The sequence below is a fragment of the Halichoeres trimaculatus genome, unplaced genomic scaffold, assembly GCF_033239565.1.
Source record: "Halichoeres trimaculatus isolate MK-OKI-2021-1 unplaced genomic scaffold, fHalTri1.1 fHalTri1_scaffold_12, whole genome shotgun sequence".
Taxonomy (NCBI): Eukaryota; Metazoa; Chordata; class Actinopteri; order Labriformes; family Labridae; genus Halichoeres; species Halichoeres trimaculatus.
The window spans coordinates 23,842,170-23,961,151 of NW_027437190.1; the positions used below are offsets into that span (position 1 = coordinate 23,842,170).

Genomic DNA, 118,982 nt, shown 5'->3' on the forward strand with positions numbered 1-118,982 from the left:
GCGGCTTCAGAAAGGTCAAGATGTGAGGCTGACACATAACTCTGCTTTTGTGTTAATTGAAACTGAGACAGGATGTGTCACATCCAGTGTGAGGGCAGCAGCAAAGGGCAACAGGGACTTTTTAAAACGACTTTAACAGTGTGTGTAATCCATTAAAGAGAAATTAAGTACAACTCTGGTCTGCTGCAGAGCACAGTGGCCTATGTGATGCTGTTTTTCCAAAGAGAGCACAACCAGCAAAGTCTCATTTCACTACAAAACACCCAGCACTGAACACAAGCGTACATGACTTCTGTTAGAAGTGGTTTTGAGTATGGGAATCACCTCACTGATTCAAAGTTTGAATCTCATCCCCGTCTGCTGGAGCTGCAGAAGTGTGTGTATGAGTCTGTGCTGGTGGGTTAAGAAGTGAGGGTGCAGGAAGTCTATATATAATTTTGTGGTGAGCTCAGACAGCCCACCTCATACCGCCCCCCCTAACCTTAAATCTGTGCTAGTTCTGTGGTTTTTGCCACCAGTCAAAGACATAAAACTTTTATGTGCACTACATTTTATGTTTAACATGTTCATGTGTCTGTCAAAGCAGGTTACAAAGAGGAGATGTGAGGGGAACAAAGGGGTCTTAAAATAAATCTGAAGGGGGATGACTCAGTTATTAAATAGTCAAAACAAAAGAAAACAGGCTGGATAAAGTCCTACATTAACAGATCAGTTTAAACTATTAAAGAAAATATCTCAAAACTTGAAGTATTGATTCGTTTACCTGACAATTTTCGGTGCATTAGTCCAATATAAAACAGAGTCATGATCGATCCCTCTTATATTTTTTGTGACTACAAAGTGTCTTTAACTTCCTATTATATGTACAAACATATAGGAATAGGCTCAACTTTACCAGCTGCAACATCATCACATTAGAACAAAACAAAACTATTCATTTTATACATATTTAAACAGATGTTTATTTGTGGAACCTATTTTGGGAGGCATACTTTGACTTTTTACTTTCAGGAAAAAAAAAGTAGAGAAAAGCACATGTAAAGTGTTCAGTATTGGTCCAGGTGGCTTGTATTACCTGTCTGGCAGTTTGTATCCACAGCAGTCTATCACTGGGTCTATACCAGAGGCAGAATGGCAGGCAGCAGTTTAAGGTCTGTTTATCCTCCCATCTCTATTCATGGATTGTAATCCTGGCTAGTCCGCCATCATTAACCTTCCACCCAACATTAAGCTTTTTTCTTACTGGCTTGCTCAACAATAACCTCTCTTCACATTAAATCTTCTCACGGCCTCATGTTCTCTCATGTTACAGCAAAACCAAAATGATATACTGTACATATAGCTATTGCCTAGTGTGGTGCCCCGTTGTGTCCTCCAGTGTCTGATTTTAAGAGCATTATCCCCATCTAGTGGTCACTGTATCAAAAAAAAAAAATCAGTTACAAGACCATGATCCTCTTATTGACAAATCTATAAAGTATTTAAAGCCCAGGCGATGTTATTCATACAGTGTTTAATTAATTACAAGTGTAAATCTAATGTAATAGTGCCTGTTAACTCACAAAGGTGAAAGATATTCCTTTCATTACTTCTGATTTCACAGGCAAAAAAGATGGTGAAAGACCAGTTGATGAGTTAGTTTGGAAATGTGAATAAATTTATGCCAGGGAGAGAGTGTGTGTGTGTGTGTGTGTGTGTTCTAGGAAGGGTGAAGGGGACAGGTGAGGCTTAAATTGCTCTCCTTTAGGTGTATTTCTAGTTGATTTTATTCAAAGGAAGGAAAGATTTAAGTGTCTCAACATTCACAGGCTTAACCTTGAAAGTCTGCCCTCTGCTGAGAGGTACGGGATTAGTGTTAAGGATCCAGGAGCAGAAAATGAAAAAGTAGGAACCCAGGGGCTGAGGCACATCAACTTAATCTTAATGGTTGAGCAGGTTATTCATTAAAGAAGTTATTACACCCCAAGTAGAGCTGAAGTCTAGTCACCAAACCTCTAGTGTTTAAAATCTTTAAAGTTCAAAATTATCCAAACCAAGCCATCTCTGGTTCTCAGTGGGCTACCATGTTTTTCCAAAGGGATTAACCCCTTGATGCCTTTTGTCGCAAATTTGCAACAGACCTTTGTGTCCCACTAATGCTCATGATTCATATTCTACGCATATAAAGGATCATATAAAATGCACCATGGCCAACTATATTGGACAGAGGGTGAACTCATTTTATCTACATGTATTATATAAATTATTAACAACTAGTGTGTGTGCTGTATTCAAATTCACTATCTACACGCAATCAACCATCTGCAAGAGTGCAAAAACAACTTTTTTCTTTAACTGGAAATAAATTCAGGCAGTAATGGCTTAAATGAGAGCAAGTAAAATGATCAGGACATTTAAAATCTTGTTACTGACAATGCCTGTTTGTGGTGGAAAAGTTACTTTGGTAAGTGGCATTCTGTGATTTTCATACTTTCAAGTGCTCCCCAATATTGGGTGGAAGCTGTTTAGTTGAATACGCTGTTTGGTCACTTGAGGTGAAAGGGTATTGTGTGTTGTATTAAAATCTTCAGTAAATATACTATTTGTACTATATGTACTCTTTGTACTATTTATTATCATGAATTACCTCTACATCAAAGTTATACTCTATCATTATATATTTCCTTTTACTAAAGTATGGTTTTTAAGATGCTTTGGACAGAGAACAGGACGTACCTGACAGGAGCTGCTGCGAGCAGACACGAATGTTGAGATTAATGACAGATAATTGCCTTATAAATCTTGATGGAGTTTAGCTAGCCACAAAGTTCCCTGTTCTTCGGACAGTTGTTTGCACTCTTCACCCTGACCTGCAATAATTTTGGGGAGTCAAAAGCATATCGTTTTTTTTTTCATAGTCTGACTGATTAGTGCACCAAAAAACAAAGCAACAATTTAACATTTTGTGTGACAATGATCCTATATACCTGCTGCTACCTCAGTATTTCATTCTCTTGTGAGAGTGCCTCCAACATGGTTGAGCTCAAGTTGATTACATCACATAAAAAAACTCTATATGAACATGATGACACAGCACTCCTATGGCAGCCACAGCACCTTGTCCAGCCTTTGAGTGATAAATAAAAGTAATGGGAATGCATGAAACCTTCATACACGACACATATAACTGACTGAAATATCTTGTTGTTCTTGACACTCTATTGGTATTTTTTCAAGGCTGTAAATTTACAGTGAATTTATTTTGAAAGACCCATATGGAGAAAGAGGAAGGGCACATTTTTAAAACAGCAATACGCTTCAATGAAAGCAATACGGGGTTTTTGTTTGTTACAGACTTGACTGACTGGAGTCATGTTTTGTAGGTGCATATTTGTTATGTATAAATATAGGCAATGACTCTTTATTTGGTGTGGTTAAGTATGAGGATGACTGTATGTTAGCTAGCAAGGATGCTGCATTAGTGCCCTGAATGGCAGTTCTGGTCATGTAATCAAATAATTAGCTCTCATGATTTATATGTGTATATTACACTATACAGGGTGTAAAGTGTGTTTTTGTAAGAAACTAAAAACTAAACTAAAAAAGATTAGTTGCAGTCAGTTTCACATTTTTTGCCTTTGTTTTGATGTGCGTTGAAGTAAGATCTATCAGGGATCCAGAAGCTACAGGAAAGTAAAGTTGAACTGAGTTTTGTTCAAGAAGGTTTCAGGATTAGTTTTGTCCCCCTGCTTATCTGAGTTTTGTGGTCCGCTGTTCTCGTATCTCTTATGTGGTTTTGTATTTTCACAGCTGCCCTGACTCCTTTTATAGCATATAAATGCAAATATATTCATGGACTGAGCAATCAGTGCAATAGTCACCTTACAACTGTAGATGTGCTTCTTCAAAAGCAACCACATATAAAATTCATTGGCTATAATTCAAATTACCCAAAAGGTCCATGTCATCAATACGTAAGTTGTTGTTGAATTAAAAAATCTATTACCGCACGTTGATTGTACTCCCATACATCCTGCCTGTAGTTTGATAATGTAATTCAAACATGCAATGTATGTAATGAGCCCATGCCTCAATATACTCCACCACATGATATCTAAACTTGCTTTATTTTTACATCCACATATACACCATCATTATTGTCGTCATCACTGTAACCATCATGGCTGTGATCATCACAATCATGTTCATCATCCTAAACACACACTCAACATCATCATTGTGTCAGCATTGTTGGCTATTTTTTTCTGTTCAAAAGCTATAGCTGTGATAAATTAAAAAATAAAACATTTGGTCCTTTAATATATATCATCTAGGCATCATGGTATTTGGGGTTAAGACAAATATGCCTTGTTGCTACCCACACAAAACATCAAACATCACTGGAAATGGCACTGAAACAGTGTCAGAGAGCAACAGAAGGAGGAGCAAAATGAACATTGGGCTGATGGCAGCACAGAGGACAGCGTCTGTGGAGCCGAGAGAAAGGGAGAGAGTGCGTGAGCGTCAAAGAAACAGTTAGCCACCAGGGCTGTGAAATCAGATGAAAGGCGGCAAGACAGACAAGATGAAAGACGAAGAGGCTGAGGGTGAAAAAGCATACAACAAACCTACAAAGAGGCAGGTAAACACAGTACAGGGAAACCAGAGAGACAAAATCAAGTGACCCACTATGGACAGCAGAGCAATATTGTGTGTCGCACAAAAACACAATTTACAGAAGTTGTCAGAGTGAACACGGAGGTTCAAAGTTTTGTCTTTGTTCAAAAACTAAACACCACACACCTGGGACAACAAAGCTACCAGTGGACTGGTTCTAATTATTCAAATTCATGAGTACTGAATTTACAATTATGTTTAGATTCTACTTATATCATAATTATTCTGATGAGAAAATATTACACTTTGGTGCAGAATGGGAGGCAAGAGGGAGTTGGAGCTGGAAACCAGGAACTGTTTGCTGTATTGACTATATTTACACAGCAGATATTTTCCTCGGATATGTTGCACATGGTGGAGAAGTAATGCTTTGATGATTTCCTGCTGCTGTGTTCAAGCAGGTTGCAATATTACGAATCCAACATAGAACAGTTTTGCTGCTTCTATACTTGATGTGATTGTTTTTAAGTGTTATAATGTATGTAAATTATGTTATGATCTTTTTTTGTTGAAACCATAGATATAACCAGCAATCTTAATGAAAAGAAAAGAGAAACAGAACTTTTTTTTTGTTCATTTACATATTCTATTTAAGGACATTGTCTCTTATATCATGTTAACAGACATGTCATGGTAGTAGTCAGTATTCGCAGTGGTTGAAAGTCAGTCTCACTTAAAGATCCATTTTCTGTAGTTTTTGGTGGGTAATACTGTATATTCACAATAATACATTCTTCAAATATGTTTTATATGTTAAATGATGTCCTGATATCCTTGAAGATAATGGACAGTTTAAAAGGATTCAACCAAAAACACAGCAGTACCGCATAACATGTAACATCATCAAAGCATGACTTTAGAGGAAAATTTCTGCCATTAAAACATGGTCAACTGTGTGGGTTTCAAACTGACATCATGATAAACTTTCCTTTCCTTTTACATTTATTATTATTATTGTTATTGTAAGGGTCATTTCCTGTCACATTATGAGTCTCAATTGTCTCCCATGTATTGCTTTTTTGTCTAGAAAATGGAGGCTTTCACTTGAAATTGTTCTGACTCTCCAAAGCTATTGCTTCAGTCCCATTCCTCTGCTAATGTTGTATCCACTTCAGCTCCCCCGCTTGCTCCAACAATCACTTACACAGATGTGTATGTATACATTTGGATGCATCTTAGACTCTACAGTTGCCAGTCCCTACAGTCTTTTTCTCTTGCTGATGGCCTGGTGAAGAGTTACACGAACTCCTGATGTTCTAAGACAACCACAGCCTAGAGCAAATGCAAACTAGATGCACAGGTCTGTCCACATGAAATAGAGGGCCAACTCTGGTTAAACTCTGTATGTTCATGGCTCATCAATATCCTATGAGATTTCTCTTTCTTACATGTTGGCAGGAAGTTTGTGTCTCAGTCCGTCTGAGTCTTTTTTGTCAAGTGGCTTCTGAGAGTCCTTTTTCTCCACTTTGGGGGAAGTGTTGCTTGCAGGGGTGGCTGCAGGTGCTGTCTGGGTGGGTGGAGGGACAGATGCCTGAGAGATCTGGCCAGCTGTAGGCAATTTAAGTTTGGATGAGGGATTGAGAGCAGGTGTGGTGGTTGGTTCTTGTTTTGGGGGGTTGACAGAGACAGGTTTGATACCAGGAGAGGTGGGGACGGTGGAAGGGGTTGAACTAATAGAGGAAAGGTTAGATGAGCCTGTGTTTGGGCTTGAAGTTGTTGAGGATGAGGTTGTTGCTGTGTGACTTGAGCCTGAAGAAGAGCTCGCAGTAACAGCAGCAGGGGCTTGTTTAACAGGATGAACAGAAAAAGTTATTTTTGCTGAAGGGCTGGTGCTAGATGGTATTGGGGTTGGAGATGCACTTTGGGTTGGGGTAAGAGGTGAGACCTGTTTTGGGATCTGGCTTGCAGTAGGGCCTCTAGAGACAGGGGGATGGAGACAAGAAGTTGGAGTCTGGGACTTACTCAGGGGAGGGACAGGTGTAACAGGGATAGGAGAGAGGGAAGGTGTAGGGGTGGTTGTCTTTGTGGGGGTAACAGGTGTGGTGGTCTGAGTAGAAGTTTGGGAAGGGGTAGAAGTGCGGCTACGGGGATTAGGAGTCGGTATTGGAGAAGGTATTGGGGTCTGAGCAGGGCTGGTGCTAGACAACGGAGATGCAGAAGGAGGTGTGTTGGAAGCTTTGGCTCGGGGGCTCTGGGGATGTGGTGGAGAAGAGGAGGTCAAGGAGGAAGGTGGAGAAGAGGAGGTAAGAGATGACTTGGACCCATAAGTTTGAGGTAGTGGAACAGGGCTAGAAACAGAAGATGGAGGTGGTGTGGAGGAGGGAGAGGGAGAGGATGAGTGGGATGAAGGTGTAGGTTTGGGACGTGGAATTGATGACAGCAGCAATGTGCTTGATGCAGTTGAAAGAGGTGTGGAGCAGATAGGAGGAGAGGAAGAGCCAGGTGGGGTCATTGGAGTTGGTTTGGGGCGAGGTGTTTGGGAGAAAATGTGTGTTGGAGAAGAAGGGGTGGGTGCAGGAGAAGGGGTGGCAGAGGACAATGGGGTCTGCTTTGGAGGGGAGGAGGATGGCAGAGAAGCAGCAGAAGGCAGGTGTGCTGCTGTGGGTGCAGGTACAGATACAGTTTGAGGGGCAGTTGCTGTGTACGTGGTAGTGTTTGAAGAGAGAGGCTGTGCGAGAGTGGGATGGACTGGCACTGCAGGCTGTGCTTGTGTTGGTGCGCTAAATGGCACATTTGTCACTAGCTGGACTGGAGCATTAGTTGTCAGCATTCCCGCACTACTTCCTCTTGCTAACTGCCCTGCCAGAAAAGGAGCAGCCAGTAAATTCCCACCAGAGGCCTTTCGGTGCAGAGGGGGGTGAGGTTGAACCCCAGCCCAGGAACGATGAGGCAGAGTAGGCTGAGAGGCCGACAGTAGCCTGGCCTCCTGGGTAAGTCTGCCCAGTGCTGGCAGACCCTGAGAGCTATTTCCACCATGACGTAACAGAGCTTCTTTTGCACCCTGCTGAGTTGTCATAGAAATGATGCCATCTGAGGGGACACTAGGAGCAGCAGGAGGGTTTGTTGAAGGTACCTTGTGAATGGGTTGAGTTGGTGGCCCACCACTTGATATGGTTCCAAGTGATCCTGCAATCACTGAAGGGTGATCAGCCTGGAGGCGAACGCTGTAATGAAGAGTCCTTCCTTGTTGGACAGACGTTGGGACTGAGGATGCTGGGGTGGGAGGAGTTTTAGCAACAGGGGGTGATGTGACCCCACCAGGAGGTCCCATGGTTGAGGGAGAGACAGGAAAGCCTCTTGGTGACAATCCACCCATCCCCCCCATTCCACTTATTGCCATCATACCTATAAGAGAGCTTACAGAAGGGCGTAGTGGCTGCAACACAGGACCACGAGGCGGAGACAGAGGGAAAGAGGAGGAGGGAGAGGGAGAGATCAGAGGGGATGGCAGGAAAAAAGCTCCTCCAAGTGCATGCTGCTGCTGCAGTTGTTGTAGCTGCTGCTGTTGCTGCTGTTGCTGGTGCATTAGGGCAATAGCTACATTACTGGTGGCAGCAGCTGTTTGTAGTGGAGCATGAACTAGTGGTGCCCAGATGACAGGGCGTGGCCTTGGAGAGACAGTGCCACTTCCTGCAATGACTCCTCCTCTTCCTGCAGCAGCGGCAGCTGCAATGGCATCCTGCATAGCAGGCATGCTGTCGTGTTTAACTATCTGTTGCACCAGCATGCTGTCGCATGAGCCAAGACCACTTGTTGCTAGACCTCCCCCTGCTCCTGGGCCTCCTCCACCTCTACCTCCACCACGACCTATACTGCCCCCCAGAGAACCAGCCTGGGAGGACTTCCGCAGAAGCATGGAGTTCTTCCTGCCTGTAGATGCAAAACAAGTATAACAAAGAATTACCCAAGGGCTGCGTGGAAACACAGACAACAGATGGCTGTAGCAGCCCAATAGTGCCTTGAAAAAAGGTCCTGGGAGTCCTGGGTACTCTTTCAGTAGAATCTCTACTGAAACAAACAATCAAAACCATACTTACCGATACGGTCCAATCGATCAACTGCAACAGTTTCAAAAGCACGCCTCATCATTGGGTGTTCCTCCAGAACCTCGTTAAAGCTGTCCACACTGAGAGAGTACAGGCGACAGTAGGTGTCTGCACGAACACTGGCTGTCCTCCGCCCACGAGTCAGCAAACAGATCTCTGAAAGTGGAAGGGAAACAACAGGATAAGAGAAGAGATCAAACAGAAGAAGTAAGAGAAATAACTGAACCTTTTTTGTCCTCTTTCCATAACTTTTCCTTCAAAAAACATTAACTATCCAGACAATGCTGTATGTGTTTACCTCCAAAGTAAGAGCCATCACACAGCTTGGTTTCTTTGTTGCCACGAGTCAGAACACTGACACGACCATGTTGGATGAAGTACATTTTTCTTCCAACAGTACCCTCGCGGATAATGAAATCTGCAGGTTGAAACACTTCGAAGCGTAGCTTGGTCAGCACGGCAGTCACAAAGTTAGGATCAGCATTGGCAAACAATGGCATGTTAGCCACCAAGCTGCGGCAGTTAAAGCTGACAATCTCCTAGGAGGAAAGGATGTTAAGAGAGAAGGTAAGCTTTGAAGAGAGATTTCCAAAACTACCAATTACTTGCAGCTTGTACATATCTCTCTATCTATCTATCTATATATATATATATATATATATATATATATATATATATATATATATATATATATATATATATATATATATATATTTATATTTTTGTATGTGTGTGTGGATAGATCACCTCTTTCAACGGCTCACTGAGTTCTCCCAGAATGTTCTCCTCATCAAACATTTTTCCCTGGAAGCGATGCTCATAGTACTCGTGAATCTTTTGACGAACATCTGCAGGAAGTTTATGGAACGACATGTACTGCTCCACCTGCTTGTACTGTAAAAATACATTAACATACATACACAAGTCAGTTATTTGCACATAAACATTCATGATGAAAGACAAGAACAAAACAAGTTTACAGGTCTGTTGGTGATCCCAGCAATTCCATTAGTTTTCTGCTATACATCATTCGATTTTTTTTTCGTGTAACTCCTTTTCAAAGATAAGCTGCAGCTGAAAGTAGTATTCCCAACTATATTAGATGAACTCTAGAGAGTAAAAAATTAATCAATATTGAGACGCTTGTGTACTTTTTTAGCATGATTATGTGGGTGCTAAAAAGAATTTGTGCTTGATTCAATATTAATTTTGTCAGCTTGTTCATCATGATATTCATTTTCATTAAGTTATAAACTAAAACATTTTTTTAATCCTACAATGAAAGATATTGATTTTGAAAAGAAAAAATTAGATTTGTTCAAATCAAGAACATGTCCTTATCCTTGTCCTGTACAATTTGTTGTCTTCATAAGACTGTTTTGGTTTGTTTATTTTCTGACCCCTAACTCTGATTGACATGACTGGCTACACTGCTGAGTCTTGGCCCTAATCATAACTTAATATAACCAAGATTAACAGCCAAATCTTGATGAGCATCATGCCTCACCTTCTCCTGGTACTGTCGTCGAGAGGAGTCCAGTGACTGGATGAGAGCAGTGGCATGGCCAATGAACATGGCGTAGCAGGTGGCACCTACGATCATACTGAGCATAGTCAGCCACACGTCAGTCATCCCTTCTGGAGCCTGGGCACCGTAGCCGATACACAACATGTGGCTCATGGCTTTGAACAGAGCATAGGAGTACTGCACGCCCCATGTGTCATTCTGTGTGTGAAAGAGACAGAGAGAGAGGGGGCCACTCAGGGGAAAACAAGTTTTGAGTGTTAATTAAAAGGTGATGCAATATTGAACTGCTCTTATTTTAGTCAGGTTAAAAGAAGCTGTTCCCCCTCAGCGCCGTTCAGTCACACCACTTCAGGAAATTACAGTCATAACATGTAGAGAAAGACCAATTAAACTGTCAAAACCATGCTGCACTTCAGAGCAGAAAGAATAAAACCACACAGGAAGTAAAAGGTGGTCCTAATGCATTATTTTAAAAATTAAACTCTACAAATATAGAGACCAGTCAGCGCGGGATTTCAGTTTTTAGTTGTGTGTGAGTCAAAATATACTAAGATGTCAATGGTCCAACAGATGAGGGGACTTTCTCTGGGGAAGATCCCAGCATCAGGCTGCTTAGCAACAGTCACCCAGGCAACTGCTGTGAGACATGACTCAGCTATTCATACTACTGTGTATCTGTGTGCATTCATCTGTGTCCAAGTCTTTGTGCCTGCTCGCACGTGACAGAATCTCCAGCAGGTCCCCCAGGCCTTAGCCTGCTTGCGTGCGTTGACACCTTCACCTGATGTCTGCTGAGATTTTAATTGGAAAATCCTTGAACTTTTTTTGTTGTGATAATGATAGTGAGTTTAATTCTAACTGGACATGTTGCTGCATGAGCCAATTAACACACAATGTCGAATCTGATAAACACCCTCTGAACACACACAGATAACCAAACACCAAGCATTCCTGAATCACTGCTTTGTATTCATCTGACATGATTTCATGCACCTTGTTCAAACAAACTGAGATAGTGATGAGCATCTCATTCAACTGCGGCTAAATGTGTCCTTTTCTGGCCATTGCTAAAACATTTATTCTGCAGAAAATATTAAAACTAATGTAACTGACTTTCAATTAAATGTCTGTACACTTGCCAGGGTGTGGTTCATAACTTGCCTTGTGTGATCAACTGAATTAGATTCACTTGGACAATGTGATTGCTTGTTTAAACATCTCAAAACAGCAGATAGAAAAAGTGCTTGATAGTTGTATCTATGAAGCATGTGGGCTAAGTAATCATGGATGGAAGAGCTTTCTCAGAGACTATTTATTTAAGGGGAATGGGAAAGTAATGAAAGTGAGCTTTGAAATCTGACATATGACTTTGGACCAACATCCCTGAGTCTGTTTGGATTATTTTTTCATATCTGAAGAAACTCTCTCTCGGGGATCTGAGAGACCCTACTCAATTTAATTTATTTATTTATTTATTCATTTTTTTACTGAGAGGTCCCAGGAACTGACTATTTGAAGCAAATATCCAATGTTTTAGTCTTGCTTTTGAATTCTGAGAGTATTAAGTATTGAGCTGATATGCAGACCTACAGCAAGGGCTGTACTGTTGTTCGATGCAGAAGTCTACACCAGGCTTTAGCATTTGAGAAACATTTTTTTTGTCACAGTGGCTGTAAACCTTCCACTATTAATCTCATATGTTCACCCTTGATTCCAAGACAAGTTTGACTGTTCCTGACATGTTCCTTTGACAAAAAATTGGCTGAAGGACAGACTGGAGTTACAGACATCTAAAAACATAAAAATAATGGCTGCCAACATGCAGATTGCTGGTTTGGGACTCACCACCATGAGGTTCTTGGAGACCCAGCAGTCAGGTGGAAAATCCTGCAGCATAGGGACCAAGAACTGGAGACAGCCATCCCAGTGGCACAGCAGCAGCATCATACCAATGAGGTTAACTATCCTCACCATGGCACTGGCGAGGTCATAGGTCATGTGAAAAATCTGGAGAATCAGAGAGAATGATGAGAAGGAATTTTTCAACACTTCTCTTGTAGCCTGTTGTGCATTATTTAAGAGTGGATTTATTCCAGCACAAAAAACTTGGTATTTTGTGGGCAAAGCTGGTTTTGAGCAATCATTTACACAAACATCTCTCGTTTCGATGTCTTTCCCCTTTTGAGCATTTTTGATCTGTCCCTTCTCACCTCCTCCCACTGGTGGATGTAGCGGATGAGTCTTGACAGGCGAAGAAGTCGAAGAAGGCTCAAAATTTTGGTAAAGCGAACAATACGCAGTGCCCTTGCTGTCCTGTAGACTTCAGAGTCAAGACTGTCCACCATGAGGAAGATGTAGTCCACAGGTATGGATGACACAAAGTCTACAAGGAACCAGCTCTTCAGGTAGTTCTGCCGGATCGCTCTGAGTGACGGAAGAATAGAAGTCATGTGACATTTGTAATCTGGCAAGCAAGGTTTCTGGAAATGTTTCAACATTTGCCTGACATGGAGGCATACGCATTGATATTCGACAGGAACAAAACTGGGAGATGGACAAAGCCCTGCCAGCGGCTGCATGTCACCTTTTCACATCTCAAACATAGACTGTCTGAACACAAACCTCACAGATGGCCAGAGGGGCAAATTGAAATTCATGTCAACAAGAGCTGCTTTATTCATATTCTGCAGCACACAGACAACCAGAGCCCCCATCCTTGACATGTAAGACTAATACATACAGAAATACCTGTACTCACCTTGGGTCCAGTAATATCTCAGTGCTGTCCTCCTTAATGATGCCAGTCCTGAAGTTTAGAACCAGGTCTACCATAAAGAGTGTGTCAGAGACCACATTGAATATGATCCATGAGGGTGTGTTCTCGTCTCTAAAGAAAGTGATGCCCACTGGAAGGATGATCAAGTTCCCCATCATCAACATCAGCATCAGCAGGTCCCAATAGAATCTAAACAGAGAAAGATGGTGTTGCTCAGTTGGGAAGTAGGTCTTGAGGTATTGCCTAATTTCATGTGTTTCTTCTGTTCTTCTGTGGGACATTGTGTGAAGTCACAGTACCAACAGCAGAAGCAATAAAAATGAAAAATGAATATGGGCTAATTTCATTACTGGTAAACATGGGGGTCTTTCCTCCAGTTTAAAGTACATACTGATGCTGCGTCAATTTACGTCAAGCTCCATAAAGCTGTGAGACATAGATCCACATATTAAGGCAGCATAGGCAGAGATTACTTGAGTTAAGGCGTCTCATGTGAGTCAAGGTTATAAAATGATGGTCTTGTCTCAAACTGCTTTAAACCCTAGTCTCTTTGACAACCTTTAGGGCATAATCAGGGCTAATTTCTAAGACTTTAAAAATCTCTTGACAACATGGGAGGATAAAAATCTACTCACTTCATGGAGACTGTTTGTATTCTCCTTTGAGGATAAAAAAGCTTTTTCATCCAAGTTGATGCAGCACCTCTTCAAAGGATAATTCTGATCATTTAAATGTTTTAACACTTGAGACTTAAAAACCATGCTCTTCTCCTGTAGCCAGCCCTATCATTTTTCTCAGTTAATCCTTTTATATCCCAATTCCTTGAAAATATGTAGTAATAAGTTTTTCCTATATAAACTCTCCCCTTTGTCCCATTCCCCCGAGCCAGACTCTGAGTGTAATAACTTGGGGATCATCCGGGGCTCTTTGAAAAGAAAAATCTTCTCTGCAGTCTTGTCCAAGTGCAGGACTGGTACATAAATGTTGCCCTTAAGACAATGTTCTTCTTTTACAAATGCTCTGGCATCATAAATTACATCCTTAATCCCTTTTTATCAGAAAAAAAGCAGAGCAGAATTGAACCAAATTGAATTGAGAAGAGAGACAGGCAAAAGAGGAGGTAGAGAGCAATAACCTTGGGAATATTTCATGCTGGAGGGTATTATTGGATGACGTAGCCAGAGTCACTGAGATGCTGTGAGTGATTAGAGTATGACAGAAGAGCCAATCCAATCATCCGGAGACGACTCCTGTCATCTTTCTGTCTTCTTCCTCTAAACCCTCCTAATCTTTATCCATCACCTCAACCCTGTATCAATGATTCGGCTCTTCCTGCAGCCTCTCTCTCCTCACACTCACTCTGGATCTGTGAGGAAGTGCACTCCCGCTCTGTGGTCGATTGCTATTGAGTGCTAATTTAGTAACATAACCTCATGGTGTGATGCTACTGCTAGACTGATGAAGATTAAGTATGAGTCATCACTCTGCTACACACTCTTGCACACATTTCTGCTCCTCTGCTTTGTCACTTGTCCTGGAAGATGTATCACTTCATAATCACTGGAAATAAACATAGGATTATTTACAACACCACAGACTCAGAGCATCTGTGGCTGTAGGAATGAGGCAGCAGATTTACTACTAACCTTGAAGACTTCATTGGTGAAAAGAAACACCTCTGTAAATCTTTCTTACATTCTTGATTTTTTATTCAGTCAGTAGAACACTAATTTCTTTAATCCAGTATTTATAGTTATAGTTTACAAGCACTCCCTCTGTGATTTACATTGCAGCCATTGCTGCGTTAAAAAAAGCAAGGATACAAGCTTTTCATCAACTGCATGACTGTGAGCTGAGTGGCTTAAACCTACCACTCGCCAGTCAGACAAACTAACATATGGACAAAGATGTACAATTTTCTCAGGCTGGCATGTCCCAGGTAAATAACTCATCAGAGGAACATCGCTTTATAAATTTGACGCCTCCTTACAACCATAGCGAGAGAGAGCTACAACCTCATTTTCATCAGTACATGGTGTTCTGAAGGGGAGATATTTACAGTAGTGCCTTTACACGGCAGGCTGTGACTCAAATAAAAAAAAGAAGCTGTAAAATTCAAAAACTGCAACCTGAAAAGGCATCATGTCAACAGAATCCCTTCAGGTAATGTTCTCTGTAAATTATACCAACAAGTAGCTTAAGAGGAAGAATGCTCTGTTATGTCTTTGATTTGTATTTTCCACTTTATGAAGACTTGAAATATACACATATATATATTTTTGATTCACACTAGTACATTTACTTCAGCTTCATTTGACTAGATTATTTCCCACCTCTGTGTTTGAGGTGGAATATCACAGGTAAAATTACCCCCTGAAACGCAGCTGATTTCTCTTAGATACCTCATGTATGTTATAAAAAACTGTGAGAAAAAGCCATAAAAACATTGTTCCAAACTCTGTGGAAACTTTTTAATTCTCCAACAAATTCAGCTCAGATGAACTTGCCCAGCTGTCAATGAATTATTAAACGTTGCCCCAAATGTTACTCCTTTGTTGATATAATCATAATCTGGTGATATATGCCATGTTGTGAGCTTTAAACAAAGTTATAGTACTTGTAATGGGGTATTTTTCCACATATATTCTTCAAATTGAGTAAAACAAGACAGAGAGTGGCAAAGGAAAAACTGCCACCTGTTGCTTTGGCTCTAATTCTATTGAGTAGGAACCTCTGAGCCTGTTTATTTACATTTTACAAAAACGCAGATATGGACAAAGCAGATTTTACAGAAAACAAAATCTACATGGACAGCTAACAGACAGTGAGGTAGGGCTGAACAATTAATCAAAATTTAAATCGACATCGCAATTCAATATATTGCAATTTTCAAATCACAAAGGCTGCAATTTAAAAAAAAAAGAAAAGTTTTAAAGTGCATTTAAACAGTGCAATTGAGAAGTTTACATATATCAGTGGTTGTGCCAAAACTTTGTTTTTATTTACATTTCTGCACTTTATTTAGTGTGAGATTCATAGAAGAGAGGATTCATGCAGGACTTTGTTCCTTTCTCTGATTTTATTTAAGGAAATTAATGATAATTTTATTACACGTCTACAAGGCTTGAAGTTAAATTAATCCGTCAATATTCTACTGTGAATGTAATAGTTAAAGATACGTTATTCATATCAATTCATCTCATTTCAACATGTAGGCCTGGCCTACAGGAAAGACTTGTTTATAAGTTGACAATATCCTTTGTTGTCTTGGTCATACTACAGAATGTTGTTTTGCTTGTGCTAAGTGAATAATGTAGAAGACATACATCTCCCCTAAAAATAGCATGCCAAATCGCAATTGCAATATTGGTCCAAAAAAATTGCAATTAGATTATTTTCCAAAATTGTTCAGCCCTACAGTGAGGACATTTTCACTGAGTTTGATGAAAGGTGAAATAGAAAAAAATCACACATCCCGCCTTCACTTTAGGTTACTAACCCTGTGAATGTTTTCCTTGCAAAGTGGTCTAACTGATAATGGTGAGAATGTCTCATTAAACAACCTCTGTGTGATGATTTTGTTGCGGTTGATGAAATGTGGGTCAATTCATTTCAGATGTGGAATCCAAATCAAAAGGGATTCACAGAGACATCCTGTTGGGCTAAATACCTGACAAAATCCTGATTTCTGATCTCCTAACTGTGGACAGACACAACACTTGGCTCCCTCACACACACATGCACATATGAATTGCAAATGCAATCAGAGTGGTTCTCCGCAGACTCATCAGTATTCCATTTTGGAGTCGAACAGGTGCTGCAGAGAACTGACCTGCATCTACCTGCTCAGCTGTTGTCAGACCAAACACTAATCTTGCTCTAATTGAGGCTGGGTGTCTCCCAAGCAGCCTCTGATTGGTTCCCTGCTTGCTGCTGGCCAGATGTCAGTTCTGAGCGAGTTTCCGCCCATCACCCTGCCAAACATACAGACAAACAAGCACAGCAGCAACAGGCTGTTATATAATAAACCTCTGGTCCTATATGTGTTACACCACCAACCCTGTAATGGCACAACTCATCAGTGGTGACAGCCGAACTGCTTTTCTTCCTCTTGTTCCTCTGCCTTCTACTTGTGCCTCTCTCTGCTTGAGTGCATGATTTTTTTTATTTTTAAATCCCTGCTTTTGTATTCTATAAGCAGCATCAGCAACACGTCTTAATGAGGTGAAGGGTTTAAGAGCTTAAAATGAGGCTCCATAATGACACACCACACGGGTACACATACTGCTGCACACACACACACACACACACACACACACACACACACACACACACACACACACACACACACACACACACACACACACACACACACACACACACACACACACACACACACACTTGAGATGAGCCTGAGTAGGTCTGTGGTCTTCTAGAGAGCATAAATTATGTAAGGGAAGCATGTTTTTTGTTGCTTGTTAATATTCAGGGTTAAAATGTCGGTCACATGATTGACATGCCTGTGCTTCAGACATGACGTATTCAAAACACTGTAAATGACTGAGGCTAGAAGAGAACAAGTACCCCATTGGGTTACAGCTGAGGAATCTGCTTATTGATTTTATTAACATTTATTATGATTATCATTATAATCATTATAATAGTCTGTAGTCACCTTGGCTTTGTGATGCTAACAATGCTGGTTTGGCAGCTGGATTTCTTTTAACCGTCTTGCACCTTATGACAGCTTAAATTGGCTCCAGCTCCCGGTGACCCCAAAAGGGAGACATAGTAAAAGTAGTACAGTAGGCATAATTGCTTTTCCAATTACAACACAGGATAGAAAATGCAGCATTTGGGCCATAAAAGAGGGGGTATTGTGCTATTCTTAGTCTTTATACTGTTCCAGCTTTACATGATTTACAGCTTTAAAAAAAACTTTTTTCACACTTTAATTTAAGAAATTCCTTTTCAGCCTCTGTCTGGAACACCTCATTTTATCTGCTGTCTCTTTAAGGCTCCCTACTACGACAAACCCCCATCTCTCTGATTGGCTAGCCCTTCGGAGGACTGTCCGGGGCAAAGCTATGAGCTTGTTGTTTGAGGCCTGTCCCATCAATGTGTCTTAAAGAGGCGATGAGATCCTTCTGTGATGACCTCATCATTTCAATAAGTCTCGTGAAGATCTCACAAAGATCTTTCTTTATTTGTACAATGGACCTTTTTGTGCTGTTTACCAGCAGATTCTGGGATTTCTGCAACAAATGAATATGTTTTGGTTTGAAAATTAGTAAACATTTGGTATGGACAACCAGTTTTGTTAATTGATAAACATGTTCAAGTTCTGGTAAAGCACAATACTCCCTCTTTAAAGTTACTTTTTTGGGACTAAAGCTCAGAGTATAACAGTGATTCCAGTTTAGAGGTAATCACATTTAAATCTGATTGATTGAATAGCAGTGCGAAGCTATGCTGACCAAAGTAAAATTCAAACAGTGTGATACTCTACCTCTTACAAGACCAGTGTGCTGCTGCTGCCACAGGTCCTTTGTTCAGAATTTGGACTCAACAAAAACACCTCCAAGATGCTGAAGTTTATGGTGTTCGAATTTACATTATAAAATGCCACAGAGACTAAGATTTAGGGGTGAAACTTATCATAAAAAGTTGTGGTAAAACTTAGCATTTAATAAACCCCAGTTCTTACCCAGCCCTGCATTCTCATTTACATACACCCTCTCCTGGCTCTATAAATAAAACAGATAGCTGAAGACTCAAGGATCTATAATGTCACAGCACTATTGCTGATGTTAAGTGTCCACCACAACACTCTACGACATCACGATTAAATATCTTGAGGTTTAACACACACAGGTAAAAATAGCACTCTCCACACACGTAGTACACACACAGGACATGTTGCTCAAGGTTAATGGTAGGATAAATCATGTTTATGGCTTTCTTATGCCGGCCTCACAGGGTTCCTCACTCGTGGCTGCCCTAAAGTAAAGGTGCTTCACTGAAAAGTTGGATGACTAAATTATGCATAACGCATACTCTACCTGCATAATTTAAGTATTTCATGCATAATGAATGAAAACTCAATTGTGATTCTCTGACGGGATAATTAGGGCTATAAACATCTCAAGCTGTCTTGAATATCAATGGGTGGTGGACGGACCGAGATTCCATGAGACATTTATCCATCCACACATTCCCTCATTCACCTCCTCTCCATCTTTCCCTGATCTCATTCATCTCACCTGCGAGCAGACTCATAAGCAGCACTTTGACTGATCATCAAATTGACAGACGATACAAAATGACTTGGCGTGTGTGTGTGTGTGTGTCTGACAAGACGTAAGTGGGCCGGGAGCCTTGGGATCAAGTCATCCATTGTTGCAGCAGTCTGGAGCAAGCAGAAACCTCAGGTCTAAGAATATGAGACAATGCGGAAGTGCTAAAACCTGCTGTTTCTCAAGGGGCCACTTGAGGCTGGCTCTGGAAGTACCGGAAGTCACATACACACCAAGCCAAAAGAAACGCTGGTTTCATAGCAGAAATGAACATATCTCCTAGTCCATAACCAACATCTTAGTCTAAATTGCTAACTCCAGTTTCAGCACACACTGTATGGGGGGTGAATTTTATTCTTACTTGGCAACTTTAGAGGCTAGTAAGATTGCGAGCTTGTCCAATCACAGGCACAGCTCAGCTCACATGACTGACAGGCTTCCAATATGGCCACAAAAGCCGATCTGCTTCAAAAATCTGCTTCAGAAACAGATGGGTGGCGTCAGGGAGACTACTTCCATCAATTATGCAGTCTGTGGACTGGAGATTATGGATCTGTCCCTCCCTTTCTACATCTCCACATTTTTTTAGTTTATTTGTTTAAAAAATGATGTGCTCGTTTGACTTGTTTTAGATGTTATGTCTGGTATTCATGTTCACACATTCAGTCACATTTAGTAATCAATCAAAGCCAGAGGAACAATTACGAAGCAAAATCCATACCTGGTTGTTATTGTTGTTGTTGTTTTTATTATTGTCACGAGATTTCTACTTTAAGAACATCAGAATCTCAATTAGTCATTCCCCCTCAGACATCATTAGTTCTCAGACTAATCATTGAAGAGGACAAATCCTTACACAGAGTGACCAGCAGGGGGGACTGTGCTTGGTTCATCATCTGATTCAATGAAAGCAAACTCAACATTTCCGCTTATTAAACATGGAAGGGATGTCTTACTGATTCCTCATTAACCAGACACTTCACAGCTGATTTCATCTTCTCTATTTAAATAATCCCACCCCTGACTGTGGAACTGCCACTCTGGAAACAAAAGGCTAGAATTAATATTTATCCCCTCACTTATTCTATAAGTGGACTTATTGTAGGGTTAGTGTCCATCTCTGAGGCCTTGTTTCCTACACGTCTCCCCCTTGCCTTGATGTGCTCCTAGGAATTTCAATCAATTCCCCCTTTTTTCAATTTACCTTTTAGCCAGCTCTCATCCTCTGTTTCCTCCAGAGACTCTGCTTTCCACTGCATCTTTGACATCTTGTGTAACCCTCACATCACTTCACATACACGTCTGTTCGGCCCCAGGCAGTATATATTTACCCTGCTACATCTCTTCCTGTTCCCAGTTGTCCTCCTCTCTTTTCCCTCTGTTCATGCTGCTGTGCCTCTCTCGACTTAAGTGTTCATTATATCATTATCCTTCAAGTCGGCTACATTTCAGTGTGCTTTGATCCATATTTCATCCACAAGAACAGATGTGTCTTATTTTTGTAGGAAGGTGCTTTAATAGTGTAGACCAGTGGTCAATGTAACTGGGTGAAAGCAAAGGGAGCTTTGTGTGTGTGCCTTCATACCTGAAGTCACTGTAGGGGTGTATGATCCATGCCCCAGCTGATTTCAGTCTCTCCTGCTCCAGGGCCACAGCTTTATGGGATCCGAACATTCGCAGGCTGAACTTGTTGACCCCTGGCTGCAGCATGGCTCCAAACTGTCTCTGGATGAAGGTGCTTTGGTTGGACGTGCTGTAGTCCTCCCCGTCCAGCCCCATGCCGAACCCACCCAGTGCCGACTGACCCATCATCTCAGGGGTCCCTGCTGCTGTGGTGTTGCAGGCAGTGGTTGTTGTAGTCTCTGGGCCTGTGGCCACCACCATCACTCCAGTCCCAGTGGAGGAGGTGGAAGCTAAAGCAGCACGGGACGTGGCAAAACCCACAGAGCGAGGAGGGGTTGGGTGAGCTGAGGCGGAGGAGCCTGGTGGAGGTGGCAGGGGCACGGGGGTGGTTGGAGTGCCTGCTGTGCGGAAAGGAAGTCCATCCCTGGTGGAGGAGCTCATAATGGAGAGGCGGCGGCCGCGTCCACCTAAGGAGGAGCTGTCTGCCCCAAAGGAGCCCCTATCCCCTTCCAGAGAGGCTTGGGACAGCCTGTAACCCGGGGAGGGCAGGCTGCCTTTACTGCGCCGCTTTGAGTCCCCTCGCCTGGGAAGGCTGTCACCCCCAGATGCCCCTGTACCCACACCTCCAGCAACTCCATCCATTCCAGCTCAGGGTGGAGGAGAAGGAGAGGAGGGAGGGAGATGACCTGTAACTCCCCTCTCGGGAAAACTACTCTTAACTATATCAACCTGTTAAATTACATAAATGAGAGTCAGTGTCAATCTAAAGGTTAAACTGAAGAAGCTTAAAGAAAGTGGGGTGTGTCTGAAGTCATTGTGATGGAGCTGACAGCTGGCACCTCCGCCCTCTCTTTATGGAAGTGGCCATGCTTACCTCAGTGCCCTTGGAAAAAGCTCCATCCAGACATGAAATCCTTCATGCTGCCTGAGTGACGCCAGCAGCTTCACTTTCCCTTTTTTTCTCCTGAACAGTCTCCTTTGTCCTTACAGATGTTTCTCCACCATTCCTCCTTCCTCGTCCTTGAAACGTTGCTCTCCCTCAGAGGCCCTCCCTCTCCACTCCACAGCCGCCCTCAGCGCTCTGACGCCGGTCATACTGGCACCAGATTCCCGGTCTTTTGTAGATAACGACGCTCTCCGCTCATTGGCCGTTGCTGTCCTGTCTGTCGCCCCTGTGGTCAGGCTGATCACCCAGTTTGGATATTTTCTGCACTAACCATTATGAAAAAGATGATCTGGGGGGTTAAGGTGGCAGAGTGCATTCATCTACGGATGAATGACAAGGACACTTGATCCTTTGTAAGTAGGAGAGGGTGGTTAATGGACATAAGGGACGCACATAATGACACACGCGGGTACTCACACTCCGAGGCGCACTGATTCGTTCTGACACACGCTACAAACACGCACACACACAAAACAGAAGAACGCGGACACACAGGACTGCGGAAACAAAATAAAACACGTCAAACCTAGCACATGCTAGCACAGAATCCACGGCATGCCTTTATTTTCAGTCTCCGAGAAGAAAAAACACTCCTCATGATAGAAGGCGCGCCTACCCGTGACTGAAGCGCTCAGACAGCCAGACGAGAGACACGCGGCTTTGTTTCGCAAAAATGAAGCGAGAATTAACTTGGCCAGGTGTTCAAACTCTGACTCCTGACATCCTCTGAAGCAGCTGCCTTTTATTCTCACTTCTGCCGACTTTCAGTGACAGTGAGTCTGGATACAGCGGTGTCCTTTCCTCCTTGTGCCACCAAGAACAGAGGAACAAGCTCTATTTTTCAGCAGAATAAACTGTCCAAAGGTAAAACCGTGCGCTCTGCTGAATCCAAAAGCCTCCTTAAGAATAAAGCAACCTGTTGAGTCTTTAAGGTGGTTTGTCATTCACACACAGTTCAGACCCCTGTCTGAAGCTCCTCGCTCTGACTCAACACGCAGGGGTCGAGCCGGTACGTCCACAGAGGCGCGCGGCGCATGCAAATGAAATATTAAATAAATAAATGCGCATACAAAGGTCCGGATCTAATCGGCCTGTTGCCATGGCATCCGCATCCCCATCATACGTCCCCGAAGGCCGCGTGCCCGGCCGGTAAGACGCACGCATCCCTCATAGGTATACAGCTCGCGCGTCATCCTCTCTCGCCAATAAAACGAGGGAGCGCGTGATGGAGAGATTGATGATGAAACTTTATTTAAACATCGAGGAAAGAACAAGCGTTTTCCTTTAGAACAGGAGAGGAGAAGGTCGTAAAACAATGAGGTGGTTAAATGTCACGACTCCGTGATGCTTTACGTGACTATGTGTTTCTAGTAGTACTAACAAAGGTCTTACTTACTGTGCACTTCTTCGTCACACATTTGCATGATGACATAGATAAAGCTGCATACGTGATGCTTGAAATCTTGGTCTTTGGACTACAGTTTATTAGTTCTGACATGAGACTCAATAGTAAACATATGTTTATGCCTGCCCCACCACATTTTAAAGAGGAATTGTTCACTTGTGTCTGCTGCTTACTTTGCAGATAACGACCTGTACAGTGCATACAGCATATTTTACTTCAACAGTATAAGTATATTGCATAATATGCTTAACAGCCCCCTTTTGAACTGAGACTTTAGACTTCCTACTGAGATATTCTGAGTCGTTGGAATTACTTTGAGTTGGTTATTTCTGAGAAAAAAACTATTTGAATGTCTCCTTTTGTTTTCAGATTTGCTTATTTCAAACAAGCTAAACCAATGTTAATGTTTTTTTGTTAAAGCATCTTCAAATACAACTCGACTTTAAGACTTTGCTGCACTGCTTTAGATTAAATTCACCAAGTTACAGGAAGGAATACAACAATATCAGTCCAACATGCTTAATAAGTTTGCTTTTTGTACTGTATGCCAACTGGATATTAAGGACGGTTAGAAAAGGAAATCTAAGGGCAGAAGATTCAAGGCGCATTAGAGCAGAAAATGTAGGAAGACTGTCTGGAAAAGACAAGGCTGTCACTTTCAAGATTATCAAGAAGGAGAAAGCTCCGCATAGGAGCAGATATAATTGGTTTAAAGGAGAATAGTAGTCCGATGTTGGCATCTGGATCATCTCTGTGGACAAATGGGTAAAGTTCATTAACTGCCATCATCTCGGCCTCTCCCGGCACTGCTCATAATAGCCAATAAAATCCTGCCCTCACAGAGATAAGCTTGGGACAGGACCAAAAGCCTTATCTGTTAATTCTTCTGCGGCTTCCAATAATGATATGCTTCAACAATGGCAGACAGGGATGACATTCAGTTTCAATTCAAAATTACTCCCAAAATAAAGAGGCTAGACAGCTTGATTAGTGAATCTTATAAAGTTAACAGTTCAAGTTTTATTGTAAGGGAGTCATTGCTTTCAAGGCACGTTCAAAACAAATTCAACATTCATGAGAACAGTCCAGGTGGCGATTCCTGCTGAATTTCAATAACACTGGTAATGCTGCCAAAACTCTCCTGTTAATGGATTCCTGACAGAGGTGAGTGTTTCGTCTGTGCTGACAGTTCTTAGGCTTTGGTCAAATTTGTACAAATCTGCATTAAAAAGAGGCTTAAACACCAGCAGGTCAGCATGTGAGTAAGGTCTCACATCAACCTTTTACAGGACGTTGACTGCTCTCATGATGTTAGTATGACCAGACCCTGGGATCCAGCCAGTCACCACAATCACCATGTCTCCTGTCTTGAAGAATCCTCTTGCTTTTCCTGAGAAGGGAGAAGATAAAGAACACAGTGTGAGAAGTAGAGGACGGGGTATAAATGAGATGACTTTACACACACACACACTGACCAATGTCCATGCCAAAGTTGACCCTGTTGTCTACATCATCAGCCCAGACAGGAGCAGGCAGAGGGTGGAAGAGGCCAGGGAACACTCCTCTCAGCAGCTGAGACTGGCGGGCCACCTGAGAGAGAGGAAGAGACAGTGAAGAAGAGAGTGATCTAATTGGTCCAGTTACATAACAGGAGCCTGATATTACTTATTAGGACAGTTCACACGTGAGCTAACAAAACAGGAGCTTGCAGATTTATCTAACTCTGAAGTTAACACAACAGTAACTCTTTATGACAAACATCAAATCACTTAAAATGAAATATCATTTATATTTTCATATATGGAGTTTTCATATTACTTAAGCTGTGATCAAAACCATTAAGATATGTGAGTGTCAAAAAACACTGACACCCTCTGTCACAGGTGATAACCACCACTCATTGTAATATAAACAAGTAAACTGTAAAAGTGTGTTTCATAAATATAAAGGGACACAACGGTGTGTATCTTATTGAAAATTTAATAATCATCGTATCACATCCGAAGTGCTTTGGGTGTGAACAAGCTTTAGTTTTAATATTTTTATTTTATTTTTCCTCATTCATTGAAAAATTTTGTGGTTTAATGGAAAATGGTGTCTTTGTCTCGAGTGTTAATGTAGAAAAGATCATGAGCTCGTAAAATAAAACTTTAGTTTAACTTCGATGTGTGTTTAAAACAATAATGTCTTTTACATTGTCAAAACTAAAACCTATATTTGTATTATCCTATCTTAAGTAGTAATTCATGACCACACAATCTCCAGTGGGAATAGATATTTCATCAGTGTGTGATAATTATTTAAACGAGATACAAGATCTTTTTTTCTGGCCATGGGCAGCACTAGAATCTTTAATAAACTTGAAAGTGTTTCCATTCTGTTTTTTAATTTGATTTGATGTTCTAATTCCAGCTAATGCCAGAGAATATTAAGCTGTAGACCCCAGACATCACTGGTCACTGGAATATCTTTTTTCTGCACCCATTGATCATCATGTATTATGATACACTGAGCTGATTTGTGGTGCCCCACAGGGCACAATCCTTGGCCCTGGCATCTTTTCCCTGTAAAAACTTCTGCTTGCTTCATTAAATAGTGTAAAACCATCTGAACTGTGTTTTAATGGTTTTACATGTGGGAGTTTTGGCCTTCAGGCCTGGGTAGGCAAAAGTCAGAAGTTCACTTGAAACACTTATATATCATTTATGTATGGTAGATTGACTGTGCTGCATCTGTCCACCTAGATGTGCTGCTCTATAACTGACCATGACCTCTGACCTTTATATAGAGCAGGGGTTCCCAAACTTTGATAAGCCAAGGCCCCCAAAATAGCATTTGCTTCTGGCCGGGGACCCCCTTTGGAAACCAACAGACTATATAATATGTAAAGTAATGTCAACTTTAACAATGTATTTCCTAACTTTTTTTCACTTTTCAATAATTATTACATTTGTTTTGAATAGGAAACTATTAAACAAAAGACAAACAAGTGAGTTGTTGCAAAAAGGAGAAGGCATTTCAGGGCTCTGTCAGCTAAGGTGGGATACTCCTTTCTTACATGTAGCCAGTAGTTAGACAGGGGAAGAGCCTCAAAGTTCAGTTCAGTTTTTTAGATAGCTTAAAAACAGGGGCAAAACGCCAGGTCGACACTGATCATGACATCATCATGCTGAAGCTGCAGCTGTCACACAAGGTGCGGTTAGGTGCAATCGGAAACATGTGAACCTAACAATTACTTTACGTGTTGTATGTTCCAGACAAATGGGTGTGAAAAAAGAAGAATAAACTATATATGAGTATAAGTCATAAAAACTAATAACAATACTTAGATTCCAATTTCTTTTCCTTCCCTCCAACTTTCTGAGCCCCCCCTTGTGCTCCCTAGTGGCCCCCACTCTGAAAACCGCTGATATAGGGCATATAGCATATGAAGGGAGATATTATGTGGATTAACTCCACATGACTTAAGATGATAGTGCATCATGATGCAATTTAGTGTTAATGTTTTGAGACAACTGAATAGAAAGCTCCATAAAATAGAATGAACTGCATTAAATATCACACGTAAATTCACCTGAACAGACTCATCTGATATATTACGAAGTGCTGCTGTTAGGAACAACAGGCAGTAAATACTGATAGTTACAAGTTTGAAAAGTGTGAGTCACACTCATGAGTACAAGCTGGCCTGCTTGTTACAGAGACGGACTGTACCTGAGGACTTCTGGTGACAGCTATAATAGGACAGCGGGGGCGATACCTGGACAAGAGGTGTGCCGACCTGAGGAGAAAAGAGGACAGACAGATGGAGAGAAAGAGGAAAAATATATCAGTGGTGTCGGAATTAAAAAAAAAAAAACTATATCTCCACATTAAGAAAAAACATCCAACTCAAACTGACAATCAAACTTCCTCATTACTTTAAACTTTGAAAATGATATATTGAAAAAAATAACAATCCAAATGTACTTTGTTCCAACAGCTCATTGCTGTGAAGTTAATCTAAAGTAATTAAGGCAGATTTGTATATTTTTAAGCTAATTATAAGATATTAGCATGCGTACACAGTGCAACTTATTGAGTGAGGAAGTCAATACTAAGATTTTAATTAGCATGCTAGTGGCTGCAGTGTTGTTTTCTTGCAAAAATCTAGCTCATTTGGATTTGTTTGGGCTTTTCATTCATGTCAGTGCATGGTGCTATGAAGGAATCAGTGTTTGTTTTCATTTCTCTTGAGTTCTCATTTCTTCAATTTTTATTTATGTGGGCTGAGTAGACACACAATATTGGAATGTACAGGAGTTAGTTTACACAACAAGCTTTTAGCATGCACAACGCACAACATGAGCTGAAAACGGTAAACATCGCAGTCAACATAAAACTGTACCCCGAGGATTCAGGGAAGGGCATGCAATATTCAATCTGTAGCGTTGCTCTGAGATAAAAGATAACAGCTGTTGCTCCATCCTTTAAAAACATGTTTGTCTCTTGAGGGGGAAAAAGAGAAACTCTGGGTAATTTGTTTACTCAGGTCTGTCTCTTCCAAGAATGAGTCTCAGTATCTCCAGTAGTACATTCATATTCAATACTTCTTCATTTTGTCCTCTTGCTAACACTAAGTAGAAATACAGAAAGTGTTTCCTTAATGCAAAGAGGATGGAGGTAAGAGGGTGTCGCCAGAGGTTGATTTACATTAGGAGCACTGATTTTCATGCAGGAACCAGGACTGAGCATCTAGCTGCACATTTTCACTTTACATTCACTTTCTATTAACATCCGCACCTGTGAAAAACGCACTCTCATGTTTGTGAGAAAAATGACAACGCTGCAGCCAGCAGCCTGTCAGCTCGGCTTAGCACACACTGTGAGACAGCCTGCCTGTCTGCCTGAGGGTCTTTTTAACATTTTGTTTTTCCAAGATTAAAAAACACGACTTAGTGTGTTACAAAGATGTGCAGTATGGTCAGATTCGCAATGACTTCAGGGCATGGCCAGAGCAGTGGCTAGGGGTGGCATTAGGCTCCTTTTGAATTCTTAAACTTTGACTGGCTGTTTGTTTTGTCAGAGGTAAAACAGAGATTATGTAGAGGTTAGATAGTATCTATTTGTGTTACGTTTTAGCATAATGCCTTTTGCTGGTACTTTAAAGGGATAGTTCATTAATTTTAAGTGGAACTGTATGAGCTACTTGTCAGTAGTAAATGTGATACCCTCAGAGGTTAGCTCAGCAGCTGTTGAGAAATCTGTCTGAGAAGCAGGACAGAAGCTTGTTTTTAAACCAGTCCAGACTCCTGTGTATTTTTTTTATTCTTTTAAGCTCAGAGGATTTAAATATTTCCTCTCTGTTGAGCTACTTTATAGAATTAATAAATTAAACACATAAATACTCCACTTGAAATTTAGTGATAGTAGTTAAATTGGATGTAATTAATGGATATAGAGGGGGTTAATAATGGTATTCATTCAAGTAACTGTACATATCTACAGAGTCCCTTTCTAGTTTTAAGAGATGTCTGAAGACTCATCTGTTCAGAAAACACTTAAGCTGACCCTTCTCCTCTTTGTCCTCAGGGGTGGAATGAGTCAGAAGGTCTCAGACCCAGCTCTCAGTGAACGTCTAGCACTGATTATTGAATGTTGTTGAAGGTTGAATTACATTGTTGCAGTGATATAATTGTGGTTAGCTAAGGCTACATTATTTTACATACTTCTTCTTGCACTTGATGGCAACACCTGCAGCCAATAACTTGAAGCACTTTGGTGCACTAACTAAGGTTTTCCCACCTGTCTAAATTCTTGTTTACGTTGTATGCCGCTCAGCACAAAAGCGTCTGCTAAATGAAATTGTGGAACTGTAGAAGTGTGCACGCAAACATACTTCATGCCACCCATGTTCAAATCTGAGCCCAAGTTGAGCAACCCTAATCAAAAAACTCTTGACAGAGCCACAGTAGAGTTTTTAAGTCCTTGTGCCGAGCTGAACATCCTACTCCCATCCCACTTGTATAACAGAGGCCAATATGAGATAAGCATTCATCTTCTTGTCAAACTCTGGAAGAGAGAAATCAAGACAATTTCCCAAAAAATGGAGCTATTCTTAAACCATAACCTTTTCTTCTTGTCTGTTTGATGGTCTGTCAAACATACTTGCCACTGGTGGTCAGGACTATGATTGCCCCAGCACAGCATTTGAAGGAGGACTCCACAGCTCCGATGGCTGTGACCTCTGTGGGGTCAGAGGAGAGAGGAGTAAGGCGACGCAGCTCCTCAAACAACTGCTGGTGGAAAATGGCTGCTTCTGCCTCTCTGCAGATCTGAGACACAGAGTCAGAGAGGGGGAAAGAAAGAGAGGGGAGGGGCCGTCAGAGGGCACTAAGTCAGATGTAAAAGAGTGGAAATCATACGGAAGCACAAAAAAACACACACTCACTGAATGCATCATTGCTACTGCCTCCACTGGAAACAGTCCTTTGGCGGTCTCCCCAGATAACATGACACAGTCGGCTCCATCCAGCACGGCGTTGGCGACGTCACTGCCCTCCGCTCGGGTTGGCCGTGGGTGGCCTACCATGCTCTCCAGCATCTACACAACGTGCACAACACATTGGCTTCACATTCAACAACAGCCAACACGTTTTCTCAAGGCACTCTGAGGGGATTTTATTATCAGTCACAAAAAATGAGCCTTTCTGTACGTCACCCTTTGACAAATTAGGCTTTAGGGAGGGAATTGAGAGACAAAGGGGCTAATGTCTTTATGGTTCACTGGACAGTAGAGGAGGAAAAATGTGAGATCATTTAGACTAAAGCGGGCAATGACTGCGCGGGATCATTATCGGCATGTCTGAGACTCAGCGTTATGAGTCAATAAGCTCGGCAGACAGTTGGAAAATGAGATAGCTGGCGGCGTTGCCAGAGAGACTGGACTTTTGTAGTGGTTAAGAACCTGCTGCTAATGATGATCAGCGCACGTGTGTGTATTTGTGTGTGTATAAGTGTGTGGGTGTTGTTTCTGGACTCAGGTCTTGAGCAGAAAACCTGCTATAACACTGTCACTCTGAGTCAGGGGGCTGCTGCATAAACAAGTTATATCACTGTGACTCAACATGGCTGCAGGAGATTGTGTGTGCATGTGAGTGAAAGAGAGGAAATGTGTGTGTGTGTGTGTGTGTATGTGTGTGTTTGTGTGTGTGTGTGTGTGTGTGTGTGTGTGTGTGTGTGTTTTAAGGATAGATTTATTGGACCAGTGAGTGTGTGTTATATTATGAGGGAGAGCAAGGTTAATGTGTGCCTGTTAGCTTTTAGTGCTTCTTGGACCCATTTGACATTTGAATAAACAGACTGAATTTGCATATTTTTATCATATCTGTATCTTGCTCTGTGTGTGTGCGCGTGTGTGTGTGTGTGTGTGTGTGTGTGTGTGTGTGTGTGTGTAATGGCTTGCCCCTGACCTGTGTGGCACAGATGACTGGCTTGCCGGCAGAGTTGCAGCGTCCAATCATCATCTTCTGGGCGATGAAAACTTTCTCTGCTGGGATCTCAATTCCCAGGTCACCTCTGGCAACCATCACGCCGTCGCTCTCAGCCAGGACCTCCTCAAAACTGACGGAGAGATTATAGAGAGGGAATTTGAGGAGAGGGATTGAGAGTTACATGAGGGGGGAGGAGAAAATGAAGAAGCTGAAGAAGGAAAGACAATGCCAATGACAGTGCTGTTCTGTATTTGAGACTATCCAGTAGACTTTTTAATGCAGGTTTTGATCTGATAAAAAACATAATTTTTTACTGTTTCTGTTTCTAACCCTACATCATCTGAAGCATGCATACTGTATGTGAGGAAAGTAAGAAATGTATTCATCTTTTTTCTCTATTTGTAGTCTAAAAAGTTTTAAATGATCATGTATCAGCAGGAAAACATTTATACAAGGCAAAATCTAGTGGAGCACAATCATGCAAGGACATCATAGCTCCCATCAGCAGTAATCTGAAAACAATTTATTTTCTTCTGCAGCTATTTACATGTAAGCACAGTCTCCAGTCTGGATAAAAAATTTCAACATGAGCTACACATCTGTTTGAGACTTAGCAGTGTTCTAGTGTTCTGATCTTAAAGTTATTTGGTAGAGATAGACCGGTTATCAGCCAGGCCAATTATCTGAGCCAATATATGGCATTTTGAGGCATATCTGCATCAGCCTTTTTTTTATTCCAACGGCCGATAAGAAACAAATTTAAAACTGTGTTGTTTTGGCTCCGCGCCGCTGTCTGCAGTCACTACTCAGTCCCCAGCACTGTCCCACCCACAGTATCATCTGAATGGTTTCAAGCAAATGGATTGGGAAACAGCCAATCAGCGGTGCAGATATTGCAGTTATTGCAGTTGCATTGAAATATTGGAAAACGTTATTTACTGTAGAAAACTTTAGCTATTTTCTTAATGTTTTCATTTAACTTTATTGAACATGCTGCTAAGCGTGGGAGCTGTTTAATAAACATATACTTGAAGGCACTTGAATGCAGTTAAGTGTTGGAGTTTGTATTGTAAAAAATTTTGACACCAATATTTTCACTGTGACTGCAAATTAATATCGGCTTCAAATATTGGATATCGTCCTCCTTGAATACAAATAATCAGTATTGGTATCGACCCTGAAAAATCCACATCAGTCTATCTCTATTATTTGGAAAATCTAAAGACTGATGGTTGCCATCAATTTGACTTCTATTCATCAAGCCTACGATTTAAATAAAAAAAAAACTTTTCAGAAGTTAAGTTTGAAGGAAAACTGTCTGCGACAGATTTTATTTGTATATGCAAAAATTAATAATAAATAGTAGTAAGAAAAGTTTTTTCTTTCCAAGTCTGTAACTCTAAAGTAATCAAGAGTAAAGTTTGTTTGAATTATTATTTAATGTTATTTTTATTGATCTTATTGAGAGTGAGACTCACCATATACAGAGGTGATGTAATAATCCAAGAAATGACGGGTGTTTTTCTTAGGATAATTCTTGTGGATATGAATTTCCACAGCGTGCATACAGAACTTTTGATTACACACATTCATAACTGTGTGCAATTTCATCTTTATAATTTAATCTACAATATTTGATTTCAATTACAGCCACAGTTTATCACTGTCAGCAGCCAGCATGCTGCAGGACAGAGTGAGAGGTAAGTAATGGGGTTGACAGAGCTGTGACATCAGTTGTGTCAGATTTATTAAGCAGCATCTCTAACTCACTCAGACACATCACGGGCACATGTTGCTTTTCATAAACGTGAAACATCAAGAGCTGACATCTGTGCATCAATTACTGACAGCCTGCTGTCCACAGGAGGGAACCATCAACCATCAGTGGATTTGTAACTCCTGTCACAGCCTCATTATGAAACTCTTAGTGCCTCCAGCTACTTTCAAACATCGCTGTTTACATACTTGTTTTCCTTGACTTACTTCTGAAGCCCCTGTCGGCTCTCCACCTTGCTGATCACTTTGATATCTCTTCCATGTGCCCCCAGGGCCCGTCGCACGTCTTTGACGTCCTGGGCAGAGCGGATGAAGCTGGCGAACACAATATCCACACCTTGAGCCACCCCGAACCTCAAGTCAGCCTCATCTCGCTCACTGACTGCCTGCAAGCCGATCAAATCGCAGCCGGGGAGGTTCACGCCTTTCCTGCTGCACAGTAACCCGCCGGCCTCCACCACTGTATCCACCCAATCAGGGCCTGCAGAAGAGGGGAGGTAGCGAAAAAGGAAGAAGTCAATTATCAAACTTATTAAAATTATTCTTAGAGTCATGAAAACCCTGAATAAAAGATAAACAAACCAACATCTTTTTATGTTCCTGAAAGGAACAGATCGAAACTGTGGGGAATCTCTATGAAGTTCATGCATGAAAGAAGGCAACGCTTTTTCTTTTCAAATTAAATTCAGATCATTTTTCAGATCCATGATCATTTAATATATAGACATATACATGTATATAGGGGATGTGCAGATATGATCCTGACTACATTACCACTTTAATGGAGGAGAAGCTAATTTTGTAAAAGGCTCCAAGGACCACCTTCTTTTCAGGAGACTGTAACTCAGCCAAGCAAGGTTACTTCTTCAGAATAAAGGACAGAGTTGATCATTATGCGACTGAATAAAGGGTCTTTTGTGCATTACATAATGATGCATTAGGCAGAAAAAATCAAACAAAGGACAAGAAAGGCTTTGTTACTGAGTGGGTAATATAAAATGATAGATGAGAGCAATCTTTAGAAATGAGGAGCCTCACTGTTTCACACATTTTTTGGTGATACTTTCTGATTTTAGTATTGTCTGTATGCTGATGTGTGATTGTGAGTGTTACACATGTGTAAGTCTTTTATCGTTCATTACTTTGTATGAACTATCACAGCAAAATTTTAATTTTTTTTAATCTTCAAAGAGGAAAAAACAATGGCTGAAGAAAACTAACATATGAGCTTAATTTTAATCAGTAAATGTGTATTACCTATTTCTTTTACTTTGAGTCCAATAAGGCCGTCATCGATGTAGATTGTGCCTCCCTTCTTGATGACTTTGGGCAGGCTGGGATAGTCCACCCAGATTAACTTGCCGTCTGTCTTGTCTTTGTCACTCTCTGCTGTTACCACACGGACTTCACTGCCCTTTTTCAGCTCCACCTCTTCCTCCACTTTCTACAAAACACAGGGGAGAGAAAGAAACTCTGTAATCACAATCATTGCATTATATTTCATGTGCACTTTTTGAGATTGGTGGATTAGATTTTATTTTTGGGTCAACAGAAAGCTTGCAGTGACTGATTACACTGCAAAACCTGAAATCTTATCAAGTGTTTTTGTCTTATTTTCAGTAGAAAATTCCTTTTTTGACTCAATATGAGCCAAATTCACATGACCAATCCAGAAAAATGTCTTGTTTAAAGTTATTGAAGGACAAAAATGAGGTCTAAATTGCTCGTAACCAGTAACAAAATCTGCCAATGGAACAAGAGAAAAGTTACTTGTATTAAGACATTGTTCTAGTCTCAAGGAAATTTTCAAGCAATTTTTTCTTGTTCCATTGGCAGATTTTTTTTTACTGTGATTCAAACCTCATTTTTGTACTCTGATAACTTGAAACAAGACATTTTTCTGGATTGATAAGTTTAAAGTAGCTCATATCGAGTATAATAAGACAATTTTTACTTAAAAAAAGACAAAAACACTTGATAAGATTTCAGTTTTTTGCAGTGTGTAAGAAACATGAGACAGAAATGAATAAGGATGCTTTCCTCTGTACAAAATATGTTTTTTCTTATAAACACTGAGACAGTTCAGCTCACTTGTTCATCCTATCACTTCCAGTTACTCTAAAACAGCTGTCTATACTCAAAAACAGAGACAGTGTTCATACAGCATGGCATTGGGCTAATGCTGGCCATAGTGCACTGATGTACCTTCGTCTGTAAGCACAGCGTTCATGGAAATAAAATCAATCACTTGTCTTTCTAGTACAGTGAGGAAGCCTCCCTGTTTGTTTTCGTTATCCACAGCCTGTCAGAGCTGAGTACCTTGATTCGACTCCACAGGCTGTGTGAACCTTTGATTCAAGTGAATCTCCTACAAACCACAGAGCGTTTATGATGCTTGTGGCTGATTATTTCTTGTAATTCACATCAGAGGATGAAGTGCCTGCTATCATGCCTTGTGGGTATAATCATTCTACAAACATGTCAGCTGCTGCCGTTTCAGACGTCTACTGTTGTCTAATTTTTTAGTTGAAATCATTGCTTCTTGCAGTCCTGTTTTATAATGACTTTATTTTGGAGTATGACTCATTCTCCCTGTCGGAGACATTCTTCCAGTTAGTGGAAAATATCAACTGAAGCACGAAAGAATTAACATCAGTGTTTGTGATATTTCAGACTGCAAAATGAGAAGTAGTTGGCAAGAAAACAAAAACATGTCACTAATACTTAAAAATACTGTTTCTTTTTTTGGTTTATGTCTTATTCACATTTTTACAAAGCTACTGAGCAACTATATGACAGAAAAATAAGCACGATTCAGAGTGCATCTCACATGTCAGGCAGAGAATTTGTAATCTAATCAGAGCATGAAGAGGTTTCCAACAACTTGGAGTTAGCTAAGCTGATGACATGAATCATCGACACAACGGATATCACAGTTAGATAAAAAGGGAGCCACTCTACTGGTTCTTAAAGGTAACAACATATACGAAATAATCACACACAGGAGTCCGCTTATTTTCAAACTCTCCTTGACCTCACTGGATGTGATTGTTGAATTACATGAAATCTGTCAGATAGATGAAAGACGTTTCCTTTACCCCTTTGACCAATCCAGTGCGGATCTCTGGACCTTTCGTATCCAAAGCGATGGCAACAGGACGATAATACAAGGGGTCAGGGTCTATCGTCTCCACTGCCTCCCGGATGTTTTTGATGGTTTCACCATGGTACTGACGGCACAGGGAGGGGTAGGAGTGAGAGAATCAATACAAGGACAGATCAGAACAGACAAATGAGTGAGAACAGAAATTATAAATCACATGTCATACATACTTCATGTGAGCCATGGGAGAAATTCAGACGTGCAATATTCATTCCTGCCTTGACCATCTCCTGGAGTTTGGGAACTGATCTTGATGCAGGGCCTGAAAGAAAAAAGAGGTATAATGCCTTCAAATTTTGTGCATGGATGAGAACAAAAAAGTTACTTGAAGGATCAACAAACTTTATACAGATCCATTTTTACTCCCTGATACCGATACCCATACCTAGTTTTTGGCCTTTCGGTAATCCTTATTACTGATCAGACACTGAATAAATAGCTGTATGTCTCACTGTGTAAAGCCTTGGTAATTGAAATTGAAAACTGTAAAAAGATAAGGCCAGTTGCTTTGGCAGAAAACTTGACAACAGTGGTTGGTTCCTCAGTTGGCAGTTAATCAGAAATAACTGTTTTTGAGGTAACAGAGGCAATGAGGTGTCTGAGGTTTGGAGGAGCTTCAAAGAAATTTGTTATGCATTTTCTCCTAGTAATTTCTTTTTCTTTCTGGGCAGAAGACGAGCAGACAAAGCTCCAATGTGCCATAGTCAAGAATCAAACCCTGCCAACACACTGGAGGCCACCCAGCACCCAGTCTGACACGGTGCCAGTGATGACTTACAACAGACGCCAGAAGACAAACTTGAAGCTGAGACTCGCTGTCTGCACCCGCTGGTCACACTCACCAATGGTGCAGATTATGCTGGTGTTGCGCGCTGTGATAGGCTCCTGGTCGATGTCCAGCAGGCAGAGGTGCTCCAGGAAGGTGTCGGCCATGCTGGCGTCCAGCTGCTGACGCTGGATGAAAGAGTCCGGAAGTGTCATCGCCTCTGAGTAGCGCCTGATGCGAGCTAGACGGACAGAGATATGTTGTCAGCAGGGTTGAGGCTTGTCATATATGTACTGCCAACTCCACCTGTGAGTAAAAATTAACTAGAACACGTGTGATGTATGTGGTAATGATGAATAACATGCAACGACTCTTCCAGGATGTGCCAGGAACTGGAAGTGGAGATAAAAAACATAGTTTGATACCACGCAGAGCGAACACACTGGGTATGTACCTTTAACCAAATACCAACTACAGCATGGAAAAACAACGTGCGGACAGACAACTGTCATACCAGTTGGTTATATAAAAACAAAACATGGCAGCTGATATCATTTATGAACGAGAAATTGCGTTTTGAAGGACAGCAAATTCTGACTGTCTTTTAGAACCATGGCCCAGCAGTTTGCGACAAAGTGACTTCCGGTTATAGCTTTTGCTATCTGTGTGTTACCATTGTTTATATTCCGACAAGAAACTTAATGTAGTAAAAAAAAAGTTTCAATGAAATGATTTAAAGGTGGCTGTTAGCTGTTTTCTTAAAGGTGCTATGAGGAGGATCTGTATTAATTGGGCTACCTCGCCACCTTGAGGCCTGGAGTCTCACACACTCTGTTGTAAATAACTTTTAGCGAGGCATGTTTGTTTTGGAATTAAATGAAGATGAGCTCGAATCAAATTTCTTTTGTTAAAGACAAATTTTTACTGGATACAAGGCATTTATCAGTTCAGTTACATAATGCTACAGTTTGAAACTTGATATCAAGCAAACGTTGTATTAGCCAGCTATATGTAGTGCTATCGGCAGTGTGGTGCCCTGACGTATCTGTATGCTAATGTGATAACAAGTAAACACTTTCAGTTTGTATTTAGTGTAGAAGCTGTATATATATATAGCGCAGCTGGCAGCCAGGTACTCTAAGTCATGTCAATAATGTATAACGTTAGTGAATCCTGGTTAGCTATGTCCTGCCAGTCATCTGCCAATCAGAGCTAACGTAACCTCACTCTTCATTTTATTGATAGACTCTCAAGTTTGAACTGACCACTGCAGAATAACTCCTGACTGTGGGTTGGAATGAACATTATCACAAACTGTTTGGCTCCTGTGTTAGCCTGTTGCTTGGGCTGTATCTCTCTCCCATAGCTTTTTTATGCTCTTCTATCCTTTTTCTGTCTGACAGTTAGGCTCCTGTGTTCACCATCTCTAAAAAATCAATCACAGAAATACATTTTATCAGAGAAAAACACAGATGTATCTGCTTTGTCAGCCAGCATGGGGCTGTCATAGAGACATAGGCATAAATCAATCTGGTCCTGCTCGACCTGATTGGCAAGCAAAGAAGTAGCATTTTAAAATAACCTGTAATCTGTAATACTGGCGCTGATAATCTCATTTTAAAGTGTGGATTACAATCAGGCATATATCTAGAAGGGAGACTTTTTCAAGACTACTTAGAAACTCCTTGCAGCCCCTTTAAGTAGATGTTACTTTATTTGGAAAAATAAATTTTTAGTAGAACTATTTAGCTTTTTATTAAGGTTAGTAGTAGTACTACTGCTACTTATACTACTAGTAGTATATTAGATATTATCTATTATATGTATGGCTCTATTTTTTCATTTATCCAGAGACTTGTACAGTATTGCAACTGAGGTTAGTATAATACTGATGATAAGTGTGCTTTCTTAAACCTTCTACTTATTTTATCCCAAAAAGCTGCAATACAACATTGTCTATTTCAAATTTGATTATGGATAATATATTAGAAAAATGTCAAATAAATTTCAATTCAGATAGGTGATAGATGGTAGTTTTCAAGCTTCTTTATGCTGATGGAAATTAAGCAATACGAGAAAGTTGAGTGACTATAGTAAAATAATAAACCCGAATGCGAATCTTAAGAGATTTTGTGGGCTTATCACTCCCATTAACTACAGTGTGCAAATTACTTTGGAAAACTGTTACCTTAGGATTATTCAGCAAAGCTTCATCGTGGAAAAGTCACCTAATAATATTTTTTGGTCTCCCTTGAAATCATACACAATCAGTCAAACGCCACAAGTTCCTCACCAAGAAGCACATGTAATTAATCAAACTTTCTCTTGAATCTTTCAGGTCCAACTGAGGTAGAAGCAGTGGGTATGTAGCCTTTCCCTTCCACCCTAAACAACTTACAACATGTTACCACTGCTACATTAAACCTAAGAGTAGAAACCAGTAAGTACAGCTGGTGTCCTATGTGCAAAGTATGGTATGGCTGAGGGCTTTATGCCAGAACAATAGCGTCTGCTCTAGAGGCTGTCACAGTCAGTCAAGCCTGCAATCTCTGCACCACAGGAAGAAGGGAGTATAGAGTAGAGAGGAGAGGGACTACAGGAGGTCGCAGCTGACACCTCAACAGGTGTGGAGAGGTGAGGATGGAAAAGGGTGGAGAGGAGGGAGTGAAGAATGGAGAGTGAGGAGGAATGTTTAAAGGGTTTCTGTTCTAAAATTATCAAAAGAAATATGTTTTTTTGTGTTTGTCCTTCCATTTGGAACTTCAGGCCAATGTTTTGATTGTTTTCTATAAATCAAGGCCCCTGTGTTGAGTAAACATGCAGCATAAAAAACATTACAGAGCTTGAAAAATGCAGGGAAACTGGTGACAGGATCTTGTCATTCAGCTCCTACATCCTGTGGATTTGGTAGCTCTCTATGTTTTCACTATCTGTCTTCTTGTCTTTTCTCTCTTTGTCTACCTCCCTGTGACCCAGTTCTGCTGCACTACTGCACACATCATTACGTGTCCCACTGAGAATCTCCTCTGACACATCCCAGAGTGTACACGTGGAAACACAGAGATACACACGAACAGGTACCCGTTACTGTAGGCTAGCTATAAATAAAGCAGACGTGAGGTCAAAGACAGTTGCACATTATCAGTGCATGCACACTATAATGACTGATAAGAAAGGTGAACCAGGTGATTGGTGCGACCTGTTTGCAGGGGGTCACATTCCTGAATGAACATTCACAGGTCAATGTGAATGTGAAATCGATAGAGGGACAAATTTTTGTGCAGCCATGACAGTGCACTAAATTTCAAAAGAAGAAAACGCACAAAACAGTGGATCGTTATCTGATCAACAGGTTAATTATAGGAAACAGAAATAAAAAAGAAGAAAGTACAATACTTTTTAACTATGTCAGAAATGAGAAGAAGAGTTACATGACCCAAGAATTTGAAACAAACAATACACCTTTCTAGATTTGAAAAAAAAAGCAATAAATGGAAAAATATGTACATGCAAAACCGAATCAAAAATGTTACCTTTGGTGATTTAAAGCTGCTTAATGTGTGTTTCATTAAAAAAAAATGCACCTAAAATTATCATCTTCATCAACTCACCAGCTCTGATTTGTTTATCCATTTTCCAGATGACACAAATTCACAGCAGAGCAGTTCCTTCCTCTTAATTTACTAATGATTTTAAAGAGCTATTTTTGTCTCAGAGATAAAGTCTACAGTTTCTGTCCCTGCCGTTGCTCTTGCTCGTGCTGAGGTTGTGTCATTCCCTTGGAGTAGTGTCACCTGTACATGCGGCCTCTTTCTTTCTTTTCGACCCTTTGACCCATCTTCTGCCCCCTCATCTCTCCTCCCACTTGCACCACTTGGTTTGAGGCCATGGCTTGCGACACACAGCTGATTTCATATGAATAAGCATCATTGACTGAGCACGGCTTGACTAGGATGATGCTTGAAAATGTAAAAATGTTTAAGGGATGACACTGAAAGCTTGTGGTGACAATACACTGCATAAGGAAAAACCACCAGAAAACAGCATACAAGTCTTTTTGGATCCATCACTGCAGATTATGTCATCCTAACCTGGAGTTTGGCACATTGACCCTGTTAAAAATAGAAACAGACCTCCTGTGTCAGTGTTTCAACATCCTTGCAATTCTATCAAGTCATGGAGTGATTGATTGTTTTGGGAAAAAAAAACAAAACATTATTTAGATTGTACATGGGTTTCATTTGAAAAAAAAAATCTCATGACTGTGTTGTCAAATCCAAGATTTTGGTTGCTTGATCTTGAAAATACTCTGTAGTGTTACAACTTGTTTTCTTTCATCTTCTGATCTTATCAACAAGACGAACATTTCCTGTGAACAAGTGAATAATTAATCATTCTTTTAGTAATTCAGGTCACTAGTTTGTAATAGGTTATTCATAAATTAATCTTGGGTCACATGGTCTGAAACACTTTGAAGAGGTCTGAGGTCCAAGAGTCCATCTGATGAATGAATGGGATAAGACGAAAATATCCTTTCACAGCTTTTTATTTAAATGATCATCCAATAGTTTCAACTCAAAGCTGTTTTAAAGAGTGACATTTCTGAAAGGAGTCCCTCACCAGGAAACTGTGTAGTGAGACAAAAATAACCTGTTTAAGAGTTCATTCACCCACTTTCAATATTCACTCATGCACTGCTGATGTTTAACTAGTAGGATTATGTGTCTTCCACAAGGTGAAACAGTTCACTCGGTTTCCTCTCAATGTCAAGGTTGAGGTTATTTTAATTGTACCTGTAGGTAGATTTGGCTTTCAGTAAATAAGTGCACTGACTTGTTGCCATATTAGGAAGTGTATCTCAGGTAGCCATGCCCTGAACTGATTTTGTTCTGAACTGGACAGCAATAAATGCTTGATTACAAAAAATATTAGATTTGGAGCTAACGAGAGGTTAAGTAATTTTCTTTGCCTTTAAGGGGCCGTTTACACAATAAGGGTTTTAGGATGAAACGCAAAAGTATTGTTGCCTTGCGTTTACACGGAAACAGCGTTTTAGCCAACCTAAAATGCAAACTTTTGAAAATGGCCTCCAAGGTGGAATTTTTCTGAAACGCTGCCGACACCATTGATGTGTAAACAGTAAGTGTCATGCTTACATCACGCTCCACTTTGCACAAGTCCACACAACAGTAAAACAGTACTGTTGTTACAATCGTTGTGGACTACCATGTTGTGCTTGTGCTGCTTAATGTGCTAAATCTGCTGACTGTCTTTCAACAAAATATGCATCTGTTGCACCACTTCTGCACTTAGTTAAACTTAAAGTTATAGCACCAACCACAGGCCTGGCATGCTTACTACAGCTTTTTCCGTCCCTCAGCGTTTTCGTGTTAACACAGATTTTTTTCACTGCATTTTAGCATTTTTGGATGAAACATCTTGTAAATGGGGCCTTATACACAACTGGTGAAGTCGCCCCCTGCTGGTCACTAGGAAGAAATCAGAAAGACTTGGACACAGTTGTCACTTTAGGGACCAAGAAGCTACATCTACTGACAAAGTCAATGCATGTGCACAGTCACATATGAACCCAGGGGGGTTGACAGAAGGAGTAAATCGTTAGCCGAAGGACAAACAGACCTTTGCTCCTGAGTTGACAAACTATAATCTAGCCTGCAGCCCTCGGCTCTGTGTAGTACACACCCAGTATGATATCACAGCACTTAAATTATTATTACTAGACTGGAGTAAAGATTACTTTTACACATAGAGACCAGAGAGCAGTAATAAAGTATACAATCAAACTTAAACCACAGGCACACAGAAATTTTATGATACAGTGGCTAAGAGCCAGTATTTATAGTAATAAGAGATAAAAACCAGCCACATATTGTAACCTCTCAGTATGTTTCCTCTGAGGCAGAAAAATATGTCTTTTAAAGAAGTTGTCGGTAAACATCTGACAGAGAACAAGTAGAGAAATCAATATTTGGCTGAATGACAGAAACAAACAGCAGGAAAGTTATCAGGAAAGCCATAAAATAAGGACTCACACAAGACAAAACTCCAAAACCTGTCACACAAACCACACAGTACACTCGCAGAGGTTTGGTGAGCTGCAAACAAAGGACACACAGTCACAGTATGAAAGACGGTGTTACAGTTTAGATCTCAAGAAAGTAAAGGACAAACCTGTTGGCTGTATGAAGCAGACCCAGACTAATAATTTGTAGGTGTGGAAGGACAAGCTTTACAAACATACAGGGATGGATTGAGGTGAGTTTTAGCGCCATCTAGTGGAAAGAAGTTTAACTGGTGTCACAATAAAGACAACAGGAGGAGGAAACAATACTTTATTAATCAGCTTTATAAATCCTTGGGATGGATACAAAGTGTGTGAGGCTGCAGAGAGGCGCTGTAGAAGCTGCAGAGGGTTTCATCAGAGATCCGGTGGTTATGTTTGGGAGATAAATAGAAGCTGAATGCTGGGATTAAACATGCCAAAGGATGATTTCATGAATCCTTTCTCTCTGTGTGGGTCTGCGTGTTTGTGCATCAGAGCTTTCTGAAAGTGATCCTTGGTGGCGTCTCAGGCTGGAGGATGAGGGTGCATGTGGTTTTGATGTCCTCTGAGGACGACACGCTGAGATGGAAGCTCAGCAGGATCTAGGCAGATGGGGAGGAGAAAGTAAAGGGAGGATAAAGGGAGGCGAGGGGAGAGGAGGGGCAGAGATAGAGCGGAGGAGAAGAAGCAGAGATGATGTTAAGAAGGATCATAGTTAGGCTTAGGAAGATATCTGAATACATTTACCATTTTATGCAGCCAAAAATACTTTTACATCCAGCCAATTTAGGGGGAAGAGTCATGGTGCTTCTTTTCTGAATACTAGTTAAAAGTTAACCAACAGATACAAATATACTATTATACATTACACAGTTAAAAACTGGACAAGTTATCCTCATTCCTTTAAAGAAAGTTCATATTCCAGCAAAAAAAAATCTGTCTTGCATGGTTTGATTTTTAAAAATTGCTTGAGACCCCAAAATTAAAGCTGCCCAATGTTCCACAAAAAAAAAGAAACACTGCAGAAAGTCTGAAATGCAGTTACATGTTTTGAGGTTTAACTTTGCTTGTCCTTCCTCTTCCTCTCACACTTATCTCAAAGAACCCCAGATTTATCTCATTGGTCTTTAAAGGGGCCATGACCCTGAGGTCAGTGACCACTGGACATAACTCTGTACATAACAGTTCAAAGGAGATCCACCTTAACCTATAGAAATGGCGAAACATACTTATGCAATGAGTCAGTGTTATTTTTTAAAGTAGTGAATCACAAAGAGTTGTCTGTAAAACTTGGCCGTTAAAATTTAAAATGATCTGAAAATTCTTCCTACATTTGGACTGGATAACAGAAATAAATGAAGGACTTCTAATTTTTAACAAGTATCTATTTTATAGCACTTCTACAAAGTAAATACTTCTACTCAGTGAGCTCTTTATGCCTTTCTTTCCTTTTCTTCAGCACCATCTTTGATAGGGCTGAGACGACATGCTATTCTCCCTATTCTAATACAGTTTTTGAGATGCGGAATTGGTTTTGATTGCGGTTCTTTGATATTTATAATTTTTGCAATTTTTGGTTTGCTTTTTTTTATCACCAGACCATGTGAAAAAGTTAAATGATGATGATAATGTCTACAGACTATACCAGGAGCCATATTTTCCCGTAAAATGCACATCACATGAGTCAGAGAGAAACATTTCACCCTCTGCTGGAGAAAAGTGGTAACTTTTTTTCCAACCTAATTTATAAACAAGACTGAATTAAAGAATTTGAATTAAAAAAAATAAAAATAAAAAAAATAAAACATCTTTTTGACAAAGAATCCTGATTTTTTTTTCTCCCACCCCTAATCTTTAACATGTCTTTAAAATTTCCTTTTCCTTTGTAGTGGGTTTTTCCCTTCATCTTTTGTAACTCACATGCATGAGCAAGAGCTGCATCTCATTCTCAGCAATCCTCCGTCCTACACACTGTCTCGCCCCAAACCCAAATGCCAGAGAGCGAAACCCCGCCCCCTCCGTGCCTTGGCCCTCCTCTCTGCTGTTGCTCCAGCGACCAGGGTTGAAGCACCGTGGATCTTCAAACACCTCTGCACTCCTACCCATAGGGTAAAGACAGGCTTGGACCATCGTCTGAGGATAGGAATGATGACCCCCAGTCATATACTGAAGCAATCTGTAGCATGCATGAATGTGTAAGAATATGAGACAGAAAAACAGAGTGAAAGTCTGATCACTTACCCCTGCGGGTATGTGGTAGTTTTGAAGAACAATATCTTTGACTGGATATCTCTGCACTGTGGTTCCCACTGGATATAACCTGACACAACAAAAATCAGTATCGGAAACTCATAAATAATGTATTTTCTTTTATCTTTTTTCATTTTCACAAGACCTCAGGATCACTGAAAATAAATCTTGATTTTAGGTAGTTGAACATTTGTAACAAAAACACACTCATTGACCTGTTGCAAAACCTGAAGTGTGCTTTTATTTTCTTTTGATGCACTACAGAAATTATTTTCCTCCTCTCCTGTCTATCACCACAACACAGAGACTGAGCATCCAGTGTTTTGTACCTGAGAACTTCCTTGATTGTGCCTTTCAGTAGTGGCGCCCCCTGCAGGGCTTTCTGAGGATCACCTCCTGCCTGTGTCCATGACACCCTCACCTGTTGCCTCACCCTCTCCTGCACCTCTGGGTTTCGACCGAGCTCAAACAGCGCAAACTGCAGGGGCACTGCTGTCTGCAGAGAAGATCAATGTGAGTTTGCATAGAGTGAGTCATAAAGATGCCGTCCAAAAGCACACGTCTACACACCGTGTCGACCCCTCCAGCCATCAGTTCAGTGATGTTTGCTTTAATGAGGTCCAAAGATAGCTGCCCCTTCTCCAGAAGCTGTCCCAGAACCCCGGAGTATTGTCCTGTAGCTGCTCTGGGCTCAGACCCTTTTTTCTGAGGGGGTGACAGCCGCTGGCACCCTCTTTGAATCCTTGCCTCCGCTGGAAGAAAACCAGTACAGAGACATTGAACTGTATGACATAAACTGGGAATCTACAGACAACTGAAACCTTGTACACATGTAGCCAGAAATTTTCAGAAAGAAATATCTCTCTCATTTGTTTTTAAAAATACTTTTGTCCACACAGACTGGGAAAACCTGCAGATAAGTGCAGCTGAAAGCATGCCAAACCCATATGTGGCAGGTTTTTGAAGACATAAAACCCATGCCAGCCAATCAGAATGTACCCCCATCACTCAGCTGTAATGTTTGAGAAGCAAAAACTTAGTTTCCTGGCGTCTACACAAAACTATGACACTGTAATTTTTTAAAATCTTCACTTTGGCCAGAGTTTTCAGAAAACGCTGTTTTCTTGGAAAAAGTAGTGTAAAACTGTGGTTTCCTGTGATTGACAGGCTTAAACGTGTGAAAATATTTGCTGTTTCCAAGATACCCGGCTACATGTGGACATGGCCTGAAACATTCCTGTTCCTTCCTCCTACCATGGCTGAAAATGTGGTCCCATGCACTGGCATGCTGTGTCCACAGGGGAGCGCCAATACGGAGCAGCAGGCGGGGGGGCAGGTAGAGGAGGGGTGGGGTGGTTGCCAACATTCGCTCCACAGCCCAGATGAACTTCTGTGATTCCATTGACGGAGTCGAGGAAAAGAGGCCAATACGCTCCCCGTAGATCACATGACAGCTGGCTAAAGGGGAGGAGTGTTTCAAGGTCATCAAACAAACATTAAAATACTTCGACTAAAATAGCCTATAACGCTATTTTTGAATGTGTTCAAACTTATAAAGGCTTTCCTAAAACATAACCCAGTGGTTGACAGTTTCCTAAGTAGATTAAAACACTCCAGGCTCATACTTTCAAGCTTGAAATCCATGGATTACAAGGCACTATGAGGTGACATATTCTCAAAGAAAACCCCCAAAAACTGACTCTGTGACAGACAGAAAAGATTCTGTTTTTTAAAATGCAACTCTAACCAGGTGAATATTTTTGTTTTCTGAGTGCACACTCTCAGAGGAGCTGTCTCGCCTCCACCAGACATCGACTCTACCCTTGTCTGATATCTGACAGAATTTGTCAACTCATTGCACCCAGCTTCTGTCTTAAGTCTGACACAGCTCCCTGTGCACAGAAAGAAGAAGAGAGCTGGACACACAATTAGAGGGGTGAAAACTTACTTTTCCCCATGAGTTTGATGCAAGGAGCCAAAAAAAGCATGACAGAACTTCAGCAAACCTTTTATTCTCAAAGATGACTACACATGTGTTCATTGTGCCTTAGAGGAAAAACTCTGTGATGGGTTATCAGAGAATATCACAGCTTCGGGGTTTCAGTGATTCAGGAGGGCTAATTAAGTGTTTTTACTGGCAGCTGATGCACCACTATAATGATTTCCTGACCTCAAGAGGTCACTAAAACAATGTTATCAGATTGGAAAGAGTCCACTTAGACCAATTGACATCATTTGATGGACCCAGAGTTTGTAATTAGGGTTCGTCCATTAGTGGAATTGCTGATAAATCCTGAAGCGTGTCCTGGGGGTTGCTTGGCAGGTGATGCCACGAGTTTACCACATACAAACTTATCTGCCTGAATCTTAAGTCTTTATCTCAAAGCTGACTCGTAGTTATGCCATCATACTGGTTTTGCAGGATTTTGGCCTCTGGGATATTTAGGAACAACCATTTATTTAGAATAAAAAAGTTAATCACAGAGGTGGTTTCTTTCCTGATACCACGCAGAAATGTTTCTGATTTTCTTGATTTATTCAACCATTCATCTCTTGAAAACTGCGTTTTTATAAGTTTTAGTCCCTGGCTTAGCTCTGGTTTTTCTTGTAATTATTGCCCCCAACTGGTCTCACCCATAGACTGTATATAGAGTGGACAGCATGGCTCCGCCATTTATCATTGTACGTTTTTTTCCCCCGTCACAGACGCAGCCATTGGCAGCAGTTGCAGCCAGATTCTGCGCAGTAGAGACGATGAGGGATTCTGGGAGAATCTGAGTGGAGCTGGGTGACATAAATAATATATTTTTTTTCCTTTGTGAGTCTAATCATTTCTTGACTCTACTTCCTGACATATTTTACAATCCCCGAAAAAAATACACCGGAACGGCAGCTGTCAATCATCCTTAAACCTTACGTAAAGCCCCATTTTTAACCTCGAATAACTAATGAAAACGAAACTTTTCAGAAAAAAAGAGGACTTGAATACAAGGCAGCCAAATGATGTCTTCAAATCACCACAACAATCTGACGTGAGAAACATTTCTATGAGGAGTATTAATTTGTTAAAGTTTGACCACAGCCCATCTGGAATGGCTGGAAAGCTGGATTTTTTAACTTATACTGCAGCCAACCACCAGGGGGGGGCAGTTTTTGTGGAGACCTCACTTTCGAGCTGAGCAAGCGGACTTCCATTTTTTTATAGTCTATGGTTTCACTGGATTGATTGCCTTTTCAGCAGGATGAAAAAAAAATCCTGTTTCATGTCATAAAGCCACAAATCAGTCAAATCAAATCAAATCCTCAGTGCCGGACCAAGCCAACCACACATCATCCACCAGGCCTCTCTGTGGCACACAAAGACACACTTCACTGACTGGAACAGGGTTTCTTGGCAGCCTATTTCTATCCTAGCTTAGCACCTGGCCTGGTGTGCCATGGTCCATTAAGAGAAGAGCGGCATGACTCAAAGTCACAACCCCCCCTCCTCACACACACACACACACACATAAACACAGAGATGCATATAAGTGTACAGCATTCTGAGTCACAAGCATTCACACTTGTGAGCGTGGCTGGCTGCAGTTAGGCACATAAAAGGAGCAGACCTGGGGAAAGAATGCTGATGCTTATATCATCCTTTTTGGTGTTTCTATTTTTGAAGACGTGTGTTCTCCTCAACCCCCTGCATCTACAATATGTTAACAACAGATTTGGCTCATGTTCAACCTCGATGTGGTTTTTCTGAAAGGTGAGAATACACTTAATGAAAAAAATGAGAACAGGAGCAGGGAGATATTAGCAGGGGTGTGTGGTTTTTTTTTTTCAAGAATTTGAAGGGCTACTCTTGCAGATTATATGATTTCTTGATGTATGTCAGCTTTTGTGTGTCAGCCTGGCAGTAAAGATGAATGAAAGGCTGTCAAAGGGGAAAGAGACATCAATCCCTCACCCCTCTTCTCCCCACAAAGGAATTCATGTCTGTTTTAGCGGCATGAAAATAAGGCCCCGTTTACATGGCAACGTTTCATCTGAAAACGCTAAAATGCTGTGAAAACGCAGTGAAAAAAATCTGGGTTTACACAGAAATGCTGATGGACTGAAAACGCTGTAGTAAGCATGCCAGGCCTGTAGGTGGTGCTATAACTGTCTTGTCCAGAAGCAGCTTTTGGGAGATCTCCACCGAAGCAGAGTTGAGCTGATCATCTGGTGTTTTGGGGAATACTAGGTTTAAAAGTGGAGCAAAAGATGCACTTTTTGTTGAAAGACAGTCAGCAGATTCAGCAGATCGAGCAGCACAAGCACAACACGGTAGTTCACGACGATCGTAACAACGGAACTGTTTTCCTGTTGTATGTAAAGTTTGCGTTTTAGGTCGGCTGAAACTCTGTTTCCGTGTAAACGCGAGGCTGAAACGCAACAAAACATTTGGGTTTAACCCTAAAACCGTTGTCGTGTTAACGGCCCCTAATACATAACATTAAGAGATAGGATGTCTTCACTCTTCACACCCCTCTATGTTTTATTCCCTATTTAGGGATCGACAATACACCTGAATTTCTGTCTTATTAGAATTGATTAAAAATGACTTTGTCTCAACTTCATCATCAGTCAGGCAAAAGAAAGACATTAAGGAAATCTTGAATAGAAAATCACTGGGAGTGATGACTACTGACCTTCCAAAGCAAAGCGGAAAAGGTCAGGACTAGGATCCATGGTCAAACTGCGTTTCCCTTCCTCGCCTCTCCCCTCCTTTTCCACTCTTTCCCGAAGCATTCGACAAAAATCACTCGCCACCTCATCAAGCAGCGGGAGAAAGCGCTTCACAGCTGCAGTCATCATCACCTCCTTGTTGAGCAGTAGACGGTCAGCACGCCACTCCTCGCCGTTCCTATGGAGAGTAGATTTAAAGAGAGGCTTTCTATTGTGAAGTAAAGAAACTGGGTTAGACAGGAAGCTTTAGATTACACTTTTTAAAGTAGATATTCTTTTCTTTCATTTAACTTTTTCCAGGGTACGGATGCTGTATCACAATCAACGTCTGAAGATTTGTACTGATGTTAGCCTTAAACTGCAACATACCTGCCCCAAAATACAATCCTGACTTTTACTTACATTCTTGTTTATGCTTAAAGTGAGGACTTTGTTTTTAATCACCATGAGAAAGGACAGTCCCCATATTGAGTGCTTTCACAGGTTAATGAGAGACATATTGTAAAAATGTTTGTTTAAATATGAATGTGAGATGCCAATGTGTGAACTCGTATCTATATTAAAGATGTTACACTTGTATCTCTACATATCTGAAAAAAACCCAACAACTTGTTTTCTTACATGAATTAATGTTAATGTCCAAAGTGGGGACTAAGTGTTTTGTCCCCTGAAGTAAGTTTGGTCCCTATAGTGTTTTTATTTTTTTCAATTTTTTTCCAGATATACATAATATATATGAGCAGTATATATGCATACAAACAGGTGTGCTACTGACTTGAGGAAGACTCCTTTGCTGTGCTGGCGTGTCTCTCTGTGCGTTGCCCAGGGCTGCAGGGTCATGCGTCGAGGGTGCAGGCCCTCCGAGCGAAAAAGCTCACCAATGTCAGACGGCAACATGATGTTAACACTGCTGTGGGTGCCCACGTGCTCCCTTCACAGACACAAATGTACTGTGAGCACATTGGAGACAGCGAGTGTCAACACTTTCTCATTCTACCAGGTTAATGCACAGTTTCTCTACCTGTAAATGGGGCCCAGGGCCATGAAGGTCTTTTCCATGTGCTCATGGAGCATCCGAAAACGATCTTCTCTCCAGAACTTCACCAAGTTGACCCAGCCGCTCCGACCTGTGTGAGGGATTTCCTTGAAGCTCCTCAGGCGTCCGTCCACATCCCTCTTTCTCACTCCTGCACTGTAAACTACTTTTTTCCTCTCTGATTTCCCATCTACGACTGCCCCTGCTGCAGTCATACAAAGAAACCTCTGTGAACTGGCATTACAGAGATGACCAGACGTAGAAGTGCCCTGTGCTGCAAAACACACAGATGCTTGGATGAAGACGCTCCTCATGATCCACATAAGATGTGTTTGTTGAACAGAGCTTTGATACCACTGTCTGTCCTCGTCGTCCTGGCTGTTGTCTCTGCTGGACTCACTTATTCCCCTCCTCCATCTCCAGCCTCAAATCCTTGAATGTGCTCCATGGTTCTGATGATACGACAGTAATGAAGATGTATGGACAGCAAGATTAAAGTTCAAGAGAATCAAAACAGAGCTTGAATGTTAAAGCGATCCAAAACACACATACACACACGCACACACCATGTGAAAACGAGGGAGTCAAGGCGGTCAAACAAGTCTTTATTATAAGCTTCCATCAAACCTAAAAAAATTGAAACACTTTACGTATTACGTCTTTCTACTTAATAACTATTCAAGGTTAAACGCCGAGTTCCTGTTTTTTGTTCATGTTATCTAACATTAGCTTAATCATAACGAGGGTAATTTGAAAACTAATGACTTGAAACATGTCTTTTAAAAATAAAATTAAAGACTTTGTCCTACATAGACTAATTATTGTTGATGAAGTGAACATGTTGCCCTGAGTTTCCTGACTTGTGTTTTGACCAGCTTGTTGGGTCTTCATCATTCACAGGAACGTAACACTTCTGTAAAAAAGAAACAAACTAGTGTATTCTCTACATGATGGTACACATACTTTAAAATAATAATTACAATTAAAACTAGGATATGAAAACAAAGGGTCCAGGTGGCTTGAAATGAGAGCAGGTGTCACATACAACATGTTTTAGCTGATTATGTAAAATGCATATCTACATAATACAAAATATGGTGTAAATTAAAAAAAATGTCTGCAACTCATTGTCATTATTTATAATCAATTAAATAAAAATATAACACCCAGTGGAAGTAACTTTCACTGTCCTGTTTATTTTTTAGGCTTATTTTCAGGAAATTCACTACATTTAGTGGTTTCATCAAACCTCCTTGAATAGTAATAATAACATAAGAAATTACATAATGTATCATCATTGTTACATGAGACAACAAATAAAGATAAAAAAGAGAGTCTGAATGGTTAAATCATGCATAGCAGACTGAATTTGTGTAAGCACAGTTTGTGTGGAAGCAGCAGTCATGTACAATCAGAAAGGCGGCATACTGATCATCCCTGTGATCATGTATTGATCACATGACTTTACAAGTGTCCTCATTGGCTGGCATAGGAGCGGAGGTCTTGCTGGGTTTCCTCCCTGTTAGCATTGGTGTTCCCAGATTGAGGCCTTGGAAAGCCCTCAGTATGTTGAAGCTGTTGTCCTTGGTTTTGGTTTCAGGGTGAATAATCCTCGACAGCTCGTGGGGGAGTGACACTTTCCCTCCAACAGACCTCAGATGGTTTGTGTCATTGGAGTCCTAATTGTGAGGGAAAACAGAAAAGAAGGACATGGTTGATTGACAACACATGATAAAATATAACTCTAAGTTTTAAATTACTTGTTTAAACACCAATGCCCGTGCTAAAACAGCATTTAGTGCTGTGTCTGTAAAATCCTTTCAGCACATTTATTTTACATGTTTAAAAAAGTTAAGAGAGGCACATTTGTGAATTTATCACCACTGAGGAGTTTTCATGCATTGATTCTGGAGACCCATTTGGTCCAAATATCTATTGTTTTCCTGTGATAAAGATGCTACAATGAGCTCTATCCTTCCTTGTTATGGAGATGCATTACTGGCCAACATTTGAATTTGTTATGAAAGCATAGATATGAAAACAGTTTTTATTTTCACAATACCACTTTTGTTATGGATTTTTTTTTGTAGGATTCAGACTTTTGTGAGTTACTGTTAGTTAAACTTTGTTGTTGGGGAGTGGAGTGGGGGTTGTAACTTAACTGTAGAAGATGTTAAGATCATGAGTTAATCCAATCAGACGCACAGCTCAGCTGATCTGCAGGTCTGGGACCTTGTAGCTGTTAGTGAGGAAGCTGAAAGCCCACCTCTTGGGTCAGCACTTCCAATATGGCCTCTGCGTGTAAAAGGCTCTATGGCTAAAATTAATTGTCAAGATATAATTAATCTTGTCTTTGCTAATCTGATTTTACTACAAAGCTTAGGACAGGCATCAGTGTAAGAGTAAAATTTAATAAAAAGCTTGTTCAAAATTAATTCTGTTTAGGATTAACAGGTCGTTGTACCCGGTAGCATCTTAGTCAGTCATCTTTACCACCTCTGAGTCATGACCATTTTCTAATAAAAGCATTTAAGTCTTATGTAATAAAACGTTGGGTTATAAAAATGGCATCGGTTTAAAAACCCCAGAGTAAATTATTTTTATGAAATTAAAGTCTGTTGACAGTGAATGGAGATTTGCTCTGAAAGGCTATGATTATGAGCTTTTATTTCACTGTTTTTAAGAAACTCAGTCAAAATTAGGTGAAGAATGTGAAATGAATCTGTGACAGCCTTGATGTTTTGTACAGATGACTGACCTCAGAAAGCTGATATTTTCTCCTGAAATGAGCTCTCATAGCTGCTCTTTCTGCGTTCTTCTGAGCATTCATGGCTTCCCTCTGCCTCCTGCACACCCAGACAATGAAACATGAATACAAAAGACAAAACAGGACCATAAGGAGAAAAAAAACATGCAGCAGAAAATAATATTGCATTGATTGGAAATCTAGAGTATAAGCAGTGATTCAAAATTTTCCAGTTTTTAGGTTGGGATGAGATAAATCACAATTTATTTCCCTAGGTGCATCTGAAACAGAATAAAGTAGAAATGAAAATACAAAACACTCTACCAAAGATCAACCATGATCATTTACTTGAGGATTGCTACTTTATATTTCAGCTTCATGACATTTGAATAGTTTCTCTTTTTTTCCAATTTTTGGGATTCAATCCAAATTTAAGTGGAGCTATTTGCGAAGTTGAATTATTATGAATCTTTTTAGGTGCTTTAGTACTTTCTATTTTCTGTGTTTCCAAATCATTTTGTAACTTGCCTCTCCTTCTCCAGGTCTGCCTGGTAGGATGGGATCACTGCAGGTTTTTTGTGTTGTGCACTCCGCTGATGAGAGGTCCTCCTCCCCAACCTGTTGCAGCCTCCTCGCTCTCCTCCACCTCTGCTCCTCTTGTTCCTGGGTCTGGCACACAACCTTCTCTCCTTCACCCCTGACACACAGCTGGTCAGCTTCCTGATGGGCGTTTTCATCGACTTCTTCACCCTCACCACGGACTCCATGATTGTCTGAAGCTCTCAGGGTAAGACTGACAGAAGATAATGGCCGCCGTGCTACTCCTCTGACAGATGGTGGGGGAATATATAATGGTTTTCTCCCTTGGTCATGTTGTGTTGCTATGTGACAAACTCGGGACACACACGGTCTCAGACCCTGCAGGGGGAAATAACTCAGTTTGAGACAGACGAAGGACAAGGACAGCACGAAGCAAGGCTCAGTCACTCTGACATCTTGGCCACACAAATGTACAACCTCTGAGATTTATTGTTTTTCATCTAAAGGAAAGGAAATTACTAAAACAGGAAGTGACAAATGATAACATGCTGGGTTATTTTTGAGGCTATTTATTGCTATTGGTCCACTCACGATGCTGACATCTTTGAAAAGCCACAGTTTCTTACCGCTGCAGGTGGCCACACTTGACCAAAGGCTCACAGCATAAAATCCAGTTAAAGCTCCAGACAGATGGCCTCAACTCCAGCCTCACAATCCTCTGAAACTTTCAGCCAAATTAGAGAAAAGAAAAAGAAAACACTAAAGACCCCCTACTCTCGGAGACAGTTGCTAACTGTTCCTCACAGGAGAAAATGTTTTGCTGGTTAGTCCAAGTTTCATCCTTTCTTCTCCTGCTTCCTTCCTCCAGACTCACTCTGCTCTCCAACCCCCTCAGCTCCTCCATGCAGATTACCACTTAAGTCTTAATGAGCAGAATCCTGTTAGCCATGGCAGGGGATGCACCCGATGACTCACGTGTTTGTGATCAAGATTTGCAGATGCTGGCTCATGTCATGTTGAGTGACACATGCCACATCCACACTGACATCATCAGTCATACCATGTGTAGACTTAGACACCTGAAGTGCTGCAAAAAAGAGAGTAAATAAATAAAAATCATTTTTTCTTTGGATATGAGGATGAGGATATATGTAATGAAAAAAAAAGGCATTTATGTTTTTATTTAGATGATTGGAGGGTTAAAATAGCAGGAAACTGGGAAGCATCAGTCACGAATCTGGCTGATTCACGTCAATAGCTTTAGCTTCTGTGCACGTGGGATGTGGTATTCAACTGCTGAAATAACCAAAACTTTAAAATTCCTTTTAATGATTTTTTTGCTTTAAGATGAATATTTTAATATTAATGTCTTGGCAGGGTCTCCATTGTAAAATAAAATCAGTATCTTGATGGGAATACTTCACAGGGAAATAAAACTTGAATTAATAAGAAAGTACAAAGTTTATAAGAAAGAAAAGGTCCCTAAATGACTGGTAGTGACTGAACAGCATACTAATGATGACGTGCTCCACTGATCTATTTGGCTTCAACATCACAGATAAAAATCCTCGAAACACTTTGACTGACCCACTTAAAACCCCTTCACCCTTCATTTCTCACCTTTTCTTCCCCCCTGCTGCCCACCACTTTGATTTCTGGCAGGTGAGATCACTTCAATCCTTTAATAAGATTACCACGGCAAGCCACGCCTGCCCCAGTGTGTGTTGTCTCACAGGTCTAGGATCAGTTTACCCATCTGAAGCTGTTGCAACTCAGAGGAGAAAGGCTGCACTGATCCTGTGTCAGCAGGTACGGATCAGAATCAGGAATAAGAAAAAAACAGAAAAGGAGCAAATCTCCCACCCGTCATATGAAACATGTTTATATTCTCCGGTCAGACACCATTTGGAATCATCAGGAGAAATAACTGAGCTGATTTAAATCATATTTTACCACCAATGTTTGATAATCCTTACTTTGTGAAATTTACTGTGTTGTGTCTGGTTGTGTGACATTGAACCAGTGCTTCCATGCAAGCCCACCAGTAAGAGCCACTTAAAGGATCCTCAAGGTAAATCAGTGTCCGACACGTGACACCAGACACTCACACACACACATGTGCTCCTGCATGACTCACGAGAGGCGTGCCAGAAACAAAAGGTTAGCTTTTGTCCATGCTGAAAATAAAATGTAGAAATGATTAAGAAGGAGCAAAAAAAACATCACAAAGGAAAATATTGCTTTCATAAAGATGGAGAAGGAGGAAGTTAATTAAATCAATCACTTTCACTTTCAGAAATAAATAGAGAGATGCAACTGCATATCATTTACACACTTCTGTCTGATAGAATATCACATGGCTCTGGTTCGACAATAAAGTCAATACTTTACAAAACTAATTAAAATGTATTTGAAAAATTATTCACTTTGTAAGGTTTAGCTCTGTTTTAGAGCACAAATAACCAGGAGACACATCAGTAAGTTGTTGGAAGACTGAAATCTTAGCTTTTATGTCTTATATTTCTAGTCAAAATTAGTCTTGATATGGGTCACATCCCCCTGATGAGTCTTATTTTATGTCTTATGTCTTATTTTAGGATATTAAAAGACAAAAGTGAGACCCAAATTGCTCATAAAGAGAAGAAATTATAATCTGTATGGATGGAGTAAGACAAATGAACTTGTTTAGTTTCTTGTATTGAGACACATTTCAGGAAACTCACCAAGTTTTGACCCATTGGCAGTTTTTTTTTTGCTCTTCACAAGCTCATTTTGAAACCATCCCTACCAATCCAAGCTTCATTCATGCCCTCTTACAGCCTTAAACCTCAGTCAGCATTGCCAAGAAAAGGGATCATGTGCACACGTTCTTGTATCCTGGCTTTCACATACGCTACAGACAAGTTTACACAACTTCCCTGACTCATCCCTGAACATACACACCACAGGTTTGATACAGTCAGCACTTCTCACAAAAAGTCACTCAGCTCATTCAAGGCTGAAGAGGACCGTGGCCGTGCTCCCTGCTCTGCTGCACTCAATCAACATGTCAGAGGCTGCGAGAAAATGGTGGTAATGTGAGAAGTGTGTGTGTGTGCGTGTGTGTGACAAACCCAGACGGTCTGTACTGAGTGTGATAACCTGCAGGCATCAATCAAAACACCAAAACAGAAACAGTGAACCACTCAGTCATTTTATATAAACTTTATTTAAAAATACAAAGGACTTTTTCCAACTCAAGTACTTCCTTAAAGGAGTTTTTCAGGATCTTACGATTCAAGATCTGTATCTTTAATCCCTGAAATTACGAGATACTATAGCACATCTTTGATGTGCTTAATTGTAAAATTTCCAGAGGTTTTGTAAATTTTTTAACCTAAAACCTGGATTTAAGTATATTAACCTGGTCCAGGCCCATCTTTCCTTTTCTGTTATGTTTTAAACAAAAATCTATAAGCTGTGACGTCAGTTTAATAGAGCAGTTATATTACCCCATGTAAAAAGGCTATAGTCCTCTCAGCCCCTTGCTGTATGCCGTTCACTACTCTCTTTTCCCAGTTTTTGACTCTATCTGCTGTCCTATCTCCCCCTAAGAAAGGCATAAAAGCCTCCTCCTTTAAAAAAAAGAAAAAGGAAAAAAAATAGCAGACTATTTAAATTTTTCTCCTAATTTAAAATCAATCTGTACTTTGTGTTTCTACAGTTCCAGACTAATATGAATTTGCTCATTGGTCCAGCACATTCATCAGATGAGGTGGAGGTGGTTTTAGAGCTAAAAGAGGGTAAAATGTGAACAAGCACATGATGTTAGATGCTTACAAGTACTTCAGATCACTTGTAGATAATACATCACTTTACAGTATGTTTCATGTCCCTTTACCCTTTTACCCCTGCCCTCTTTTGGGTCTCTACTAAAAAAAAATGACATACATTAAAAAGAGTAAATTTCTGTACCTTAAAGGTCTGTTTGAATTATTCTGGTGTCTTAACAAAGGGAGAACTTGTGATTTGTTTCCCAGAGGAGTCAGTATTTGTATTTATGTCACTGGCTCAGAGTAATAACTCAAGTATTACTCAAAAAACAGAGTGACCTCATAGTCCACCAATAGGGGGACGTTTGGGTTTAAAGGGTTAATGCAGCAACAATCTATGTCAGATCACTTTCTTTCCCATTTATTACTTAATCAGCTGATTCTTTCATCTTGCCTGTGTTACTGATCACCACTCATTGATCCCATAGATCTGTGATGCTGCAGTCACCTGTCCTCTCAGCCTCAGTCTCCTTCTGTTTTATCAGTTACATCCAAAATGTCCTTGCAGTGAGCTCATCAGGAGTTCTGCTCAAGTTCACACCTGTCCAAATCAAATTGACCTGCTCGAGAGAAACTCTTACAGCCAAAGCCAACAATTCCTCTTGTGCTCTCTTTCTGAATTCCAGCTTTTTTTGTCACTTGGTGCCTCATGGTTGAAGTGTGATGTAAAGAAGAAATGGTGTTTAATAGTTTGCAGTTGACTTACTAAAAATTTGCAAACACAGTTGTGATTTTCATCTGCTCATTTCGTAACTGTTCCTCCAGACTTGAGTCCGCGGTTGATAGGTGAAGAAGGGGTGAATCAGTGCAGAGGCCAGAGTGATGCGTTTCGATGGCTCGAACTCCAGCATCTTCTCCAAGAGGTTAAAAAAATGGTGGTGCTCGGTCCCGTGTGATAATAAATACTTCTGAAAAGATAAAGAGAAACATGTTGGTTTTTTGAGAAATAATGTTTTAAGTTCAGTATTTGAACTCTGCCCCTGCCTTAGACCCCTCACCCTCAGTGGTTTGCATTTGGCTTTTACGTAGCGTCCAGCTTTGGAGCACTCATTCCAGTCGAGACGCCCCCTGTGGAAATACTTCTGCTTTCTGTAAATGAAAAAAACATTTTGTAATTAAAGTTTGGTAGCAGGTGTGTGTGTGTGAGATAGTGTGCGGGTGTGTTACCTGCTCTTTTGTATCATTCTCTGAGGAATTGGTCCCAGTATACTCTCCATCATGGCGAGGTGCTCTTTGTTGTCATGAGTCTGAAACAGAACACGAATGCACAAATGATAATCATGTCAATAATAATCTCCCAAGATAATTTGATTGGATTAAACACATGTGTGACCTGGAAGAGTGTGAAACCTTCATAGTATTCAAACAGGATGCAGCCGATACTCCACACATCACACGGATGACTCCAACCCAGCTCTGTGGGATAGAAATGAGGAAGAAATTACAAACATTTTAGCATAACTTCACATAACTGAGGGTCGCAGAGAGCCGTTTGGCTTGAGCAACATCTCTCACCCAGTATGACCTCTGGAGCTCTGTAGTGTCGTGTTGAGATGACTGTAGAGTGGTGTTCGTGGTCAAAGGTGGCGCTGCCAAAGTCAACAAGCCGTACTGTGGTGTCATTTACTCTCCTCTCATTGCACTTCTGAAAGCAGACGGATGACACAGCTGAAACAGCCTTTCCCATAACAAAACATTCATAGTTCTGCCAGTTATGTCTGTGCTCACCAGTGTAGATATGTATGGAAAAAAGAACCATAATTAAAGCATATTACCACAGGAAACATGACATGTCTGACGGATTTCAGATCTTACATGGATTTAAAGCTGAGATTTTGCACACCGAAGTTAAAAAAAATACATCTGTAAAATCAGCTGTACTCATGGAACAGTCAGTTTATATATATTACGAAAATCATGAAAAAGAAATTGAAGGTTGTGTTTGTAACCTTGGTTCACCCAAATAGTGATGTAAAACTCATAGAAAGAGCTACTACCTATGTGAAGAAACCCATGCAAAGAAAGTAGTATCTGTTCAGTTGGTAAAAACAGACCAGAGAAAAACTTGCTTGAGAGACAAGGGTTTAAAATTTACTCATAAGTCAAGCTAACAATCCTTTTAAAAAGAGGGAATGAAAAGAGTCTTCATTAGAAACTACAGTAACTGCTAATAATGTTTGTCTAGTTTGACAAGAAAATAATTTGACTCATTTATATCGCATGAAACTTTTATATTAAGAACAAAAAAATGTTGATATGTTCACAACGTCAGAGTTTTATATTACAAATTAGTTTTCCTAATTTGAATCTAAGTATAGGAAGATGACCAGAACTTTCAAAATAAGACCAAGATTTTTAGCAAAGCACAAGCAGAATTTTGAACAAATCCTCCTGGTACCACACACTTTCCCGCTGAGGTCAGCTACACAACTCAAAGTCCTCCTGGACGTGCGCCATAAACTGAAAACATCCCATGTGGTTGGTTCACGGTTTCTGCCAAGAAAAATTAGCATCTAAATGAGCAACCACAAAGCAATCTCCAGGGTTGTTCTGCCTGAGTTAATCCCTGCTCATTTAACATCCTGCTTTTCTTTCATCCCTGAAGGTCCTAGCCTCCTTCTCTGCCCGTCTTACCTTCTCAGGATTGTATACGAGAGTGAAGTCTGAGTTGACAAAGAGGATGTTTTCAGGCTTCAGGTCGGTGTGAGTCAGCTTGTTGTCATGGAGAACTGCAGTCCAGACAGAGAAGTTGGGATGTGTTAAAAGTTTTATCAGAACAGGGACGCCCTCATCTGGTGACACTTTAGTCTGTAACAGCTAAAACATTTCTAGAGTCTGCTAACTTTGTTTTTGCATTCTTGTAGCCACTTCCATTTTCATTTTGTATTATTCCTTTGTGTTGAATGTCATAAGTTTTCATTCCTGTCCTTGTGCACTTTTCTCCTGTTGGTTTCTCTCATTAGTTTCTCTCGTGTTGCTCGCTCTGTGTGTACTTAGGTTCTACACTTTTCTTTGTCATTAATTACTTGTGTCTCCTCAGGGTCTTGCCTCCTCAAACTCCTAGTTGTTTTATTCTTGTGTTTTTGAAATCTTTTCCAGGGTTTTTTAATTTATTTATTTTTTTTTAATTTAATGACTTCTCAAGTGAGCATCTTTTTTTTTGTTAAAAATACAGGTGGGCAGTCTGCGTCTCGGGGCTTTCATCTTTGGTATTCATCACAAAGAAAAACTTTTTTTTTAAAAATCATGTCCTGTTCAAAAAAACTTATTTTTCCACTTGAAAACAATTGGATACTATAATTGAATCAAAATACATACATGGAAAAATGCTCTGTAGACATTTGACATACAGTAGTTAACATTAGCAAGCTAACTTGCCCAAGGGACTAAGCTAACAGCTAATGTTTAGCAGTTTTTACACCTTTTGGTTTTATGTATACTGACTTGACCAAGCAGAGATATTAGGTGTGAGCTAAAGGAAGTGTTATGGCTGAGACTGATAATAAAGTTTGGTGTTAAATGGATATGGTTGGATAGATACTATGTATGTGTAAATGTCAAGATAAAACATATGCTGTAGTTATTCTTCTTCACATCTACTTATGTTCAAACTAATTCACCATTGTCCTGTGAAAAAGTGCTTTGGTGGGTAAACCAAACTCTTGGGGGTGGTGTCATGTTATATTTAACTCAAGGACTGAAAAATTTAAATAGCTACGGATTTACGTATACCCATAGCTAAGCTAAGAAACCCTCCAAGCTAACATCTCTGCACGTATTTTCTCTGTGTTTTTGGTGCATGTAATCTTTGGAATTGTCATTACAGTATGGGATTAACACAGTTTGCCTAAGACATTTTTTTTACTAACAGATAAAACCAACAGATCATCTTTAGAGAGGTAAAATCTTAGACTTAATGATTTTTTATCACAAATAAGGTAGTTTGAGTATTTCTAGTCTCTTTATCCGGCTTATTAGCTAATAATTAGCATCAAGAATAGGTTTTATAACTGTATAACTTTATCAACTGTTCAAATCTCATTGAATATTTTTTTCATTATGCTTTAAGAAATATTCTAAGATATATCAAATAATCAGGAAATCTCTCAGTTGTCTGTTATTGGGAAGTTATGATGTGTCTCACAGCCTCAGTTATTTTTTTCTTTGGTTTGGCGATGTGAATCAGAAGCACTTTTATCAGTCTCAGGTAGCATTCACCTTCTCATTTACTCTGTTTGTGGTAAATAGGCTAGCTCTTAGGACTGACATTGATCCTGAGATACAGTAGAGAAAGTAAGGTGGACTCACAGCAGACAGCGTGGCAGATCTGGTGGGCCATGTGTCGGATCTGGTGAATGGGGTAAGGCAGGAAGTTGTTTGCTTTCTGGAAGTCAAAGGTGCTGAGAGACAGCAGCTCAAAAGAGATGCACACGTGACCGTAGTAGTTAAACCAGTCAAGCATCTGCACACAGTGACTGATGGGGAAAGAAACTGAGAGATGAGAATCATCAGAGACCGTTTATCATCATCCCAACAGTGACCAAACTACTTACTATTTATTGTTTACATCTTCCTTAATGATCTTCTCGAGCACATTGATCTCCAGTTTGGCAGCTTCTCTGTATTTCTCCAAGTTTTTAATGATCTTCAGAGCAACTTGACTTCCTCCTCTGTGTGTCAAAACATTGTGTTCAAAGTAACAAGAACAGCACATCTCATACGCAGTCCAAATTTCAGCCTCAGATTATCAGATTATTTACCTGCCATGGTCCAAACACTGTACCACCTTCCCAAAAGTCCCCTCCCCAAGAGTGTCCATAATCTCATCTGGAAAACAGATTGAGGAGTATTAACACTGAGATTTTAATCAGTAAGATTAAGATGCACAAGGGTTTTATTTGAGATAATATTACATCTGTTCTCCAGGACGTCCCCACTCCTGTAGATCAGGTGACCGCTCTCAGTGTCTCTCTCATTATTGCCCGCGGCTTCATCACTGCCCCGCTGTAAACAAAGTCAAACACATTCCTGAATCCTGACACGTATTAAGTAACTCTACATCTAATTCAGTAGTGCAATAATGAACATTTTTTGTTTGTGTTTAAGTGTGCATTATTAATTTGTCTTCATTTTCAAGGGAAAAAATGCACATTTGGCTACAAAGCATTTGTGGAGAACTCATCACATGTAAAACTACAGAAGCTATCAGATGGATGAAGTCACATTTGGTTTGAAAAGAGTTCAACAGCTTCAACAACAAACTGGTCAAATCATTGATTAAAAAAAAAAACATTGGGGGATTTGTTTCTGGCTTTTTATTTTACCACTTTTTATGTTCTTAAAGAATTTAACTTTATGTTCGATTTTTACATCTAAAAAAATGCAAATACTCATTTCAATTTAGTTCATACCTTGTTTAAAACTCCTAACAGGAGCTTTTGAATAACTAAAGTATGAAAATATAGGATACATTTAAAATACAGAAATATATTAGAAATTATTCTTTGTCTGAAATTACACACAAGGACTTTTACCTAAATATTAATTTTGATGCCAACACTTTGTACTTTCATGTGCTTAAAATTTTGAAAACATGACTTAAATTTGATTGCAATTCCATATTATTACCCTGGAATCAAAAATTTTCCTTAAATGGACATTTTTACTGAGTTTACTTTTTGTGTTGTTCCCTGTATTGAACTCAAAAATACATTTTTGTGTGGGAATAAACAAACTCCTACAAGGCAGTTATAAAGATGTAATTCCCTCCGCACCTTAAGAGGACAGTTGAATTAATATATATAAAACTATGCTTTAGCAAACTAGATTGAAGCCGCTTTTTGAAGTCACTTTTCACGGTTTGGTTATAAACTTTTTTTTCTTGAACTTTTATTGATGAGGAACATTCTCACCGAGAGACAAAATCTCTTCACCAAAGATCCTGGTTCTTGATAGTTCTTGAAAATAAAAATTCAACATCTTACCTTGCAGTGATTTAAGTTGTGACGTAAAATAAAATCCTAAGTCGAAAAAAAATCAGCCCAAACTGCTTCTCTCCCCTCCTTAATATCTAACTACAGACTTAAACACTCTGTGACCTCTGACCCCTGAATGGTCTAAAAGTAATCAGCTGAATTTACTTCAAGACTCATCTGCAGGTTGTTTCAAAAGTGGAATAAATAAACACCAAAAGTGACAAAAGTTTTATTTTTTATGCAGCAGACTGCACTGATGAAGATGTAACAAAAACACAAATCCTGCAGAAGACAAAGAGGTCGAGTGTGATGACCTGAGCTCGTTCTAAAGGAGGTTAATAAGAAATGTCAAGTGACTTCTGGCCTCTTTGGAGGAGCTGCGGCTCTATTTCCATCCACATACTGAGACTGTTATTAATATCAGAAGCTTAGCTTGTGCTGAGGAGACAGTTACTGCAAGACAAGACACAGACGAGCAAGCGACACTTGAACACTCAGTCTGCAGGTGATTTGTTATTCTATAATTCAAGGAGTCTAAAGTTATAATATTGTGCAGATAGTTTGAGGTGATAGATTCACTATGCAGGGATTAAAGAATTACTTTTCAAGAACACATCCAGTGCATGCAACGAGATGGACATACTCACAGGGAGGCAGATGCAAATACAGTCCAGAAAGGCTTTATAGAGCGAGTACAGCTCTGTCTTTCCCATAACACACAGGGCTTCTCAGAGCTGAGGAGCGCTTCAGCAGAAGAGAGGAGGATGGAGGCACGTTGTGAAAAGAATCAGATGGAAAAAACAAGTTGCAGGGAGTTGAAAAGGGGAAAAGAAACAAAGACAGGACAGAGGAGGACTGAAGAAAAGGGAAGGAAAAAAGTAGACGACATGTAAGAAAGTAAGAAATAGCCCGCGGTGTTGTCAGCAAAACAAGAAAGGAATTAAGAACACAGCTAGACAACTTGAGAGTAAAGCAAGAAGAAACACCACAGGACACAGAGAAAAATAAAAACAAAAATAAGACATGAACTAGAAAGCCAAAGACAAAAACAGAGAAGAGACGAGACGCAGTGACAGGAGGAGGAGACAGGACAGACAGAGAGGGTGTGAAAGAGAGAGCTGAGACAGGCGCTAATAATAAACTTTGGTCACAACCCCCTGAGAAAGTCTTCAGAGGAGAATCAAGATGTGGTCCGGGGCAGTGACGGAGGGGGAGAGAAGGAGGAGAGATCCAGTTTCACTTGACTTACAAATTGTCCTCCTTGCACCTCCTTAACCCCTGTAATAAGTTTTCACACACCTGTCCTGCTCTGCGTGCTGATGATTCCTTTCAATATAAATAACTGACAGAATCCTTATAAAACTTTTATTTTGAAGTTCAGGTTCAAGGGGACACATAGCTGGAACGGAGAAGTTATTTTTTCATTGCAGCTTTAGAAATACATAAAAACATCATAACAAAACAGATCAATCTAAAGTCTCATGAAGTTGATGAATCTGTTGGTCATAGTGGAAAAATACAACAATAAAGAGTAAAAACTTTATAAAACATCGGATGAAATGGTAAAAATTCAGATAATCGCAACACTTAAAAACACATCAACTCATTTTTGAAGAGATGAGTTACAAAACATTTGATTTTTATGACTGTTTCTTCAACACATAAAATTAAAAAACAAGAAACAGTCAGATGATTTAGAACACTGAATGTTTTTGGAGCTCAGGAGACGGTGACTGTGTCACAGAGAGGGCCTGGGAGAAATCCATATGTCACCATAAGGCTCATTCTGCTCAGCACGAATCCTCCGGGCTGATAAACTTTCTACAAACAAGACAAAGAGAAAATATGAACAAAACTAGATAAACACACACAAAAAACAGGATAACACATTTTCAGTATTGAGGCAAAGTGGTAGCTGATCTAAGTTTAGGTTGTTTTTTGGAATAACTTTAACATGACCGTGAACTTAGAAACTGATGTAAAAATCTAGTGTTTCAAAAAGAATCTGCAGTTTCTGGTGTTCAGAATAAAAACAAAAACAAAGCAAACAGGTCTCTATCTCTCCATTTTTCTATTTGTTAAAGATGGCTTGTTTTGTTGCTCATCTACTTTGATGTCTGAGATGACAAGAAATCAGAGTCATGGCTGATTTGTTGGGCAGATGGTTACGTTGCTGTTGTTGTTGTTGTTGTTTGCCAAGTGGTGAGGTTATGGCCTCAACTCCACCTCCTGCTCCGGATTAGTAAAGAGTCTGACTGAGATGCATTTCCAATCTGAAGCTGCCAACATCGGGCATCGTACAACTCTTCAGAAACCAATGTCAGCATCACGTCTCTGATTTATACTGTCTCAATCCTTTACTCATTATTAAAGATTTCACCAGCGACAGTTTACATTTTCAATGAGCCGACTCTTCCACACTCAGAGTTGATCTCACACAGCTGGCTTATTGATTAAAGAGCTTCCTGCTCGTGTTGATGCCGCAACATTAACACACTTTCAACATGACGAATGGGAGGATTCAATGACAACTGAAACTGGCGCCTCACCCAGAAGCCTCTGAAAAATGTTGCTGACAGTTCGGCGCTCGGGCTTTGGCGGCAGAAGAGATCGAAAATACACAGGTGCCCCTTCAAACTCGGGCAACTCAGGCAGCAACCTACAAACACAAATAGGCCTACATTTTACTTCCAAACCTTAACGAGTCCAAAAAACAAAACAACCACAGACACAATCCTTTTTTCCATCTGGTTAGTTCTGTTGATAGGCTCGCTGTTATTACCCAAGGGACTCTTCTGCAGCTCTTTGCAGCACCTCATCAGGCACCTCTGGGATGTCCTGTAGTACAGAAACAGATCTGGACACAGGCGTCCTGTAAACACAAGTGTTTATGTTTGTAAGCATAATGGAGCTCAAACACTTCACACATCTTTCTGTGTGTGTTACATACTCTTCTCTCTCTGAGGTGTACATGGGGGAGATTTCTCGAGACCTTTCCGTTTGATCAGTGGCCTCCAGTGGCAGCGAACCATGGGCTGAAAACACACACACACACACGCACACACACTTAAAGCCATTGACTATATTCATTCTCTGGAGGCCTGCTTTAACCCTTGACCATAAGTGATACATGCCTAACCCTGACCTTTGACCCTGGCTGCAGTGGAAACACATTGACAGCCAGTCACCTCCAGCCAGTTGCTTCAAAGTTAATCCAGTAAACACATTTTCTTTTTCAACATAAAAGCTTACCTGAAATATCAAACATCTCTGATTCTGGCACATCTCTGGGGACCTGCACTCACACACAGACACACACAGTCAGTTTTTTCTTACAGTGTTCACAGGTTTAACCCAGAAACACACACACACACACACACACACACACACACACACACACACACACACACTCCTCCACACCTCCTTGGGACTGAGTTCAAGTTGCTCGTCCATGATCTCAGCAGCCCCCGGCCCCTCTTCCTGTCTTTCCCTCTCAGAGTCAGTGGACTCGGGCCCTCTCTCTCCAGTCTGCAGGTCCGAGCCGGAAACAGACGTGATAGTCGCAGCTCGTTTCCATAGAAACAGTGCTTCTGCAGGCAAGACTGCAGGGACAAGAACAGCTTTGAGGATTATTTTGAAGGAGGTTACAAATAATGTCACATAAAAATAGCAATACTGCCATCATCAAAGGGTTCAAATTTTAACACGATCAATATTAGGAGAAATTTAACAACCATCTTCTGATTGAACAGGAAATCTGCTGAATGACAGCACAAATATAATTTATTACAGTGAAACAAAAAGAGAGCACACTCCTGACATAGAGTAATGGTAGGTTGTTTATGGTTATTAAATGAATTAATCTTTATAAATGTGTCAGCATTTCAATGTTTATATTTAGATACTCTGCTGCTGAACAGATGGTTGCGTCAATCTCTCGGTTGATTCACCGCTCGGGTCCTGACTGAATGTCTAAACAATTACAGCACATGTGTCAAATTAGATATGAATACACGCATCATGTAACACCTTCTCTGCTCCCTTTAACCTGTGACACTATCATGTCTTAAACACTTTGGTTCATCATCTAACATCTGAAGAAGTACAGACATAAACATAATGTTTGGAAGTCTTGTCACAGCAGCTCAGAGCATTGTTGTGACTCACATAGCTGCTAAAGAGGCTTTAGACACACAGTCATGTCAGCGTGGGAGGTGGAGCATGTATGCTGAGGTCAAATATCTCACAGTGTGATGCTTAAGGGTGTCATAAACTCTTTTCATAAGCTGCATGCTTTTCTAGCTGGAGCTCCAGAGTTTAACCTTATACCACCCTCTACAGGTGCTTTATTTCAATACCTGTGCCTTTGTGAATTCATGTGTTGCTATTAAACATCACAGATTTCAGTTTGTTTGAAAGTGTGTGGGTTTTTTTTTTAATGAATAATAAAACTGAATAAAGTGGGGTCGCAGAAGACCTTTTTTTTTTTTTTTTTTACTTTATGCAGTTTCATTAGACCGAGTTAACTGAGTTTATGTTTATTGAGGGTCTCATCTCAAGGAGTGGGGAGGTAGGGCATATACGTCAGCACCATGTCATACTTGGGGAGGGGTTGGCATTCTTGTTAGGTAAAAAAAATCCTAAACTAATTTAATCATAAACTAATTAGGATAAGTGGAGAAAAAGAGGATTAGTATATGTTTTTAATGTGTGTGTGCTTTGTTTCATTCCATTTCCAAATAAATTGTAACTTTCGTTATCTGTTATTGGCCATTCTGCACTGATGTTTTCAACAGGTTTCTCTTTGTGTTTACGGTTGTAACTAACGGGTGCAGGGTGTGTTGAAGAGCTCAGCAGCAGGGGGCATCCTGTGAGGAGGCAGCAGTGGGTAACTCGGTGGCCTGGTCTCGGCCTGAGGGTTGTTGATCTGTCGCTGCAGCACCTCCTGTGGGATCTGTGTCTCAGGGTCAAAGAAGATTAGCTGCCTCTTCCTCTTCTGCTTCCCCACCTCGGCAGGAGGGACATCCTGTGTGTTTGAGATGGGATGAAAAATTAACCAGAGCTCTCTCCCAAAGTGTAGTTCCCTAAAAATCTTATCATGAGGAAGTCTGTGTGACAAATTTTGAGACGTGCAGAACCAATCTGAGTGACTGAGGTAAACCCATAGAGTGTATAATTAATGGATGTAGCCTCCCCGACGTCACCCATGTGTTTCTGAAACAGGCTTTTGAGGCGAATCAGCTATCGCGGCCATATTGGAAGTGACGGAGGCTTCCAGTAAAGCTATAGGGCCCACATCAGATATGTGAGCTGAGCTGTGCCTCTGATTGGGAGAGCTCACGATCTTATATCCTCTAAACTGTCAAGTTAAAATTCACCCTCCACGGTGTGTGCCGATAATGAAATTAGTGATTTAGACAGGAGAAAAATTTTGAACCAGGCTGTAAATAAGTTAATTTCTGCTCTAAAAACAGCTTTTTTTTTGCTTGGTGAGTTTGTGACAGAGCAACAGCAGATTTGAGCACTTCCACTTTGTCTCATATTTTTTTACACTGGAGGTTGCCGCTTGGGTAAACCCCCTTCGCAGAAAGTCAAAGTGACACCTCTAACTCCAGAGATGATCTCTCGTCTTCCCATGCTGCAGGTGGAGGGGAAGGTAAAGGTGGCACGGAGACGGGGGTGATCATGTCTGTTGGGGGTCCAGGCTCCTCTTGAGGCAACAACATGGCGTCCTCACCAGAGAGCGTAGCAGTGGGTTGTAATCTGACAACAACAGAGACATCTTCAGTGTAAATCTGTGTGTGTTCATTCTTTAATGTGTATCCTAATCATTTACTCCATAGTGGATCCTGTGGGCTCTGCCGTTCCCTCTCTCCCTGTGTCAGCTCTTTCAATCTCCATCGCTTGCTCTTCTTGGGCCTCTCTGAAGACCTCCAAACCTTCTGTTTGAACACAGATTAGATCATCTCTTCTTTCTATTTCTAAAGACTTGATTTAAAATGTCTCGGAGAAAAAACTGTAGCTCTTGTTTTTGACACACACCTTCAGGAAAGTGATCTGATTGATCCAAGAGGAGGGCAATGGTGTCTGGGTGCTGATAGAGGAGGTCTTCACCCTCAAACTAGCAAAGAGAGGAAGGAGAGGGAACAATGAAAGACTGAAAAAGAAGAGAGGATGAGTGTAACCTTCAAAACAAATATGTGCATGAACTTCTTCTGATAGATACACCTCTGTGAGGGGCATAGCAACCGGCTCTGCCTCCCTCAGAGTGATGGTGTCTGGAGATGCAGTTATGCCTGAAGGAAAAAAGAAGATTTCGTTAGCAGGAGATTCAAGTAATCAAATGCTGTTAGGTGAACTTCAGCTACACAACATTTCCTGACCTTAAAGCATCAGGCTGGGCTGATTAGCAGGATGTTGTTAAAGGTATTCTGCTCTGACCTGACAGTATCTCTCTGCTGCTTTGTGTAGATCTGCACAATCTGAGCTCTGTGACCTGCTGGTATTTCTATGCACATAACTGAAAACAGTCTGACATATCATACATAGCTGCTCACGTTTTACCGTCATTCTATAGAGATGGTATTTGAATGAAGATGAAAAGCAGATAATTAGGACAGACCTATTTTCCTTAACACTATGAGCATTCTTCATTCTTCCTAAAGCATTACAATTTTTTCAAAATTAAATACAGACAGCAAAAACCACTGCATGATATCCAAGGTTGTAATAGTTAACTAAAATGAAACTAAAAATTAAAATTAAAATTTAAAATACATTGCAGTTAACTCAAACTAATAAAAACTAGAAAAGAAAACAAAAACGATAAGTAAACTAAAACTGTATCTTGTGTTCACAAAACTAACTGAAACTAACTAAAATTATAGACAAAAAATAGTTATAGTTTTTGACAATATCAATAGCCTTTAGGATTTTAATTAATCCGACACATTTTCCAAACCAATTTTAGACAGTTTTAGGCAGTTGTTAGTGCCGCACAACACCATCATAGCGGCATATAGAGACGAGCTTGTTTACTGCACTGACTGGCTGTGCGCTGTGCTGTGACGAAACGTAGTGGAGCAATGAATTAGAGCATCTGCAATAGTTAAATTGTTACAGAGTCCAAGTTTTTATTGTATTTGAGTCTGCCTTTATTGTTACAGAGTCCAAGTTTTTATTTATTGAAGCTCATATTATATTGTTTTTTTTATAATTTATGTTAATATTATTTTTATGTAATTTATGTCAACATTATTTTATATAATTTATGCTTATATTTTTTTATACTAAGTTTATATTATTTTCATGTATTTAAGGCAGCAGCCAACATTTAGGTATCAGCATTGACTGAGCAGTGAGCACTATGTTGGACTTGAAAATAAACAGCATGACAAAATATTTACTCTGACCTTTTTGAATCCTGCACCTGGTTAATAAGGTATGAAAAAAATAAAACTAAACTAAAACTAAAGTAAAACTAAGCCTTGTTGCAGAAATCAAAACTAAATAAAAACTAGAATGCCCGCTCTAAAACTAATTAAAACTAAACTGTAATGGAAAAAAAATGTCAAAACTAACTAAAACTAAAATATAATGACAAATCCAAAACTATTATAACCTTGATGATATCATTATGTGAGATGTGGTGTAAACACTATACACTAAGCAACACAGACTGCTCTGCAACTTTTAAAGATGGCCTTTCAATATGCCCAGACCGTCTCTCTGTTTTGTTTGACTGCTTTGTATGTAGGATGTGTGGTCTCCTGTATCAGATCAGAGCCTGATTGCACAGCTCATCCTATTTCCTGACTTTCATCCTAAAGATACTGATTTAATCAGCATCAGGTCGAGCTCACCAATCAGGAAGAAGCTAATCTGGAGATAAAGCATAACTCAGCCAGTCGTGATTCATTTGATGCAAGTCCCCATTCCTCCAGCTACGGACAGTTGCTGATTCCTGTGCACACCTTTTTCAGGTGTTCAAACGACCTGTGGCCAGGTTTAGCTTTGATCAGAGAAATGCTGTATACATACACTAATTCTAATTGTTATAAAACAGGAACAAGGAGCAGGTCTCCTTTTTTTTAAGGGTAGCTGTTTGAGGTCTGAATTTTGAATAACAGAGTTGTTTTTGCACAAGTGAGACCTGAGGAGCTCTCTTTGTCTCATTCGTGTGTTTGAATTTTACAACTACGATGTATGAGGAAAGTTATGAAGTAGCATCTGTAACGAATACACACCAAATGTCACATCATTTTTAAGCTTGAACTGCTGTTTGCCTTTTATTAGGGTCCTCGGCCTGAGCCAGGGCACCTTCTAGCAAGAGCTAGTAAGAGAAGTATTGTTTTTAATTATTTTTATTGTGACTGTGTTAAAGGACTGTACTGTTCAAGTGCCCTCATTAAATTTCAGGTCATGTACTGGCAAAAACTGAAACCAATGCAAGTTTTTTATGTCTACTTTAGTAAAATTAATAAAGCACTACATCCCAATCAAAGCAGCTCAGCTGAACAAGAATGCTGTGTCTCTTTTGCATATATGTCTTATTGTGTCACAGTATGGAAGCTCCCTTTGACCACAATTAAGTCAGCTGCATTTTTATAAAACTAAGCATTAAAAATAACAGATAAAATGAAAGCAGCTCAGTTTTGTTAATTTCAATCCTTTTGCTGGAATATTTCATCAGGCGAAAAATGGTTGGAGCTTGAGGGGCACAGTCAGGGGCAATTATAAAATAGCACATTGTAAGACCTCCCTGGGTCAGTCTTAATAGTCTTTGCTTTCTCCATAAAAATCTCTCAAATGTGAAGCACCCTGCCGAAAGAAATACAACTATAACACAAGGTCCAAAGACTAAACAAAGGCATAAAAGGGCAACAAAAGCAAAATCAGAGATGTGAACATGTTTATCTTTTCTATGAGAATGAATGAGAATAAACATTTACCTGATGGTCTTCTATACCAACTCACTTTTATTTTATGTAATATTGATATCTTTCCAGTTTTCTTTCAAGCAACTAAAAGCCCCTCTAGGGACAAGAGTTTGAAGCCAGTTGTCCCCATCAAATTAACTATATAAAGTCGCAAGCAATTTTCTTTCTTGTCTTTCTGCTTTTACATTGCTTTTTATTTTCTGGCAGTGCAATAACACAGAGCTTATAATTTCATTAGTCAGCTCACTTTCTAAAGCTGCATCAGAAGGGGAACTGGCCTGTTCGGGGAGCTCAGGAGAGGCTTCTCTCAGATACTCTTGACCCATCTGAGAGAAACAAAACAGACAGTTACTGTAACAACAAAATTATTTAAATGTTTTCAATCCTTTCTTTTGCTTTCAAATGTTGTCAGATCTGGGTACCTGCATCAGTGTGTTGGGACTGGGCATTACACTCGGCATGTACATCACTCCAAACAAAGGGTCTGGAGCTCCCTCTGTCTCTTCCATGAGAGACAGGGCATCAGGGAAGTCCAGAACTTGTCTGAGGAAAAACAGAGGAGGCCCAGCAGCAGGAAACAAGTGTCATGATGAGTTTTACGTAGAAGGCAATACGAGAGACGTTGAACACCTGTTCTCACCTGCTGTGGTCATCTATATCTATCTTCTGTGCCTTTTGCTTTGACAGCTGGCCCAGAACGGACTGCAGCTCTTCTGAAAGAACACAGGAGCAATGTCAAGAACCAGAGCAGGTTTCTCTGTTTTTATAATGGTCAGTATGTCTCACCCAGGAGAATTGCACACTGTCTGTGATAAACAAGGATGACCCCATACTGCAGCTGGGAGGAGAGATAGAGGGAGAAGCGAGGCTGGGGGAGATCAGGCAGAGGTGGTGGGACTCTCTCGAGGATGTAGTTTATGATGTCATCGCTGTGGGCGAAATTAGTTTTGATATAACTTGACAGATCCCAACTCAGCCAATTACAAATGTGTGACAGTGACTAACTAAAAACAAAAAAATTTCTTACCAGGTTCGTATGACGTTGACTTTCAGAAAGTCACGACGGGTGACTCTGATACCTTTGGTTGCAACCAGCCTGGATTGTGCACACAGTATAGATATAGTGTCGTTACATTTAAACCAGCAGGAAACTAAAGAAACGTGGGTTTGCCATCCTCAGGTATTTGACAAAATAATTTCTTGATTTAAAAAAAATAAAATAAATGATAAAAAATTAAAGAGCTCAGTCCATGCTTTGGGTCTTGATTTAATGTTAACTTTGTCAAAGCCTTAAAGGTTGAATTTTAAGAGATCTTTTTTTTCTTTTTTGGTAGTTGGATCGTAATAATTGCTTTTCTGTTCATTTACTTTTTTCAAAGTTTAAAGCAAGCTAAAATAAGAACAGATACATACACTATCAAAGGCTTTCCCATTTCAATGTTATATTGTGTGCATTTTTTCTTAATATTTGACCTTTGACCCAACCTTCAAAGCTCTTCTCTTTTGCTAATTAAACTTCAAAGACCTAAAGCAATTGTTTTGGCTACGGTTGACGTGTCATTACGTGATTGTTTTTATTGCCTCTCCTGCACCTGCACACTTTACCAAAAAAAAAAAACAAAAAAACCCCCACAAGTTAAAAAAAAGACCAAGTGCCTATAGTGTCAAATTCAAAGATTTTAACACAATGAAAAAATCGATTGTCACTAACATTAGCTACCGCGTTCTTCAACGAATGTCGAGCATTTAAATGTCGTGAAAATTAAAGATTATGAAAAAAAAAACAATAAAAACGCCCCAGTTTCATTATTTTTTTATGGAGAATAAAAATGTCCACATTATTATTAAAAAGCCCCATAAATTAAACAGAATGATCACACATTGTAAACCCAATCAATCGTTAGTGTCGGATGACTTAATCCTGTGTAACAGTAAATGTCGTCCCCCTGAGATTAAAGAGATAAAAGAGGGTCGGGGCATGAAACTGAATTTCCGTTAAAATGACATTCATACTGAAAGACGTGGGAGGCTTTTTCATGGTGTTGGTAAAAGCCTCTCCCAAAAAACGTACTATTAGCAAACTACAGGGGAATAAACCTGCAGTTAAAACTAAACAGAAAAAACAAAATTGTGCCATCCTTTCCAAAGTGGTGCTCGAATGACGCGTATCGTTATTGTTCGCCTTTTTCTCGGCTAGAGAACGATGACAGAAACATTTTAACTCACCATATCGTAGAAAAACATCCCGTGTGACGCTTTAAAACTGCAGGATAGTAAAACATGTTTGAGAAAATATCAGAAATGTCAATTAAACTGAATAAATTAGCTTGTTGGGAATGAGATTTTACAGCACGGCAGCATAAAAGTGATTTCAGCTTTTTTTCTTTGATATATATAGTGTTGGTGTGTTTATTGTTTATACTTTGGTACAAGCCAATTGGTCAGTCCAAGGAGGAACAATTTGAGTTAGAGAGCTGCTTTTGGGCATGCGCAAATGTAATACACCGGGGGAAAATCTGATCAGAGACGAGAGATTAGATTGTTGTTGTTCTTTAGTAATAAGTAACCATCGTGTTTTAAATGCATGTAAGCAACTGTATAAGGAAACAAAATGCACAGGCAGCATTCTCAGTGTAATGAAACTTATCACATTTTTTTGTCTTAGGTTTGCATTCCGAAAAAACAAAACAGCTCCAGGAGGCGTTGTTCCTCAAGGAAAAAAAAACTTTTATTCAGAAACACAGCATGGATAAATCGAGACAAGTCATGTAAATATGTATAAACAAAAAAAGGCAACAAAACAGTTGGGATCTAATAAAACTCAAGGTTCAGCTTATAAAAAAACAAAACATAATGTTACAGTGTTGGAGGGCTCCTCTAAGTTTCCTATTGTTGCAGTAAAGGGAGTGAAGTTAATGATGGATGAAGATCACAGCAGTCTTCCTCTACACTCGGTGGATCCACAGCAGCAGAGTAGCACCTTCCCCTCCACACTTCCCACCTCGTAGTTGTAGTCCCAGGTCAGCTCTGTGCCGGCACGGATCCGCCTGAACAAAGAAACCAGCAGATGAGTGGAGGACAGGAGCTAAACAGAATGCTTACATGCAACCACAACTCTGCACTGTTTGCTTTATCAGTGAATACATTCTCAGGGAAAACTAGGACCTTGCTTTTAGGTTGATACTGAATGACAAGCTAATCACATTGCGATTTCAGTTATTGTCATTAATATGTTTAAAGTGTGGTTTCTGTTGTGGTAAAACAACTTTCTTAAGGGGGGCAAAAAACAGTATTCTCTCTAAAGGTACTTCAACTCACTGTTTCAGGCAACAAGCCATCTGAATTAGCCCAGTACTTCTAATATTGATGCCTGACATTAAGCTCTTTCCAATTATTTCCAGTTTTAAATCCTACAAAGGCTTTGCATCATTCCTGCAGGCTACAGCGACAGTTAATTTAACTGCAACAGACTTAAAATCTTTTTAAAAACTCACTTGCTGGCAAAAAATGCCACCCAGGGAAACCGCAGGTCATGTGTGTCCACAAACACGTTTTGGACAAAAAGGTTAGGACTACAGCTGTGCTGTAATGCAGAGAGGAGATGAGATGAGAAGTTTAATATAAATATGTAAAAGATAATCTGAGTGGGAACATACTGGGGATAGATTACACACTTACATTGAGGTAACGTCCTAGATTTCCTTCCAGCTTGGCATCAATGATGTAACAGGACTCCTCACCGTCAAAGAAAAGACGTGTGTTCTTATAAGCATTTTCACCTCCTGCTCCAGGCTGTCCCTGCTGTCCAGTTTTCCCACCTTGACCTCCCTGGCCTCCCTGACCCACCTGGCCCCCCTGCCCTCCCCCACCTCCGGATTGACCTGTTTTCACCATCATCCCATGGCTGCCCTTCAGGGCAATGCCACGAGTAGATTTCACAGCTACCTGTTTCTTCATCACACCTGAGAGAGAACACAGGGACAGGAGACAGTTCAGCTACAGTCAGTGCGCTTTAATTCAAGAGTTTTGCATTTCTCTCTTCCACACCTGGAGTAGCTTTTTCTCTCTCCTTGTTATCATCAGATCCAGAGCTGATGGTCTGAACATCATCACTGTCAGACAGAGTCATCACGTCCTGTTTCTTCCCCGTTTCTGACTTCACTTGACTGCGAGAAAAACACAATTTATCTCATAAGTGTTAAAAGTTCAAACCATGTGATTGAAGCCTAACTTTTGTTGAAGAAAAAAGGTCAAGAAATTGGAAAGAACTAACACATGTGACATACCTTTTGCTCTCTCCAGAGTCCTGTGAGAAAAAAAGACATATAAGTCAATTGTGAAAAACATTGGTCTAAATTAACAGCCACGTTTGACTTTTCATCTTTTAGTAAAAAAATCACACATACAAGTTGACTTAGTTTGCAGTAGAGGGATTAGAATAATTATTTTTAATAGGTGTATATGAAAATGACGTGACTCTTTTTCCCTTTTCCCTCACCTTTTTCAGCCCCTGGCTGGTAAGCCACAAGGCCACCTTACTCTTTCCTGTCTCCTCTGGCATGGATGGGGGCTTATCTTCATCAGTGCCTCTGACTGAGGTACTCAAACCATCTTTACTGTCTTGACTCCCTGAGGATGGCAAAAAGAAAGAGGTATTTAGAAACAGGCGTTATCACAACACTTTTAACTGAAAATACATCAAACATTGAAACTGAAACTTTTTTAGTTACGAATATATATGATCATTTTAACTTGATGCCAGCTCCATTTTTTCAGCACTTTTTGTTCTTGTTCCTATTTTTTTCCAAATTATTTCTGGCATTAAATTCAAAATGAGCAGACATAAAATCGGTGTCTCTGTGTTCCCTTAACTCACCTTCTTTGTTGCCTTTCACTTGACCTCGTGTGGTGTAACTCCTCCACACAGAGCTGGAGTTGAAGTAGTTTTCCTTCACAAATGTGTCATCTGAGCTGTCACTCTCTTCTTCACTCTTTGAATCCTTGTCATCCTCGTCATTACTGTCCCCTGACGAACTCGGGCTTCGAGCTGTGACAAAAAACAAAAAAATGTGAAAAATGAGGAAATTAGGATGATCCTGACCAGACTTGAGAGAGTCCAACAGATCTCTCACACTCGGGCTTTGACTCACTCTTTTTGGCCTGCCCGCGAGGATTAGTAGACACTAGAGCTGATGGTTGAATTTTCATCCTTGACACATCCACACCGCTGCCCTCACTGTCTGAGCAGTGGGCTTCACTCTCGTAGCCTTCCTTGAAGTTCTCCACACTCTCTATGTGGTCTAGATTAGCAAAATACTCATCTCCCATCTCTAAACCTTCTTTGTCTGCAAAGTCATCCGTCAAGATTTTACCTGAAAGAGAAAGGAGAGGTTAGAGTAACATCTACATGTTTGCTGTGTCTCTATCACCTTTCCTTTATAAAACTTGTTCTTTAGTCAGTGCCTCACCAGCATAGATGCACACAAAAGAGCCCTTTGCCACATCATCCAGACATCTGATGCCCCAGCCTTTGTTCTGGGTTTTGAAGAGCTGGAGTCGGACCTGCAGACCATGCTGCACCAGTCGGTTTGTGCACATCTGGGCGCAGCATTTACACCTCTTATTACACTCGTAGATCCTGAAGGGGAAAGAATCAGGCAGAGAGTCAGATGGGTAACACCTTCTGAGACTATAATTATGATAATCTTCTTAAGAGGTTTGAGGTGCTTCGGTGTGTCTTTCATATCTGACCCTGTGGGGAGGCACTCCTCTAGTCGTTTGTACAAAAATCCAGCGTTTTGGTTGATCTGCCCCCCTGGTGTGCAGGCAGTGGCTTGCAGGGTCAACTGATGACACGAACATTTGGATCTAACACAAAAACAAAAAAGGCACGTTCAGAATATTGACATGAGGATTTTGAGGAATGATGGGTCATCTACGAACAGCTTCACTGACTTGTCCCGACAACCATCAGTGCAATCACAGCCGACCAGGAAGTCTGCACTGGTGTTGATAGAAACTCCATCTTCAGGAATACGCTCTTTACCTGAGAACAGGAGGGGAGGAGGTGAGGATGCAAACAAATCTTCTTAGGAGACAAAAAATAAGATGAAGTCTGATGCTGGCACAAGCCCAAGTCAAACTCTCATTTGATCTGATCTCAATGTCAGTCTTACTGTAAGCTACGTTAGGAGGTGGCGTGGAATCGATCTCATTGACGCAGGAGAGTGGGATGTCCTCCTTTCCTTCCGTGATGTCAGGAATGTAGTAAAACGGCCTCTGAGGCTGGAAGGGCCGGTCCACGAGCACGTAGGGGTCGAGACAGAACATCTCTAAGAATATAAAGTCACAGCGGGTCTGGAAGAGGTAGTGTTGGATCTCTGCCATGTTACGCAGGCACAGACCACAAGGAGCCTTGTAGATCACGTGGAAGGACATCTGGGGATGGACACAAAGATCAAACAATTCAGAGTGACCATTGAAATTAAAAAAAAAACTTTTTTTTATATTTTGAAGGTAGGCATGAACTACAACTTCACAATTTTCTACTTCTCAACAAATCCTTCCTTGGTACCTTGCGGTTGACTTTGCGTCGCCCTGTCATACGTCTGAAATCATACAGCAAAGGTGTAAGGAGAGGGTTTTTTCCTCGATGCATGTCTGGTTTCACAGGTCGGACTCGGTTCAGACATGCAGGCTGACAGGTGTGTGCCAGATAGAAGATACGGTCGGTCGGGGCACGGTAGGAAGGCTGGTGTGGGACAGTTGCCATTGCATGGGTAATATGAGGTGGGGCAGGAGTGATAGCAGGTAATTGTCTCTGAAACGGCTGTGTGAAAGTGAGCGAAGGAGTGTTCTGAGTAGATATTATCCTTATTCTGTGGGTGAACAAAACAAGAGAAGGAACAGATTTCAAATTATTAGAACATGAATTATCTCCGGTGATCTCATCATGCTTTAAAACACGTTGCACTTCAGTGGACTCACCCAGAGAGATTGGTGGGACTAGAAGAAAGAGACTGCATGACTTTAGAGGCATGAGTGCCTCCCACTCCTGGTACAAATGGAGAAGTGCTCTTCTTTGCCATCTGATGCTTAGTGCTACTTGTAAAAGAAAAAAAATCAGTCAATAACAAATTTGGGTTTGATGATCCCCTAGGTGGCATGGTTGCGTATCAAAAGTATAACACTGACAGCTCTCTTGGTACAAGATATTCAGAAAGCATCACTTACTCAATGCGCAAAGGCTGAGGGGTTGGTTGGAGCTGTGGCTGTGGGGGCGGAGGACGGGGTGAAGGTTGTGGTGTCTGTGAGGGTTGGCTTGGTGAGGCTTGTGGTGCTTTAACAGGAGAGGCTCCAACATGTCCATCGCTGGTGTATTGAACTACTGGTCCTTTACTCCTTAACGCTCCTGTGGATTGAGATAGACAAAAAGAAATTCAGTAAGAGATAAATTAAACAATTTGTTAAATAACTCCAATTCCAAAAACAGTGGGACATTGTGAAAGATGTAAATAAAAACAGAGTAAAATGATTTGCAAATCTCACAAAGCCACATAAGAACAACTGCAAAACTGCACCATTTTAAAAAGCAGGTCTGGAGTTTTGGGAATGCAGTCTCGTTTTGGACTGTTGTCCGATTTTGTGCTGCTCAACCCTCCTGGGCCATTTCAAAGATGCTCTTTTTTATACACAGTCATGTTATTAACCTTTTGATTACTTACCTAATTAGTTATTACTAGAACTAGGGATGCACGATATTATCGGCACAATATCGGTATCGGCAGATATGAAAATTTCTGCTGATATGCACAGCCAATAAAGTGCTATTCATTTAGGATTATTATTATTTTCCATCTGAAAAATAAGCTCCTTAAATAAAATGTAGCACTTTATTTATTTGCACTGCAGAGCTCTGTGTCTGTCACCAGGTTGTTACAGTAGCTCTAAAATAATCAAATGCAACTTGGTTATGTTTAAAAATGCATTGTACATTTAAAGTTCATGTGATCTAAAGAAATTATTTTTCTGTATTTCAATACTGAATGTCTTGAGTTTGAAAAAATTATACATTTCTTATTTATGGTAAAATCAAATGTTTTTTGTCTTGTTTTATGTGTGTTTCTTAAACAAATAAGACCGTCACAATAAGAGTAACATATAAATTCCAGTACAGGACAGACTTAGCTTTCTTTACAGTGAAAAAAACAAACAAACTTGTGATTATCGGTATCGGTATCGGCCAAGAGGGGTTTCGATATATCGGCAAATCCAATATCGGCAAAAATCTAATATCGTGCATCCCTAACTAGAACCACTTACTTTTCCAGCTTTTTGATGCCCCTGTCTTATCCTTTTTGAGAGGTGTTGCTGTCATCAAATTTACAATGGGCCAATACTTTTCATAAAGTTGTATCATGTCTCACTTTTAACATTGTATATGCTGTCTTTCTTCTGTGAATAATATATATATAGTAATGAATGTGTGTGTTACCCATGTTAGGTCGTGTCCTCTGCTGTCCTGCCAGCTTCTTCTCCTGCGTGTTGGCGGTGGTCATCTTCAGGTTGAACATTGGCTCCAGCCTTGTGGAGCCTCTGTAGATCCACTCACTCCTCTTGTCATCCTGATAAAAACAAAACAGCTCACAGCATTCATTCACTGTCAATCTGCATACTGATAAATCAATTATAACCTATTTAAATCAAAGTTAGTTTGATTTTCACAGTATGACCTTTTTAAAAGCTGGAAGTTAGTGTTTAACCTCAATATTTTTTCAAACCCGTACCAGAAACAGGATCTTGACCAAGCTTCCATCCACCTCCTCCACTTTGCTCTTCCACCAGGTTCCCTCCCATTCTGTCTTGATGATCTGTCCAACCTTTAAGAGTACCATGGGTCTGCTAGGATACGCAGTGATATACTCCTCAATGAAGTCTCGACATGATGCATCCTCTATGTCCTCCCAGGTACGCTTCACTAAAAAAAAAGTAAATGTAGAGTAGTATTTCACCGACAAACTTAAAGCGGCACCTTAGGCAGATCAGGCTTTGAAAAGATACAAGAAGGAAGGAGAGAAGAGAAAATGGGCACTTACAAGGCCGGCAAACAGGGTAGAGCTCAGGCAGTGCCACATAGGAGGCATAGCCATCGTCAAAGAAGATTAAAAACCTAAAACACATAACAAGAGAATTACATTTTTTTAATCTTTGTTGCAATAATCCAATTGCAAAATTCAATAGATCAAAATAAATCAGCTCACCTCATTCTGTTCTTGTTGTTGGGCATCTCTGCCACGATCCCAGCATAGAGCCACACCAGGTTGCCGTCCTTGTACTTAGCGACTACACGAGCCCCGACAAACAGGCTTTCCAAAGTGGGGTTATAGTCGAATGCTACATGATTTCCAGACAGCAAACTCTTTCCTTTATCAAACTTCACCTTATACTTGAATACACCATTTCCTGGGATTAGACAGAATATTCTGTGTTATAGAAAACAAATCAGTAAAAAAAACATAATGAAATTTAATATCATGAGTAAGAAAACATTCAGGGAATCTTTGAAGACTTAAATGTTATGTTAAAAACTGTCCTAAAAGCAACACAAAATTCTCTGCTGACGCACCAATAGGATTGATAGCAACAAGGGCTCCTCTGTGCCATGTCTTGGTGCGCTTCTTCCCCAGAATGCTCATTCCAACCCTGAGCTCATCCTCTGGGATGTTTGGGTTGGGCTGGGTCATTGAATGAGAGGAAAGCTGGGAGACAAACACTGCTGGAGTTGCATTCTGTATACCTGAGGGGTTCAAGAACCACATAAGTATTACATATAACACACACACACACCTATAACTATGACACAGGTTTATATAGAAAACAGTAAATGGGCAGTGGACTACTATTAATCCTCACCTAACACAGATGTAGGCTGTGTTGCAGGTCGGATCAATGGTACCCCTGCGGAGGGTTTGCTGATCATTTGGACCAACTTCTGCACCTGCTGTGAAGATTTTTCTAAAGCTGCAGAGGCGTCTTTTACCTGTTGAAATCAGTAAAAATCATATCATCATCTGCATATACAGGTAATAATTTAACCTTAGTGGATATTGAAGGTTTAACAGCTACCATTTCTATTTTCCTGTTTCTAAAAGCATCTCTCAATCAGACAATTGAACAAATTAGATTTGACAACATTTTCCACCTGCAACTGTGTTTTCTGCAAATGCCCATATTAATGTCTTTATACATATTCTTTTTACATTTACAGTAAATCAATCAAAATATACATTTATCTGATTATAAATATTATAGAAGGCACATAGTGTACCATTGTCTTGTTTTATGCACGCTGTCTTGAAGGTTCAAAGACTAAGTTTTAAAAACTGGACCTTGGATTTTAAGTACATTCTTGTGGCGCAAAAACTGGTCAAACTGAAGTGACCTTTCTGTTAGTCATTTCGGGGTTTTTAAAATACAAAAAGTCAACATGATCAACTTCCCCCTATTCTGCAAATGTCACTGTTCTGCCAATAAAGTGTAAAATCTGAGGAATATAACAAAGTTTTGTGTTATTCTCACCAGGGGATCTTTGCTTGGAGTGATCGGCTTCTTTGGAGGAACCACTAAAATGTTAACACAAACAAAATTGAAGCAGTTATTGATTTTGCCTCGTAATACTAAGCAATTGTATCCATTTTCATAAAACAAAGACTTACAACAGCCAACAGCAATGACATCATCATCGTCATCATCGTCTATCTCAATGACTTCGGAGGACAGCAGGCCTCCCCCACCTCCCTCATCTTCTGAGCTGCTTTCACGATAAACCAGACCGTTCTTCTGGTACGTTTCCTTCACCAATTTCTCACACTCCAGTATAGACCTGTAGAAAAAGAGAGGGGAACAAACGTGAGCATTTCTGACTTGTACAAGGGTCAAGTAGGCTTGTCTTATCACTAAGGTAGATGTGTGTGTATGTATAATGTATTCTCCATTGTATATTTAATTATATTGTCATGTATGACAATACATTCTTCTACAGAACTGTATGTCACACATTGCAATGGATCTAAATTTCTTGCACAATGGATACGAGTATTTTTCCATTTAAGACTTTATTCACAGCTGACTCCTGATCTAAAGTTTCCTTGCCTGGCTTTGAACTACCTTAGTTTTATCTTCAAAACATTCCTTCTTTAGAAATAGAGACTTATTTTGAAATTAGACACCATTCCCCCACTGGCTCTATCCAATAAGGATGTAAAATTCTCCAACTGAAAATGATGGAACTGAACATGAGTCTATAATAACAGAAAACAGTGATTTGTTTCCACAATTTTTCATATAGACAAATTAATACTGAGATGTGAAAATGCCTACAAAAAGTATCATAAATTGAGTTTATACAAAAAAAAGTGAATATGTGAAATGAGTTTAGGTCACCGTTAACTTACTGGCTGGCATCTTTCAGGAGCATCTGTGTCTTTGCTTCTTCTTCTTCTTTCTGCTCCACCCATTCTTTGAGCTCAGTCAGCTGGGCTTTTTTCTTCTGCACAGCCTCACTCTTCTCTACAGCTTCTTCAATCCATTTTCTTAACTCATCCAGAGAAATGCCCAACTCTTCCTCCAGACTGGAGTCCCAGCCATCCACCTCCATTCTGAAAGGATAAATCAGAAACAGGACATGTGAACATAATGTTACTGAATTTCCACAAATTGGATTTCACTGTGCATTATCTTTCGTAGAGAGTGTGAATATCTTTGTTGTTGCTGCTCTTGGAACCAGAATCTCTCATTGCATTTTTGGAGGAACAACTTGAAGGACATCAAGTAATTTTCTTTGTGTTAAACAAACCCTTAAAATTTGTAAGCAAACAATATTTTTTGCAGAAAATTATTTGTTTTGTGTTTAAGTGACTTTCGGAATTTGGCCACACAACACACTGTATATATACGTTAATATTATACACAAAAGAGTTTACATAATTCTGCTACTTTGTTGACTACTGAAAAAGGATCATTAGTATTTTATGTGGAGGCATTTCAATGTCACAGTAAACATGACTGAACACATGATCAAATCTTAACTGTGCAGAGCTTACATGTCAAAGTCATGATCTGCAGTGTAGACATTTGAGGGTCTTGTATCAACTTGTATCAGTCAGTGCAAAGCACACTTGTGAAATAATCAGTCACAGAGCTAGACTGCAGATGAAACCTTTAAAGACTGACACGAGTGGACAAGCAATGACTTTCTCTGTGCATGCTAACTTTGTTTGCAGACATGCATAGATGCAGATGCTGATGGGAAATGATTCACCAATCATTACAACGTCTATAAGAGAATCACGTGAAGCTAATACTGGCTTGACACAGCCACAAGACACACATACTGTAAAATGTAGTACTGTCAGTCTAAATGCTATCATACAGGAGCAATAAGTTGAGTTTTGTTGTGCTAGCTAGCATATTGCTAGCTAGCACAACAAACACCGTTTAAAAATCATTACTCTGTTAATTTACAAGCGAAGCTTTTGTTATAATCTCAGTGAACAGAGTAACTGCTGTATTATTCAATCACAACTTCATTGATGCAATGACGAACATGCCAGGGAGTATGGGTCTACAAGACAACAACACGAAGCGTCTAATAACAGTGAGCGCATGTTAGCTTCTTGGCCTAGCATTAGCACGGGGAGTTTCTTATTATATGAATGACTCATGTAAGTATCTGCAAAACAAACGGCATATTGCTCTCTTGAGCTGCTCTCAGAGGCTTGCGACACGATGCCTTATTACAAAAGCACTCCTTAACACTCACCCATCGCTGCTTTCCATCCCGACTCCCTGTATTTTTAGAGCTAGGTAGCTTGCTAACGCTACCGGCTGGCTAGCAACAATAAGGAATCTATGCTTTGTTCTCCAGCGTAAACGAATAGGGCGGTGTTATTTGGTGGCACTGGGCAGCGGGTGCAAGACGAGGGCTCCGCTCGCTCGGTCTATCGAGGTAAATAAATCAGTAATTCAGGTCCACGATGCACTTAGGGGCGCCCAAGTATTTCAGTGCGTGTGATAGAGGAGGGATGCATTAACGATAGCTCGACATTTATTTCCACATGAACGTACTAACCTGTTGTTATTTGCAATGATAAGCGTGTATAAGCACACTTGCATTTCCTTAGTGGTGGTGGGGGAAAGATTTGTGCGATTTTTTAAAAGTTGTCCACTTTTTGCTTTACTCTTGTGAGACCAACTTCTAGTATCCTAAGACTAAAAGATGTATTTTCACTTTTTAAAAACTGTCCCAGGGTTCTTCAGGGTGCATACAAATTTTCCACCCTGGGTCGCTCTTGACTTCACTTGTGCAGCTGCAAATTTTCAATAACACCTTCTTTAGCATTTTTTTTTTCCATCAAATTCAACTTGCATCATAGTTTGTACCAAACCATCAAAACATAGTGTGACTGGAAAGAGAGCTGAGTATCTGTTTTATATTACAGTTTACTCAGTGTGAAGTCTGAACACATCTGTATCACATTAGTGCAGAGAGGAGGGCATTTGTCCTTGTCTTTCTGAAGGATTTTTTTTTAGCATATTTTTCTGGTATTGTGAATACTTCACATTCAATCAATCTAGGGGAGTTACATCAAACTGTAGTCAAATTGAATTGTAATGATTTTTTTTTTAACCTGCCAGCTCAGTCAAACAAACTTTCTTCACATTGTTAAAGTTTTCAGTGTATCAGTGTTTAAGCAAATTACCTGGAAACATTCAAATTTTTTTCACTTTGATTTTTTGATTCAGACATGGCATGAAGCCACTTGCCAGAATTATCATTCATAAATATGCATTCTGATGCAGAAGTGTGCTTATTGTTCACTTTGCATTGAGAGTAATTTGGTTGTGAATATAAAGTGGACACTCTTTACTTCATCTAGTAAACACAAAGTCAAATTTATTGGGGACAAAAATATTTAGATTCTGCATCAATAAACCCATTTCATTCTACTTTCTTTAACTTTATACCTGTTCACACTATAAATCAGGAACAGCTAGTGTTCATTACATCACATATTTAACACAGAACAGCCAATGGTTAGTGCTGCATACTTACCTTATTTCAGATTGCTGCTTGTTCTTTGAACAAAATGTATTAATTCTTTGATGGTAGCGGTTTAATTTTAGACACATCCCCAACTTCCGACTTAGTCAAAATTAAAGCCTCAGTGTCTTTGTTATCTAATCCCATTAGTGGTATTGGTATTGCTGTTTCTGGAGGTTGACTTGCATAATTGATTTAATATTAAGTTTTATGGGTCCTCAGTTTGCTCCTCCTGGTAGGTAGTCACAGAGATCGAACTGTAAGGGTCCAGCACCATCTGGGCACAGCGAACGATGGTCACCAAAAGGAAGAAGCAGAGCATGAAGAAGAAGAAGAGGGCAAAACCAAGATCCACATCTACCTCAAATTTAAGAGCAGGGGGTGTTGTAGGATCCATGATGACAAAAGAAAAAACTCTCTAGTTTACCTCACTCCTCCATCATTTAAGAAATTCCTTGAATTCTCAAATTATTCCAGTATCTTAATGTAATGTTCACTAACACTTCCCTCTACGTTCCTGTTGCTAAAGCTTCCACAAACATTGACACCTCTTGTCTTCCTCCCAAACTTAAGTTGGATTGGTGGACAAACAGAACCACATTTGGCACCTGTGTCCTCCATGAATAGTTGATGAGGAGTTTGGTGACTATCAGGCTGTTTCTGAGATTAGAACATGCAGGCATCTTTCTGGTCACTTCTCCTAAAGGGTGACCCTGACAAGAGGTGACACCTCAACAGGAGTCACTGGATACCTGGCAAACGGTAAGTGGACACAGCATCACATGAACAAAAAAAGAAAAAAATCAAGTCTTACACAATCTCTTAAAACTTGATAAAGCAATAGTGTACAGATTAATAATCTGTGCAATCACTTTTCTGTAAATGTACCCCTGCATGTGCAAAAGCCACATTTTTTCCAAGGTCACAAGAAAAAAACAGTCTAATGTAGAAAGGAGAGAAAAGAGATTGAGGAGGAGAAAGAGGATATGACGCCTTAGTGGCAATCCACTTGAGAGGGTTTGGAAACTGATCCTGACCAAAAACATGCAGATTGCGTGTACTCTGATGCCACTAAAGAGATACCCACAAGTTAAAGTGACTTCATTCAAATAAGAGTGGATCTGAGCTAAAACACACTGGCGAAAGCTCTACAGTTATTAAAATGATGAAACAGAAACTGCATAAATACATACAAATCATATCTCTTTAAGTCTACACAAAAAAGGATGCGGTTGGTGCACTTAACCGGTCTTATATGGGTAACAGCTTAATACTCTGTTTTCAGCCCAAAGCTAAAAAAGTAGGTAATTGAAACTGACCCCGGGACAAACCCACATATCTCTCTGCTTTCACAGAAACACAGAATGAGAAAGGAAAAAAGATACACACCAACCACAGCAAAGCTGTTTTTTGTTACTTCACAAGTTAAGAACAAACTGCTTCAGGCGAATGAATACATGCAGGGGTGTAATTAAAGACAGCCATGACTGATGCATGAGTGTCATCAGTGAAGTGCTGACTAAGATATAACAGTTGATTCTATGAAGGCTTAAAATATGGATGACTTTGTAGTTATGTATTAAATGAAACTTCTCAAGTGTATGTTCTTCAAAAAACTGTACATGGTGGTTCTCAACAATATAACAATTTAATACAAAAAACCAAACACTTCTTTCTCTCATTCAACATTTCATAGACATATACAGTATATTTATATATTTGTGTTTCTAAATGATAAAAGTTCACATCATTGAGAAAACCTGGATACAGAGCAACCAAACAACAAAAACAAAGACAGCACAGTCACCGACATACAAGCCTCTTTAAGATGAAACCTGGACAATTATCAGCATGGGTTTACATACACTTACATAATTAGTCATTGTGTTTGCAGGTGTTCAACAGCAATACAAAGGGTCAATTTAGCTATTTACTAGTTAAAATATTTTCAAAGTATTATGTCTTATCCCAAAACATTCTTCTACAAATTACCAAAACATGATTGTAAAACACAACTGGTTGAAGATGATCAGTCCATTTTTATTCATAGATCATATTGATTGTTAAATTCCATTTCGATCCTTCACACCCTGATTAGACCATTAAAATATTAATCACAAAGGGGCAATGGAGAGATCATCATACTTTTCAAATAGAAAAAATAAAATACTGGGATTATTTGATGAAATCAAACATTACTATTACATCTCTCCATTTAAAAAACAACAATAATCAAGGACAACAATAATAACAACATTAAAGAATGGCTTTAAAAGTACACATTTCCTGCTTGTTAATTATTGCTGTGTGACTTCTTTAAAATTTCATTTACAAATAAGTACAAAAAGCTCATACTTGGTTCAGGTTAATTCAAGGTCAACAGAAACAAGACCATCAAATGATTTAGAAAACCCTTCCACTGTGCTGAAGTTGATAATGGCTCTGTATGTATCCATTTTACATACACACATGCACACTGTATACATGTCTATATAGGCAAAGAAAAACAGATGGTTTACATTTCCAGCGGGCACCTGGATGAACAGTATGTAGCCTCTGTAACACTCATTGTCTGTTGAAAGTACACAATAAAAAAAAAGAAAAACAAAAGAATCAAATGTAAAGGTGAAGTCAAGATGTACAAAGAAAATTGTCCTCTGTAGGAATCTACATATTGTAGAAGCGCTCCATGAAAGCTGTGCCGACATGCAGAGACATGCTGTGGATTTCAAACTGTGAGTGAGGTTAGCACACAGAGCGGTGGTTAGCGTGCAACAACTGAGAATTTTTAAAAATCACCAAAGCTGAATATCCCTGCAATTTCCTGAGAGTTTAAATCAACGATTGGAGTGATTAGTCTACATGCTAAAGGGCAACAACATTGAAAAACACTCTTCATCAATGCCTGAGAAAAACTAGAAGACTAAAAGGCCTTTGTGAGTCTTGTGTGTTTAGCCTGGTGTTTGTTAACCAGAGTTTAAGAGAGTGTTTTGTGCAGTCTATTCAAGTGTGGTTGTGCGGTTTTATATACTTATATATATATATATTTATATTTCACATATCTACAACATAGGCTGTTGAGCTTTGGGCAGTGCTAGCTAAATTCTCTTACAATGGCTGGAAAATTATTTAAATAATCTTCTGTCAGTAGCAAATCCTTGATTTTCCTCCCCTTTGTATCTGCAGGTAGATATCTCCCTCTATCTTGTGGCAGTGCAATTGAAGCCATGCAAAGCAAAGGAAGAGTGCCACTCTCAGGAGCAGGATGAAAAGAGGAGCAGTAGAGCTTAATATAAGAGAGACTGAGGGCGTAAAAGTCAAAAGATCAGTAGAGATGTATCGACCAGGTCATTCATTGAACGAAGGGTAGATTGGAATCTCAAATTCATCGCTGTTGAAGTTGGCAGGCTGGTCCAGCATAGACAGCACATCCTGAATCAGATCAAAGGGATAGAGAGATTTATTTTAAGTGGTAGCGAGAGGGAGTAAAAAAAATGTTACAGGAAGTGAGATAAGTTTGAATAACTCACAGGAAACATGTCTTGCTGGTTGCCCTGAGCGTGAGGATGCTGCTCTGCATTACTCTGTGCATGCTGCTGGCCCTGCCACTGGGGCCACACTGCCTCAGCTGCCCGAGAGGGGAACTGAGCCCCGGACTGGGAGCCATCTGGGGAGAAGTACAGAGGAGTGAGAGGATGCAAGGGAGTTACAAAGTGACATAATCACACAAATGTGCAAAACACCTACCATAACCATTGGTGTTGAGGCTGGCACGGTTATTTATTGGCTGGTAGTTTGCACCACTGGTAGGGGTAGGAGCAGCACCTGTAGGCATCTGGCCAAAAGAATTGGACGAACCACCTCCAAATCCTCCCATGGGAGCAAACTGTGGGGACATGGTTTTTGCTGCCTGGGGAGCCACCTGCTGGTTAGAGTGGCAGGAATAACTATTTAATTACTTGTGGTGGATGGTATTGAAAATAGAATAGGATAAATAAGATCTATAACTGGGATAGAAAAAGAATAGAAAAAAAACTGGAAAAGATCTTGCCGTTAAATATGAAATAAAAACGACTAAAATCAAACTCAGTTTGAGAAATGTGGTGTGCTGCATTTACCTGATTATTAAACTGTTGTCTAACTCCAGCTGCAGCTCCAGGCCATCCTGCTGGTCCTCCGTGTAGGGGGCTGCCAGTATTAGGTGGAGCGACAGAATGCGGGGCTCCGTTCTGACGAGACATCTGAGCCAGCATCTGTCCTGCCGAATGAGCTGGCTGAGCCATCTGTGGAGTCATGTTGACTTGCCTGCAGACAAACACCAACAGGAGTGAGAGCGCTGTTACCTGGATGTCATCTAAACAGGGATATAACAGCATAAAGACCTTCTCTTGTTAGTTTAGCAAAACAAGTAATTTGACTTTAGAGCTAGCCGAAGCTTAAGTCTGGCTGCTTGACACTCACTTCAGTACACTTAGTTAGAAGGGATCATAATCTTGTCTGACAGGATCTGTTTTCACTTATGTGGAGGACAGTTTTCCTTCTATACTCTTCATGTGGACTACAGAATACCAGAGATTCACAATTTAACCAACTGGGACTTCTTTCAGGCACAAAGTGACCCTTCTGGCTCCATTCTGAAACAACCAAGGAGGTTTAACGTTTCTCTGCGACCACAAAATATAGTGAGCCACCCTCTGGGGCCACCACTTTTTATCTTAATACTGCTAGCTTTAGCAAACTGCTGATACAAAAAACATGTCTACATCCTGGGGCTGGTGAAGGCTGCTGATCAGGCTCTTCTCAGGCTTTATTTAGTTTCAGTGGACACCATATATTATTGTCTATTCCATCAGACACTGTAGTAGTTTGCAAAGCAAGTGTTTATAATGAAGACTGAAGAATTGGATCTCAATCCCATTATCTTCACATCTTAAGTATGTTGTTGTTGTTGGCTGAATCAATGTTATCCCTAGTTAACAATATAAACCTAATGAAGTCTCATCACAAGATAACAGGATAAGAGCTGCTGGCCCTTTGTGAGCGTGTCTGGGGAATCACACCGACTGGCTGACAGAGTGTGCTTTAAGAGATCGAAGAGATGAAACCCTGCATTCAGGAGTCAGGATGCCAACCTGGTGTACATGTCAACTCGTTCACCAACATGTTAACACACACAGAATGACTTCCTACCTGTATGGCTCATTGGTACGGGCAGCAGGGAAGCTGTTAGCTTGAGGGTAGATCTGTGTGGGGGGGTTTGGGGTGGAAGACAGAACCTTGGTCTGATCTTGTGCTTGGTAGAGGGAGGGGTAGAGCTCTGGCTTGTCAAGGCTCTTGCTGTGGTCCGGCCCTGCTGCTGTGACAGGCTGCACTGGCATCTGAGGATCACAAAAGAACAACTCGGGGATCACAGTCCGAATAAACATGATGTCAAATGTTTGTTCTTTAACTACACATGTTATAAGATGTTTCTTTGGACTACTTCAAATTTTGTCTCCTCTATTTGTTGCCTCTCAATCGGAAGGCTGAGGGTTTGATTCCAGCTTCTGCAGTCACGTCCTTGAGCAAGACACTGAACCCCACTGCTCCCACTGTTAGCCAGTGGTATCTGAATGGGGGTGAATCAAGCGGCAAACTCCAGGTCTAATAAATATGAGGCAATGGGGAAGTGCTAAAATCGTCTGTCTGCTTGAGGCTGGCTCCGAAAATACCGGAAGTCACAAACTCACCATTAAATATAATAAAAAATATATTTTCAAAGCAGAAATTAACCTATGTACAGCCTGGTTCAAAAAACATCTCCTGTCTGAGTCGCTAACTTTACAATCAGCACACACTGTACGGGAAGTGATTTTTTTTCTAACTTGGTGGTTTAGAGGATATCAACATCGCGAGCTCACCCAATCAGTTTAAGTATCTCAGGGTCTTGTTCACGAGTGAGGGAAGGATGGGGCGAGAGGTTGACAGGCGGATCAGTGCGGCGTCTGCAGTGATCCGGACTCTGCACAGGTCTGTCGTGGTGAAGAGGGAGCTGAGCCGGAAGGCAAAGCTCTCTGTTCACCAGTCGATCTTTGTTCCCACCCTCACCTATGGTAATGAGCTTTGGGTAGTGACCGAAAGAACGAGATCGCGGGTACAAGCGGCCGAAATGAGTTTCCTCCGTAGGGTGGCCGGGCTCTCCCTTAGAGATAGGGTGAGAAGCTTGGCTATCCGGGGAGTAGCTCGGAGTAGAGCCGCTGCTCCTCCGTGTTGAGAGGAGCCAGATGAGGTGGCTCGGGCATCTGACAAGGATGCCTCCCGGACGCCTCCCTGGTGAGGTGTTCAGGGCATGTCCCACCGGGAGGACACCCCGAGGCATACCCAGGACACGCTGGGGAGATTACATCTCTCGGCTGGCCTGGGAACGTCTCGGGATCCCCCAGGAAGAGCTGGACGAAGTGGCTAGGGAGAGGGAAGTCTGGGCTTCCCTGCTTAGGCTGCTGCCCCCGCGGCCCGACCCCGGATAAGCGGTAGAAAATGGATGGATGGATGGCTCACCCAATCAGAGGCACAGCTCAGGTCATGTACATGGTTAGTCTGTCATGTCTCAGATGATGCGCACTCATCCTATTTTTGCTGGTTGTGGAGCTGTGACGCATAAATTCAGCATGGGGAAGATTGGGCAAGACAGGAAGTCGTGGAGGGAAACTACCTAAAAATTCCTAGTGACTGAAAGAACTGGGAGAATCGACAAGACTTATCCGGGTCTGTGACTCCAGCTGTCTGTCAGTCATGCACCTTGTTGGACTGAACACGCAGCTGGTGTGATTTGACAAATGCAGTCAACATGCAATGGAACATAGTCGGACTGCAGACGTATCTGGTGTATTTGAGGCGTTATATAAAGTGCATGAACAGCATGCAAGTAATAATGGAGCTCTCCTGTTATCTGGCACTAATTTCCTGCTGAGCAAAGAATCAATATCCTGCCACTGTTTCCACAACAGACACGACAATAAGAAAAACAGGTCATAATGTAAGCTTTAATTATACAATGTGTCCCAGTGTTTCTGCGTGGCCTAACCTGTGACATTGTGATTGGGCCGGCCTCATACAGACTGTCTCTGGCTCCGCCTCCCTCAAGCTCCGCCTGCTGCTGCTGTAACTGCCTGAAAAGGGAAATGAGAGAGAAAGAGAGCGAGAGAAAGGGAGAGAGTTGGTCAAAAATAGCCTCATTTCCATCTCCATGCCTTCAACTACTGAATGAGAAATCCCAAACACCTGCTGACAAAGTAGCACTCGACCCGCCACCGGTAGCCATGGCAACATAAGAAAGAAACCAGAAGAGGAGAGGCGGACAGTGGCACGCTCCAGCAAAGGAAGGACTATTATATAAATACATACCACCAACATGCTGCACCACCTGCATGAAATTTCTGTCTGAATAAAGCTTTTTACCTCCAGCCTTAGTGACTAACAAACATGCTCCATATTACACAAGAACACTATCCTCCAACACGACAGAGGAACACGACAGAGGAACACAGAAAAACAGAGAAGAAGGGAAGAATCACCAAAACTAGGAAATGAGAAAAGTGACCGCCAGACCCAGCGGTAGTCTCCCATGAAGAAACAGCCCCTGTTCTCCCATGCGGTGGGAGGATAGTCAGGCCAGGCCTGGTCTCACCTGGTGGCTACCTGCCCAGGACTGAGCACTACAGGAGGGCAGTTTGGACTGCCCTGACCCAGGGATGGGGGCAGCGAACCCCCTGGGGAGGAGATTGGAGTAAGGGGGTCCTGAGTCGAGTTTCTACTGCCCCACAATCAGAGACGGGTGCAGGGGAGAGGTGCAGGGAGAGAGTGATCAGTGTGTGGTTTACTGAAGGGGTAGTGGGGAGGGTGTAAGAGGAAGTGGGATGGAGAGTGATAGGTAAGCATTCAAACTAAGGATCTTTCACAACAGTCACAATAGTTTCATTGTGAGCTGTATTCGATTGTGTAATCATGTTACATAATCGTCAGTATTGATAAAATAAGAGTGTTACTCACTTGACGTTGACGTTGGTGCAGATGATATACTCAATTTCCTCTGAAAACGGGTTCTGAAAGGTGAAGGAGCTAGTCCTCATCCAGATCCACTCTCTGGTTTTGGAGCGAAACCGAAACATCACTGACAAGACCTGGCCCTTCAGTTTCACCACCTGTGGACACACATTTAATATGACAGCAGTCACAATGTGGTGGTGTTGTAATCTTTAGGTTAACTTCTACAAGACAGAGTCAAACAGAGGTTTCTGGCTACAAAGATACCGTGTCACGTCAAGCTCTTTATTGCTGAGAAAGCACTGCTTCACAAGCACAATGGATGCTAACATAATTTCTATTTAGTTAATAACTGACAAAAAATAATCTATCCTAAGAAGACACCGACAAAGGCATAATACCAGAAGAAGCTGTCAGGATAATGTCAGAGAGCAGAAATCGCTGTAGATTAACGACGATATGAAGAAGTCTTAAGTATCCATCAAATATTCAGAACGTCTTACCTGTTGGAAACTGTCTCTCAGTAAGCCCTGGTCCTCTGGGTGGGCCAGCTCCAGGATACTTTTCCCTAATAATTCCTGCAAAAAACGACACGCAACACATTTAACCATTAACCCATGCACAAGAAACTCTTTGAAGGTTGTTGTGAATTACAGTCCGACAAACAGCCACTGTCAGTGACATGAAGACTAACCTGTGGCTGGTAGCCGACGGCAGCCATGCAGCGATGGTCTACAAAAGTGAACATGCCCTGGCAGTTATGACGTGAGATGAACTCTGCTGGAACACTGATGCTGTTGACGTCTGTGTCACCCGGGCAACAAGTCACCTATAGGGGGACAAAAACAGGATGCTGTAACAAACCAAAAATTTTCGAACAGCTCATCAATAGTGGTTTATGCCGCACCAACTCGTAAAAAATGTCTTTACAGTCCACTTTAAGTACAAGCAGGTCCAGACCACATTCATTGTTATTCTAGTCCGGTGCATTAAAGGTCATATTTTATTCATATTTGTATGCGTTTAATCTAGTTAAGTATATGAAATAATCAGCACCAGAAAAAAGAAACCCGGAGTACTGGCTGTGGAGTCTGACTAGTATCATTGTTTTACAATCAGCTGCTGACGGGCAAATAAATGATTTCAAAACACTCTTACTCACTGTGTAAACACTTGATATAATCCACTTCAGATAAGACTGCAGATGGTGACCATAAAACACTGCCTTGTTGTAGATTTGAGTTTTCTTTGAAAGGTTTCAAGTCTCTTGCAACATTACTAAAGCAAAACTGCTGACTTAAAGGTCACACAATGTTGCACTTCATTACAGATACAAGAAAGCTGTTGGGTAAGATGTTACTTTATGCCAAAAGATCTAGGGTATTTTTTTCTTTAGAACACTTAAAGAAAGGCCACCATTTCTCTTCTGAAGTATCCATCATACCTGTAATCTCCCGATGGCAACTAGACAGTAGCGGCTCCCCTGATTGTTGTCTGTTTCATCATCTGTTAGTGACACTCCTAAAATGCAAACATACAACAAAAGTGTAAACATACTGTAACTCATCAATAAAAAAGTTAACCTCAGCAGTATTTACATCTCTTAGCTACATTATGAAGCAATTCAAACCCACAACTGCACTGAAAAATTAAAATCTTAAATGATACCTGCAGGAGGCCAAGACTTGATGTATCCTGTACAGTGGACCACCACGTACTGAGGCTCACCCTCTTTGGCGGTACCCAAACCATTCCTAAGTTTAACAAAGGGATTGTTCAAAAAATAGTAAGTCCTACCACAGCGCAAATCAGAAAAGTGTGAGTTTTTTCTAATTCATTGTCATAGGGTATGATTATCCTCTACATAATATCTGGAACACTGTAATGCAAAAGATGTGTAAAAGAAAAAGTGTTTGGTTTGAGTTACCTGTTTCTGTTCCTAAGAAAGTTCAGTCTGTTCATAGATATTGGTTCCACTGGACAAGAGCCACATCTGCAAATACAAATTGTTCACTATTTTGGCATTTTATACATGTAGACACACATTTGAATGCAAATACTAAGCTGGATAGCTGACTACAGTCAGTCACACCTCATTCTGCAGATGAACGATCGACGGGCTCCCATACTCATTCTGGCTGATGACTGCTGGCCTTCCTTCTTTACCGTGCCCGTCTTTAGGTCCAACATCCTCCCTTCAGAGACAGAATGAACAAAACTTTGAGGTGATCATTTTCAAATCTGGTATTTAATGGTTAAGTTCTTTTGAAAAAATCAAATTCTTGTCATAAAAGAGCAGAAATTACCCTAAGTGCATGTTATGTACCTGTGTTGTTATTCTCTGCAGTAGAGAGCTGCTCCCTGAGCTTTTCTGTGTCATCTGGATGAAGCTGATCATAAAGGGAGGAACCAAGCCATTCAGGCTGTGACTGGTTAAGGACCGGTGTCAGGGAGTCGGAGACGTAAACAATGCGGCCAGTCTCACATGACACCACAAAAAGGAAGCCATCGGCTGCTTCTAGTATGAGGTGCTTCAGTTCCTATAGACAGAGGGCACCAAAATAGGCAAGACAGGCAGAACTGACAAACAACTCCTTTTCTTTTGATGTGTCACAAATCATCTTTGTTTTAAACAAAAAAATCAAAAGACTCCTATGCACCTTGCTCCTTATCATTGCTACCTGTACTGTTGCCTAGAGTTGGGTAAACATATTTATAATCCTGCCAGTTGTGTATCAGCAGTGTTCACCTATAGTTTATGAGGTACAAGAGGCAATGAGGCGTAGTTTTTAGCACTTTCACAAAATTTTCAAGATTTTGCAAGGTAGATCACTAAGTAGCAGTAAAAAAACTCTGTTCAGTCACAAAAAAAAGCTAAGAACAGCAACAGCAAAGATAGTTTCTTGGTCAAAATAGCTGCCCTTCAGCAACCATGTGAGAAAACTCTGTTTTAAGCTTAAAGGGTGTTACTTTCACTCTCGATGAACTCCACTCTTACTGAACTCTGAGAGGTGCAGTTTAACTTATGATGTGTTTGTCTGTTTATTTTAAATGACTTGATTCCTGCACCAGTTAATGACACTTTGTTCAGCTCTTAACCAAAATAACATGTTGATACATTAAGTTGGCAATGAATTTAAATCTCATTCCCCATAATTTACTACATTCCTCTCTCTGAGTTCCTCATACCTGGTCAGTGAGAAAGGAGGGTTTGTACGACCCATCTGCATTGGTATTTCCACTTCCTTTCAGAGACTTCATATGAGACACAGCCATTCGTAGGATGGTTAGTTTGTCAGGTTTTCGTGCTAGTGCACTGCATGTGGGCACCATATCCGACAATTCTGTGATGTAGGCGGTCATCTTGTTCCGCCTCCGCCTCTCAATCTCACTGTGGTTCTCCCTGGAGTGAGGAAGAGGAGGAGGGAGGCAGAGGTGGAGGATAGGAGGGATCGATATGGGGGAACAGACGGGCAGGTGGACAACATGGAGTAGAGTTTAGAGTTAATGCTGCAATGCAAGTATGCCAATTGGGAAGAAAACATGATAATGAGAGAAGGTGTGAGAAATAATAGAAGTGAAAAATATAGTGTAGTCAATGATCTAAAAAATGGCTGCGAGAAAGCAAGAGAGACTGATCCTTTAAGACCAGTTGGTGTGAAAAAAGAGAGCAGGTGCAGAAAGAGAAAGACCACTCAGGTGTCCTGAGAGAGGAGACAAAAGAGAAAGAGGGGAAAGTTGCTCAAAAGGAAGGTATTACCAAAGTGAACCATGTTCCTGAGTCACACATAGCAGAGGGGTTAGTGACACAGAACACAGGAGTGGGCTGAGAGACACAACCAGCTTTTCTTGGGCAAAGAGGCATAACATTCTGACAAGCACCAAAACAGATGCATAGAGCAGCAAAATGTTCCTGTAATTTTGTGCTGTCGACAATGACAAAGTGCTGGGGTCCCAGCAGGACAGGAGAGTATTTTATAAGTGCATTCAATGTTCAAATGAATACAAGCAGGAGAAGGAGCCTTCCACAGAGGTAGAGGCCATACCTGGCTAGTTTTTCCTTATCTGCAAAACTCTGATCTTCTTCCAAAAACCTGGAAATGAAACCAACCCTCTAAAATACAGGCCCAAAAATCACTTCCAAATAAAAAGAAGTGTAAGTATTCAAAGAATCCCAGGGAAGAGAGAGAGAAGCACTGGGGCATCAATAATATTGCTCCTTTACAACTAATTTACCCTCTGGACACATTTTCTCCTCCTGATTCAATCACTTACCTGGCAAAGCGCTCTTTGTCATTGTTGGAGCCTCCCGTATCATCATCACACCTGAAGAAAACAGAAAATAGGCATTTTGATATCTCAACAGCTCTTTCTCATTAAATACTCAATGTATCCCATCCCCTTACTCCAGGACAGAATAAACTGGGTGTAATGTACCTGAACAGCTTGCTCCCTTCATCATCATCAAAGTCTGGCCTGCAATAAAGAGAAGAGAGCCGTGTGAGCAGCTTCACGCCAATATTCTCACAAGAAATTTGACCACAGCTCTCAGAAACAAAAGTGTAGCAGTCAGCAAATATACATAAAGTGATACTGACATTTCAGCTTATTGAAACTGTACTGCTGTCAGACTTACGCAGCTCTTCTTTTGTTTGTCCCTTTTGGTACAACAGCCCCTCCACTCCCTTGAGTCCCACTTGCCCCCATACCCAGATTTGGGTCCGGCAACTCTATAAATAAACACAGAGGCACAGAGATACACGTTGTGGCAGAGTTGACAGGTGATTTCCTATTGTGCCCCTAGCGCTAAAAACAGAAACTAAGCCACTCGGAAGCCTAACTAAAATTAGCATAAGACTGATAGTAATATCAGTGCTTCCACAGTAATCTACTTCAAAAATCAATTATTATTGAGTCATGTTGACGGATTGAGGAGAGCTATAACAACTCTCTTAGCTAACAATGTAGCTACATTCCGATGTGAATTGTGTGTTTAAAACAGACACATGTGAACCGAGCTGCGAAAATATCAGGTCGGTAGAAAGCAAACTTAGATGTTGTAATCACCTTGCATTATTCGGTAGAACAGTGTTATTCATAACATCAGTATTTTAACAGTGAGCTATTCGCTAATCTAGCAGCTATGAGCTGGTTAGCATGCCAACAATCTATTACTTATGCAATAGCCAGCTAGCTTAGCTTTGCTGCTGAGCTAACTAAGTTGATGCTGTCACGCTATCCCTTGGAAAGTGTCCGCTTTAGCTTTGCATGAGAAAACGCCCTGAATACATAGAAAGTTTGAAAGAATATTGCGACTCATCAATTGTTATGACTTTTAAAGGACTTTACCTGGGTTCGAAGAGGACATGTCCGTATGGAATAACATAAACAAACAACTTCGGCTGTGTAAAAAAAAAATCCTCAAACCCCAACCCCTCCCCCGTGCTAGCTGACTAGAGGCTAACAAGTGCCGTGCTGATTTCCTCACGTACGCGCCTTTATTTTGTGTTGTAAACGCTCAGAGCCATGACGAACATAGTCCTGGGACGATCCGACGGCCAAAAACAAGACACACTGCGGGTTCTCTGCTCTTGTGCTCCCCTTTCCTGTTTTCCCCCGGTTTAAACCCCTTTCTGTTTAAGATGGCGTTTCGAGCTAGCGGAGAGCAAGCCGTCTATAGTGTTTTCTCTCCTCCTCTCTCAATTGGATATCACTAAAGCCAGATACAAATGACGTGAAATGTTGGGAAATCCGTGTTGTGCTCCACCCAGCTGTCCATACAGGGACCTGAAGGTCCATAAATGTAAAACACCTCTCTTTAGTCTTTATTGTGCTTTTTTTTTTTTTTTTTTTTTTTTTTTTTTTTTTTTTTTTAAATAAAACAGGAAAGGTTAATATAGGTTATTACTGTTTGTTGGTCACGGCGTTGCCCTAATAAAACAACCAATTTTGTGCCCCTTCTACTTTTTTTTTTAAATTAAAAAAATATGAAGCCACAATATTTTTTTCCAGAAAAAAGTCCCACTTTTCGAGCCAAAAACACACATAACTCTGTGAAAAAATGTGCATGTAAATGAATACGTAAGACAATATGCTTTTTGTTCAAAGGCATATTTTTATTTATTTATTTATTTATCTATTTACTAAAACAAAGGTTTCTGTTTGTTGCCTCCATGCAGTTTGGCTACCTCAGTCGAGGCAGTCATGCCAATGGAGTAGGACTTCACTGCTCCCAGAGCTCTCTCTAGACTTGCAAACCTGTATGGTCTCCTTCAGTCTGACGACCAGGGTTACCGGCAACAGTGTTAGTCTTCTGGTCACTTGATTGAGAGTAAACCACTCAACACAACATCAAGTAGTCAGGAAAAGTAACTCTCAGCAACTGAAGCAGTAAAATGTAGCTAACAAATGAATGCAGCAGGAACATGTTTAATTCATAATCTTAAATAATATACTGTGTACTATGTTTGCAGTCGTGATGCATAAATAAATAAAAACTATTTAGAGTGCTTTCGTTGTGATTCATGGTCTTTGCATTTATTATTCATAGCAATACTTAGTTATTAAACAATAAAAATAATAAAAAATAATATAACACTGTAATTAGGACACAGCTGTTTCTTCTGTATCACCGGGGAAGAGGAAGTTGCTGGTTGGCCTGGGTTAGTGAAAAATGAGGGGGTTGTGGAATTAGGCAGAGTTTGAGAAGAAGATCATTTTTGAAGATGATGAATGAAGTGAGTAATGGATGGTACCAAGGAAGGAGGTGATACTAGTGTCTGATGTGAGGAGAAGACAGGAAAGAAAACAGGAGGGGGCAAAAAGGAGGGAATGAGAGGAAGAGAGAGAGAGAGAGAGCTTCCCATAATTACAGATAAGGCACTTAACATACAAATAGATTTAAAGCATGAAGACAAAACAGCAACACTCATTTCATGAGCTCTTCCCGAGTCTCAAAGCTGAAACACTACACTGATGAAAATGGATTACATTATCTTTTACCTCCTAAACATCAAATAGAATACCTGTAAACCCGTTTCATAAACAAAATCATACCTCAAATCATTCACTGAGATCATGAGTACAATTCTAACCCAGGTTAACAATATTACCCAGGCTACAAGGCAGTGAATCAGGGAAATCTGGTTCAGGTTTGTAAAATCTGGAAGTGGTTCATATGTCACATTCCATTCGCTTTAGAAAAAAAACAGTATTCACTCAAAGTAACCCACCTTCACCATGGTTTTATTATGGAGTCATTGGTTTTCAGTGGGAGGCACTGCCAGTGTGACTCAACTGGATCGAACAGCTTGAACCAAACTAGAGAGGAAAAACATTCAGCTCCAACAACATTGGCAGGAAGCTGAGATTTCTATTGCGGTGATACTTATTTAGAGTATTCCTGACTGCTCAAAAAGCAGATACTTTTAGACAATGTCTCTTTTGGAAGAAGGATTTGTTATGCGTGTGTAGCTAGATTAAAAGAGGAAATTAAAAGCAAGACTTTTCTTGCAGTGTATCTACAAAAGTGACACCAAAGTTACTCACAAGGCAGACTTTTTTGAATCAATGGCACAGGTGTCACTGAAGAGCAGAGGCACGCAGTCCTACTGCACAGTATAGAAGAGACAGTTTGTGCAAAGGCGGTGCAATAGCTGACATTTACGAAATTGCATAGACAGAAAATTAGGGAAATAAATGCCCCATTGTCTTACTTTCATAAAACATACTTTCATTCTCTTTTGTTCTTTTAGTAGGAAACAAAAAAGGGAACAACTTAAACAACACGGCATCAAAGCAGAAAGCTTTAACATGGCATTTTAACGGCCATTAGCTGGCTCTAAGGCACACTGAACAAGGAAAGCTAAGGTAGAAGCAGCATCACTCCCGTCCTCCCTCTCTCCACCCACCCTCCCCCATCCCATCACTTTGCTCCTCTATTTCCTCCCCTGTCTCTTTGAAATTTTGGGGCTGGTATCACACTGACATTGAGACATGAACATAGTGTCTATCATCTGCTGGATCTTAGTGCCCTCTAGAAGTAAGAATGAATGTGTATGTGCAGAAATAACAGTGTCACATTTCATCAACAAACCTGCTGTTCTGTGTTTTAGGGAATGACATGCCCCCCATCCCTAACCCACACCCCTTTTCTTCTTCTTTATCCATCTTTCCATCCCTCGTTCTGGCACCCCTGCTGAGGGATTTTAGTCCTTCTCCTGTTCCTCTGCCCTGACACCTATTTACGTTCACTCTGTCTTGCGGTGGTTGTTGTTGTGGACTGTGTGACCGTTCTGTATTGGTCCATTTTTCTTGGTGGCCTTTTTAAGCCCCTCCTCCTCTTCATCCTCTTCTGATTCATCTGTTTCATCTTTGTCACTCCTTTCATCGTCAACTTTTTCCTGTAAATAAACCAAAACAAAAAACTGTTTTTAAAAGAGTCCTTCAGAAATATGTCATTAATCAAGAGGACCTACTACTTAAACTCTTCTTAAGCTCTGGAAACAGTCAGAAAAAACTCAAACTGTCACAGCGTGGGAACCAGTCAAATGTTGCAAGCTCATGTGTAATCTTTTTTCTGTAACCTCTGGTGCTTCTTCCTAAACCAAACAGATTTCCATTGCCTTATTTCAGGTCAGGCCAATCACAACTGTAAACCAATATGTGCTGGGTTTAAGTTCTGATGAGGTATCTTTATAAAAACATAGATGGCTGCTGCTTATGAGAAACAATCAGCATCTGTTTCTAACTTGGTATTAGAAAAACAAGAACTTGTGTGAATTTGATGTAGGAACTTATAACCTAGCCATTTGTAAATGTAAATAAACTCAAGAGATCTGAGGATAGAACTCGCCCTTGGCACCCTTAATTCTCGCATAAAGAGGAAAATCATGTGTCTAATGACTAACTGGCTTTGTATGATCTATATTCTATTTTGTGGATATTTACGTTTGTCTTGTGCACACAATGATATAGATGCTTCAATCACTTTCATCAAGGATTCTTACAGAATCCTGAACTTTGCATTTGATTTTTTTGTTTTCTTACATTGTTGGTGAGGAAGCGAACTGCTATGCGTATGATGAGGACAGCCCAGAAGACATGTAGACACTGTAGAACCATTAAAAGGCCGTTGAAAAAGTAGTACCCGAAGAAGGGCTCATAGATGGTCACCGGGTACACCCATGTACAATAAATTATCCTGAAATAAGACAGTAAAGATTGAGGTACTTTCATACATGCAAAAGCCAAATATTAAAATAAAATAGTATTTTAATTATGTGGCTGTACCTGAAGGGGAAGATGACCAGGCGTGTGATTATGAAGATTGCAGCAAATACAATGAAGATGTAGTTGCAGGCATTTCGCCATCCAGCATAGTTGAACATCTTTGCAGACTGCAGGAAAAAGAGACAGAAATGATACAACTTGAAAGTTGTTGATAGATACTTCTTTGAAGAAAAAAAAAACAGTTTTGTTGTATCTCATACTCTACAAGAATTGAATCAGCCAAACTGGACTTTATGTTCCTGCATTTTCTACCCTGACAGCAACAACCTAAACCAAAACCCAACATAATGATTCCACTGAGTAGTTGGTTCCTTTTTATATCTGCTTAGCATAAAATATGATTTCCTTAAAGAAAGTGAAAGAGTCTACATTGTCTCTTAAACTTGTGAAGCTCGGTTGTTGGGCTCTTTACTCCATAGATAACCTGAGAACAGTTTTGTCCACTAGGTGGCATTGTATTACCAGTGTGTGTTTCTATCAGAATTTACCCCAGCACTCAGGTCAGAGTGAGGATGTAGTTAGAAAAAACCTTCACATCATTTTTGATAGCTGATACTGACGGAAAGAAAGTAAAAGCGATCCTTTCCACATCGACATAGTTCACTGTTTGTGATTGCAAGCTCATGTCTGTTGTAGAAAAAGTTTTGTGTGTGTGTGTGTGTGTGTGTATGTGTGTGTGAATGTGATGTACTGAAATGACCCTGTGGGGATTTTTTACCTCAAGGAGGTAATCAGAGGAGTCGTGCACCAGCATGATAAGAGTCCCAGCACGGATGTAATTTACACACCAGGAGAAGCTGATGAGGAGGATGGTGGCTACGTGATGAACAATTTGCTCCTTAAAGTCCTAAAAACACAAGAGGCACAGCAAAGAGACAAAGGTTTCAGTTTAAGCTGAAAAAAGGGTAACATGGTGAATTTGGGTTATTCAAGTCTGAGTAGCTGAGTGCTAAGTGTTAAACCCCTATTAGAATGCAACTTGGTTAGAGTTCTGTGTTGGAGAAACACACTGTGCCTCTTTAGCAGGATTTCCCCCCACTGTGCTCAGCTGACCCAGGTTGAGCAAAGTCCAAACACTTATGCACGCACACACATATACACACACACACACACACACACACACACACACACACACACACACACACACACACACACACACACACACACACACACACATTCAAAAACAGGTGTAATAATAGTCCAATGTCCACTCACAGTCCAAGCCAGATGTTAAAAAAACACGTTCTCTCTGTTGTTTACAGCAGATCATAGTGTCCCAACTTGAGAAAATGAAAACAAACTGATGTCCATCCCTGTGAGTGTTACACCAAAAATATTTACTCACTTTGCGTTTGACATCAGACGCCACACTGAAGAGCAGAGAGCTGTAGAAACCCAGCTCAATCATGTAGTACCAATACTGAGATGGTAGGAGAGTCTAAAAGAGAGGAGAAAATACAAAAATCTCAGAATTAAACAAAAACATTTACTTTGCTCAAGTGATCAACTATTTCTCTGCTGGTGCCACATGCAGAATGCTCAACTTATATGGCCAAGAGTCAGGATGCTAATAATTTTTACATGATCATCACAGAACAGCAAACCAATAGCTGTTGATATCTGAAGAGGTAAATTCTGCAAATTTTTATTAACAGATTTTTTTTTAACCAACATAGCCAAGTGAACCAGGGGTGGTGAGCATCCAAAAATTAATTAATTTTGATTTCTCTAAAACCAACTCACTGTTTAAAGGATATTTCATTTCAGGGGTGGTATGAGTTACATGTCACCAGTAGTTGCACTCGCAACGATGGATGCTGGTCAGCTCAGTCACTTGGATGAGGAAGAACACACGAGCTGCAGAACAGGCCTAGTCCACTACATAATTTAGCTCATTTTGAGAGACTCTGATTAGGGTACCCATGTTTGTTCAGGTGAGAAATTTTTTCAGCACTGTACTTTGCAGCCAGAAAGCACATTTGTATTTGCAACACATACACACGTTTAAAGATATTTAAGGTTTTAAACAATCCAGCAGCTACTTTTAAACATTAGCAGAGGAAACAAATTGTTCAAGGTCTTGGTCAAGAAATGTTGCATTTTAAATACTCTGAAAAGTCTTTTCTTGGTAGCACATAATCTTTTCTCTATTTACTTTTTACGCAGCTACTATGGTGCATTCATTGAACAAAAGCATCCCAAAGACGTACCAGCACAGGAAAGCCCTGCCACATCTCCTGCAGGTCATACAGCCAGGGTTTCTAGAAGGAGAAAGGCAAAGTAAAGGGGACAGCAAAGTTTCACAGGTGAGTTCAAATCACCTGAGTCAGCATGGCAATGAGTTAATCATGTTTACCAGATAACTGATTGAAATGTTTACATTAAGACACAATAGGAGGAGGAAGGCGAGGAGGAGAGATGTCGGTTAATTTGGCAGTACTCACATCGATGAGGGCGGCCAGGCCAGCAATGAAAGCAAGAAGGTAAAAGGTAAATCTCCAACTGTAAGAGAACACACACACACACACACACACAGAAACACACTTCCTACTCAGTCAATGAGGAAAAGACAATAGACGCATTTTGGAACACATGAGTGCATCACACAAGTACACACACAGATGCAAATATGATGGAGTGCATAGAGGGAAAATAACAGGCCAAATGAACAGCCGGGAAAAATCTGGTGAACTCTGGCGAGTCAAATCAGGACACAGACACAGACACAGGCACACACACACTAGCACACAAAGAGGTCTGTCAGACAGTGTCCTCCCTGTTAATATCCTGTAACAGAGACAGCGGGGGGTCGTTCCAACCACAGTGTCTCGTTCAGGTGCAGAGACAAGGTTTCACACAAAAACACAGCATGGAGTGAGAAACAGAAGGAGAGAAAGGTGAACGCGAAAAAAAAGAGGAAAGAGGACTAAATAAGGCAGAGACACAGAGAGCCTGTTGTGTGCACATAAACAATAGAATGATTGAGAGGAGAAATCTTGTAACACGCACAGTGAGAGACACGCCACCAACGGCGAGTGACAAACATGCAGTCACATGCGCATCCGCACAAATCAACACGAGCAACAAATGTAACATCAATTGATTGTCCAGTTTAATTATGGTACACAAACACCTGGAGCCCATATACACCTGCCTGATCTGTTTCAGGCGGAGACAGTTAAATGTTAATTTCAGCAAAATAAGAAAAAAAGTAATTTCATCATTTCAGTTTTATTTGATTAGGTTTTATGAGTTTTCAGGCTTACAGAATGGGCTGGCATGAATTAAGAGCCAAAAACCATCACACTAGATTAGGTAGGCTTGGTTTTGTGGAAATGCTGGAAGAGTTTCTGAGTACTTAAAAAGGTGTTGGATAGTATCTTTACTTTCAACTTTCCCCAAAAACAATCATAAGGGTCGATTCCTCGATTGAGTCCTGTTGTATGTGCTGTCCACTTGTTAACACTGGTCATTATAGACCTTGTCCAAATATTTTCACGTCTGGCTGCACGATGTGATGTCTGTTATTCAAACTAGAAACATGTGCTGCAGGTATCATCCCCAGGGAAGAGTGTATTATGCTTTGCAGGCAGCTTTCTGGCAGATTTGCCCGATTGCAAAGTTCTCAACTTAATGGTCTCTGTATTGCCAGTAGTAAAAAGAAAAGAGACATGAGAGGAAAAAGATAAAAGATGAGTGAAGAGACAGAGTTTAGGTTTGGGGCAGTGACAAATAAGGGTTGGTATCAAAAATGTGTTTTAAATTTGTTAAAACAACATGTTAGATCATTATTTAAATGGTTTGCATTTCTGTTGGTGTGATAGTATTTAATAAGATAGTTCTACCATTTCTAACCAGTTAAAAATCTGACCTATTAAACTGTTAAATGGTGTAAACACAAAAGCACAACAAGTATTAAATAATTCACCTACCTAGAAGTTGTGCACGTGTACTGATGAAATAACTTATTTGTTAGGAAATATCATCTTAAAGTATTTTGAAAGTGAAAGTATTCACTTCTAAACTTTATAGTTTGGATTTGTTGTACTGAGCAAGTCATTATGCTAGAGACATCATTTTTTTCTCTCCACATTAGAGTCAACTAGTTATAAATCATTTTAAATTTCATTTTTACAGTGTAGTAGACTGCTTAAATCATATTCATGCTAACTTTTTTGGGCAATATCATTTTTTTAATGAGAGACATTGGTTTCACCAATTGACTAGGGCTGGGATGATATGCTTTTTTTATTCAATTCTTTTACAGTTTTTGGGGTGCTGATTCGATTTGAATTATGATTCTTCTATGTTTGCTGTTTTGGTGACTTTTAGTTCACTTTTTTGAACCCTGACTATGTGAAAAAGTTAAATGATGATGATAATGATGTCTACAGACTAAAGCAAGAACCATATTTTCCCCAAAAATTAACATCACTTTTGAGTTGGTTTACAGTTTTTCAGGATTTATTCAGGGGATCTGACAACTCAACTTTTTTTCAACCCAGCATATAAACAAAGAATAAAAATGCATTACTTAAGTTTGAAAAATAAAATTGATTTAAAAAAAATCACGATTTAAAATATTTAAACAAAAATCCCTGATACTTCAATAACATGATTTTTTTCTCCTACCCTACAATTGACATTTATCAGTTTTACCATCCGACCAAGTCTTCAACTGTTTGTTTTTAGTCTTTGACAAAGAGTCTATTGCACTTAGAAGTTATACAAAGTTTCAGGAGAATCAATTATTTCATAATTTTGCTTTAACATGTTCAAACATCTTTGGCAACAAAAGCAATTCTACGTTATTATATCCAAGGAACTAGGATTGCCCCTTTCAAGTAAGACTAATCTCAATTCAATTCATGTCATTCAATCCACACAGAGCAGACAAACCAAAGAAGACTACTAAAGGCTGTGTGTTTTTATTTGAGTGAACTGACCGTTTGAGTGGTATGCAAAGCTTTCCATGATCTCTTGACAAGCATGAACAATAGTCATGACGATGAAGTGGTGATGACAGTCATGTGGCTTGAGGGACATAATATGTACAGTAGGCTGGACTAATTATTATAACAGATCACTTCATATGTTTGTCTTTTTCATATTTGTCTCACATACTTGTGTTTATCAGGCTTGTGCTAACAACATGACGCTAGAGATAAATGTTAGAATTCTGTGGATATAACTTTTTGTGTTGAACATATTTTCAGTTATTGGGACACAGCATGAGTCCTTCCAGCTGGCGTTAGCTAGTTTCAGCAGCTGTGTATTATCAGGTTAACATGATGTCAGTTTAGCTCCCTCCACATGTGACAATAACCAACAGTGGTGACAGAGCCCGTGCAGCCAAGGCCTTGGTGTTAATGAGAATGTGAATGGTTGGATTTGTGTGCGTGCAAAAGGAGTAAGTGCTGAGGGCATGGTAGCAGCAGAGTGGCATTGTAATGAGTGCATGTTAAAAATAGAGGGCTGCTTTTGCCCTCAGAAATGTGCTCATATAGCCCTCGGAATGCAAAGGGTGTTCAGCTGTTTCGACCTGCTCCATAGCTCTATATAAGTCAGTGCATGTACAGTACAGTATGTGTGTGAGTGTCAGTGTGTCTGTAAGTGCGTTTTTACCTGGCCTCTCGAAACTTTTTGAGCAAGCTAGGCCTGTCCTGGTTCCTTCGCCTTCTGAACCATCGCTGCACTTGTCTTTCCGAGGAGCCAGTCTGTTTGCTGAGACTTGCTATAGATGTCTGAAATCAGCACAAAGACACATGGTTCAAGAGTTGAACTTCTCCATCTTTACAGGGCGTGAGTGTGTGTGCAAACATGTACCTGTGTGGGGTTTTTGGTAATGTTGCAGTAGTAGGATTCCAGTGTGGGGTTGTGGGGGGCTTTGAGCCGTACTGTCTCTTTGACCCCAAGCAGAGACGCTAGGGGTGTAGCCACCAGCCTGCAATTACACAAAAGATTGATATAAAAAGAAGGTTACAATAAAGGACAATGAGGAAATGAACGAAGCACATATAAAGTTAAGGTTGATCTTGAGCTGCTTAAATATGTGAGATGTAATTCAGTTAAACTTAAGGGAATTTCCTGCATTCAGCCAATTTGTGCCTTTTCTGCACTCTGCTACCACGTCTGGTGCAGGGGCTTTGTTGCCTTTATGGATCATGTTCAGATAAAGGTCCTCTGGTTCTTTTGTTTTGTTACTGAAGGAGAATAACATGTTAAAAATACTGAGGACGGCTAAATTCTTGTTAATTTCAGTGGAGTGCAACCTGTTATGGATTTCCCTTTAAAGTGATACTCCAGGATGGAACAAGTTGGGTCCTATCACAAGGTTTAGGGCAGAAATTACCCCTACAGCAGTGTTTTTGAGCAGCAGAAGCCCATGGCGCTCACACCAAAGACCCCCTCCCTGCTCCTCTGCTGGTTTCCTCTGCACTCAGACAGGGCCAATTTTTACTTGACCAAAAACACAAATAAACGAACTCCCACCAAAAAATCTGACATCAGTTGGCATTCACGCTTTATTCAGAGAATTTTCAGCGTGTTACTTTCACACAAAAACACCACTAAATAAGGCTCTAGTTCTCATCGTGGCGTAAAACGTCGCTACCTCCGCTGCAGAGCACAGCTGGCTACGAGGCGCTCGCCGCTTAGTGTATCAGTACTCGTGCGTGACGTGCCAGATATAAACAAACGCAAGTAGGCTGCCAGACGGAGAGACACGATGAGAACTAGAGCCTTATTTAGCTGTGTTTTGTGTGAACGTAACGCGCTGAAAATTCTCTAAATAAAGCGTGAATGCAGACCGATATCAGATTTTTACGGTGGGAGTCCGTTTATTTGTGTTTTTGGTCAAGTAAAATATGGCCCTGTCTGACTGTAGAGGAAACCGGCAGAGGAGCAGGGAGGGGGTCTTTGGTGCGAGCGTCCTGGGCTTCTGCTGCACAAAAACACTGCTGTAGGGATAATTTCTGCCCTAAACCTTGTGATAGGACCCAACTTGTTCCATCCAGGAGTATCACTTTAAAATGTAAGATCAATAAAAGATTGCTGAGTGTAATTCATGCTTAAACCTCTACAGTTCCCAAGTCTCTAGTTTTCCGCCCTGCAGCTTGACGTGAGATTGGAATGAAAACTGCTAATGAGGACGGGAGCTTCTTGGCATTGGCAATAAAGCACAGGTGGACTCTGTAAAAGTTGTCTGATTTCCAAAAGATTAACCACTAGAGACAAGAACATTTTACGTGTTTGAGCAATAACATGAGTCACAGGGAAGGTTGAAGCTCTGATGATTATAATCCAGGACATAGAGGAGGAAATATCAAAAAATTCTAGGGGGTTGACCAAGAGGTGAAAATGCAATCTGGAGGACAGTGATAAATCTACGAGCTGTCAATCAAACATAGAAAATGCAAAAGATGACAGATACTATATAGAGGAAGCAAATGTTTAAAGACTGATCCACAAACACATAGATAAAGCGCACATATATACTGTAACACTGAGTGAGAAAGAGACTGACCTTTCAAAGATCTGACGGATGATGAGGAATGCAAGTGCAATGGGAAGCGCCACCCACAAGTCGCAGGCTTTTGCGTAGACTCGTCCATCCCGATCCTCCAGGTCAGCCCAGCCCAGGCCCTTTGGAAACCACAGCCGCTCCTGCCAGAACCACTCGCTCAGCCCCGACAGCATCCTGCAACACAACGAAATCAGGGGTCAGCATCAACTTGTTCAGTTTATTTGATATAGGCAGAACCCATACCCTGTAGAGGACACACATGGTTGAATGAACTATCTTAAACGTATATGTATAGGCCACTCATAGGAGCTATAGAGTCTGCAGCTATACAGGCATGGCTGTGTGTACAGGACGACATCTGTGATTAGGACTTCATGGTACCATGTAATTAAGCCAAGATGTCTCCCTCTCACTGGAAACCTCACTGAAGGTTTTCCTAATGCATTAAACAGAGCACAGGCTGCATGCAGGGAGCTCAGGAGGCCCAAGCAAGGGAGGAGCAATCAGACAGCAACTGAATTTTAACCTTTCACCACCACCAGTGCTCCCTTGAACAACCAGCAGCTGCAAGAGTTTAATTCAGAGAGTACAGAGATGAATACTTGTGCTGCTGAGATGAGGGAGTGGCCTTAAAAAGGCGGTGAGGGAGAAGTATCTTCAGAAGGGATATGAGTCATGATTGGTCCATATGTGCGGAGCAGCGGGGGCGCCCCCACACACTCCATCTCTGGAGTCCCCTTGCGGATCTACAGTAACTCCCCTTCCCGCTCAGTGCAGCTGTAAATGTCTGAGCTCTGTAACTGCTTAACTTTCACTCCCATCCCCGCCCTGCTGCTCCCTGCCAGTAATCAAGGAGGATTCCCCCTTTGGCCCAGAGCGCCAAAGCTGTGTGTAATGCTCCTCAGTCAGCTATGTTCAAAATAACTGCTGTAACTGGTGGTGGATGTGCTTCATGCAGGAGGATATGCAAAATAACAATGCAGATATTTGAAGTTTATTTTTAGGCTTTTATGCCTTCATTTAGAGATAGGAAAGTGTATAGAGAGGAAAGCAGAAGATAGAGTGGTGACATGCAAAGTGCTACAGGTTGAAAACAAACCCTGTGCTGCGTGCTTTGAGGACTATACCCTCCATATAAACCACTGAGTATGTAAATTATCTATAAAGCTTTTAGTCCTCAACTTAGGTTAAACGCTTCAACTTACATTAAACATTTGTTCACAGGAATAAAACAGAAATTCCATTAAAATTGCCTGAATCCAACTGTTATGTATTTAAATTGGTTGCTATCTGACCAGCTACTGTCAAAATAATTCACTAGTTTGTATAGTAAATAAAGATGGTGCAAATCTTTTGCATTTAATTAGCCAAATCCATTGATTTTTGGACATCTTTCATTCATTCATTCATCTTTATTTCAGCCAATTAAAATTCCACACAGGAGCTTAAAGTCAACCCTACAGGTGAAACACGTCAGCTGCTGGTTGCACCCCCCCCCCCCCCCCCCCCCCCTCCCCCGACGGGCAACGTGTCATGGTTGAGTAAGTTGCTTGTTTTCCACTTCATGTCATGTTAGTCATGGCCCCTGTTTCCTGTTGCAACAGCACTGCTGACTGAGCTCTGGGCTCTCCTCTCTTTCTCTCCCTTTGTCTTTCTCTGCTCAGGTAGTGGTGGTTGGGAAGGGGTGACACATTTTTCCCCATCATTATGCCAACCTTTCCTCTTCAGCAGCACTACATTGCACACTTCCCTTGAGTGTCCTGAAAAATCTTGCTGAATAACATGTTTGTGTGCAGGCCAGATCCATAAAGAGCAGAGTGATCACACTTAAAAACAGATAACAAATAAATGAGTCTCTGAGGAAAAATAAAGATGGTACAAAGGCCAAAAGTGCTGAGGGAGGCAGCATACATGGGTAATACATGATTCCTAATAATAAAAACCTATTTTAGGCTGTAAATAAGTACCTCTTCTTACCAAAAACTTTTTTACTTCCCCTTAATCATTTCCATCTTCGTGCTAAAAATCGATCTGTTTCATCACCCTATTCTGCTAAGTGTGCCTTTATTCGTCATTATTCATCTTTGAATTGTATTTTCTTCTTCCATTATAGAATTTTCAAAAATACTCTCTCAAATGTTCATTTTTTTGTTCTCCTGGATCTCTGCAATGCTCAGTCAGTCAAAGCACTTTGTAAAAACAGTTTTTCTATTGAAAAGGTGCTATATTAAAAAAAATATTATCGTTAATCAGCTGTAATGTGCAACTACACAGGCACTCACAGACACACACACACATCAACTGGAGTGCTTAGAACTTAAAACAGTTTCTTTGTATCTGTCATTTCCGCTGTGTTGGGAAGTTCAGAAGATAAATTTAGGCTGACACTATAAGATCTCACCGAGAATTCAGCAAGTTAAAGCACTTTTACCCCCACACATCTTTCCCAACACCACATCCCATTGGTCCACAAGATCACATGACCAGACTCTGACCATTTCAAAGGTCCAATAAAAATAAAGGATGCCTCTGGTAAGGGAGGGAGAAAAGGAAGTTCTCTGACTGTCTGCTTTACTAAGAATATACATTAGAGGGATGTGTTGATTGTTCACAGAGATCCAGCTCCAGCCTCAGAGGACAGCTCAAGATGTTAGTGACACGCCTATATGCTAGGTTTATAATCCCATGATGCACTTTGTTAAAAATGGGTGAAATGAGGGGAACAAACCTCAGAGGAAAACTTAAACCGACCAGGCTGGAACCTGGTACAGAGTCCAGGAATATCTGGAGAATGTAAACACACTACCACCATACAGGGGGACTGCTCCACTCAGACTCCGTGCATGGTAAACATCTAATGCAGTTTTACAGCCAATAACGCTTCGTTTATCTCACTGATAGGACATGAGTTGACAAGAGGAACAAAAGTCACGAGACAGAAGCAACATGCTGACTGTGAGTCACTCAAAAAGCATTATCTATGTTTGTATAACCATTTACTCATATCCATCCACTGGTTGAATCATTCAAACCAAAATTGTTAAACACAAATTAAAAGTTTGATCAGTCAGCGATAAACATCTACTACTACTGTTGACATGATTGACATGACATGGGGTCAAAAGACACAAGCACAAATATGTCAAGCTGACACAGTCAGATAAGTCAGCAGCCCTTGATTGTTTCGTGGCTTTGACTGCTACAATAGCTCATATTAGGTTTCATGCGCAGCACAGCATTAGGTCTACTGACTGCCATTCTTTTCAATAACAGTATAAAGAAATACATGTGTGCAAGGCAGGCAGGCTACATATGAAACTACTGCTTCTCTGACATGTGCTGGGTATGGAGTGCATTCATTTCTAATACTAAAAATACAGTTGTCTCAAGCTGTAAGAACAGCACTGTACTGGTAATAAAAGTTAGCTCTTACACACTGGTCAGATTTTTTTCCCTAGGATATTAAGCTTCTCAAATAACTTTCAAATGTTTCATATTATGTGATTAATGTTGAAATTATTATCTGTACTGGATCATGTCATATTCACTGTGTTGTATGCTGCTGGTTTCCCGTCACATTTATGTAAGAGATTTTGATCTCAATGGGTCATTAACCAGTTGAATAAAAACGTCTTCTTTTGAGGTAAGAGAGTGACTGAATTCACCATTCAGCCCCAGTGCCAAAGCTGAGTACCATTTTGACATCAGTATCATGAATTCTGAAACAAAAGTCAGTTATCAGTCTGACCTATTGATTTACTACGTACAGTGTTTGGCCTCACTGGCACTGCTATAACAAACTTCCACTAATGCAGCCTATTGCTGATATGGTGATGAGATTTACCTGAGGCACAATAAAACAGCTGTAAACCTGCAATAACATGCTCATTTCAGTGATAAATCTGTTTGTTTGCCAATTAATTAAGATTGTGTAATAGTGGCTCTACTGCAATTGAATTATATAATAAGTCAGCTTTTCTCTAACAGAACTGCCTCCAAAACAGGTAAACATCATCAGCATGGCATGTGTTATACCATTTAATTTCTACATAGTAATACATGGAAGTCAGTGGTTGTATTTGGGTAAAAAGTGTATAACTTTTTAAACAGGTCAAGGTGGCTTCTAGGGGATTTTTAAAGTGGAATCATTCTTTTTTTTTCTTACAATTTGGACCAGAAACTAAATAATAAAGCAGGAATAAACTGACATAAATACTAAAATACATTACTGTTGTGCACTGATGCAAAGTGGCTCCACCTAACACCAGTCAATCAGTTGATTACAGTAGAAGTATTCAGAGAGTCAGTGCTCTGTACTGTCATCCTGTCTTGTGGTTCCACGTGCAGCCACAGTTAGCAGACCACAGTAAAAACCTGATAAAAATCCTGAGCCACATACTGTGGGATAAGGTTGCAGTGTGTTCTGGAGGCTGACATGCTTTCTACAAATGGCCTATTAGTTGTAACTCATGTCATGCATCGGGAATTTCAAGCCAGAGGGTTCTGGGGGTGACTCAGACTCATCCTGCACATTTTAGAAATTCCTGTGGAGTTAAGTTAGACTGGAAAAGGTTCTATGTAATTTTATTAAGGTCCAAGATACAGTAGTTGAGTAAGCACAGAGACTGCAAGAAATTAAACGCTACAAGTAAGAGAAAATGTAAAATCATCCCAAGGGCAAGCAGCCAGTCTGTGGTCTGCTTAATCAGTGTTATCCATGTTTTAGATAGAGATCACAAGAAAGTCAGCTTCAATACCTTTGACACTGATCTGCAGCCCCAATGAATTATTAATGAAGAGATTCAATCATCAGCACACTGATTTGAATGGGTCCTTTCAAGAGGTGTGAGAGTAATATTGTCATGCTGATTCTCTTCAGACTATAGATGTTGGATGCTATACATGTTGTCCTTTGAGTTAGTACTGTTATCTTGGCCTGGGTAATCAGACCAGCCCCTGGACACATGTGAGACTATTCTTTCTTTTGAGTGGAAGCTCTAAAGGGTAATGATCTTCAATCACTAGCAAGACAGATGCACTGCTGAACAAAGTCAAGGCCAATGCTTCAATTTTTTGAGGTGAAAAAGAGGGAGCTATATTCATTCACTGAAGATTCCTTGTGTTCTGGTCAAAGTCAAATAAACCGAAAACAAGCACATGGAAGATACATGTCCCTGCCTCTATCTTTTTTCTTGGACTTCACTCTTTAACTCATATAATATTTCATCTAGGTGAGACAGTCGTGGTTATGTTTCTCATTGCTTTTTTTCTCATATAAACCCTAACATGACATTTAAAGATATCTGGGAGGGACAAGCATTAAATTTTCACACTTACAAGCTGAAACCAACAAATTCTTGTTGCTTGTTTAATTAAAGAAAATTAAGCATTTCTTAGGGCTTTAATGCTGCTAGCCCACTACTGACATGATGGCTTAAAACCTGAAACAAAGTTATTCAGTAGCATACGCCCATATATCCCTGATATCATATATCATAGATTTACATTGAATACAAAAGTCTTTTGAATAAAATAAAACCCATTTGTAGAAAATGAAGACTTTTACTCCAATTATTCTTAGGACAGCTAACTCATTTAGGTTTACTCTATGTCAATCTGTTTCTTGTGCCCGTTTTGTTGCTCGGGTGTCACTCTCACTGCGAGGAAAATGCTAGCTTCAATGTAGCTACCCCAAAACAGAATAGCGGAAAAGCTAAGTGAAGACCACAATGGAGCTAAAAGATGTCCCCAATACACCCAAACACTGTTATATTAAAACAAAAATATTATAAAGAAGTTAACTTGAGATATTACCCTAGCTTTTTCTTTTCTAACAACAGGGTGTGTTTTCCATGGCCTGTAGTTGAGTAGTAACAGTGATAATGTGACATAATCCGCTGCTAGTTAGCAAACTTCTGAAACCGACTCAGTATTGGGCTATTGGGCCACGCGCCAGGCAGCCCTCGTGTATTGATTTCTGACTGCAGCTGATAAGAATTTTTGAAGAAGTATTGCATATTTGAACATTAGGCCGTCATTTTAACGCCATTCTGCCCTTTACGCCTCCGTTGTCCCTCTTTCTATTTAATTAACTGATTCCTATATGAATGCGTAATGACGTCCGAGCAAAGGATGCGGAGCGTGCGCCCCCCCTCACGCGCACATAAGCAAATAACGTCTACTTGCCGAGATGAAAGTGAAACAGTACTTACTTAGGTGTTTTTCCCCCGTAGTGTGGCGTGAAATGTGGCCTGCAAACACAGACAAATCTTCTCCACAAAGGCGTCCTGGTCCCACCTAGCAAGCTAGCATAGGAAAAAACCTAACGGTCCCGCTGAGTGAGTCCAGTCCGCTGAGCTCGGAGGTGCTCAGTAAGTGTCCAACTTTAGTGCCCTGATTGAGTTTTACATGTTTCCATGAAACACAAAGTTTGTTTTTCTTCTAAGAGAAACATTTATGTGGGGTGAAAACAAAAAAAGTGGCTACAAACGGGAGACTGTATGAGATGCTGCAATGCGACCTGCAGCTTTTCTTAACGAATGTTCGGCTGTTTTCCCCCTCTCGTCGTGTCCCAGGGAATTTCTCCCCCTTTGTTGTATCCGGGGAGTCAGCGGGGTCTGTGAGGACGTCTGGCCGGGCAGAGGCGGAGGTCGGGCCGGCACGAGAGCGGACTAAGAGGAGCAGACAGAGGGAGGAGTGAGGGGATAACGGAGAGGGAGGGACGCAGATGACGTCCAAGCACATGAGAGAACATTTGGCTGACACACACTCGCACACATCCGCATTTTGTTTCCGCTCAGGGAAAGTTTCATCCAACCCCTAAACTGATGAGAACGAGGCTAATGGATGCTACTGGACCCATATTTTTTGACGGGTCCGACCTTTGATCATACATTCAATTTTCTCATACATTCACCATCACTTGCTTTCCCAACCATGTCTTTTTCATTCTCATTGTCATTTCTGTATTTAATTTGTTGCAAATAGGTACATGTTGTAAATTCTTTAAAAACATGGCATTTTGCATTGTTTTCTTTCCTTCTTTTATTTGAACTACTGTTGCAAAAAATCCACCATTTTGGGATCAGTAAAAGGATATTCCATTCTATTCTTACATCCTTCAGTATGCAACAAAAAACAGACTTTCTCACTTGTTCTGAATCCTTCTCTTTACAGGAGTTCTGACCCAGTAGCTCAGGCGCTGACCTTTAACCTCTGGCACATCCACTAATTTTGTGTGAATTGTCAAAGAGAATGCAACTTGATTTTATTCAGTGTCCCAAACCAATAAAAATATAAAACAATACTGTTTTTACTGCCACGTGCCAACTTATATTATATGCTCTTCGTCTTGTTGTAGCCCACTACATTTCTGTCATATTTTTGAGGTGAGTTAACTGCACTTTGAACAGGGACACCAACAAAGTCTTGTTATCTCCGACCTACTGAACTGTTTTTTTCTGTGAGGTAGCAAATGGATTACCTACCAATATCAACCCAAAGTACCCAGCCACT

The 118,982-nt window shown here is 40.5% G+C and overlaps 9 protein-coding genes and 1 long non-coding RNA gene across 14 annotated transcripts; 1 reads left to right on the forward strand and 9 right to left on the reverse strand.

Moving 5' to 3' along the window:
- Positions 1-4,104: 4,104 nt before the first annotated feature.
- Positions 4,105-22,879, reverse strand: LOC141801110 (uncharacterized). The gene is made up of 10 exons (XM_074684019.1): positions 21,800-22,879; positions 20,888-21,654; positions 12,989-13,195; positions 12,441-12,654; positions 12,076-12,237; positions 10,210-10,428; positions 9,450-9,596; positions 9,001-9,241; positions 8,694-8,858; positions 4,105-8,526 (listed from the first exon to the last, which is right to left on the reverse strand). The coding sequence occupies exons 2-10, from the start codon at positions 21,565-21,567 to the stop codon at positions 6,041-6,043; spliced, it is 4,521 nt and encodes a 1,506-aa protein (XP_074540120.1). The 5' UTR covers positions 21,568-21,654; positions 21,800-22,879; the 3' UTR covers positions 4,105-6,040.
- Positions 22,880-24,275: 1,396 nt separating this feature from the next.
- On the reverse strand, positions 24,276-37,152 carry pklr (pyruvate kinase L/R). The gene is made up of 12 exons (XM_074682915.1): positions 36,908-37,152; positions 36,530-36,694; positions 35,858-35,949; positions 35,623-35,754; positions 33,782-33,968; positions 32,732-33,005; positions 30,728-30,878; positions 29,707-29,859; positions 29,424-29,590; positions 26,991-27,057; positions 24,752-24,866; positions 24,276-24,666 (listed from the first exon to the last, which is right to left on the reverse strand). Exons 1-12 carry the CDS (start codon positions 36,963-36,965, stop codon positions 24,560-24,562), a joined length of 1,668 nt encoding a protein of 555 aa, XP_074539016.1. The 5' UTR covers positions 36,966-37,152; the 3' UTR covers positions 24,276-24,559.
- Positions 36,683-53,880, forward strand: LOC141800413 (uncharacterized). 2 transcript variants are annotated; one of them, XR_012599336.1, is made up of 5 exons: positions 36,683-36,761; positions 36,833-36,899; positions 38,792-38,815; positions 39,430-39,530; positions 53,805-53,879. It is a non-coding gene; the product is annotated as an uncharacterized LOC141800413 (long non-coding RNA). The 2 variants fall into 2 exon arrangements; XR_012599335.1 differs by lacking the exon at positions 39,430-39,530 and having other exon boundaries at positions 53,805-53,880.
- cyp11c1 (cytochrome P450, family 11, subfamily C, polypeptide 1) lies at positions 42,922-50,830 on the reverse strand. The gene is made up of 9 exons (XM_074682916.1): positions 50,502-50,830; positions 50,256-50,411; positions 49,444-49,658; positions 46,022-46,225; positions 45,338-45,519; positions 45,097-45,263; positions 44,759-44,837; positions 44,438-44,650; positions 42,922-43,119 (listed from the first exon to the last, which is right to left on the reverse strand). Exons 1-9 carry the CDS (start codon positions 50,828-50,830, stop codon positions 43,009-43,011), a joined length of 1,656 nt encoding a protein of 551 aa, XP_074539017.1. The 3' UTR covers positions 42,922-43,008.
- LOC141800412 (complexin-3-like) lies at positions 51,941-54,684 on the reverse strand. The gene is made up of 4 exons (XM_074682918.1): positions 54,429-54,684; positions 53,791-54,180; positions 53,275-53,362; positions 51,941-52,195 (listed from the first exon to the last, which is right to left on the reverse strand). Exons 2-4 carry the CDS (start codon positions 54,027-54,029, stop codon positions 51,971-51,973), a joined length of 552 nt encoding a protein of 183 aa, XP_074539019.1. The 5' UTR covers positions 54,030-54,180; positions 54,429-54,684; the 3' UTR covers positions 51,941-51,970.
- A 2,395-nt stretch (positions 54,685-57,079) lies between these two features.
- clk2b (CDC-like kinase 2b) lies at positions 57,080-64,727 on the reverse strand. Its single transcript, XM_074682917.1, has 11 exons — positions 64,237-64,727; positions 62,528-62,618; positions 62,375-62,441; positions 62,168-62,284; positions 61,923-62,089; positions 60,249-60,343; positions 59,130-59,259; positions 58,948-59,030; positions 58,782-58,861; positions 58,613-58,703; positions 57,080-58,522 (listed from the first exon to the last, which is right to left on the reverse strand). Exons 1-11 carry the CDS (start codon positions 64,300-64,302, stop codon positions 58,349-58,351), a joined length of 1,161 nt encoding a protein of 386 aa, XP_074539018.1. The 5' UTR covers positions 64,303-64,727; the 3' UTR covers positions 57,080-58,348.
- Positions 64,728-65,327: 600 nt separating this feature from the next.
- On the reverse strand, positions 65,328-74,810 carry LOC141800619 (meiotic recombination protein REC8 homolog). The gene is made up of 17 exons (XM_074683282.1): positions 74,755-74,810; positions 73,556-73,624; positions 73,315-73,457; positions 73,169-73,241; positions 72,951-73,071; positions 72,776-72,854; positions 69,818-69,885; positions 69,632-69,710; positions 69,426-69,531; positions 69,193-69,352; positions 68,417-68,615; positions 67,010-67,191; positions 66,842-66,884; positions 66,540-66,624; positions 66,372-66,461; positions 66,139-66,248; positions 65,328-65,410 (listed from the first exon to the last, which is right to left on the reverse strand). Exons 1-17 carry the CDS (start codon positions 74,808-74,810, stop codon positions 65,328-65,330), a joined length of 1,746 nt encoding a protein of 581 aa, XP_074539383.1.
- A 463-nt stretch (positions 74,811-75,273) lies between these two features.
- On the reverse strand, positions 75,274-85,507 carry setdb1b (SET domain bifurcated histone lysine methyltransferase 1b). Of its 2 annotated transcripts, none has more exons than XM_074684137.1 (25): positions 85,349-85,507; positions 83,982-84,185; positions 83,244-83,410; positions 83,107-83,150; positions 82,441-82,567; positions 82,154-82,324; positions 81,789-81,990; positions 81,624-81,697; positions 81,315-81,505; positions 81,023-81,152; positions 79,762-79,939; positions 79,516-79,629; positions 79,103-79,406; positions 78,705-78,966; positions 78,484-78,574; positions 78,280-78,396; positions 77,997-78,166; positions 77,679-77,900; positions 77,405-77,575; positions 77,027-77,157; positions 76,815-76,834; positions 76,576-76,694; positions 76,207-76,490; positions 76,023-76,111; positions 75,274-75,575 (listed from the first exon to the last, which is right to left on the reverse strand). In XM_074684137.1, the coding sequence occupies exons 1-25, from the start codon at positions 85,363-85,365 to the stop codon at positions 75,458-75,460; spliced, it is 3,717 nt and encodes a 1,238-aa protein (XP_074540238.1). In that variant the 5' UTR covers positions 85,366-85,507; the 3' UTR covers positions 75,274-75,457. The 2 variants fall into 2 exon arrangements, with proteins under 2 accessions (XP_074540238.1, XP_074540237.1); XM_074684136.1 differs by having other exon boundaries at positions 79,516-79,632.
- Positions 85,508-88,241: 2,734 nt separating this feature from the next.
- On the reverse strand, positions 88,242-100,366 carry arnt (aryl hydrocarbon receptor nuclear translocator). Of its 3 annotated transcripts, none has more exons than XM_074683344.1 (19): positions 100,001-100,366; positions 99,288-99,381; positions 99,089-99,127; positions 98,927-98,977; positions 97,841-98,054; positions 96,978-97,191; positions 96,744-96,846; positions 96,579-96,644; positions 96,320-96,405; positions 96,096-96,172; positions 95,346-95,480; positions 95,155-95,229; positions 94,658-94,809; positions 93,693-93,777; positions 91,820-92,007; positions 90,748-90,934; positions 90,377-90,551; positions 90,160-90,296; positions 88,242-90,061 (listed from the first exon to the last, which is right to left on the reverse strand). In XM_074683344.1, the coding sequence occupies exons 1-19, from the start codon at positions 100,035-100,037 to the stop codon at positions 89,978-89,980; spliced, it is 2,199 nt and encodes a 732-aa protein (XP_074539445.1). In that variant the 5' UTR covers positions 100,038-100,366; the 3' UTR covers positions 88,242-89,977. The 3 variants fall into 3 exon arrangements, with proteins under 3 accessions (XP_074539445.1, XP_074539444.1, XP_074539446.1); XM_074683343.1 differs by having other exon boundaries at positions 88,244-90,061; positions 90,377-90,554; positions 100,001-100,365; XM_074683345.1 differs by lacking the exon at positions 100,001-100,366 and having other exon boundaries at positions 88,245-90,061; positions 90,377-90,554; positions 97,841-98,355; positions 99,288-99,331.
- A 445-nt stretch (positions 100,367-100,811) lies between these two features.
- Positions 100,812-118,168, reverse strand: cers2b (ceramide synthase 2b). The gene is made up of 11 exons (XM_074684128.1): positions 117,680-118,168; positions 111,468-111,641; positions 109,769-109,886; positions 109,568-109,686; positions 106,387-106,444; positions 106,153-106,203; positions 105,288-105,380; positions 104,661-104,789; positions 103,943-104,049; positions 103,700-103,853; positions 100,812-103,053 (listed from the first exon to the last, which is right to left on the reverse strand). Exons 2-11 carry the CDS (start codon positions 111,638-111,640, stop codon positions 102,901-102,903), a joined length of 1,155 nt encoding a protein of 384 aa, XP_074540229.1. The 5' UTR covers position 111,641; positions 117,680-118,168; the 3' UTR covers positions 100,812-102,900.
- Positions 118,169-118,982: the final 814 nt, after the last annotated feature.

Coding starts and splice junctions, on each gene's coding strand:
- LOC141801110 (XM_074684019.1), bottom strand. CDS start 21,567: ATGGATGGAGTTGCTGGAGGTGTGGGTACAGGGGCATCTGGGGGTGAC. Junction 12,655..12,988: donor GAGATATTACTGGACCCAAG/GTGAGTACAGGT, acceptor TCCGTCACTCAG/AGCGATCCGGCAGAACTACC. Junction 12,238..12,440: donor ACATCCACCAGTGGGAGGAG/GTGAGAAGGGAC, acceptor CTGATTCTCCAG/ATTTTTCACATGACCTATGA.
- pklr (XM_074682915.1), bottom strand. CDS start 36,965: ATGACAGTTGTCTGTCCGCACGTTGTTTTTCCATGCTGTAGTTGGTAT. Junction 33,006..33,781: donor ACTCAAAGTAAAAGAAATAG/GTAATACACATT, acceptor CCTCTTCTGCAG/GCCCTGATTGGGTGGATACA. Junction 29,591..29,706: donor CAGTAGCAATGATGCATTCA/GTGAGTGTGTGT, acceptor TCTGTGTCTCAG/ATCTGCAGAGAGGCAGAAGC.
- cyp11c1 (XM_074682916.1), bottom strand. CDS start 50,830: ATGAGGAGCGTCTTCATCCAAGCATCTGTGTGTTTTGCAGCACAGGGC. Junction 46,226..49,443: donor TTTCCGCTTTGCTTTGGAAG/GTCAGTAGTCAT, acceptor CCTCCCCTTTAG/CCAGCTGTCATGTGATCTAC. Junction 44,651..44,758: donor ACTACCACATACCCGCAGGG/GTAAGTGATCAG, acceptor TCCTATCCTCAG/ACGATGGTCCAAGCCTGTCT.
- LOC141800412 (XM_074682918.1), bottom strand. CDS start 54,029: ATGGAGTCCGTGGTGAGGGTGAAGAAGTCGATGAAAACGCCCATCAGG. Junction 53,363..53,790: donor GCAGACCTGGAGAAGGAGAG/GCAAGTTACAAA, acceptor CTGGGTGTGCAG/GAGGCAGAGGGAAGCCATGA. Junction 52,196..53,274: donor GAAAATATCAGCTTTCTGAG/GTCAGTCATCTG, acceptor CCTCACAATTAG/GACTCCAATGACACAAACCA.
- clk2b (XM_074682917.1), bottom strand. CDS start 64,302: ATGGGAAAGACAGAGCTGTACTCGCTCTATAAAGCCTTTCTGGACTGT. Junction 60,344..61,922: donor GATCTGCCACGCTGTCTGCT/GTGAGTCCACCT, acceptor TCTGGACTGCAG/TTCTCCATGACAACAAGCTG. Junction 58,704..58,781: donor AGAATGATACAAAAGAGCAG/GTAACACACCCG, acceptor TTTCATTTACAG/AAAGCAGAAGTATTTCCACA.
- LOC141800619 (XM_074683282.1), bottom strand. CDS start 74,810: ATGTTTTACTATCCTGCAGTTTTAAAGCGTCACACGGGATGTTTTTCT. Junction 73,072..73,168: donor GATATAGATGACCACAGCAG/GTGAGAACAGGT, acceptor GTTTTTCCTCAG/ACAAGTTCTGGACTTCCCTG. Junction 67,192..68,416: donor CTTCAACACACCCTGCACCC/GTTAGTTACAAC, acceptor TTGTCCCTGCAG/TCTTGCCTGCAGAAGCACTG.
- setdb1b (XM_074684136.1), bottom strand. Junction 82,568..83,106: donor CTCCAAGCAAAGATCCCCTG/GTGAGAATAACA, acceptor TGATTTCAACAG/GTAAAAGACGCCTCTGCAGC. Junction 76,695..76,814: donor GACTCTGGAGAGAGCAAAAG/GTATGTCACATG, acceptor TTTTTCTCGCAG/TCAAGTGAAGTCAGAAACGG.
- arnt (XM_074683343.1), bottom strand. CDS start 100,037: ATGTTATTCCATACGGACATGTCCTCTTCGAACCCAG. Junction 99,128..99,287: donor ACAAACAAAAGAAGAGCTGC/GTAAGTCTGACA, acceptor TCTTTATTGCAG/GCCAGACTTTGATGATGATG. Junction 96,406..96,578: donor TTTCTTAGGAACAGAAACAG/GTAACTCAAACC, acceptor TGTTAAACTTAG/GAATGGTTTGGGTACCGCCA.
- cers2b (XM_074684128.1), bottom strand. CDS start 111,640: ATGCTGTCGGGGCTGAGCGAGTGGTTCTGGCAGGAGCGGCTGTGGTTT. Junction 106,204..106,386: donor GCCTGGCCGCCCTCATCGAT/GTGAGTACTGCC, acceptor TTCTCCTTCTAG/AAACCCTGGCTGTATGACCT. Junction 103,054..103,699: donor TTCGCTTCCTCACCAACAAT/GTAAGAAAACAA, acceptor GTTTATTTACAG/GAAAAAGTTGACGATGAAAG.